Consider the following 144,179-nt stretch of genomic DNA (forward strand, 5'->3'; position numbering starts at 1 on the left):
TTCCTTGATTAATGACAGGCATCTTGAGAGGTCCTTATCAACCTTGTGAAATCAGTCACACAAAAAGAAGATAAATTATAGAATCCCTACAATGCAGAAGAGGTCATTCTGGCTATTGAGTCTGCAATGACTCTGGCAGAATATCTTACCCAGATCTTCTCCCCATAACCCCACACATTTCCCATAGCTAATTCCTCTAACCTATGCATCTTGGGGCACCAAGGGGCAATTTAGCATGGCAATCCACCCAACCCACACTGTGGGAGAAAACCAGAGTACCCAGAGGAAACCCACACAGATTATGAAGAGAACACTGTCTTTTTTTTTCCAAAAATATACTTTATTCATAAAAAATTTCAAATAAACTGTTGCAAATCTACGTGGCTTTGAATTGCAAACAATGCAGAATCAAAACATTTTTACATTTTAATACAAATTACAGTCATTACATTTCAATACTCAGACTATATACATGCCTCAATAAATTACTGTGTGCCGTTATTGCTCAGATTGGCACACAGTTACGCAGGTCGAGGGTATTCTGCAGTTCCCGGGCCCTCAGTCTGCCTCCGTTGGAAGGCCTTACAGTGTGGCCTTTCCCCATTGTGCCTTTGCGGCGGCTGCCCCAAGCTTCAGCCCGTCCCTCAGCACGTAGTCCTGGACCTTGGAATGTGCCAGTCTGCAACACTCGGTCGAGGACAATTGTTTCAGCTGGAAGATCAGCAAGTTTCGGGCGGACCAAAGTGCGTCCTTCACCGAGTTGATGACCTTCCAGCAGCAGTTGATATTTGTCTCGGTGTGCGTCCCCGGAAACAGCCCGTAGAGCACGGAGTCCTGCGTCACCGAGCTGCTCGGGACGAACCTCGACAAATACCACTGCATCTCACTCCAGACCTTCTTTGCAAAGGCACATTCCACAAGGAGGTGTGCGACCGTCTCATCAGCCCCGCAGCTGCTTCGAGGGCAGCGTGCAGTGCTGTTGAGACCTCGAGTGTGCATAAAGGGTCTGACGGGGAGTGCCCTTCTCACCACCAGCCAAGCCAGATCTTGGTGCTTGTTTGTCAGTTCTGGTGATGAGACGTTCTGCCAGATGACACTGACAGTCTGCTCAGGGAACCATCCAACAGGATCCGCCGTCTCCTTTTCTCTCAGGGCCCCAAGGACGTTACATGTTGACCACTGCTTAATCGCCATGTGGTCAAAGGTGTGTTTGCGGAAGAATTTCTCCACGAAGGACAGGTGCTGCAGTACGGTCCAACTACTCGGAGCATTCTGCGGCAGTGTGGCCAGACCCATCCTTCGCAACACTCGGGACAGGTAGAACCTCAAAAAGTAGTGGCACTTTCTGTTAGTGTACCTAGGAGCTACGCACAGCTTGATGCAGCCGCACACAAAGGTGGCCATCAGGATGAGGGCGGTGTTGGGAACGTTTCTCCCTCCGTTCTCTGGAGATTTGTGCATCGCTTCCCTCTGGACGTGATCCATCTTTGATCTCCAGATAAACTTGAAGATGGACTGCGTCACTGCTGCAGCACAGGATTTGGGGATAGGCCACACCTGCGCCACGTACAACAACACGGACAGGACCTCGCACCGGATCACCAGGTTTTTCCCTACCATGGAGAGGGAGCATAGCTCCCACAAGCCCAGTTTCTGCCTGGCTTTCGCGATGCACTCGTCCCAGTTTTTGGCACATGCCCCTGCCGCTCCAAACCATATCCCCAGCACCTTCAGGTAATCTGCCCTGACGGTGAAGGGGACAAGGAATTTGTCGGCCCAGTTTCCAAAGAACATGGCCTTGCTCTTACCCTGGTTGACATTGGCTCCCGAGGCCAGCTCGAACTGCTCGCAGACCTGGAGGAGCCTGCGAACAGACAAGGGGTCCGAGCAGAAGACAGCCACGTCATCCATGTACAGGGAGGCTTTGACCTGCTGCCTGGGATTGTCACCCCTTTGATGCCTGGGTCGCTTCTGAGGGCCTCGGCAAAGGGTTCAATGCAACACACAAAAAGGACGGAGGACAGAGGGCAGCCCTGTCTGACTCCAGACCTGATTTGAAAGCTATCTGTTTCCCACCCATTGACTGACACTGCGCGACTGATGTCTGTGTAGAGCAGCCGGATCCAATTGCAGATTCCCTCCCCAGAGCCCATTTTGGAGAGCGCATCCATCATGTAGCTGTGTGACATTCTGTCAAACGCTTTCTCCTGATCTAGGCTGATGAGGCACGTATCCACCTGCCTGTCCTGCACGTAGGCGATCGTATCCCTGAGTAGCGCGAGGCTGTCAGAGATCTTCCTGCCGGGTACAGCACAGGTTTCATCAGGATGGATCACTGACCCCAGAGCAGACTGGACCTGGTTGGCGATGACTTTGGCCAGAATTTTATAATCCACGTTCAATAGTGAGATGGGGCACCAATTTCGAATTTCCTCCCTTTCCCCCTTCTGCTTGTAGATGAGGGTAATGATGCCTTTCCTCATGGATTCTGACATCCTGCCTTCCAGAAGCATACTCTCGTATGCTTCCGGGAGGTCCGGGCCCGTCAAGTCCCACAACGCCGAGTAAAACTCAGCCGGTAAGCCGTCGCTTCCGGGAGTTTTACCCTTCCGAGAGGACCTGACAGCCTTCGTCAGCTTGTCCAGAGATACCAGCCTGTCCCACTCGCCGTCGTCTAAGACCTGTGTGATAGACGACAGGAAAGACTGGGAGGCCATGCTGTCTGTCGGCTTCAGGTCATACAGTCCGGCATAGAAGGATTTGCAGATCCTCAGAATGTCAGACTGTGATGACCTTACTGAGCCGTCTTCTTCCTTCAGGCTGCTGATCACAGAGGTTTCTCTGTGTACTTTCTGGAAGAAGAAACGTGAGCACTTTTCGTCCTGCTCCACGGAGTGGACCCTGGACTGGAAGATGGCCTTGGCGGCTTCCGAGGCACAGAGCGAGGCTTGCTGACTCTTCACCTCCTGGAGATCCTCCCTGACATCAACCCCCATCGACTGCAGTTGGAGCAGTTCCTGCATGCTTTTCTGGAGTCGGGACATTTCCCCCCCGTCTCTCCCTGGCCTTCTGAACCCCTTTGCAAATGAAGAACCTTTTGATGTTGTCTTTGATGGTTTCCCACCAGTGCGATGGAGAGAACACAGACAGTCACCCAAGACCAGAATCAAACCCAAGTCCCTGGCACTGTGAGGCAGCAATGCTAATCACTGTGCCATCAGGGTCTGGGGTCTTCTTAGTCAGAGTGGCTCAATCTATCAAACGTTCACCAATCCAGAGTTTTCTGTTAAACCACAGGGCTACTTCCTGAATGATGTTGGTTTCCATTATCTTCTCTAAAAGACTATTCCATGAATTAATCAATTTTGTGCATAGAATGATTTCCTTGCTACCATACCTAAATTTGCATTGTAATTATGTTACGCAACTAGTTTTGCTGCGCACTTCAATTCAAAAATATTTTCCGTTTGCATTGCATCCTTCTTGCAAAACTGAGTAAGATAAAAACTCACATTCAGATAGTTCTTTCCATGACACCAGGAAATCATGAATTGCTTTACAGCTAATGATGAACTGTTGTAATGCAGTAACTGTTGCAATTTGGGAAATACTGCAGACAATTTTCACACAAGCTCCCAGAATCAGTATGATAATGATCAGTTTGTCTCTTTAATGATGTTGGTCGAGGAATAAACGTTAGCTCAGAGGAAAACACTCCTGTTCTTCTATGGTCAGTGTTCTGGGATCTCTGATGTCCCTGTGACAGGGCAGATAATATCTTATCTGAAGGACAACACCTCAAACAGTGCAGCATTCCCCGAGTACTGCACTGGAGGATCCGCCTAGTTTTTTTGTTCTCATGTCTTGAATCCACAACTTCCTGACCCTGAGTTTCCTCCAGGTGCTCCAGTTTCCTCCCACAGTTCAAAGATGTGTGGGTTAGGTTGATAGGTCATGCTAAATTGACCCTAGTGTCAGGGGAATTAGCAGGGTAAATGCACTGGGTTCCGGAAATAAGACCAGGTGGGATTGTGGTCAGTCCAGACTTGATGGGCTGAATGGCTTCCTTCTGCACTGTAGGGATTCTATGGAGTGTTACCACTGAGCAACGACTGACACTTCCATGGCTCAAGTTCACCCAGTCTTTCCTTGTGCCTCAGTGCTGTGATGCTGAGAATTAGTCCCATAATTTTTCTCCATATTTCCTCCAGGGCTTGAATGTCTCCCGTGTCCCAATGACAAGAATGAATAATATGACCAGTGCAAATCAGCCATATACACAACTCGGCATGACATTGTGGCTACACTAGTGTTCTTACACTAATGTAAAAATTTAAAAAAAAAATTCTCAAGGCTGAGTGTGTTTGAGGGATATGAGTGAGATTGAATCCTTAAAATTGCAGGATATTCTTTGGCATCCAACCTCTTTATTATCAGTCTATCAGAGTTGTACTTGGAATATTATCTCCATGTAAATTAGTTGAAGGAGGAAGTATTTAATCAGAATCACTATGAAGCCCACAAAACCACCTCTTTTGATAATCAGCCCTCAGTTACCCAATTTCTCCTATAACTCTCAATTTCTCAGAAAGGCAACTACTTGGATCTTTGGACCATTAAACTTTAATCAGCTATGGCATTCCTGCTTGGCTATTTATTTTACAGCTATTACCATGTGGGTAGAGTGAATCCTGGCTTCGTGGGAGCAGTTCCACCTCTGATTTAGAAAGTGCTGAGTTTAAATCCCCCTTGCCAGTTGCCGAGACCAGGGCTGGCATTTTTGATTGCATGGGGTGGGGGGAGGAACAGGTGCAGGCACACTTTGAAAATAGCACTTTCAAATAGCATGTCAGTGTTCCAAAGCCTCCGAGCAGCACTCGAATTTTCAAACTAAGGGTGGGGAGGAAAAAGTCCGGGACCTGCTTGATTCCAATTAATAACTTGTTAGACTGCGGAGAGCGAGAAAAAGATTTTCAGCCTGTAAATCACCAAACCTGAATAGCCTAGTGTGCATTAGTGCACAGCTGTCAGATTCAATGAAGATAAAATTTAAAGGCAGGCCCTATCATGGCAACCTGCTTTCACCACTCATGCTCTGCAGACAGCTTCTGCCTCCTTGTAACACGTGGCATCACTAATTAGGCAGCAAGTTCACTGCTGGAAAAATTCAGAAATTTCACAGAATTATTACAGTGCGGGAGGAGGTCATTTGGCCTATTGTATCTGTGCCAGCTCGCTGAATGAACAATGCACTTAGTGCCATTCTCCAAACCTCTCTCCTAGTACCTGCACATTCTTTCATTTCAGATAATAATCTATTTCACCACAATTGAACCTGCCTCTACCACAATCTCAGGCAGCGCATTTCAGATCTTAAAACACTTGTGAAAATGTCTCCATTGCTTCTTTTTCCACTTACCTTCAATCTAGATTCTCTGATTCTTGGCATGGTAGCGTTGCATAAACTACGCAGATGTGGCATTGGATTGGGATCCAGAAATCATCTAATGTCGGACTCCCAATCCTGAACTGAAAATTGAACAACTGACCTCCAGTTCTGCTACAGTTGTCCAACCAAATGTTGGACTTGTCCAAGTCAAATGTATGGATTTTGGGAGTCCATAAAAACTGTCTGTTGTGTTGGACTAATCACCCTATTGGATGGCAGAAAGATAGCTGTGACCATGGAAGGAGTTTCCAGCTGTGACCTATCAGAAATCAATTAGCCTGTGACTCCTCCTCCCATTACTTTAGACAATGTAAATATATGAAAATAATAACCATTTAGGTGAAAAGGGTACACCTGTCTTATTTTGTTATTTTTAATCTTCTAATCTTTTAAATGTGTGTAGGAACATTTTCTAGAACCTATGTATTATTCTGGCTTTCACTTAATTACGGCTTAGCTAACACAAAGACTCATGGAGGCAGTATTCTGGTACAGATGTTTCTTTATTTTCCAAGCTTGGTTCAATGTATGAGGGAGAGAGATTTGGGGCAGTTTCAAATCATTCTGAAATTACATCACTCTCAGTTTTGCAATTATACAATTTTCAAAAGCCATTTGCCACCTCTTGCTCACCCCAGTCGGATATGAACCAATCATTATTATTATAGATTATTTACCTTGGTCAATAACATTTGCTTCTGGACAGCATGGGACAGCGTGATCAGCTTGTGGGCTTCAAGAATCTTTCTCACACTCTCCCGATGCAATTCTCATCTGGTGTAATGTATATTCTATTCATTAGAACAGTCTGGGACCTCTGGTGTGCCCTTGGTTAGGTTAGTGAATATCCCTATTCATTAGGACTGACTAGAGACACTGATAAGAGTTGCTCATCCCTTAGTAGCTGCAATGTTCTGATGAATGTGGTTCTTTTTATTTGACTAATACCTTGAGAGCATTGTATATGCTTTTAATACAGAATATATTTTTAAAAATATATGTCTAAATCCTCTAACAGTGGTTATAGGTGCCCCTATGCAAACAGTATTTTTTCCGGCACTTTGTAACTTCTCTATACTCTGTTCACTCTGATCTAATCTACCCTGATATGTTAGTCTTTTAATCACAAATTATTCTAAATCCCCCCTTATAACGTGCGCGTCCATTATTTGAATCTCACTAAACACTTTGCCTGAGTAAACTTTATTGGCCCCTTTTACAATCTGGAAAGGTTCAATTAGGTCAGCTTGAAGACTCCATTCTCAATAAAGGACCCAAACTCTTAACCTTTTTTTCAGCATATAAAAATCCTTGAACTTGAAAATGACTTAATTATAGAACATAGAACATTACAGCACAGTACAGGCCCTTCAGCCCTCAATGTTGTGCCAAGCTATGCCCAATCCCAAGATCAAGCTATCCCCTCCCTATAATTCTGGTCTCCCTGGACACATAAAAACTTGACCTACACACAGTCTTTCCAATTGGCTCTGATCAGATCATGTATAGGAGCAATGTAACTTTTGCAACTTTTGTAACTTTTGAAGTATGCTTCCAATTTAATATTGTGGGGAAAAATATATTAACGCTCACCTATCATTGGTAAGTGCACTGAAATTGAGCCATAGTGAATCAAGAGACATGGCTTAGGGACAGAAAATGAGAGAATGTAGAAAATCATCCATAAACTTATTGAATGGCATCATACACTTCTATTCCCTATGTTCTTATATACATCAGAAATATCCTTCATTGAACTGCCGATCTGTAGGGAGTTATTTGGCTTCAAACTTCTTACAGTGGAGATGGAGATAGCTAAGGTCCCATTCCTGATCACTATCCAATAAGAATGTGATTGGGCACAGCTGGGAAACCTTCCATGAGAATGTATAGAATCGCAGAATCCCTTCAGTGCAGAAGGAGGCCACTCAGAAAATCGAGCCTGCAACCAGCAACAATCCCATCCAGGCACTATCCCCGTAAACCTATGTATTTACCCTGCTAGTCCCCCCTAGCATTAGGGAATGGCCAATCAACTTAAGCTACACATCTTGGAGTGTGATGGCATGGTGGCACAGTGGTTAGCACTGCTGCCTCACAGGGCCAGAGACCCAGGTTCAATTCCCGGCTTGGGTCATTGTCTGTGTGGAGTTTGCACATTCTCCCTGTGTCTGCGTGGGTTTCCTCCAGTGGTCTGGTTTCCTCCCACAGTCCAAAGATGTGCAGATTGGATTGTTTGGGGTTATGAGAATAGGACCTGGGTAGGATTGTGCTTGGTGCAGACTCATTGGGCCGAATGGCCTCGTTCTGCACTGTAGGGATCTAGGGAAACTGGAGCATCTAGAGGAAGCCCACACTGACATGGGGAGAACGCACAAACTTCACACAGTGACTGGAGGCCAGATACTTGGGCAAAGTACAGTGTGAAGTGTGGCTGGTGTCTGGAGAACTACACTAACCAGAGTTAAGGTCTTCAAGAAAAGAGTAAAGAAAATAAGGAGGGTAAGAGAGAAATAGAACAATTCCATCTTTGCCTGTAAAATAAAGTTTCAAAGTGGTTTATTTTGTATTAATTGAGCAAGAAGGATTAACTTGTCATTAGAAGTTGATCGCTTGAAAAGTTTACTTTCTTCTCCTAATTCTTGCAACAGAGCAGATGACTGTTACTGCCTGGAAAATTTCCTCCCTATTTACTCACTCCCAACAAACCCTGCTTTTAATGGAATCCGCAAAACAGGTCTGATGATTCAGAGCATTTCAGACTGCAACGTTAAGTATTCAGCAGATTCATCTGCTGGGTAGTGAAAATTACTTCATAATCTCCTCAAACTGCTTGTTATTTAACATGCATGTTACTTAACATTTTATGAGTAATGATGAACTACGTTTCCATAAGATTTTGTGGTGAACAGGATCACAGATTTAATTGTCAATTGAAGATAGGGCTAAACATTTGTACAAATCTTTAGATGTTGAGATTAGGATATTGGAATACTGGCAAGATTGGCTTCCATGGGAATTTTGGGATACTAGAGAAATAAGTTTCGATGGGAGAGCTAAGGTTCAAAGTGGGATAAACTTCAGAGGTAGAGTTGGGACCTGTTTGGTATGAGTGTTGGAGTTCTTAAAGAGATATGTTTTAATGAGAGAATTAGGGTACTGTAAGGGTGAACTGTGATAGCCAATTGGCTTTTGCTTTTCAGGTAAAAGCAGAAAATGCTGAACACATCAGCCTATCAGTCAGCTTCTATGGTGTGAATAGCCAAGAGCACAATTCAGGAAGGGGGACCCGTCAATGAGAACCTTTTTCTGATGAAGTACTGAAGGAATGCTACACCTTCGGAGTTCCTATCTTCAGATGCGAGATTGAACCAAGGCCACATCAGCTCTTTCAGGTGAACGTAAAAGAATCTACAACATTGTTCAAAAAAGAACTCTGTTATCTGGAGTAAGAGGAATTATGAAGCCATCTGGCAGGAAATTAGAGGCATAAATTGGAAAGAGGTTTCCTCAGGGAAATGTACAGAAGTAACGTGGCAGATTTTCAAGGAATATTTGTCTGGAGTTCTGCACGACAACGTTCCGATGAGACAGGGGAGCTTTGGTAGGTTACAGGAACCGTGGTGCACGATAGCTGTAATGAATTTAGTCAAGAAGAAAAGAAAAGCTTACAAAATGTTCAGGAAGCTTGGTAATGTTAGGGATCTAGAGGAGTACACAACTGGTAGGAAGGAACTTAAGAAGGAAATTAGGAGAGCCAGAAGGGGTCATGAGAAGGCCTTGGCAGGTAAGATTAAGGAAAACCCCAAGGCATTCTACAAGTATGTGAAGAGCAAAAGGATGAGATGTGAAGAAACAGGATCTGTCAAGTGTGACAGTAGGAAAATTTGTATAGAACCAGTAGAAATAGCAGAGGTACTCAATGAATTCTTTACTTCAGTATTCACAGTGGAAAAGGATCTTGGTGATTGTAGTGCAGGCTTGCAGCGGACTGAAAAGTTTGAGCATGTTGACATTAAGAAAGAGGATGTGTTGGAGCTTTTGAAAAGCATCATGTTAGATAAGTCACTGGGACAGGATGGGATGTACCCCAGGTTACTGTGGGAGGAGAGGGAAGAGATTGCAGACCCTCTGACGATGATCTTTGCGTCATCAGTGGAAACAGGAGAGGTTCCGGAAGATTGTAGGATTTTGGATGTTGTTCCTTCATTCAAGAAAGGGAGAAGAGATAGCCCAGGAGTCTAACCTCAGTGGTTGATAAGTTGATGGAGAAGATCCTGAGAGGCAGGATTTATGAACATTTGGAGAGGTATAGTATGATCAAAAATAGTCAACACAGCTTTGTCAAGGGCAGATCATGCCTTATGAGCCTGGTTGAATTTTTTGAAGATGTGACTAAACACATTGACGAAGGAAGACCAGTAGATGTGGCTTATATGGACTTCAGCAAGGCATTTGATAAAGTGCTCCATGCAAGGCTGATTGAGAAAGTGAGGGGGCATGGGATCCAAGGGGACATTGCTTTGTGGATCCAGAACTGGCTTGCCCACAGAAGGCAAAGAGTGGTTGTAGATGGGTCTTTTTCTGCATGGAGGTTGGTCATCAGTGGAGTGCCCCAGGGATCTGTTCTGGGACTCGTGCTCTTTATAAATGACCTGGATGAGGAAGTGGAGGGATGGGTTGGTAAGTTTGCTGAAGACACAAAGGTTGGAGGTGTTGTGGATAGTGTGGAGGGATGTCAGAAGTTGCAACGAGACACAGATAGGATGCAAGACTGGGTAGAAGAGTGGCAGATGGACTTCAACCCAGATAAGTGTGTGGTGATTCATTTTGGCAGGTCAAATAGGATGACGGAATATAGTATTAAGGGTAAGACACTTGGCAGTGTGGAAGATCAGAAGGATCTTGGGGTCCGGGTTCATAGGATGCTCAAATCAGCTTCACAGGTAGAAGGATGTGGTTAAGAAGGCGTATGGTGTACTGGCTTTCATCATTCGAGGAACTGAGCATCGGAGTTGGGAGATAATGCTGCAGCTATATAAGACCCTGGTCAGGCCCCACTTGAAGTACTGTGCTCAGTTCTGGTTGCCTCTGGTTACAGGAAGGATGTGGAAGCCATAGAAAGGATGCAGAGGAGATTTACAAGGATGTTGCCCGGATTAGGTGGCATGCCTTCTGAGGATAGGTTGAGAGACCTCGGTCTTTTCTCCTTAGAGAGACAAAGGATGACTGATGACCTGATAGAGATGTATAAGATGTTGAGAGGTATTGATCAAGTGGATTCTCAGAGGCTTTTTCCCAGGACTGAAATGGCTGCCACGAGAAGACACAGGTTTAGGGTGCTGGGGAGTAGATACAGAAGAGATGTCAGGGGCAAGTTTTTCATTCAGAGGGTGGTGGGTGCGTGGAATCGGCTGCCGGCAGTGGTGGTGGAGGCAGATTCGATAAGGTCTTTTAAGAGGCTTTTGGATAAGTACATGGGACTTAGTAAGACAGAGGGTTATAGGTAAGCCTAGTAGGTGGGGTCATGTTCAGTGCAACTTGTGGGCCGCAGGGCCTGTTTGTGCTGTAGTTTTTTTCTATGTTCTATGTTCTAAGAGCTGAGGGGGAGAGGAGGACTGCTCCTTGTATCCTCTCCAATGTTTATCGCTCAACCAATACCTAAAATGAGTCATAGGATCATAGAATCCTATTGTGCAGAAGGAGGCCATTCAGCCCATCAAGTCTGCATCACCACAATCCCACACAGGCCCTATCCCCTTAATCTCATACATTTACCCTAGCTAGTCCCTTGACACCAAGGTGCAATTTAGCAATCCACCTAACCCGCAAATCTTTTGACTGTGGGGAGAAAACAGACCACTCAAAGGAAACCCACTCAGACAGGGGGAGAATGTGCAAATTTCAGACTGACAGTGACCCAAGCCGGGAATCAAATCTGGGTCCCTGGATCTGTGAGGCAGCAGTACTAACCATTATGCCACTATGCCGCCCAGATAGTCATGATTATCTGACTATTATCACATTGCTGTGTGCAAATTGGCTGCTGGATGTCCTACACTGCCAAAGTGACCACACTTCATTAAGTAACTTAGTACATACTGATGTGAAAGGTGTTTTGTCAATGCAAGTTATTTTTCTTCTCCATCCTTGAATACTTACATTTGAGTGCTCAAAATAAGCAAACAAGGATATCAGGCAAGTGGAAAGTGGTTCTATTCTGCAAAAGAAATGATAAAAATCAAGTCATCTCCTGGAACCAATTACTGGGAGAGTGCTACCATGTGATGTTGTTTGGACTCTAAAACTTTCTTTGAAGATTATAATCCATTTCATTTTCCCCCTTCCTCTCCCGAAGGCATTGACTTGGTTAGTGTTCTACTGTCTCCCAACTTCCCTCCAATACTCTGTTTGTTGGCCATTTTTCATACACAAGCATGAGTATGAACAGGCAAAGTCATCCTCGATTGGGTCATATCTGAGCAGTCACCTTTACCTGGAACACAAGCGTCGCAGCAGGAGTCACCAGGTATTAGTTGGAAACTGGAGCTCTGATTCTTTTGTTTGTTTTCAGTGGGAAAGGTCAGTACGACACCAAACGGTGCAGATTGCCTCTGAGCTATAAAGGGAAATACAAGGAAAATATTATCAAGGTTGACTTTGCTAACCACACTATAAACAAAAAGAAACAAGCATTAACAGAAATAAGCATTGTGATTAATTTTCCACCTAAGCCTCTCTACCTTTCAGTCGTTCCTTAAAAACCCCTGTCCTCTGCCCTAAAATTTCTTCATGTGGTTCAACATTAAAATTTACCACATTAAAGATACTGTATTAATATAAGCTGTTGGTGGCCATTCAGCTGAGGATAGTTTCCCTTTAAGAAAAGTTCACTCTTCATTAACCTCAAAGTTAATCACCTTCTCTGGCACATGGCTAAATCAGCGTGTGAGTGATTTACGGGAAGCTGGTTTGTTTTTCATTTGCAAGCGCTTTACACTCTGCTGCTGGTCTCATGTTGTATGAAGTTAGATCGCACAAGTCGCCAGAGCATGACTAAGCTCTGCCACATGTGCTGATTCACACTGGCAGACCTATAGTGGTACTGAGTGGGGTTTCATACCAGGCTCATCTGGTCAAGACTTGACTGCAGCATCTGACTGAACCCTCATACTTCTACAATGAAATGATCATCCACATTTGTTTATGTCACATTTTTACGTTATCTCACATGATAATTTATCCTGGAATACGTTCCTATAGGTACCAGCAGATCTCTGCAATCTTCTTCAACCATTGGTCCAAACAGCAAGGGATCAATTTTAACCACCTTTGTCTAGTGTGAATGTACTTACTACATTACATAGAATTTTGCAAACAGAAACAGGCGAACAAGCTTGTGTTTATGTTCCAACCATAACTCTTCCCAGCTTACATCATGTCACCCCATCAACATATCCTTTTATTCTGTTCTCCCTTGAATGTTTATCCTCTTTCCCTGTAATCATGATAATGCCAGCCACCTCAACACACACTGTGGTTGTAAGTTCCACATTCACACCACTCTATGGGTACAGAAAATTCTCCTAAATATTTCATAGATTTTATTACTGATTATCTTATACTTACGGTCCCCAGAATTGGACACGCCCCCACAAGTGGAAACACCTCTAGCTTTATTCCATCGAGCATAATTTTAAAGGCCTCAATCAGACCATCTCTTAGTCTTCTCTTTTCTGGAGAAATGAATCACAGTCCAGCTCGGTCTTTTCGAAGTGAAGCTCTCAGTTGTGGTATCTTTCTGATAATTGTTTTTGCGCTTTCTCTTGTGTCTTTATATATTTTCTGTAATATGAGAACTGACAGTGGGAAAAACTCCATCTCAGGCTATCTCCCCACCAGCCTGAGATTCGTGCAATGTAAAAGTCACGGTGTTATAGCATAACAGTGATGCAAGCGGAAACCTACCTGGTCTTATGCCTGTCAGAGAAACTTGATGGAACACAACAAAGCATCTTCTAGCAGCCGAGATAAATACGATTTGTTCAAAGGAGCAGAAAGTGATTCACAGACCTCTTTTGCCCCAGCTCTCCCTCTCCCATTAGTGATCTAGACATGAATGTGGAGTTCATGGAATCCCTACAGTGCAGAAGGAGGCCATTTGGGCCATCAAGTCTGCACCAACCACTATCCCACTCAGGCCCTATTCCTGTAACCCCATACATTTACACTGCTAATCCCCCCTGACATTAGGGTCAATTTAACATGGCCAATCAACCTAACCCACACATCTTTGGACTGTGGGAGAAACCGGAGCACCCGGAGGAAACCCACACAGACACAGGGAGAACATGCAGACTCCACACAGATAGTGACCCGAGACCAGAATTGAACCCGGGTCCCTGGCGTTGTGAAGCAGCAGTGCTAACCACTGTGCCACCCTTGGTTATGATCAGTAAATTCACACAAAAAAGTGGGTAGAGGTAGTATGGTAAATAGCAAAGAGGAAAATTTTAGATTACAGGATGATATGGACGGGTTGATCAGACAGGCAGAACAGTAGTAAACCCTGAAATGTGTGTGGTGATGCATTTTGGGAGGACCAACAAGGCAAGGGAATGCACAATGAATTATAGGACACTAGGAAGCACAGAGGGACCAGGGGTATCTTGGGGTATATGTCCAAAGGTCCCTGAGCAGTGGAACACATAGTGGTTAAAAAGGCATATGGCATACTTGTCTTTATTAACTGAGGCATAAAATATAAAATGCTCTTTAGGCCACAGCTAGAGTACTGAGTGCAGTTCTGGTCACCATACTATCGGAAGGATGTGATTGCACAAGAGAGGGTGCAGAGGGGATTCAGCAGGATGTGGCCTGGACTGGAGCGTTTTAGCTATGAAGAGAGGCTGGATGGGCTGGGGTTGTTTTCCAGCCTGATTGAGGCGTACAAAATGAAGACGGACATAGTTAGGATCAACAGGAAAAAACTTTTCCCCTTAGCAGAGGGACCAGTAATCAGGGGGCATAGATTTAGCTAAGGGGCAGGAGATTTAGAGGGGATTTGAGGAAGTACTTTTTCATGCAGAGGGTGCTGGGAATCTGGAACTCTGCTTGAAAAAGTGGTAGAGGTGGGAACTCTCACAACATTTAAGAAACATTTAGATGAGCACTTGAAACATCATAACTTACAAGACTATGGACTAAGTGCTGGAAAATGGAATTATAATAGATGGTGTTTATTGGCCGATGCTAACATGATGGACTAAATGGCTTATTGCTATATGTAAAATCAATGGGGACAATCTTACAGAATGAGCATGAAAATGGAAGAGAATCATGCCGATTTTTTGGATGAGCTCCCAGATGCAATCGTACAGCACTTAGGAGAAAATAGCCCAGATGGGATTCTCACAAGTACGGAGCAGGATGAAGCCTATTCTTGCCACGAGGCAGGCTATTGAGCTTTAGGGACGTCATTGCACAGGCGCCCTGAACTTGTGACCCCCTCACCCCAATTGCCATCCTGGACATCAATGATCCCCCCCACTCCCCCTACCGATTACTGCTCCAGTCAACCATCCCACCCAACATATTGTTGCCTTGGCTGATTTCCCTCCGTGACTGCACCCCAGCTAATCCCCAGCACCCCCCGATGCAGAGTCACCCCCTTCCCTCCCCTTCCCCCCACATGGAGTTCACCTCCCCCTGTCAAGCCCTCCCCCCACCCCAGGTATGGGCCCTGCCTTTTCGGGTCCCGTCCCTCCGGCCTTGCCCCTTGGCATTGCCTGGTACCCAGTAGACAATGCCAGGGTGCCAGACTGTGTGCCAGGCTGGCACTGCCCAAGGAGCTCTGCCTGGCCCTGCCCTTGACCACCCAGGGACCTTCAATGGCTCCCGGTCCCACCAGTGAGGCCATCACGCCTGTAGATACCTATGGAAAAATGCACATATTTACATCACCTGCGATCAGGATCAGACTTGGTTGTGATATCCTTCCAGAGATGAAACCCTACCCATGCTCAGGCCCCAATTTTAATAGGGTGGGGACCAAATGTGATCCTTGCCAATGAGGACTTAGGACAACGAGCAGGGAAGGGCAAATGAGCCCAGACAATAGTGTCCAAGACACATTAATTATATTTAAATGAGGTTCTGAATATTGAAATTAGCTTTGTGCCCTTTATGTGTGAGAAACTGAGTTTGCTGGCAAAACGGGGCTTGTAACATCGCGAGAGGTGAAAAACTGTCGGGATGAGCCGGTGAGATCGGCCCCTATGACTCCCACGCTTTGACATCCATTTGGGAGCCTGCTTTACGTTAGGACTTTTACATTAGGTCCCTGGATGTGAGTAGCGCCCACCACAATTCCTGCTCCTGACTGCTGGCCTTGGTGCCACTTCTGCCAATTCAATCAGGGCAACAGTTCAAAACAGCTTTGTTTCCTGGCTGATTTATTAATGAGATTGAATAGATTTTTGAACACTAGGGAAGCTAATGATATGGGGATAGTACAGGAAATGGTTTTGTGATAGAAGATCAGCCATGATCTTATTAAATGGACTGCATTGACAGACTGTATGACTAACTTTTCCTATGCTCTAATGTTCCTTCTGGGTGCACAGTCTGCTCAGGGCCTTCCACACAACCCTACCTGTTGTTCCCTTCCCATCCCTATTAAAATTGGAGCCTGAGCATGGGTAAGGTTTCTTCTCTGGGAAGATATCACAACCAAGTCTGATCCTGATCGCAAATGATGTAAATATGTGCATTTTTGCATAGCTACCTACTGAATTAGCAATCAGGTAGTTTAACCTTTGAGCCCTTGGGAAGGTTTTCACCTTTCCTTATGCAGAAGTAATAGTACAGGAATCATCATGACCCTATTGATTTTAATATTATTGCTATGGTCAACAACTCCCTTGAATTTCCTCTACCAACCCTGTCCTTTGCTGTCATTTTTAGAGAAAAAAAAAGCCACTTTCCATTAGCAGAACTACTCGCTCTTCTTTAAGCATAGATAACCAAGGCTTTTTTTTATTCATTTGTGGGATATAGGCATCACTGTCTGGCCAGTATTTATTGCCCATCATTAGTTGCCCTTGGAAGGTCATTGAGAGTCAACCATATTGCTATGGCTCTGGACTCACATGGAGGCCAAACCAAGTAAGGACTGCATATTTCCTTCCCTAAAAGAAAGGAAACTAAAGGACATTAGTGAGCCACATGTAGTTTTTCTGACAATTGATAATGGTTTCATGGTCATCAGTAGATCCTTAATTCCAGATATTTTTCATTGAGAACAGTCCCACCATGGTGCCATGGTGGGATTCAAACTCAGGTCCCCAGAACATTAGTTGAGTTTCTGCATTAATAGTCTAGCAATAATGCCACTAGGCCATTGCTTCCCCTGTGTGTTAGACTGCATTTTTCTGTCCATTCACTTTTGGAGAATGGGTTGATGGTAGTGATGGGAGGGGAGGGTGAGAGGGAAGTAAGGGATAGTTGCCAATGCAGAGATAGGAAACCCTGCTGGGTAACGCTTCTCAAACAGCGGAAACTATCATAAGTATGACAGATAAAAAAGCCCCAGCACTGTCATTTTCATAATTCATCTTCCTCAAACATTTGGGTAAGTGATGCACATGAGACCACATGAAATAGCCTCTCCCCATGTACATCAGAAGCAAAGGGGAAAACACATGCCCCAAGGGGAAACCAACATGATTGTGCATTTTTCACCCAGCTTTACATTACCAAAATTATTCTCTAGAAACCAGGCTTTCTGATTTAAAACCAGATGACTAACATCCCAGTCTAGACTACACAGGGTATAGTGTGATGGTTTGTGCCTATGATACTTAGAAGGATGAATGTGTGCTGGCTGTAGTAAGCATTATTACATTTAACAGACCTACCTTAAACACAGATAGGTTTTCACTGAACACCACACAGGAGAAGCATATGGAGCTGTGTCCTCGAACTGAATTGTGACACAATAGGTTATTTTCCCAGTAAAAAGATGTACGGAATAAAAATACATTGTTCCACTCACGTGGATTGACATGCAACCTGTTACCAAGAATCTAAATACAACACAAGTATTTTAAGTGGCTGCAGCAGCATCCTGCTGCTTTAGTCAATATTGCGGAACAATTGGAAGGTTGTTATTGCCTTGAGTACATCATCATCTTGTCAGCACCATGCCAGCAATTTTCATAGCAGTTCCAGCTTAACCCTTTTAATGCTACATGTCTCTCCCAGCTTCCTGGTTGTGATTTTTTCTTCTTCCAGTTTTCTCCAACCTTTTGCTAGGTTATTAGCCCAGTGGGGCTGGGCGTGAAGGGGGAAGGGGGGTGTTGTGTACGTGTGTGTGTGCGTGTGTGTGTGTGTGTGTATGCGTGTGTATGCATGAGGTTGTGGCAATGAGGGAGGGATGACTGAAGAGGAGGTTGTTTCCTGCTTCAGTGCTGCTTGCGCAGGCTATGAGGGTATATCAGGAAATTCAACACCTTCTGAATTTGGATTTAAACTTCAAATCGGGTCCTTTAAGCTTGTGTGCAACTGTGAAGACAGATGCTTGGGCACCTCTGGCCTAAAGGAGGCCTGAAACCAAAATTATGGAACCCAGCTGAGTTGAGCTAACTCAGCTCATATAAGGTTCTGAATCTGGGATCATTTGGCTTGAACAGCTTAACACTATCTCAATAAATTACAGTGTTTTTACTCAGAAGGATATCAGGAAACTCTTTTGTAACACTCTGTCTGTGACTTTTTTCCAACAAATAATCATGTTTAGAAGTCAACACACACTATCAAAAAATAGAATAATATTCACTCTAATGTCTCTACTATAGAGTCATAGCATAATACAGTATGGAAAAAGGCCATTCAGCCCACCAAATTTTCACCAGCTCTTCCAAATAGCTATTCAGCTGGTAGCACTTTGGCTCTATCTTCATAACCCTTCCTTTTTTTTACTTCTTCAGCCACTACTGAATCTGTTTCTACCATCCAATCATTCCAAATCCTAACCACTTGTTGTCCAAAATGTTTTTCCTCAGGTCATCTCTGGTTCTAATCATAGGACCGCTACAGTGCAGAAAGAGGCTATTCAACCCATCAAATCTTCACCGCCTCTCTGATAGAGCATCCTACCTAGGCCCACCCCGCCAGTTCCCGTAGCCCCACACATTTACTATGGCTAATCCACCTAACCTACACATCTTTGGACACTGAGGGGCAATTTACTGTGGCCAATCCACCTAACTGGCACATCTATGGACTGTGGGAGGAAACCGGAGCAAGCAAAGGAAATCCATGCAGATACAGGAAGAATGTGTAAACTCCACAGAGGCAGACACCCAAGGCTGAAATCAAACCCAATTCCTGGCACCATGAGACAGCAGTGCCAATCATTGTGCCACCATGTTGCCCCAAATTGCATCTCTAACATGCTACCTCCCTTTACTTGCCCATGTGCCAAACATTGGGTTTTATGAAGTATTTGCCTGTTACGAAAATAAAAAGGGCACTTTGGCAAAATGCCAAAAGGTTGCTTGTGCCTGAGCACAAGCGACTATCTTAGCTGAAGGAGGCCCAAGGGCACAAACATTGTGACAGGAAATAAACTCAGTGCTCTTTTTTGTGATTTTAGTCATTTAAGTCCCTGCCAAAGATTAGTATCTGTTACAACTGAGGCTTTTTAATATATCTTTGATTTCCATTTTTGAGTTGGAACAAGGTGGCTGATTCTCCAATTGAGTGCTTTCACACAGGAATCACTTGTCAAACAATTGTAGACTCGCTGCTTGTCAGGGAATCAACCATGAAATTTAGCTAGTCCAAAAGAAAGTGGACTGTCAATATTAATGTTATTATAAACATACATAATATAATTATATAGATGAATATATTATTTTCAAAGGGTAATGACACAAGCAACTGGTCAGTTACCCTTTCAGTTATTGTTTCAGACTATGGGAAAGAATTGACCCATCTCCTCCCAACCCCTCTTGTAATTAAGAACGTTTGTGGGACCTTGCTCTGCAAATATTGGCTGTCACATTTCATAGATTAATATAGTAGTACTCTTCAGAAGTACTTAATTCCTTGCAAAGGGAAAACTATAAGCACATGATGATACTGGGACATACTGAAACATAGAGAAGTTTCCTTAAATAGCTTTGATTTTTCTATTTCTTTGATTTAAAAGTAAGTATTTTGTAGTTTGGTGATACAATCAAATATTCTTTCCTTATTTGACATTTTTCCTCATGAATACACACAATATCAGCTTGTACTATGGAGCATTTCCTTTGACAGATTGCAAAATAAATGAGAAAATCTTGCTTTTCTCTTTGAAGTTCAGATTGTAAAGCATGCTTCCTTAAACTGAATCTCAAAGTAACTGCTGTTTTGTCATTTGAAAAAAATTGATCTCCCTCACTGTTAAAACAGATCTTCTGAAAGTTACACAGTTCTAAGGTGCAATGAAGTAGAGTTTACAGATGCTGGAATTCTTCAACAAAATTAGTAAATGCTGAAAACATGCTGGCCGATCAATGCTCGACACTGGGGTTAGCACTGCTGCCTCACGCTGCCAGGGACCTGGGTTCAATTCCCAGTTTGGGTCACTGTCAATGTGGAGTTTGCACATTCTCCCTGTGTCTATGTGGGTTTCCTCCAGGTGTTCAGGTTTCCTCCCAAAGTCCAAAGATATGCAAATTCGGATTTTAAATTCTCTCTCGTACCCAAAGAGGCACCCAAGTGCGGCGACTAGAAGATTTTCACAGTAACTTCATTACACTGTGAATGTAAGCCTACTTTGTGACTAATAAATAAACTTTACCTGCCCCAGTAAAGCACATTTTAAGTTTTAATACATCAGCTAGGTGTACTTTAAGAATTCTGCATCTTCAATGAAGAGAACAAACGTCCACCAAAGATCAACATCGAAGATCTGATGGAATCAATCAAGAGAATATTTCCAACAATGCCTTGGCGAAAACCTTTCAAACTTAAGTTAAGAACAGAAGAGTGTCCACTATGCTTTGGATCACCTGATGTCTTTTAAGTCCAATATCATGAATGTCTGCAAAGAGACCTTTGGATTCTCTTTCTGGAAACATCAGGATTAGTTTGATATCAACAAATGGACTGAATTTAAAAGCAAGACTTTCTGTGCCTGGCAGAATAACCCATAGTCAAAAGGAACTAGCTTGCCAACAAATAAGTACCAAGATACAAAGGTGCATCCACGACATGAAGAACATACAGTGGCCAAACAAGGTAAAGGAAATTCAATATCTCACTGACTTAAATGATACGTGTGACTTCTACTCTGCCACAAAGACCATTTATGGCCAAGTTTTCAAGAATCAGCTCTTCTGAGGCCCAATGATGGGAGAGATCTGGTCGAGGAAAGGGAAGATACTGACACCTGTTTTAAAAACCTTTTCAATCAAGAACCAACTGTTGACAAGAGTGTTTTCAACACCATCCCACAACACTCAATTAGAGATGAGCTTGGAACTTCGTCAATGCCTTTGGAGGTGTCAAAAGCCATCACACAAGAACAACAAAGCAGCAAGAGGTGATGAATCACTGCTGAAATCTTTAAACACCAAGGAGAGGAACTAACATATCTTACAGATTTGGAATGAAAAGGGACTCCAGAATGATCTCAACAATGCATTACTGTAATAAGAAAGGGGACAAATCCAATTGTGGAAATTACAGAGGCATCATCCTTGCAGGAAAGATTATTATAAGAACCTTTGAGAATTGACCTGTTACACTTGCTGAAAAGTTACTCTCCGAATCTCAATGAAGGTTCAGGCTATCAAGAGACACAGATGACATGATTTTTACAGGTCACCATCTACTGATGAAAGCCTTCAACTCTAAATCATGAAGCATTCTGGAAGATTTTGCTGAACTCTGGATGTCCTCCAAAATTCATTACCAGCCTTTGCCTGCTCCATGATGACATGTGAGTGGTAATCCTTAACAATGGAACCATTACAGATATTTTGATGATAGGACAGGAGTCAAAGAAGTTTTGGTCATTGCTCCAACTTCTTTTTCAATCTTCCTTGCTGCCATGCACCATCTAACTCGAGACAAGCTCCCTCCTGGAGTGTCGCTTATTTATCAAATACACAGTAAACTATTTAACCTCAGAGAACACCTGATCTCAGTCACTGACCTCCAATATGCTGCAGTGGGTACTGGATTAGAAGTGGATCTCCAGAGAATCGTAAATGTATTTATTGTGGAAACAGAACTTACACTCAACATTCAGAAAACCAAAGGTTTCCATCAGCAAGCTCCACATGCACACAACTCAGCCACATGCATTAGGATTTGTGATGAATGAAATACTTCCAATTCCTTGGAAGTTTCCTTTCACTAAACGCTGATACTGACAAAGCATTGCCTGAAACCTATTGGTGCAGCATTTGACCACCCAAGGAAGTGAGTGTTTGAAGACTGTGACATTAGAATTGATAATCCAATACTTAATCCAGCAAATTAACAGTACTGTTAAGGATTGACCAGCTAATCTAGCTCATTAATGTAATTGAAGGAGTAAATGCCCACTGCAAGCTAAGGTAAAATGGGCCTTGGCTGGGAAAGCAGTGATCACTAGTAACTATGTCAGTCACTTTGATAGGTAAAATATATAATTCTGAAGCAAAGCAAATAGCTACTGATGCTAAAAATGTGAAGCAAATAAAAATCAGATTAGGTTGGAAACGTGTGGCAGGTCAGGCAGCTTTTGTGGAGAGGAATTAACATTTCAGTTGAGGAGCCTTTGTCAAAAACTTTGATCATAAATTAAACTTTGATCAACTTATTTGTTTCCAAAGAGGAAAACCTGATACAATATGTGCAGAGGTCATGGCTAAATTCAAGGTTATCTGTTTGGTTTTTACCACTTCATACGTCTACTGAAAGGTATGTCGTATGCTTAGTTTACTAGTTTATTGATATCTACTAGGTCAACATGGATTGGGAATGAAACATCCCAATCAACTTCATCTTATATATCAGTCAGTATTTCTTTGTTTTCCCTGAAGAAGGATGAATACATACATCTTCCTCCTTCAGGTATCACACCCTATGAGGGCATTGGTGACCATGGACTTCAACTGGATTGGTCCATGATTAGATTTGACAAAGTACTGCAGTTATTTGCCATTGCCTTCTAAAGTATGGCTATTGAGGAAACTCTTCTGCCATCAGGTATATTGAAAGGATTTACAGACTAATAATCATAGATTCTACAGTGCAGGAGAAGGCCATTCAGCCCATCGAGCCTGCACTGATGACAATATCACCCAGGCCCTATCCCCATAATTTCACATATTTACCTTGCTAAGCCCCCTGACACTAAAGCCAATCTAGCATGGCCAATCAACCTAACCCTGCACATCTGTGTGGGAGGAAACTAGAGCACCCAGAGGAAACCCATGCAGACACAGGGAGAACTTGCAAACTTCACACAGTCACCTGAGGCCAGAAGTGAATCAGGGTCCCAGGTGCTGTGAGGCAACAGTGCTAACCACAGTGCCATTGTGTTTGACCACATTATGAATGCACCTTCTAGGTGGGGCCTTCTTAAGTGGGACTTGAACTCAGAACTTTTGGGCCAGAGGTAGCGATGCATTGTGCCACAAGACCTCCTCAAAAAATAAAGTCTGAACAAATACTGTACAAATGTACTATTTAACCACACTAACATACAAGAGATAATGCTGGCAAACCTAGGATTGTGCACGTAAGGGACAGAGTTAATTGAATAAATTTGGAGTTTTGTTCCATCAGAGAGATATCAAGCATACATACATTGTAGAGTAATGGAACAGTTGGGTGTTGGTCATTAGTCTGTGTTTCCATTCTGGCCTTGGGAAGTGGTCTGGGTGTATACGGTAGAGTGCCTGAATCATTTGGGCTGCCAGGAAAGAGTTTCAGACCATCTGGTACCTCTGCAATTCCAGGCAGAGTCCATACATCACACACTCTAATTGAAATATGACCAACAGATGTTTCACCCACAGTTGGAAGCAATGTGATTCGCCACAGTGAAAGAATATAATTCTTGCAGTTGGCACCAGCTAAGTTGAACAACAAAGATTGTTACGTGGTAAACATCAGCAAGGGTTCTGCAGAAACATGTCATGCGTCTTGCGGCTTATCTAAGTGCTTCTGAGAATAGTTGAATTCATGTAGACATGCCTTAATCAGTGTAGTAGTGTGCCTTTTTGGCATAGACCCTTCAAAAGTTGTCCTTCCAGGAAGTGGTGGAATCTGTGTAGCTTCAGTCGTTAACTTGTTATGTTACACTGAGTCGGCATTCTGTTGGAAGTATTGATTTGTAAGATATACTTCCATTTGTTGCTGTTTAATTTATGTCACTAGTGGCTTGTGTTGAAAAATTGATGTACTTTTATAGTGTGTCATCTTCAAACAGGATCTTTGAAATCTGTTGAAATACAACTTTTAAGCTTGTAATTTTAAAGAATGTTGGAGCTTTCCTGCACTCTGCTCTTTTATATGGCTTTATTTTTGCAGAATCTTTAAATACAAGAATGTTATCTGGTGTAAATGCCTTAATTATCATTTTTTAGCATTTCTGTAGTGACATATGTGCATTATCAAATTCAAGAACAAAACAGGGAATTGGGTAACTAGGGAATGGTATAATTTGATTAAATTTTCATGGGCCGGAATAGAACCCTGTAAAATTACATTGAAATCCAAACAACTACTTTATTTTCATACTTTTTTTTCCTTTAAGTACAAATCATTTCTACCTTGAAGTACAGAATTAACAGATGTCAAGACTTAGCTGAATGCATTCCTTATTGCTGCAAGCCATGTTTATTTGTGGTCTAGGTCTTATGCCCTTTACAGTACTTCTTGGAATACAGCTATTGTACTGGGGGTAAAACATCATCATGGGATCCTGTCCTTGAATCAATCAGCAGTTGCTGCAGAGATGTTGCATAAACCTATGAGAGAAACAAAGTTGAGGAACTTTTTAATATAAGGATATCAGATTTAGATTTATTATTGTCACATGTACTGAGATACAGTGTTATGGTCTAGGTCAGAAATGGTAAAAAGTTTTATGGAACCCACCTGGATCGTAAGTTTTGCTTCTTGAATTTGGCTAGGATAAGCATGAGATGTTTCACTTCAGGTATGACTCAAATGACCCACTAGTGAGTTTTTACCAAACAAAGTATATTTAAGAATATAGTTAACATGTATAGTAAGAAAATTAGCAAGAACTCTTATCAGTTACAAACAAGAAACCAACCATCATAATATATAACCCTTAACAAATATATCTAATGTGTTTCAATCAAACCAATCCCATAGACAAAAGGACCTTTTCACAGGTTTAACACAACAAAGAGTAACGCTCACATGATACTGGAATTGAGACCTTTAGATGAAGTCTGCAGTTCTCTGGGTAGACACAGAACAGTTTGAAGTCAGAACAGCTTCCCAAAACAAGAGGGACTGTAGGCAATCCATCACCAGCTGACTTCCCTCTTCAAAAAGGCAAGACCTTGCTTTCAGATGACCAGCAGAATTTCTAAAACCAGGAAGAGAGGGCCTTCTTTTCAGCTTGATAATCCTTCTAAAACTAAACTGTAGCTCAGAACTGAAAATGAAAGCACCTCTGTCATCTGACCTGCTTACCAGTTCTTTTCCCCCTCCTAACAATGCAAGGCCATAAAACCAATTCCAGAGTAAACATAAACAAGCCACATTTAAGCTATTGAAGCATTAGTAAAAGAACATCTCCAGTCAAGTCGGTAACAAATTATATCAGTTGAGGCTGTGAGCTAAAAAAGAACACTAAAATTGTGAAGCTGCAGAGATCATGATTAAAACAAAACTTTCCTTATAGTATACTAACATCAAAACTGTGAAATATATCGTATTGCTTGCTATTCATACAAATCATACCATACATAACTACATCAGGGTAGTAAAATAGAGTGCAGAATATGGTGTTACTGCTACAGAGAAGATGCAGAGATCAGTTCAGTATATGAGAGGTCTATTCAAAAGTCTGGTAACATCAGGAAAGAAACTGTTCCTGAATCTATTGATACGTGTTTTCAAACATTTCTATCTTCTGCCCAAAAAAAGGTGGAAGAGATTGTAACAGGTGGGAGGAGTCTTTGATTATGTTGGGCACTTTTCAGAGGCAGCTGGAAGTGTAACAGAGTCAATGGATGGAAGAAAGCAAATTGCTGCAGATGGTGGAATCTGAAACCAAAAGAAAAAATGCTGGAAAATCTCAGCAAGTCTGACAGCACCTGCAAGGAGAGAAAAGAGCTCAGAGAAGAGAAAATACAAAAGATTATCTGAACTTGAAATGTCAGCTTTTTTCTCTCCTTACAGATGATGCCAGATCTGCTGAGATTTTCCAGCATTTTCTCTCTCAATGAATGGAAGGCTGGTTTGTGTGATGGACTGGGCTGTGTTCACATCTCTCTGTAATTTCTTACAGTCTTGGGGAGAGGGGTTATCATACCAAGCTGTGACGCATCCAGATAGGAATGCTTCCTACATGATGAACATATGATAATTTTATTTGGTATATCTCTACAACAGCATTGACTCATTTTATTTCAGAACTGCCCTGGACTTCAGTTCCATTTTAAGTGTCCACCTTGCCTCTTTGGTAGTATTCTTGCCCCGAGTCAGTAGGTTGTGGGTGCAGGGTGCCCCTTCACAGTGCTTGAGTCCACGATATCGGCTGACACTGAAATGCTGTTATGAGGGAGTCCTCAACTAGAAGAAGAAAAAAAGATTAGGGTTTGAATTCTCCCAACCTCATCTGCAGCTGGGATTTTCCAGTCCCACTGCTGTGGTTGAGTACCAAATATTCCATTCTCGCTGGCAGTGTTAATGATATTGGAGAATTCCGACCCTGATCTTTATCTAATTTCTCTTCGTGCATTTTTGCCTTGTCCAAATTGGCTGTCGGTTCCCCCCACTGTAACAATTTCAAAATATTAATCAGCTGTAAATTGCATTGAATATTTTAATGCTGCAAAACGTCCTGCATTAATGCTTAAAATACTTAACGATGATGTGGCAATACCAGCATTGGACTAGAATGGGTACAGTAAGAAGTCCTACAACACCAATTTAAAGTGGGTTCACATGTGCCCTATTTGTGAACCTAACTCTCCACTCACCTGATGAAGGAAGGGGCAGTGCTCCGAAAGCTCGTGCTACCAAATAAACCTGTTGGACTTTAACTTGGTGTTGTGATACTCAACAAGCTAGCAGCATCTGTGGAGAGAAAAACAGCTTTGCCCGGCACACTTGAAACATTAACCTTGGTTGAAATTCTCCTGTCTCAACTGGTGCAGGAATCATAGCGCATGGAATGGAAAATTCGGCAGATGGTAAAAGGTCTGTTGTGTTCAGGCAGGAATTTCTAGTCCTGGGGCACACATGGCAGGAGAATGTTTCTCCCTCCACAGACATCGCCTGACCTTTTGAGTAGTTCCAGTATTTTCTGTTTTTAGTTCTGACTTCCAGCATCTGCAGTACTTTGCTTTTCTATATAAACGCAACTGATTCTTTTGATTCAATTTTTTGTCATTTTATGATTCAGCTGCGTGTATGCATTGTTCCTCCTTTTGCAGAACTGTTCATTGATATTACCTTCCAGGTTTTGACTAAGAATCCCACTTGGAATCTCAACTTTCCTGTTCTTTCCATAGATGCTGCTGAATGTCTTTGCATTCTCTACTATTTTAGTTTTCTAGCATCTGCTGTATTTTGCTTTTTCTTCTTCTTTAAATTGATTTGACATTTTATTTGCAAGCCATTTATTTTGATCCTGTCGCTTTCATCCCTCTCCAGCTGATGGCGTATGAAGTCTATTCTAATTGCCACAAGAACTTCCAACAGTTTGAATTGTGGGAATCTTATTGGACTTTTACTATTGCTTTTAAGTTAGTTAAGGAAGGGTTGATCTTGGCTGTAAGTGACCACAACTAATTGGTAGCCCCCATATGTAAAGTTTAGCACTTTGAATCAAGATTTCTCGCTTTTTTTAAAAAAATAAAGTAGATCTAAATGTGTGGAAATAAGGTGGAGCTCACAGCAATCTCAGGTAAACACTTTTTTGTTGACTAAGTTAACCTGATTTACCTGTTTCAGGTGAGTTGGATATGGCAGGCGGTTTTTGTTTTTAAAACATGAAGTTGTAGATTTGTCTTTGGTTAAGTTGGTAATTGGGATTGTACTAAGAGTAAAGTTTGTTGAAGAGTTGGGTGCTTGTTGAGTTACCTATGCTTGTTCCCTGGCTCCGGCCGTTGGGCTGAGGCTGGGCTCGCGCTCGGCAGTTGCTATCCGCGGGTCCACTCGGCGGGGCGGAGGCGGCAAGGGCGGTTGTGGCGCCGGGTAGTTTTGATTTTCATTCGACGATATCGGGGCAGATTGTCGACTGCCAAGGGCGGGAACCGCGTTTCTGACAGAAACGTGACCCTGCTTTATCGACTGGCTGAGTGAGTAGCCGTCAAACGGGGCTTTGGGATGGGGCTGAGGAACCTGACAGTGACTTCTACCTTGTTGGGGTGGTGGGGTTTGATAGGGAGGAGATCTGTAATTCAAGCTAGAAAAAGATTATCTCCTTTCTGCTACCTAGCTGGTCTTAAAAGTTTTTTGGGCATGGAGAACGAGATCTGTTTGGGTACATGTGACCAAGTAAACCTGTGCTCAGGTGGTTGAAGTGGATAAGTAACTTTCTGGGGCTTTATGTTGTCTTTGGTCTGTCTAGGGGTTCGTGTTGAGTGTGGAGTCGGTACTTTATCCAGGCATTGATTGTGGTCTTGAACATGTCTGAGTTTGCCTGTATTTATGAAGTTTTTTTTGTCCTAATATCTCCCTTTGTCAAATTTTATCATTTCTCCTATTAACAGTCCAATAAATTTGAGATATGTTTTACATTCTCATCTTTGTTTTCGTACCTCTTCATGCCTCCCTTGTCCCTATCTCGGTAAAATCCTCCAGACCCACAATCCTGTATAGAGTGCAATTCTGGCCTCTTGATCATCCTAAATTTTAATCATTTCACCGTGGGTGGCTGTGCCTTCAGTCGCCTAAGCTCAAAGCTCTGCAATGCCTTCTCTAAACCTCTCTTTCCTCCTTTACAACACTCATTTAAACCTACCAAGCTTTTCATCATCTGACCCAGTATCTCCTCAAGTGGCTGAGTGTAATACTTTGTTTTTACAACATTCCTGTTAAATGCCTTGGGATGTTTTGTTTTGTAAATATAAGTTGTTGTTGTTAAAGTTGCTATTTAAATGCAAGTTGTTGTTGAAGTTTTATGTGGGATTGCTAAGGCTCTACTTTTTCTGGTACAGTTGGTGAATGAACTGGAGGATCTTGATGTGTCTGATGATTTGGCAATGGGGTGCATACATACTGATCTTCTGACCTGCAATTATCTGCGTTTAAAAACAGTTCTGATGCTTCATCTGTAACATATATAAAAATCTATTGTGATCGGATGTATTGATGTGGGTCATTAGTGTTTTGATTTTTCTTGTAAGGGGGTGTTGTATTAGTAGCTGTGTCAAATGTATAGAGAAGAGATGTACAGTCAGAAGAGATAAGTGAGGCATTGAATGAATACTTCAGTGTTCACTAAGGAGAGGGGCCATGTTTTTGAGGATGTGTGTGATACAGGCTGATAGGATGGAGGAGGTAGATGTTCTGAGGGAAGATGTATTAGCAATTTTAAAAAACCTGAGGGTCAGTATGTCCCCTGGGCCAGATGGGATACATCCTGGGATACATCCTAGGATACTTTGGGAGGCAAGGGATGAGATTGCGAGCCTTTAGCTTTGATTTTTGGGTCCTCACTGTTCACAGTGATTTGTGCCAGAGGACTGGAGAGTGGTAAATGTTGTTCCCCTCTTCAAGAAAGGAGATAGGAATGACCCTGGTAATTATAGGTCAGGTAGTCTTACTTCAGTGGTTGGTAAGATAATGGAAAGGATCCTGAGAGATAGGATTTATGACATTTGGAAAGATGCAGTTTAATCTGGGATAGTCAGCACGGTTTTGTGAGGGGTAAGTCCTGCCTGTCAAATTTGATTGAATGCTTTAAGGAGGTAACTAAGTGTGTCGATGAAGGTAGAGCAGTTGATAAGAACATAAGAAATAGGAGCAGGAGTAGGCCATCTTGCCCTTCGAGCCTGCCCCGCCATTCAATAAGATCATGGCTGATCTGTCGTGGCTCAGTTCCACTTTCCGGCCCTCTCCCCATAACCCTTAATCCCCTCTCTTATCAAAAACCCATCAACCCGCTTCTTGAAAATATTTAGCGAGGCAGCCTCCACCACTTCAACGGGCAGAGAATTCCAGAGATTCACCACCCTTTGAGTGAAGAAGTTCCTCCTCAACTCCATTCTAAAATGCCCCCCCTTTATCTTGAGGCTGTGCCCCCTAGTCCTCGTATACATGGATTTTAGTAAGGCATTTGATAAGATTCCCCATGGTAGGCTCATGAGGAAAGTAAGGAAGTGTGGGATAGAAGGAAATTTGGCTGATTGGATAAGTACTGGCTATCATAAAAACAGAGAGTGGTGGTGGAGGGAATATTTTCAGATTGGAGGCCAGTTACCAGCAGTGTACGGCAGGGATCAGTGCTGGGTTCTCTGCTATTTGTGATTTTTATCAATGACTTGGAAGAGGGGGCTGAAGGGTGGGTTAGTAAATTTGCTGATGGCACCAAGATTGTAGTGGATGAGGTGGAGGGCTCTTGTAGGCTGCAAAGAGACATTGATATGATGCAGAGCTGGGCAGAAAAGTGGCAGACGGAGTTTAACCCTGATAAGTGCAAGGTGATTCATTTTGGTAGGACGAATTTGAATGCAGATTACAGGGTCAACGGCAGGGTTCTGAGGAATGTGGAGAAACAGAGATCTTGGGGTTTATACCCACAGATCTCTGAAGGTTGCCACTCAAGTGCATAGAGCCGTGAAGAAGGCTTATAATGTGTTAGAGTTTATTGATGTGGCTGTGCCGGCGTTGGACTGGGGTAAACACAGTAAAAAGTCTGACAACACCAGGTTTTAGTCCAACCGATTTATTTGATAGTAAACGCACAAGCTTTCGGGTTAGTCCCTTCGCACCTGACGAAGGGACTAACCCGAAAGCTTGTGCGTTAACTATCAAATAAATCGGTTGGACTAAAACCTGGTGTTGTCAGACTTTTTAGAGTTTATTAACAGGGGATTTGAGTTTAAGAGCCATGGGGTTATGCTGCAACTATACCGGACCTTGATGAGACCACATTTGGAATATTCTGTGCTGTTGTGGTCACCTCACTATAGGATGTGGAAGCACTGGAGAGAGTGCAGAGGAGATTTACCAGGATGCTGCCTGGTTTGAAAGGTAGGTCTTATGAGGAAAGGTCTTATGGGGCTTTTCTCTTTAGAGTGGAGGAGGATGAGAGGCGACTTAATAGAGATTTATAAGATGATGAGGAGGATAGATGGCGTGTTCGTGCAGAGATTATTTCTACGGGTGGATGTAGTTGTTACTAGGGGCATAACTACAAGGTTCATGGTGGGAGATATAGAAGGGATGTCCGATACAGATTCTTCACTCAGAGAGGGGTTGGGGGTGGGGTTAGGGTGTGGAATGCACTGCCGGCTGTAACAGTGGAGTCGGACACTTTAGAAACTTTCAAGTGGTTATTGGATAGGCACTTGGAGCACACCAGAATGATAAGGAGTAGGATAGCTTGATCTTGGGTTTGGACATAGCTCGGCACAACATCGAGAGCCGAAGGGCCTGTACTGTGCTGTACTGTTCTATGTTCTAGAGGAGTGGGCAATGAATATTTTCTGAAAATGCATGTTGTATATTGAATATGTCTGAGCATTGTGGTGCAAAACAATTTGCACTTAAGCAGACAATAGATTTTAGGAAATCATTACAATGTTGATAAATGTGCGGTCACCCATTTTGGTAAGAATCTTTGTCTCTTCTTTGGACACAGGTGAGGTCCCAGAGGATTGGCGCATTGCAAATGTAGTACCGTTGTTTAAGAAGGGTCAGAGGGATAACCCAGGGAATTATAGGCCGGTGAGCTTGACTTCAGTTATAGGCAAGCTAATGGAGAGGATCCTCAAGGATAGGATGTATGAACATCTGGAGCGCTGCAATCTGATCAGGGATACGCAGCATGGCTTCGTTACAGGGAGGTCGTGCCTTACGAATCTAGTGGAATTTTTTGAAGAGGTGACAAAAACGGTTGACGAAGGACAAGCCGTTGATGTTGTCTATATGGATTTCAGTAAGGCGTTTGACAAGGTCCCTCATGGTAGGCTGATAGAAAAGGTGAAGGCTCATGGGATACAAGGCCAGGTATGTAGATGGGTGGAGAACTGGCTTGGGAGGAGGAGACAGCGAGTAGTAGTGGAAGGCTCCTTTTCCAATTGGAGGCCTGTCACCAGTGGTGTGCCGCAGGGCTCGGTACTTGGACCTCTTCTATTTGTGGTATATATTAATGACTTGGAAGAGGGGGTAGGTGGTGTGATCAGCAAATTTGCTGATGACACCAAGATGGTTGGATTGGCGGGTACTGAGGAGCAGTGCCTGGCAATGCAACAGGACATAGACAGGCTGGTAGATTGGGCAGATAGATGGCAAATGGAATTTAATCCGGAGAAATGCGAGGTGATGCACTTTGGCCGGAATAATGTGGAGGGGAGTTATACGATAAAAGGTAGAACTATCCGGAGTATAGATACGCAGAGAGACCTGGGGGTGCAAGTGCACAAGTCCCTGAAGGTGTCGGTACAGGTGCAGAATGTGATGAGGAAAGCGTATGGTATGTTAGCCTTCATAGGAAGAGGTATAGAATATAAGAGTAGGAGTCTGATGTTGCAGTTGTATAGAACGTTGGTTAGGCCTCACTTGGAGTACTGCGTCCAGTTCTGGTCGCCGTACTACCGGAAGGATGTAGAGATCCTGGAGAGAGTGCAGAGGAGATTTACCAGGATGTTGCCTGGTATGGAAGGGCTGTCTTACGAGGAAAGATTGAATGAACTTGGGCTGTTTTCCCTTGAGAGACGTCGGCTGAGGGGGGATCTAATAGAGGTTTATAAGATTATGAAGGGGATAGATAGAGTAAATGGTGGTAAGCTTTTTCCGCTACAAGAAATGGATAGAACGAGGGGTCACGGGCTTAGGGTGAGGGGGGCTAGGTATAAGACAAATATTAGAGGGCAGTTTTTCACGCAAAGGGTAGTGGGGGTGTGGAATGCACTGCCGAGTAAGGTGGTGGAAGCAGGCACGCTAGGGTTGTTTAAGAGTCACTTAGACAGCCATATGAGCGGGCTACATATAGGGGGATATAGTAGGCCTTACTGAACATTGTAGGCTTGGGAATACGTTTTGCCTCAGGAATGTTAGTCTTTGCCTGTTTAATAATGAATTTTTTTGTCTCCACAGGCATTTAAGTCCAGCAAGGGGCATGCAGGCGGCAGGTTGTAGTGGGCTGCTCTTGGATGTTGCTTCGGGAGTTGCCTATTGCTTCATGTCGTTAGTGTGCTTAAACTGGACCATCTCGAGGGCAACATGACAGCTCAGAGACTATCTCTGTTGCTGTGCGGACACATGGATTTGGGCCTGTGTCTGTGGGAGTTTGCACGTTCTCCCCGTGGTTGCGTGGGTTTCCTCCGGGTGCTCCGGTTTCCTCCCACATCCCCCAAAGATGTGCTTTTAGGCTGATTGATTGGGTACTAAAATTGTCCCTAAATTGGACCTCCCTGATCCTCGCACGTTAGGCGTAGACTAAAATCATGAATAGGTCACTGAGATAGTAGGACGGCGGCGCGGGCTCGTTGGGCCGAAGGGCCTGTTTCCCGTGCTGTGTTGTTCTTTGTTCTTTGTTCTTTGTTCTTTGAATAACAACAAAATGGACTATTATTTAAATGGTAACAAATTGCAGCGTTCTGCTGTGCAGAGGGACTTGTGTGTCCTTGAGCAGAAATCCCAAGGATTTGGTTTGCAGGTGCAACAAGTAATTAAGGAGGCAAATGGAATTTTGTCCTTTATTACTAGAGGGATGAAGTTTAAAAAAGCGAGGTTATGTTGCGGCTTTATATGGTGCTGGTGAGACCACACCTGGAGTACTGTGTACAGTTTTGGTCTCCTTTACTTGAGAAAGGATACACTGGCACTGAAGGGGGTGCAGATTCACTAGGTTGATTCCAGAGTTGAGAGGGTTGGCGTATGAGGAGAGACTGAATAGACTGGGGCTATACTCATTGGAGTTCAGAAGAATGAGGGAAGATCTTATAGAAACACACAAAATTATGAAGGGAATAGATAAGATAGAAGCAGGGAAGTTGTTTCCACTGGTGGGTGAAACTAGAATAAGGGACATAGCCTCAAAATAAAGGGAAGCAGATTTAGGACTGAGTTGGGGAGGAATTTCTTCACGCAAAGGATTGAGAGTCTGTGGAATTCCCTACCCAGTGAAGCAGTTGAGGCTACCTCATCGAAAGTTTTTAAGGCAGAGATAGATACATTTTTGAACAGTAAAGGAATTAAGGGTTATGGTGAGCAGGCGGGTAAATGGAGCTGAGTCCACAAAAAGATCAGCCATGATCTTATTGAATTGCGGAGCAGGCTCAAGGGTCCAGATGGCCTACTCCTGCAACAATCCTGCCTAAACATCTTCCTGTGGGTTGGAGCAAACTGCATGAATTAATGCAATGAATGCATGGCATTAGCTGCTGGTACCACTCACTATAATAATTAATCTAAGTGATGTTCTACATATGAGTGACAGGCTGTTTTACCACAGGGGCATCATAGCTGAGTTCAACCGTGTCCTTTCTTGATACCCTTATACACACAGGATTTAATTAAAGTTTATTTATTAGTGTCACAAGTAGGCTTACGTTAACACTGCAGTGAAGTTACTGTGAAAATCCCCCAGTCACTACACTCTGGCACCTGTTCGGGTACACTGAGGGAGAATTTAGCATGGCCAACACACATGACCAGCATATTTTTCGGGCTGTGGGAGGAAACTTGCGCAGACATGGGGAGAATGTGCAGACTCAGCACAGACAGTAATCCAAGCTAGGAATCAAACCTAGGTCGCTGGCACTGTGAAGCAGCAGTGCTAACCAATGTGCCACCATGCTGTTCCTTCTCATTTTTCTTCCCTTTCTGCTCCCTGCAATCTTCTCAGCAAAGGATGTAAGCTGTAAACCAGAATCAGTATCACTGTCGGCAAAACTCAGCTAACCAGGTTCAGATCTGAGTCTTGGCCTGGAACCTTTCCGATCTACAGAATCCCCACGGTGCAGAAAGGAGTTCAGTGGCCTATTGAGTCTGCACCGAGCACAATTTCTGTACTGTATTATGTGGTTCATTTACTTATCAAGCAGTTGGTGAGAGTTAACATTCCCACATTGCCTGGTGTTATTTTTAAAGGAAAATTTGGAGTGTGGATTTCCCAATAAATTGGTGGATAAAGACAGTGAATGCAGTTGTAACATGTCTGATTAACCAGTTCCCAAATGGGCAACATTTGGGGTGCCACAAGTGGCATCAGTGCATCTCGGCTAGATAGAGGTTGTTTGTTGATTCTTCCTGAAAAGTACACATGTAGTTGCAGATTGAAGACAGCTCTGCACATAGCTGTGATTTCCTTTGCAGTCTAGACTAACAAGAAAATGCTCAACCAGTCAATATTCAGACTTGCTCCCCAATTTTTTTCCCCATCTTGTGCTGACTTTGTGTGCAATACAACTTTACAGCTACAGTGCATATCTAATCCAAATTCTTTATTCATTCAAGGGATATGGGCTTTGATGGCTTGGCCAACAGTCATTGCCCATTTCTAATTGCCCTTGACGATGAGCTGCCTTCTTGTACCACTGCAGTTCACGTGGTGTAGGTAAACCCACAGTGTTGTTAGGGAGGGAGTTCCAGGATTTTGACCCAACAACAGTGAAGGAACAGCGATATAGTTCCAAGTCAGGATGGTGAGTGGTTTGGAGGGGAATGTCCAAGTGGTGGTGTTCCCATGTATCTGCTGCCTATGTCTTGCTAGATAGCAGTGGTGCTGCCTAAGGAACCTTGATGAGTTCTTGCAATGCATCTTGTAGATTGTACACACTGCTGCTACTGTGCTTTGGTGATGGAGAGAACAAATGTTTGAGCAAGGGGTGTCAATCAGATGGGCTGCTTTGTCCTGAATGGTGTCAAGTCTCTTCAATGTTTCTTGGAGTTGTATTCATCCAGGCAAGTGGAGAACTAACCTGTGTCTAATGGATAGGCTTTGTGGAGTCAGAAGATGAGTTACTTGCCACATGTTTCCTAGCTTCTGATCTGCTCTTGTAGCCGTTTTACTTATATAGCTAGTTCAGTTAAGTTTCTGGTCAATGGTAACTCCCAGGATGTTGATTGGGCATGGAGGGGCGAGGTTCAGTGATGGCAATGCCAGTGAGCATCAAGAGATGATGATTAGATTCTCTCTTGTTGGAGATGGTGCTAAAGGCATTGGATACTACAAAGGCTATGGGCACTGACAATATCCTATTGAAGACTTGTGCTCCAGAACCTGACACCACAAGCCAAGGTGCTTCCATATAGCTACAACACCGTCCATCACCATCCACCTCTCCAGAAATATGGAGAGTTGCCCAGGTATGACCTATACACAACAAGTGGGATAAATCCAACCCAGCCAGTCTACTCTCGATTATCAGTAAAATGATGGAAGGAGTCATCTACAGTGCAATTAAGTGACACCACCTTAGTAATAATCTGCTCACTACTGCTCTGTTTGGGTTCCGCCAGAGCTACTCAGCTCCTGACCTTATTAGAGCCTTGATTCAAACATGGACAAAAGAACTGAACTTCAGAGGTGAGGTGAGATTGGCTGCCCTTGACGTTCGAGGAGGTCTAGCAAAACTGGAGTTGATGGAAGTTGGTCTATGATGGTACTGCTAAGCCACTCTTAGTGTTGGACATTAATGTCCCCTTTCTGGAGTACGTTCTGCACCCTTGCTTCCTCCAAGGGGTGTTCAACATGGAGGAGTACTGATTCATTAGCTCAGGGGGGGACAGTATGGGTAATGAGTAGGAGATTTCCTTGCCACGTTTGACCTGATACCACGAGACTTCATGGGGTCTGGAGTTAATGTTGGAGACTCTCAGGGCAACACCCTCCCGATTGTATACCATTACGCTACCACCTCTACTGGATCTGACCTGCTTGTGGGACGGGACCTACTCTGGGATGATGATCATGGTGTCTGGGACATTGTAAGGTATGATTCTGTGAGTATGATTATATCAGACTGTTGCTTGACTAGTCTGTGGGACTGCTGTCCCAATTTTGGCACAAATCCCCTGATTTTAGAAGGGAGGGCTTGCCAATGTCGACAAGGCTGGGTTTGCTGTTGTCGTTTCCAGTGCCTAGGTTGATGCTGGGTGACTGGTTTCATTCCTTCTTGTAGACTTCATCGTTGTTGGATACAACCCTTTGCTTGGCCATTTTAGAGGACATTTAAAAGTCAACCACTTTGCTGTGGTCCTGGAGTCACATGTAGGTCAGACTGGGTAAGGATGGCAGATTTCCTTCCCTAAAGGACACCAGTGAACCAGATGGGCTTCTACGACAGTTATTTCATGGTCATCATTAGACTTTTAATTCCACATTTTTATTGAATTCAAATTTCACCATCTGCTTGTAATACCTTGAATATTTCCCTCAGTCTCTGGATTACTATGCCACTGCCTGTCCTAATTAGTTGGCAGACCATTTGACAATGAGATTATCCCAGAAAATTCTGTCATGAGAAAATACCTATATATTTATCTTTCAGCAAAGGATTATAGATAGAAATCAAAAATGTGAAATGCAGCAAATAAGAAAAGCCCAAAGCTATTGCAACAATCTTCTGCCAGAAATGTCTCCTCTGGATGTTTCCATAATCTCAGAAGCCAGCCTTAAGACAATTTCATTTCATGTGATATCAAGAAACAGTTGAGCACCATGGGCCCCAAAGTTCTGTGGAACAAAGGGACTTGGGCATGTTTGTCCACAGCTCTCTAAAAATGGAAGGGCATGTTAGTAAGGTGGTGAAAAAGGCATATGGGACACTTGCCTTAATCAATCAAGGAATAGATTACAAAAGCAGGGAAGTCATGTTGGAGTTGTATAGAACTTTGAGACCACAGCTAGAGTACTGTGTGCAGTTTTGGTCGCTTCATTATTGGAAGGACGTGATTGCACTGTAGGTGCAGAGGAAATTCATCAGGATGCTGCCTAGGATGGAACATTTAAGTAATGGAGAGGTTGGGTAAGCTTTTTGTTGGAGAGAGTAGAATGAGGGGGTGACCTAATCAAAATGTACAAGATTAAGAGGTGTAGACAGAATGGATAAGGAGCAGCTGTCCCTCTTAGTTAAAGAGTCAATCACGAGGAGACATAGGTTCAAGGTGGGGGCAGGAGATTTGGGGGGATATGAGGAAAAACATTTTTACCCAGAGGGTGGTGACGGTCTGGAATGCACTGACTGAGAGTATGGTAGAGGCGGGTAACTTCATATCCTTTAAAAAGTATCTGGATGAGTACTTGGCACGTCATAACATTCAGGACTATGGGTCAAGTGTTGGCAGATGGAACTTGGTGGGAGTTCAGGTGTTTGTAATGTGCCACTTTTCAATCTTCAGGGACCTCACCTGTGACTATTGATGATTCAAATATCTCGGCTAAGAGACCTGCAATTTCCTTCCTATATAAAATGATCCATTTAATCCTACATTCTGCTTCTTGTTAGCTAACTGATACTCTATGCATGCTAATATTTGCTCCCTCCACCACCAGCTATTATTTTGTGACACAACTTTTGACATGGCACCTTATCAAATGCCTTTTGGAAATCCAAGTACTCCACGTCTATAGATTCCCCGTTAATTACATTGCTTGTTACTTCCTTGAAGAACTCAAATATGTTTGAATAATTTATTAGTGAACCGTGGTGTACTAAGGAAGTTGAATCTCTGGTGAAGAGGAAGAAGGAGGCTTGTGTAAAGCTGAGACGTGAAAGCTCAGTTAGGGCACTGGAGAGTTATAAATTAGCCAGGAAGGAGCTAAAGAGAGAGTTAAGAAGAGCTAGAAGAGGACATGAGAAGACTTTGGCGGATAGGATCAAGGAAAATCCTGAAGCTTTCTACAGGTATGTCAACAATAAAAGATTGGTTAGGGCAAAATTAGGGCCAGTCAGAGACAGCAGTGGGAAGTTGTGCATGGAGCCTGAAGAGATAGGAGAGGCACTGAATGGGTATTTTTCGTCAGCATTCACGCAGGAAAAAGTCAGTGTAGTCGAGGAGAAAACTGTGATACCAGGTAGTAGACTAGACGGGATTGAGGTACATAAGGAGGAGGTGTTGGCAATTCTTGAGAGTGTGAAAATAAATAAGTCCCCTGGGCCGGATGGGATTTACCCTAGGATTCTCTGGGAGGCTAGGGAGGAGATTGCAGAGCCTTTGGCTTTGATCTTCATGTTGTCATTGGCTTCAGGTATAGTGCCGGAAGACTGGAGGATAGCAAATGTTGTCCCCTTGTTCAAGAAGGGGAGTAGAGACCATCCTGGGAATTATAGACCTGTGAGCCTTACTTCTGTTGTGGGCAAAGTTTTGGAAAGAATTATAAGGGATAGGATTTATAATCATCTAGAGGGAAATAAATTGATTAGGGATAGTCAACACGGTTTTGTGAAGGGTAGGTCGTGCCTCACAAACCTTATCGAGTTTTTTGAAAAGGTGACCAAAGAGGTGGATAAGGGTAAGGCAGTTGACGTGGTGTATATGGATTTTAGCAAAGCGTTTGATAAGGTTCCCCATGGTAGGCTATTGCAGAAAATGCAGATGCATGGGATTGAGGGTGATTTAGCAGTTTGGATCAGGAATTGGCTAGCTGATAGAAGACAGAGGGTGGTGGTTGATGGGAAATATTCAACCTGGAGTTCAGTTACAAGTGGTGTACCTCAAGGATCTGTTTTGGGGCCACTGTTTGTCATTTTTATAAATGACCTAGATGAGGGTGTAGAAGGATGGATTAGTAAATTTGCTGACGAAATCAAAGTTGGAGGAGTTGTAGACAGTGAGGATGGATGTTATAGTTTGCAGAGGGACATAGATAAGCTGCAGAGCTGGGCCGAGAGGTGGCAGATGGAATTTAATAGGGAAAAGTGTGAGGTGATTCACTTTGGGAAGAGTAACAGGAGTACAGAATATAGGGCTAATGGAAGGACTCTTAGTAGTGTTGACGAGCAGAGAGATCTCGGGGTACATGTGCATAGTTCCTTGAAAGTTGGCACCAAGGTTGTTAAGAAGGCATACAGTGTGTTAGCTTTTATTGGTAGAGGGATTGAATTTTGGAGCTGTGAGGCCATGTTACAACTGTACAAAACTCTGGTGCGGCCGCACTTTGAGTATTGCGTACATTTCTGGTCACCACATTATAAGAAAGATGTGGAGGCATTGGAAAGGGTGCAGAGGAGGTTTACCAGGATGTTGCCTGGTATGGTGGGAAGAAGGTCTTATGAGGAAAGGCTGAGGGACTTGAGGTTATTTTCATTGGAGAGAAGAAGGTTACGAGGTGACCTGATTGAGGCATACAAGATGATCAAAGGATTGGATAGGGTGGAAAGTGAGAGCCTTTTACCTCGGATGGTGATGGCTAACACAAAGGGACATAGCTCTAAATTAAGGGGTGGTAATTATAGGACTGATGTCAGAGGTAGGTTCTTTACTCAGAGGGTAGTGAGGTCGTGGAATGCCCTGCCTGCAGCAGTTGTGGATTCGCCAACTTTAAGGGCATTCAAACGGTCAGTGGATAGGCATATGGATAACATTGGAATAGTTTAGGTTAGAGGGTCATTTAGATCGGTTCCACTGGTCGGTGCTGTAATGTTCTATGTTCTATTTCCCTTTCACAGAACCATGTTGACTCTGCCTGATTGCACAAGGATTTTCTAACTGCTCTGCTATAAACCTCTTGATAATAGATTCTAGCATTTGTCCTAGACAAATGTTATACTATCTGACCTGTAGGTTCTGTCTCCCTCCTTTCTCAAGAAGAGGCATTATAGTCTCTGTTTTCCGATCTAATGAGATTTCCAGAGTCAAGGGAATTTTGGTACCTCAGCAGCTACTTCCTATAAGATCTTAGGATGAATCCGTCAGGACTTGGGTGTCTTTTCAATTTTTATTTCTAATAATTTTCTCAGTACCCTTTCCCTGATGATTGTAATAGTTTTAGCTTCTTCTTCTCTTTCACTTCTTGATTTATAAGTATCCCTAGGATGTTATTTGTGTCATATGGTTATCAAGTCAACAGTTCTTGAGCTATTTCATTCAAATAATAATGGCACCAGTTGCAAGTTTGGTTCATATGGTAATGCTTCTCACTGAATCAGAAGGTTAGGGATTCAAGCCCACTATGCACTTTAGCAGATAAGCTAAGTGACATAAAACTTTGGTCTGCTTGCTCAGGAGATAAAATATTAATTTACTCTCCTAACCAAAAGTCCTCCCTGGAACAATGCCACCAAAAACAGACTCTCTGATCATTTTACTCATTTGTTATTGTGGGATCTTTCCGTGTGCAAGAATTGGTTTATTTGCCATGTTTCCTTGCTTAATGGTAACTTTACTTCAAAAGTGATTCATTGCTGGAAAAGTGCTTTGGTGTGTCTTGGGATGTGAAAATGTTGCACCTGTTCAATTATTGAAATGTGTTGAAATTAGCAAAAAAAAACTTATGTTTATTGAATTTTGAAGAGAAGTTCCTTTAATGACTTGGTGTATAACTGAGCTGTGTATGTAAGTTTCTTTCTCCAACATGGTGTGAATTTTGGAAAGACCATGGCAGCTCCAGCAGATTTTCTGATCCTAACAACCACAACCACCGCTCTCCTTTCTCTCTCTCTCTCTCTCTCTCTCTCTCTCTTTCCCCCCCCCCCCCCCCCCCCCCACACACACACACACACACACACACAGCCGTTTGTTCAAAGCGCAGCAGAAGCTACCAATTTGCGTTGCGCGAAAGATGAGGTTGTCAAGATGCAACAGTGAATATATAAAAAAAACTTCCATAAGATCACAATTGAATGCAAACTCCACTGCACTATCAGTCTAATGAGTCATATTACTAAGATCCTTCTTTGAGCACAGATGAATTGGGCTGGGAGCAAGATAAAGCCAGACATTTCAGCACTTCAGCGTGCTTTTGTAGGAGATAGAGGAACAAGACATGCTATTTTTATGGTATGTATTTTATCAGGAAGAGCTACAGAGGTGAATAAAGATGTATTTATGTGACTTATCGATCATAGTAAAGTGTTTGATAAGTTGAAACATGAAGAACTGTTGGTCCTGTTGGAGTCTCTTGATCTTTATGGCAAAGACCTTAGAGTGATAAATCTTTATTGGGAACTAACTGCAACTGTAAAAGTTGATTACGATCTAAGCAATTTTGTGAAGATTAAAAGAGGGGTCAGACAGGGATGTGTTTTCTCCCCAGATTTATTCAATTTGTATAGTGAACATATTCTTAGAGTGGTTGAAGATCTTCCTGGATTATTAGTTGGCAGTTACAAGATGAAAGAAAATTATTACAGATGCTAGAATCTGAAACCATAAGAAAAAATGCTGGAAAATCTCAGCTGGTCTGGCAGCCTCTGTAAGGAGAGAAAAAAGCTGACGTTTTGCACCCAGATGACCCAAGGGCTTTGACAAAGGGCCATCTGGATTTGAAACGTCAGCTCTTTTCTCTCCTTTATAGATGCTGCCAGACTTGCTGAGATTTTCCAGCATTTTCTCTTTTGGCTTTAATAATATAAGTCATACCAATGATACTGTTCTTGTTTTTGACCTTGAAGAGAAACTAAAAGTTTGGACAGAGCAGTGAGTGAAAGTGATCAGAAAAGGCTGTAAGAAATTGTAAGAAAGTAAAATGTCCAGAAAGAAATCATACCAGAATGTAAGATCAGAATGAAGAATTGAAAGGTCACACAGGTAAACAAATTTGTTGCCTCGGAAGTATGTTAACATTGGATGGAAAGTTAGATCAAGAAATAGGACAAAGAATTGGAATAACTAAAGATGCATTTCAAAAGATTAAGAAGATTATGATCAACTTAAAATTAGTCATGAAAACAAAGCTGAGAATCCTGGAATGCTGCATCTTACCAATTTTGACATATGGGACATCCATGAAGCAATGCAGAGAGTAAGTGATGCTTCGGGGTTGTGGTTTTTGAGGTGAATAATTCAGATATTTTGGACAAGTCACTGCCAATGAAAATCTCAGACCAAAAGAACGCTGCTGATCAGGAAGATACAGTTGGAATTTCTTGGGCATGTGATAAATCACAATATAGGAAATCTGATGCTAATGGGAAAGATTCAATGGTTAAAGCGATCAAGGTAGATGACGAGTGATCTATCTGAAGAACCTCGCAAACTGGATGAATGTACTACCAATGAAGATGACCAGTGCCCCCAGAGCATGACTATCATGGAGATTCATGGTTGCCAACACCCTCTGAGGGCATGGTGCCTGAAGAGACTAAGACCAAAATTGCGTCATTGTTTTTGGAATCCACACCGCAGCAGGTTGTTCCAGAAATTAATGGGATGCAGGGCACATTCATCAGGGCCTGATATGAGGAGATTCAACCATGAAGGAATACTTGCAAAATTGAAGCTGTTACCATTGGAACAAAGGACATCACAGGGTGCTTTGATAAAGGTGTTTAAAATTATGTAGTGAAAGAACAGAGTAAATAGGAACACACTATTTCCAGTGGTTGAAGAATCTAGAACATGGAGATATTGATATGTGATTTAAGGTGAAGAGCAAAAGATGTACCAATTGTCAAGAGTTGTAAATGATGTCATGTAGTACAGAGTTGGTGATTGAAACAGAGATCATTTCAACTTTTAAAAATAGGCTGGATAAGTAATCGAGGAAAGCAGGAAAAAAGAGGTGTGGGAAAGTTTTAATGTTTAAAGTAGGGAGGTCTTGCTGTGGCTGTATAGGGCATTGGTGAGGCCGCAGCTGGAGTACTGTGTGCAGTTTTGGTCGCCGCACTTACGCAAGGATATTTTGGCCTTGGAGGGAGTGCAGAGGAGGTTTACTAGGCTGATACTGGAGTTGAGGGGGTTGAGCTATGAGGAGAGGCTGAATAAATTAGGCTTGTACTCGTTAGAGTTTAGAAGAATGAGGGGAGATCTGATTGAGACGTATAAGATGATAAATGGGATGGATAAGATAGAGGTGGAGCGACTCTTCCCGCTCAGAAAGGACAGTAGGACTAGGGGGCACAGCCTCAAGATAAAGGGGGGGCGGTTTAGAACGGAGTTGAGGAGGAACTTCTTCACTCAAAGGGTGGTGAATCTCTGGAATTCTCTGCCCATTGAAGTGGTGGAGGCTACCTCGCTAAATATTTTTAAGACGCGGGTTGATGGGTTTTTGATAAGAGAGGGGATTAAGGGTTATGGGGAGAGGGCGGGAATGTGGAACTGAGCCACGACAGATCAGCCATGATCTTATTGAATGGCGGGGCAGGCTCGAAGGGCTAGATGGCCTACTCCTGCTCCTATTTCTTATGTTATTTTCTTTATTAGTGACAAGTAAGGCTTACACTGCAACAAAATTACTGTGAAATTCCCCTAGTCGCTACAGTCCGGCGCCTATTCAGGTCAATGCACCTAACCAGCACATCTTTCAGAATGTGGGAGGAAACAGGAGCACCAGGAGGAACCCATGCATACATGGGGAGAATGTGCAAACTCCACATAGACGGTGATCCAAGCTGGGAATCGAACCCGGGTCCTTGGCATTGTGAAGCAGCAGTGCTAACCACTGTGCTACTGTGCCGTCCAAGTCTAGCATGTGGGGTTACCCAACCAGGAAAAGATGAATCAATTGTGGCTAAAACAAGTTGTTCAAGCATCAGACCAAGGGAAATGGCTTAGAAGGTTGCCAGAAAAAATGATAAGCCTGAGGACTGGGAGCAATTTAAAATCCAACAAAGGAAGAACAAGAAATTGATAAAGAGGAAAGAAAATATGAATACAATATGAATTCTTGAGAGACATAAAAGTGATCTGTAAAAGCTACTTTAGATATGTGAAAAGGGAAAATAAAACAAGGACAATTATAGGCCCATTACAGGGAGAATTGAGAAATGGTGAAAATTACTTTGACTTCACAGAGGAAGATATAGAAAATCTTCCAAAAATACTAGGGAACCAAGGAACTTATGAAAATAGGGAACTGAAAGAAATTGATATTAATAAAGAGATAATACCCAAAACATTAATTAGATTGAAGGTTGATAATCCCCTGAGCTGGATGGGCAGCATTTGAGAGAGTTGAAAGAGGCATTGGTCATTAAATTTCTGCAGACTGGGAAGTAGCAAATGTTATCTCATTATTTAAGAAACAGGAAGAAGGGAGATAACTGAGGACCACAGACCTGTTAGTTTGGCATCAGTAAAAGAGTAAATGTTAGAATCTATTATAAAGGATGTGATAACTGGATGCCTAGAAAATAATGATTTGATTCAAAAGAGGCAACATAGATTTATGAAAGGAAAATCATGTTTGAATTTACTCACGGTGTTACTTTTATCATAGGGCAGAACCAGTGGATGTTGTGAGTTGAATTTCAGAAAGCTTTTGATAATGTCCATATAGGATGTTAGCATATAAAATTAGAGTAATGTACTAGTATTGATTGAGGATTGGTTAATTCTCATGATGCAGGATAGGAATAAACAGGTCATTCTCAGGATGCAAGCTGTTATTGTTGGAGTACTGCAAGGATCAGTGCTAGGGCCACAATTTGTGAGTTGGTTAGCTCAGTTGGCTGGATGGTTGGTTTGTGATGCAGATTGATGCCAGCAGTGAAGGCACCCTAGAAACTAGAAGCAGGAGTAGGCCATTCAGCTCTTCATGCCTGCTCTGCCATTCATTATGATCATGACTGCTCATATACCATGATTCAATACCATGATTCCTTTGTGAAGACAGAAGCAAAGTATGAATTTAGTTCCTCAGCCATTTCTTTGTTCCCTATTTCTGACTATAAGGGGCCCAAGCTTATTTTTGTCAATCTCTTTCTCATTACATACATATAGAAACTTTCATAGTCAGTTTTTATATTTCCTGCTAGCTTACTTTCATACTCCATTTTCCCCATCTTAATCAATCCTTTGATCCTCTTTTGCTGAGTTTGAAACTGCTCTCAATCCTTGGATCTGCTGCTTTTTCTTGCCAATTTGCATGCTTCTTCTTTGAATCTAATACTATCTCTAATTTCCCTCGTAAGCCATGATTTGGCCGCAGTTCCCTTTCCACTCTTGCGCCAAATAGGAATAATCGACTAGTTGATTGGCTGAGGTTACCCATAAACTCCCCTCTTCTCAACCTTGTCCCTTTTTGCCTGAGGTGTAGTGATCCTCAAGTTAAAATCATGACTAGTCAGCTGTCCCACTCAGGAGAACAGCCTATGGTCAACTGGGATTATGGCGACTTTGCCTGTTACATAATGTATATAAATGATTTGGATGTGGAGATCAAATGTGACATTTCCAAATTTGCTGATGATCCAAAACTGGAGTGAGTTGTGAAATGGATGCAAGGAAATGTCAAGGGTATTTGGACAGGCTTAGCAAATTTGGGTTAGCAATTGGGATGTTATGTGGGAAAATGTGAAGTTGTCCACTTTAGTAGAAAAAACAGGCAGAGTATTTCTTGAATGTGAGAAGTTTGGAAGTGATTTTCAAAGGCATCTGGGTGTTTTTGTTCATACGTCACTCAAAGCTAGCATGCCGATGCAGTAAGTAATCAGAAAGGCAAATGGTATGTTGACTTTCATCACAAGGGGCTTTGAGTACAAGAATAAAGATGTCTTGCTGCAGTTGTTTAGAACCTTGGTAAGACTACAAGGAGTATTTTGTACATTTTAGGTCTCTTTATCTAAAGAAGGGTATACTTACCATAGAGGGAATGCTGTAGAGGTTCACCAGGCTAATCCCTGGGTTGGTGAGATTGAGGAAACTGGACCTGGAGTTTTGAAGAACGAGAGGTGACCTCGTTGAAACTTAAAGTTTTTACAGACCATGGCAGGGTGGATTTGATAAGATTTTTCCCCTTGGCAGGTGAGTATAGGACCAGGGGACAGAGTTGTAGGACTGGGGGCAGGTCATTTAAGACTGGGATGGGGAGGAATTTCTTCACTGAGAATGATGAGTCTTTGAAATTTTTGACCCGAGAGGACTGTGGAAGCTCAGTCATTGAGGATGTTCAAAGCAAAAAATCAATAGGTTCCTGGATACTAATGACATCAAGGATATGGAGATAGTGAGGAAAATGATGTGGAGGTAGATGATCAGCCGAGTCATGAACATTTTGAATGGTGGAACTTTAGGAACCGAATGGCCTACACCTGGTCGTATGTTCCTATCAGAGAAATTCTTAATAAAACTATTTGGGTTGAATGACCTATTTCCGTCTTGTGCTTTGTAAGATGATGGCCTAGAATTTTGCCAACCCTGGATGACTCAACAGACCTTTAAAAATTGTGGGAGAGATCCGATTCCAAGATACCTATCCCCTAATACCTGTTTCCAGCAATTTCTGTTGGTGTGTGGTAAGGGTGTGGGAGGTCAACCCACACATAACACCCTTTGCTGGCTTCATTAGAATTGGGCGGTTTGGAACCCCTTGCAATTTTAATGGAGTTGAGCTCTTCTGGTAAGTAAATGTGGCTCACAGCCTCAGAGAAAAGCTATGGACCATGGAGAAACCTCAGTCCCAAGTGAAGGAAACAAGGGAAAAAAAATCACCTGTTCCTGGAATTGACAGACTTTGAAATACAAAATAAATTGTTCTTTCAGTTTCAACAGTTAGATGCTACATTGTAAGTTAGATCTGTTTCTACTGCAATGATTTAGATTCAATAGACTTCATTATTTACATTCTCTTGGGTTGTAGCTAAGTTCAAAGAACAGCACAGGAAACAGGCCCTTTGGCCCTCCAAGCCTGTGCTGCTCATTTGTCCAACCAGACCATTCATTTGTATCCCTCCATTCCCAGTCTGCTGATGTGACTATCCAGATAAGTCTTAAACGATGCCAGCGTGTCTGCCTCCACCACCCTACTTGGCAGTGCATTCCAGGCCCCCCCCACCCTGTGTAAAAAAAAAAAAAGTCCCTCTGATATCTGAGTTATATCTCGCCCCTCTCACCTTGAGCCCGTGACCCCTCGTGATCGTCACCTCCGACCTGGGGAAAAGCTTCCCACTGTTCACCCTATTTATACCCTTCATAATTCTGTACACCTCTATTAGGTCTCCCCTCATTCTCCGTCTTTCCAAGGAGAACAACCCCAGTTTACCCAATCTCTCCTCATAGCTAAGACCCTCCATACCAGGCAACATCCTGGTAAACCTCTGCACTCTCTCTAAAGCCTCCACGTCGTTCTGGTAGTGCAGCGATCAGAACTGGACGCAGTACTCCAAATGTAGCCTAACCAGTGTTCTATACAGCTGCAACATCAGACTCCAGCTATACCCCGTCCTATAAAGACAAGCATACCATATGCCTTCTTCACCACCTTCTCCACCTGTGCTGCCACCTTCAAGGATTTGTGGACTTGCACACCTAGGTCCCTCTGTGTTTCTATACTCTTGATGGTTCTGCCATTTATTGTATAACTCCCCCCTACATTAGTTGTTCCAAAATGCATCACTTCGCATTTATCTGGATTAAATTCCATCTGCCATTTCTCCATCCAATTTTCCAGCCTATCTATATCCTGCCGTATTGTCCGACAATGTTCATTGCTGTCAGCAAGTCCAGCCATCTTCGTGTCATAAGAACATAAGAAATAGGAGCAGGAGTAGGCCAACTAGCCCTTCGAGCCTGCCCCGCCATTCAATAAGATCATGGCTGATCTGTCGTGGCTCAGTTCCACATTCCCGCCCTCTCCCCATAACCCTTAATCCCCTCTCTTATCAAAAACCCATCAACCCGCATCTTAAAAATATTTAGCGAGGTAGCCTCCACCACCTCAACGGGCAGAGAATTCCAGAGATTCACCACCTTTTGAGTGAAGAAGTTCCTCCTCAACTCTGTTCTAAACCGCCCCCCCTTTATCTTGAGGCTGTGCCCCCTAGTCCTACTGTCCTTTCTGAGCGGGAAGAGTCTCTCCACCTCTATCCTATCCATCCCATTCATCATCTTATATGTCTCAATGAGATCTCCCCTCATTCTTCTAAACTCTAACGAGTACAAGCCTAATTTATTCATCCCGCAAACTTGCTGATAACACCAGTTACACCTTCTTCCAATCATTTATTTTTATATATATATATATCACAAATAGCAGAGGTCCCAGTACAGAGCCCTGCGGAACACCACTGGTCACAGACCTCCAGCCGGAAAAAGACCCTTCGACTGCTACCCTCTGTCTCCTGTGGCCAAGCCAGTTCTCTTCCCATCTAGCCACCTCTACTTGTATCCCATGAGCCTTAATCTTTTTCACCAACCTGCCATGAGGGTCTTTGTCAAACGCCTTATTGAAATCCATATAGACGACATCGACGGCCCTTCCTTCATCAACTGTTTTTGTCACCTCCTCATAAAACTCCACCAAATTTGTAAAGCACGACCTCCCTCTTACAAAACCACGCTGTCTGTCACTAATGAGATTGTTCCATTCTAAATGTGCGTACGTCCTATCTCGAAGAATCCTCTCCACAACTTCCCTACCACGGACATCAAGCTCACCAGCCTATAATTACCCGGGTTATCCCTGGTACCACATTCGCTATCCTCCAATCCTCAGGGACCTCACCTGTGTCCAATGAAGAGACAAAGGTTTCTGTCAGAGGCCCATTAATTTCATCTCTTGTCTCCCTGAACAGTCTAGGATAGATGCCATCAGGCCCTGGGGATTTGTCAGTTTTAATGTTCCCTAAAAAACCTAACACTTCCTCCCTTGTAATGGAGATTTTCTCTAACGGGTCAACACCTCCCTCTGAGACACTCCCAGTCAACACGTCCCTCTCCTTTGTGAATACTGATGCAAAGTGTTCATTTAGGATCCCCCCCATTCCCTTGGGTTCTAAGCATAATTCCCCTCCTTTGTCCCTGAGAGGTCCATTTTTTTTTCCCGAGAGCTCTTTTGTTCCTAACATATATGAATAAAATGCCTTCGGATTCTCCTTTATCCTGTCTGCCAAGAACATTTCGTGACCTCTTTTTGCCCTTCTAACTCCCTGTTTGAGTTCTTTCCTACTCTCTCTGTATTCCTCCAGAGCTCCATCTGTTTTCAGTTGCCTGGACCTAATGCACACCTCTCTTTTCTTTATGATCAGACCCTCAATTTCCCTGGTTCTCCACGGCTCTCAAATCCTTCCTTTTTACAGGCACATGCCTGTCCTGCAGTCTTATCGACTGTTCCTTAAAAGACTCCCACATGCCAGACGTGGACTTATCCTCGAACAGCTTATCTTCGAACTCAAATCAGCTCATTAAGGATGATGGGCTGAGTTTCAAAAGGCCCTGAATCACTTGCCTCAGTAGGGGGCTATGTTCAAATTTTGGTTGACAACTTTAAGAGGTTGTTAAACTATTGTCTCTCTGATGTAGAAATAATATAATAATTACAAAAGATTGATCAGTTGAGGGGGTTTATATTTTTAGAATGGGGTTTATGAATGAAAAGTTTTTTTGGAAAAATAAGTATATTTGTTAGAAGTTTAATTTGTTTTCATCTCAATTTTGAAAATATGGCTGCTGTGATCTGCCCATAGTGGGTACTGGGTGACTATAGGAGCAATGGGGAGTATAAGTGGTCATGGAGGGAGGGAGCATGTTCTTTGGGTCAGGAGGGTGAGGTTACATCATCATTAACATGGGGCAGATGTCCCAGTAAATAGCTCCGTAGTTAAAGCCTGCCAGGCCAGCTGTTCACTTATCATTACTGCTCTCTCAGACCCACCTCCAAAGGTGACTCCATCTGATCCCCGTTGTCTCCACAAAGATTTGACCCCAGTTATAGTTACTTAGCTACCTAGCTAAGATCAGTTAACGCTGGCACAAATCAGTGATTAAACCTCTGCTCTCTGGCTCATCACAACAAAATGCAGTGCAGTTACCAACTAAGCCATTGGATCTGGTTAATTGTGTAGGGTGATGGGGGGGTGGGGAGGGTGGAAAATTACTTTCTTTTAGCAGTGTTTTGATGTATATAAAAATACATGAAATCATGGAAGTGCAGTCTGATTATTTTGATATATTTAATCATGATTGTGATTATCCCAACATTGGACACATTTAGATAATGAAAAGTACAAATCTCAGTCTCACGGTACCGTGTTGATTTTCCCTTCAGTGACCTGCCAAGTACATACAGAAGCCAAACAGCTCAGTTAACAAATATGCAGGCATGTTTCTATATTGTAAACTCTACATAAGAATACATTGAGATTTATCTTCTCTTGAATTTACTGTGCTATAGACTTCATCTAGAGTCTGGCAACAGAAATATTATTGCATCATTCTATTTTTGCTGCTTTCCCTTGGCTCTAACTGTGCCTTCCTCACTTCTCAAAAGCATCAGTTCTTGGAATGCAGTTGCAACCAATATCAACACATTGCTCACTAAGACATTGAAAGAGTTGTGTTTTCTTGAATAAACACCTTTCATGAAGACATTGGAAACCTGCAAGCATGTCAGTCAATATGACATAAGTGTTTAGCCTTAAGGCTGTGAACCGGAGGAAGTCTTGTGGTACAGTGTAGTGTCCCTGCGTCAGAAGCTCTGGGTTTAAGATCCACACTAGGACTTGTTAGCCACGGAAGGCACATTCATGATGTGGTTCAATGGACTGATTGTCAGCCCAGGAATCCTTCACGCCACCTCCCCACCATTCCCCAAAGGAAAAAAATCTGTCAGCCTGAGTGGTTGCAATAAAATTTTACATTTGGGATGACATTTCTTGGAACTGTGATTGTACAGTGATCTGTAGTACACTGGTTTAATAACATTTTTGCATTAGCTTGTGTGTTCAGTGGTCAGATGACTAGTTGTGAATGTACTGTTTTGCATTTGGTTAATAACTTACATGGTTTCCTGCTTCCCAGCTAATAATCCAGTGATTGAATAGCTGAAACTTGTTTTACATTGACTGAAATGAAGGAAATTTTGCCTCCTATAGTTTGTTTTTGACTATATGATTCTAGTCATATCCATTGTTTTGGATTGATCAATTTTGAAAATAAATACACAGACCTCTACGTTTCTTTATCCCAACAATTAAGCAAAATTGGGGCTCTTTCTTTTTGATTTTGCTCAAGTAATTTATTTAGGATGTGCACTCAATGATGACACAATGAAATCTGGAATGGGATAAGGCCTTTCAGCCCATCAGTGCCATTCTATCATTGACTTTCTCCCTCACCATCTGTGACACGGATAGAGACCAGGATGTTAATCCTCTCTGCAACCCTCAATCCAGTTCATCAACAGGTATTAATCTATCCATCTCTTGATCTCAGATCATCTACCTACTAGGTTTTGGTTCCACACCCACTATCCTGTGGCGGATTTCTGTAAAGTTTTATTGCATCTTTAATCTTAAACGATGGGCATTGGATGGAGCAATTTATATAACTTGTTTGATTTTTCCTTACCCATTCATTAGGCAGGATTTTCCATCCCTTCCTGCAGTGTATTTTCTGGTGGCAGAGGCAGTATGCCATTGGCCACCAGCAGGACCAGATGATCCTGTCGATGTCTACAAAGTTTTGTGTGGCTCACCTGTCCTGCAATCAATTGCTTCCCCCTGGCACCGCTCATGTACGGCCCTCTTTTCCTCCTGAGCAATGCACTCACTGGTGGGTTCTACTCCCCCAGGTGCACACCTTGAAGACCTGTCATGATTCACAGAATGCTGACATGAATGGACAATATATAAAGTTGTGTGGTGGGAGGGAGGATTATCATGCGTAAAGGTCTAATGATGACATTTGAATGTATTCAGTTGAAGATCCTAATGTTCAACACCGTCAGATTGCTCATTATGTCCTGGGCTTGGAGGGACAGACAATTGCAACAGGAAATCCCACTGGTATAAACAACTTTTTGGGAATCCTTTGGGATTTCACGCTCCTATTATCCACTAGGCATGGAAAATCCCTCCGTAGTCCTAGATGAATGCAGATTGGATTTCACATTTCGTAGATGCCAATTTTTTTTTTGACACTGTTAACAAATGGACTCCACTTGCCTCCCTTTCCACATGATGACAAAGCTGTGGATTTTGTTAGTAGTGAAATTTTCAAAATTTCTAGCCGCTGCCTCACTTATAATGCTTGTTCTAATAAAACAGCATGAACCCTTGATAAGAAAGGTTGGGAGGAAGTGGTATATGAGGTGAAAAAGAGACCCTAAAGTTACATGTGGAATGTCAAGTTGCTAGCCATGTGATAGGAATTAGGGGAGTTTATTTACATATTAAAACCTTACTAAAGACAAGGTTCAAATTGAATGTAGTTCCCTAAAAACATCTTTCCACATGCACAATGCAAGAGAACTGACTTTGCAATTGATCATTAGTTTCTGTGTTTACATATTAGATCCTGTGTGTACAACGAAAGTATCTAAAACTTGTATGTAAATGTCCAGAATCAAAAATCTGGCAGGGTAATTTCAGTGGAATTTTCTCTGTCAATAAAGGCAAATGTTTTGAAATTTCAGAGCTGGAAGAAACACACTTAAATATCATATCAGAAAAAACATCATAACTATTTCCAAAAGAATCTATATATGGGATGAATGGAGGTATCTGTTCAATGTCATTCAGGGTGTTTTGAAACATTGAATGCAAACCTTTTGCTGCATGTCACATGGAAACTAACATGATGTTTTGCGCATCTTGAAATGCCAGAGAGCACCAACTTGGACTGATTTTCAGTGGAGATAACAGTACCTTGTCTTTGCCCTGTTTGTTTGACCACACAAACAGAAGAGGTTCAGCAATGTTTCCATCATTTTTGGATTTTCCTGCATAGAAAAGGATAGAATCGGAAAATGTTTTAAATGACTTTGGTATGGTATCGACTTCAGAATTTACAATATAGGCTGCTGTAAAATTGGGATGTTTACAAGGTTTTTTGGGAGGAGCAAGTTGTTACACTGAAGGATGTCAAGTTGTGCAAACATACTAAACTGCAACTTCTGTTTCAGGTTAATGCTTCAGGAAGAGATCTGTCAACCCGTGGTTAAAGGATACAAATTAGGGGATTGTCCCTTGTTTGAACGTATGCTTTGCAGCAAGTGCCTTTACCTGAGATGACATTTCAAATTTGGCACGATGTTGGCAACGGTTGTGGACCCTGGTCCTGCAATACAACAATTCCTTCAGCGAAATGGTCCTTGAAGCTTATCAAAGCGGTTCTAAAATGCTGTCTTAAATATGTTTATCAGTAACAGCAATCCAAAGCTTTAAACATCAACTCTGAAAATGTGCTTTTTGAAAATGCAAGAAGTTGCCGTGTTCCTATTTTATATTCTGCTGATCAGATTTCTCCAACATTCACAAGCCTTTCAAACAGATTGTACACCCAGAAAAACTGTGAAATTTGAAGGTAAGATGCCAAATACTTGTTTTAAAGATTGTACTTTATTGGAAAATTAAGTAGCTTTATTTCCACTCCCCCCCTCGCCCCCCACCCCCTCCAAAAGTATAGGATTTTGTCTTTGAGCTCTTCCACTATTTGTGGGGTGGTACAGTGGCACAGTGGTTAGTGCTGCTGCCTCACAGTGCCAGGGACCCGGGTTCGATTCCTGACTTGAGTCACTGTCTGTGTGGAGTTTGCACATTCTCCCCTTGTGGGTTTCCGCTGGGGGCTCCCGTTTCTTCCTACAGGCCAAAACACATGCTGGTTTGGTGCATTGACCTGAACAGGTGCCTGAGTGTGGCGACTAGGTGAATTTCACAGTAACTTCATTGCAGTGTTAATGTAAGCCTCACTTGTGACTAATAAATAAACTCTATTTTACTTTGGTTTTTCATTTGTTTTTAGGATCTGAATGACGTTACCGTAGCTGCATTGCCAATCTTCTAGTTGCCTTTAAGATGGTAATGGGCTTTTTCCTTGAAACATAGAAACTAGAAGTAGGAGTAGACCATTCAGCCTTTAGCTTGTTCCACCATTCATTTTGATCATGGCTGACCATTGAATTCAATATCCTGATTTCCACCCCCCGCCCCCATATCATTAATCCCTTTCGTTCCAAAAGCTATATCTAATTTCTTGAAATCAGACAATGTTTCAACAACTTTGTGTAGTGAATTTCGTACATTTAGTATCCTCTGAGTGAAGAAATTTCTCCTCATCTCAGTTCTAAAAGGTTTACCCCTTATTCAAACCATTAACCCTAGTTCTGGACTCCCTCACCATTGGGAACATTCTTTCTGAATCCATCCTATTTAACTGTGTTAGAGTTTTATAAGTTTCTATGAGATCTCCTCTCACTCTTCTAAACTCCAGTGAATAAAATCCTAACCGACTTAGTCTCCTCATGTGACAGATCTGCCATCCCAGGAATCAGCCTGGTAAACCTTTGCTGTACTCCCTGTATAGCATGGACATCTTTCCTCAGATAAGGACACCAAAATTGCACACACTATTCCAGGTGTGGCCTCACCAACGCCCTATATGAGTGCAGTAAAACATCCCTATCCCTAAGCAAAACATCTCTAACCCTAACAAATGAATTACTGAGCACTTCAGACCCATTGAGAGTCAGCAAAGTTGCGTTGGACTGGTATTGTTTGCAGGGTGAAAGGAGCAGGGCTGGAAGATTCTATTTTCTGAAGGATCATTTGTGTTTACATGGCAACCTGTAGCTTTCATAGACATTTTGTACCTGGTGCTTGATCTATTGGTTTTAACAATTTGCTGTGAACTTTGACTTGCTAGACCAGCATGATAACTAGTACAGTACTGTACCCAAAATCTAATTTCTCTCCTCTGCTAAAGGATATTTTTCCCACCAGTTCTCTCTGTCAGAATTATGTGTCACTCTGAGATTCAATACAGTGTGAGACTGAATAGCACACAGGAGAATCACTGAAATTACTTGCAGGTTAAAAGTGGTTTGTGCAAAAAATGTTTTAAAACTTAAGCTGTATGTTGCTGCAAAAGTTCTCCCTGCTGAGATGTAAGCCTGAGAAAAATACAAATTTGATTCCACTTTGTCTAGGCATTCTGGAGGTTTCTGTTAAGTGAGACAGTGATCACCAGGAAACATGGTTAGCTTATTTTTGAGGAGCAACACAAGACTCTATAAAATAGCCACAATTTTAAAATCTCTTCAATGCAAAACTAAGCCCAACTCCAACCGTTTTCTAACTTGCAAAGATTTATCAGATAACAGCAACGTGGATATTCAGGCTTCCATTGCATCTGTTCTCATGTTTCAACACATTCAAATAATGTTTTATATTAATGGCAACTTCACATTGTAGGTAACCTGTTTAATTATTGGCGTAACTCTAACTGTAAAATGCAATGTATATCTGGAAGTGGGAGATAAGATCTTTTTTAAATCTTTAATATTTTATGGAGTTTGTGGAGTTTGCCTGTTCTCCCCGTGTCTGCATGGGTTTCCTCTGGATGCCCTGGTTTTCTCTCACAGGAAGATGTGCAGCTTAGGTGCATTGGCCATGCTAAATTGCCCCTTACTTTCCTAGGATGTGTAGATTAGAGGGATTAGCAGGGTAAATATGTGGGTTATGGGGACAAGGCCTAGTTGAGAATGTCAGTGCAGAATGGCCTCCTTGTGCGCTAAGATTTCTATGATTTTTGACACTCTTCCATAACCTCATCTTATTTTTTTGTAGATGCACATTTGAAAACATTTACTGAACGAGGAATCTCCAATTATTCAACGTTGTTGCTCAGTGAGAAGCACAAGCTGTTGTTTGTAGGAGCTAGAGATGCAATCTTCGCACTCAACATTGACGATGTTTCAAAGAATATGTCACAAGTAAGCATATTGAGAGAATTCTCCTTTTTTATTTTAAGGGTAATGCTTGTTGAGATGAATACCAAGCTGGTAACTACAGAAACAGTATACACTGAGAATGTCCTGGCAACAACTGTGGTCCCCAATGACAGACACCTGTTCTAGAGATGAATCATTCCTAAATTGTTTCTCATGTTTACTCGTCTTTAGTACCGTTTCCATCTTTAGATCTCTCTGTGCCACTGTTCCTCTCTGAGCTGCTTCTAAGACCTTTGTGAGGACCTTTCATAACAACATAAGGAATAGGAGCAGGAGCAGGCCGTTTCACTCCTCTACCCTGCTCCACCATTCAGTTGTTTATGAACACAGTTTAAAAGATGAGGGGTTTCCCATTTATGATGGAGAGATAGAAACATAGAAGATGGGAGCAGGAGGAGGCCATTTGGCCCTTTGAGCCTGCTTTGCCATTCATTACGATCATGGCTGATCATCCAACTCGATAGCCTCATCCTCCTTTTTCCCTGTAACGTTTGATCCCATTCGCCCCAAGATGAAGAGGATTTTCTTGGAATTCTGTCTCCAATGACCAATGGAGGATGGGTCATTGAATAATTCAAGGGCAAGTTAGACAGATTTTTGATTGACAGGGATTACTGGGGGACAAGTAAAACTGTGGCTTTAAGGCCAAAGTCAGATTAGCTGCGATCTTATTGAATGACAGCAGCCTTACAGGGCTTAATGGCCTACTCTTGCTCCTCTTTCTTATGATCAGACCTAATGAATATTTCCAGCATTTTCTGTTTTTATTTTGGATTTACAGCATCTGCAGTATCTTATTTTCGCCCCATTTATCAAGTTAAATTTCAAATTATATCTTTCATTCACCCCTTCATATTAGCTCCTTTTTTGAGGATTCAGCCTTATGCTGGATATGATCTTGTGTTGCCTTGCCACAGTACCCATTCTTATATGTAGGACTTGGACAATGACAACCTAACTCAGTATATCAGCTGTAACTCATTGGTAGTGCTGTCACCTCTGAGTCCCAAGGCTCTGAGTTCAAGTCCCACTCCAGGCCTTGAGCACTAGACTGCAGTACTGAGGCAGTACTCCACTATATGAGGGTGCTGTCTTTAAAGTCAAAGATCAGAATTTCCTGGCTGTTCATGGTGGGATTTTTCAGTCCCTCTGATAGTGCAGCACGTCATGGGTTCCCTGGCAGTGAGTAGCGTATTCAGTGGGATATCCCATTGATAATGGCAGGACGCCTCACGGCAGATTGCGCAGAAAAGCCTGCCCTTTGAGCTTCACAGCACAGAAAGAGGGCCTTCAAACCATCATGTTTGTGTGACCACCAAGCACTTATCTATTCTGATCGCATTTTCCAGCATTCAGTATGGTATGGCATTTCAAATGCTCATCTAAATACTTCTTACATGTTGAGGGTTCCTGTGTCTCTAACACCCTTTCAGGCACAGGTAAATAAACATAACTGACTGTTTTCTTTTACTCAGCATGCAATCTGTCAATTAAAGGAGAGTTCAAAGGACTGGACTGAAATTGAAAAGATACGAAGGTTTTGAGAGGGTTTGGATATATTTCAAAGATTCTAAGCCCCCCTCCCAGTAATGAGGGGGACTTGCAAGGGATCTTGCCTCACCTGCATCTTCCCAGACAGAGAAAAGGGCATCTCTTCTGCTGAATGGAGTGCTGCAGTGATTCGGAAGCCTTTTAGCTTTGCAGGGTCATGGAGATTTAAATGACCAGCGAACTTGAGTGGTTTTAGAGAATAGAGATAATAATGAATATTTTACCCTGGGACAGTGTCTAAATTCACCATCCTGAAGCCGAACAACAAATTTCCCACTGCTGCCAATCCTCACCCACCAAACTCCAGGAATGTTGGGGACTCTTGCTCTGTAGCCTGGCAGCAGCAGAGAGCTACATAAGCACTGGGCCTACCTCCTTGACCCACCTCGAGGACCAAGGTGACAGTGCCAGGGGTCCAGGCAATGCACCATTGGAACTGCTGGAAGGATGTCGGTGGTGGTTGGCAGGGGGCGGGCGATGGTGTGGTCGGGCTGGGCCACTGTAATGCCTACGGGGCAGGGGGAGGGGTAACTTTTTATTCAGTGTGGTGTGAAGGATGCTCCTCTTGGTTGAGAGGTTGACGGTTCACCCCTTGTCAATGAGGGTGAAGGGGAGGGGGGAGTGTCACCATTTCGATGTTGGGAGAGGGGCACCTGTCCGCAAAGACAGATCGGGGTACCCTTTAAAAATGGCACCCCGATCTCTGAACAGTAGGGCAGGCCTGATTCCTGAGATGTATTCATTTGAATCTTTCAGCTGGATGAATTCCCACCTGACGGACACTGTCAGTGCAATCGGGAAAAGCTCCAGTTTTCCCTCTTGTCTAGCCACTTAGTTCCAATTTGGATGAATAAATGCAAGACTCTTTCTTTCTCTTCTCTTAATATCCAGCAAGGTCACTGTATAGTAATCCCAAAGCAAGTTGGCCAACTTCAGCAGGTTAGCATAAGAAGGTGCAATCAGCCTCAGTGTTTCAAAATTCAGCAGCAAAAAAATTGACTCTAGTCCCATTGCTGATGGAATGAGATGCTGGGAAGCATGCGTGAGGGCAGTAGGTGTGTATAGAACTGGGTTTGTCTGTGATTTTCCTCTTGCCTAACACATTGTCAATTATTACTTGCTTTCTGGAATCACATACAAAGAATAGTCACTTGGTTGAACGTGTCATCGTGCCTGTAACTTAGTGCCTATGTAACTTAGTACCTATACAAAGAATCAAAGAGGAAGAAAGTGGCAGATAAAGATGGAAAGGAATAATTTGCTAAAGGAATTGTCTACATTTTTCAATCAAAAAACTGATTGAATTATCAGTGGCAGACTGTCATTTCAATCATTGAACTTTTAAAACAAAATATTCCCATGAACTGACTTAAGCAAACACGTAAGAGCAAATTGTTTAACCCTTAATCCAAATATGAGAATTTAGGTGGATTGGCCATGCTAAGTTACCCCTTAGTGCCAGGGGGACTAGCTAGGGTAAATGCATGGAATTACGGGGATAGGACCTGGGTGGGATCGTGGTCAGTGCAGACTCGATGGGCTGAATGGCCTCTTCCTGCACTGTGGGATTCTACAATTTCAATTTTTTTTTTGAGGGTTGTGTATGTTTTCTCATGAAAACAAAAATTTTCTTTCTACTAGAAGATTACCATACTTCAATTTAACTTCAAGTTAAACCTTCTCAATGAGTGAAATCAAAGAGATAATGTGATGAAAGAAACCATGGGTCAAAATGATGTGCCAAAAAATAATAACAATCTGTTTTTTTACATGAGAAACGTCTGTTTAAAAACCTTTTACAACTGTACTCACATGGGACTGTCTGTTGCCTGCAGGATAATTGACCTTGGACACTGACGCTTCGAAATTGGCTTGTTTATGGTTTATTTGTGCAGTGGTGAATGGTGTTGGAACAGCAAAAACATTTCAACCTTGCATGTGTGTGTATGAAAATCAGTCTTTGCAAAGTTTAAGCTATCATGCAAGAGTTAACATATTAATAAAACACCCTAATTTTCAGTTGTAGATTAATTGATTAAAAATAGATTACTTTCTCCTACTACGAAAGTTGGTTTTGGAGACAGTGTACCGTGCGACTACCATATTACGTTTGTACAGCTGGTTAGGATGAGTCTTTCCTGTAGAAGAAAGGAAGTTGCTGTTCTGTTGATGTCTCTGTTTTGGAAACTTTTTTTTAATTTGGCAGAGTTTCCTTGACCGAGGTCAGAAAGTTACTGTTGACTGCAATTCTTTGTCATGGGCCAGGATTTATCTAGCCGGGAACAGGTTGTTTCTTTTTATTTTTAATTAGCGCCAAATGTGAAGCTCTTCAAAAGGGGCCAGAGCTTCAAAACATTTTGTCAAATTTTGTGATATTTGGGGACTGAGAAAGGACATAAGTTATTTTTTATCACCATGGTAGGCCCTGATTCAGTACCTGGATTATACATTCATTAAAAACAAGTATTTTCATGAAAACCAATCCACTTCAGTTTAAAAAAAAGTGTTAATAGTATTAAGGAGAAAGTGGAGACTGAAAGGCACAGACAGCACAGAAAATGCAGGAATGGAGAATGAGCAATGTGCAAACAGCATTAACAGAATTGTGGGATGAGGGATGGATATTGAGAAAGTCCAGAGGTAACCTGAGGTTTAGAAAGGAATATTGTTGGAAAGAGTACAATTATCTCTTTTGAATAATTTTTGCGCTTTTGTTCCCTTTTTTTAAGGCATTCTATACAATAGAGAGCATCTTTCAGGCAAAAGAAGAACAAAATTTGATTCAGGTTCCTCTCAGAAGTCACTTCAGCAAAAAGGCTACCTGAGAGGGTCCTGCCTCTTCTTTCTTTTTCATTCTATGCAAACAAGCATTTACTTAACCAGTCTTTATGTGTGTAGTCAGACTACATGTGGACGCACAGCATAAACCTGTTACATATTTTCAGACATGTCGGAATTTTCCCAAAAAATGACAAAGTGCCAAGTTCAGACTAAATGCCGGCGTGTTTTTCCCCCAGAGAGACAGGCAGGTTTTCTCTCTAGATCTCCTGACACTTTGTCAAAAGAAAAAGCAGATGGGTGTGTTTTGCTTCATCATTCCTGAGGAGGGGGGCCCAAGGACACTGGTGAGGTTCAAATCAAAGATCACCTTTCCCCATCGTCACAGACATTGAGGCAGCCAGCATAATTTAGGACCCCAAACACCCTGGACATTCTCCCTTCCACCTTCTTCTGTCGTGAAAAAGATATAAAAGTCTAAGATCATGCACTAACTGACTCAAGAACAGCTTCTTTCCTGCTGCCATTAGATTTTTGAAATGATCTACCTTGCATTAAGTTCTCTACACCCTAGCTGTGACTGTAATACTACATTCTACATCCTGGAGATTGTTAGGGGTAAGTTTTTCACTCAGAGGGTGGTGAGTGAGTGGAATCGGCTGCCGTCGGTAGTGGTAGAGGCGAACTTGCTGGTGTCTTTTAAAAGACATCTGGATGAGTACATGGGATTTAATGGGATTGGGAGTTATAGATAGTTCTATGGCCTGGTAGGTATGGATATGATCGGCGCAACTTGTGGGTCGAAGGGCCTGTTTGTGCTGTAGTGTTCTATGTTCTATTCTCTCTTTTCCTTCTCTATGTAAGTAGTTTCAGAACACCACGTTAAAGTCCAACAGGTTTATTTGGTAGCACGGGCTTTCAGAGTGCTGCCCCTTCATCAGATGAATGCAGGATTTGTTTCACAAACAGGGCATACATGAACACAAGCTCAATTACAAGGTAATGGTTGGAATGTGAGCCTTAACAGGTGATCAAGTCTTAACAGGTGCAGACTGTGTGAGTAGAGAGAGGGTTAAGCACAGGTTAAAGAGGAGTGAATTGTCTCCAACCAGCATAGTTAGTGAGATTTTGCAAGCCCAAGCAAGTTGGGGGGTGGTTACAGATAGTGTGATATGAACTCAAGACCCTGGTTGAGACTGTCATCACGTGTGTGGAACTTGGTTATGAGAACTTCTGTATGATCTCTCTGTAAAGCATGCAAGAAACAATACTTTTCACTATATGCTGATACATGTGACAATATTAATCCAATCAGAGCCCTCCCCACATAATGGGAAGCCTCACTGGGATAACCAGAGGCCTTGGCATTGCTCAGCTGTGTTCCTCATCACCTGGGGGCTGTACTCCCCTCCAAACTCCTGATGTGGGGGGGTGGGGAGAGACATACTGTGAATCTGGGGAAGATATGGTGTATGCCATTTAGGCATATTTAATTAATGGTAATCAATTGATGATGTCATTGGTTTGGGGGAGGGGGAGATCTCATTCTGAGACCTTGATGCAAATCCCCTTCAGACCCTCTCACAAGAGTTGGTGGCCGTATGGGATTTGCATATGTGGTGAATGAGGCTGGAAATTCACCTCCTATAAGTTTGCAGAATTTCTCCAAGCAGCAGAATCGATGGTGGGAGAGGTAGCAGAAAGATTTGGAACCAGAGTACCAGCCCCTGATCTGCTGCTGTTTCTTCCATCCCTGTCATTTGCTAATTCATTTCCTGCTCCAGTTGATTTCCAATCATCCCCCTGCAGTTTCTCCAGTGACTTGGGGAAATCACAGCCCCCATTCCTGGTTTCTGCTGGTGATGGCTGAATCACTACCTGCTGCTGCGAATTGATAACTTCCTTTATAGGTGCAGCTTAAAAAAGGTTAACTGGCTTTTAGAGTTGTCCTTGCACCTTTAGCTTGGTTGTCCTTTGCAGTGTATATGACACAGCTAATCACTGGAGAAAGTCCCTCAGCAGTCGGAGCCCATTTTGCGTATGAATTGTAAAGCGTTTTTTTCAGATAAAATGGCTATAACATACATCAACTGTCTGATCTCACCCTATTGATCTTTCTTCTTACACCAGGCGACTGGTGTCATTGTCTGGTTGTTGGTTTTGGGTTTATTTTTGGAATTAACCTCCTGTCCATACAAGTGGTGCCAGAACAATTTGACTAAGTTATGAAAAATTGGAAGTTTTCTGGGGAAGCAAGCTACTCTCCTCCAGAAAACAATTGTAATTCATGATACCCACTATTAAAATTGCCATCGTGCAAATAATACTTACTGGTGCTTCAGTAGATGTGACTGAGTGGTTGAGCATTTTGGATCAGAAAAATAGTCTTCCTTGTATTTCCATTTAGTGCTGCAGTATTTTGAAACTTCTGACTAGATAGTGTACACTATGTGATGTAAGGCTGCTGATCTTAACAGCAAATTGAATTGTACAGTGTCTTTAACATAACATAGCATAACGTCCCGAGGTGCTTCACGGGGGCAATTTGATACAGAGCCAAAGAAATATTTGGACTGAACCTCCATTCACTCATCAGTTTTGTGGAGTCACTTTAGAAGTTTAGAAACAGCGCACCAGATCTGAGGACTTGGCAGCAGAAGAAATCTGGGATGTGCAAGAGGCCGGGATTAGAAGAGCCTAGAAATCTTATAGCGTTGTAGGGATGGAAGAGGTTCCAAATGTGGTGAGAGCTGAGGCCATGATGGGATGAAAAATAAAAAATGTGAATTAAAAAATAACTTGAGTTTGCCAGACTGGGAACCAAGGCAGGACAGTTGGCTGCTAGATGAAGGGAACTTGGGGGTAGAATTTTCCCAACCGGCCCGCCGTTGGAATCATAACAGCTGAGGGTGGACCATGCCAAGGTCTGTTGACCATGGGCAGGAATGTCTGGCCTTGGGGTGAGCATGGTCAGATAATTCCGCCCTTGGTGCCAGTTAGCATGTGTGCAGTAGAGTTTTAGATGCACAAATGTTTATGGGGACTGGTAAGTGGGAGACTGACCAAGAAAGCATTGAATAGTCAATTCTGGGAATGAAAAAGGTGTGGACAACACTTTCAGTACATAAAGTTGAGGCGGGGAAGAATCGTGTGATGTAAGGTGGAAGCAGGTATTCATTTTATGTTGAAACTTATCTGCATTTAAGTTAATGTGTCTAAGCATTCTCCCAAATGGCAGTTTAACGCCTGTTCTGAGTTTTTCTGCAACATGGAAAGGCAGCAAATCACTGTAAAATGAACAATTTTAATTCTCTGCTGTCACTGCAATTTTGGCTAAAACCTTGATATTAATGATCTTAAGATTTACATTGGTTTATAATATTTTATCTGTTTTTATTACATGTTTTTCTGCCAGCCTAAGCAAAGTGCGTTGGTATTTTCTTTCTATTAATGTTAATGTGAGTGTTTAACCAAACTCTGCAGTCTAAAGGAGATAGCAAGACTTAATGTGTAAACACATCATTCAGTATCTTTACACTTTGTAAATTGTTCCATTAGCTTTGAAAGTCTAAACAGTTAACAGCTGACAGAGTTTAAATCCTTTTAATCTTATTGTTTTCTGTGTTTCACAGGCCAACTCTAGCTGAGTGGGTGGGTGGAAAAGTTGCTTCCAGGCCTCCCCCAGTGCTGCTCGGAACCATCCACTTGAAAATATGGCAAAACAAACCAATAATGTCTTGATTTTTATTTCTCCAGACCTCCTCCCTCCATGAGGAAGTGCTTGGCCTCTCTGCTGTGTGGTTCCCCATAGTGATGTGTCAGGTCCTGGTAACTGCAACGGAAGCATGTTCACTTGTCTACCGGTGTTGTGGCAGTGTTATCATGCGGCCCAGGCAATTTGCCAAGTTCTTTTATGCTGGGATTTGGTTTCTCATTACTTTTACGTGTGCTCTGAGTTTTGGAATCATTACCAAACATGCTAATATGTGTGACTTTCTTGCCTTTTATATTCCATGCCAAGCCTCTGCTCTAATGATTTAAATTGGAAGATAGTTTACTTTATTCTTTCTTTTAAAGTCAAATTCTCCAAATGACTAGCTCAGCAATTTTCCAAGGAGAAAAATTGAACCTTTGTTGCATGAGCTGAACAGAAGCTAGTTACTGTAATACTATATTCTTCAATGCTCCTGGCTCTTATGAGACCTCTTTCGGGAATCAGTGGCGTTGCAACAGTGTTAAAGTGGCTCCACCAACCAGATAGACATAGAACCCTTACAGTGCAGAAGGAGGCCATTCAGCCCATCGACTCTGCACTAATTCTCCGAAAGCATTCCACCCATGCCCACCCTCTCCACCCCATGTCCCCTTAATCTACAAATTGTGGGACGCTAAGGGACAATTTAGCCCGGCCAATCAATCTAACCTTCACATCTTTGGACTGTGGGAGGAAACCGGTGCACCTGGAGGAAAGTCAAACAAACACGGGGAGAATGTGCAAACTTTACAGTCACCCAAGGCCGGAAATGAACCTGGGTCCTTGACGCTGTGAGGCAGCAGAGCTAGACACTGTGCCATCTTTGGAAATACTTGTAGTTGCTGTCCATTTAACCATTAGTTCAGTGATGGATATAGCGAATCCAGCACTTTATGCAAATGCAGTGGAGACTTCCAGAATAGGACAGCACGGTGACACAGTGGTTAGCATGTTCTCCCCATATCTGCATGGTTTTCCTTCGGGTACTCCTGTTTCCGTCCACAGTCCAAAGATGTGCAGGTTTGGTGAATTGGCTGTACTCAATTGCCCCTTAGTGTCCCAGGATGTGTAGGTTAGGGGGATTAGCAGGGCAAAAACATGGAGTTACAGGGTTTAGGCCTGTATGAGTTGATGTGTTGGAGAGTTGGCACAGACTCGATGGGCCAGTATGGCCTGCTTTCTGCACTGTAGGGATTCTATGAATACTAAACAATTTCCCATTCGTTCCAACTGCTTACAGGTCATGATGGGAGCAAAATGTTTGATACTGTGTTCTGAATCAAGCATGAACTGTTTTTTCCAGTTAAAGAGCTGAGCAGTAAATGGGGTGCCCATAGTGTGTGCCAGAAGCCAAGGCTAACTGGCAGAATGTTTCTTTTGATAACCTGACCTTGAAAATGCTAAGATTATGGTAGTCTTAATCAAAAGCTCAGGAGTTGAGTTTCTGCTTTGAGCCGAATCAAGAAGTTGTGCCCAGAACATGCTCAAAATTGTGTTGACTGGACGACATCTACAGTTTCTGCTTTTTAAAAAAAAAATTTTAATTCATTTACAGGATATGGGCATCACTGGCTAGGCTAGCAATTTTTTGCCTATAACCTTCACTAAAGCAGCATAATCAGGCAAAATAATGCAGTTATTTTTCCATTTCAAAGCTTTGCAAAAAGTAAGCATTTTTAACGAACATTGAATCCTTTTTCTCTATTTATTCATGGGATACGGTGTTGCTAGCTGAGCTGGTTGACCACTCTTAATTGCCCAGAATTGAGTAGCTTGTTAGAAAGGCATTTCAGAATAAGGACAGCAGATTTCCTTACCTGAAGGATGTTGGTGAACAAGATAGGATTTTTGTTTTTGCAGCAAGCAGATTTTTATAGAATTCAGATTTCACTGTGGTGGGATTCAGACCTGGGTTCCCAGAACATTACCCTGGGTCTCTAAATTACTATCCCAATGACTTCACTATGCCACCACTACCTGTGAGCAGCCTGATTCAGAATTATCCTATACTGAAACATTTACTAGTTTCATTCATGTCTTAGGTGGCACAGTGGTTCGCCCTGCTGCCTCACAGCACCAAGGACAGCTTGGATCAATGATGGTGTGTGGAGTTTGCACATTCTCCCTGTGTCTACATGGGTTTCCTCTGGGTGCTCCGGTTCCCTCCCACGTTCTGAAACACGTACTGGTTGGGTACGTTGACCCAAACAACTGCCAGAGTGTTGCAACTAGGGGAATTTCACAATAACTTCATTGCAGTGTTTAATGTAAGCCTTACTTGAGACCAACAAATAAAACTTTAACTTTACTTTAAAATTATAATTTTAAAAGAATGTCTACTCCAGTTTGAAAAGCATTTTGGAACTAATGTAAACAGAATCTCGTAATTTCTACCTGGGGCCAGATTTTTTGTGTGGTGCCTGATTTTAGCAAATTTAATCTTCAACCAGCAGGAAAGATCATAGAAAGTCGAGTGTAAGCAGTTTGCGGTGTAATGCACAAATGTTTTTAAGTTCTTTGAACATTAACAGCTGATTCCACCTGAATTGGACTGTTTTTATTGGCACAAAGGAGCTACCATGGTTGTAGTATTTTTTAAAAATTGGCGAACAGCTGTGTTTTTGATACTTTGCTGATAGATTAACCTATCGCTGTGTTATATCAAAATACCTTGCTTTTCCGTTCAATTAAATTGCTGAGCATTAAAAACCAGGGGAACTGTTATACATTGAGCAGAACTTCAAATTCAGCATTGTGTTTGGATCTGGAATTTTCCCAGCTTGAATGACTGAGGGAACAATCAGGATTGGGAATGCTGTACCTGAAAAGGTGGTGGCAGCTGATCCCATAGATTACGTTAAATGGACTTTAAGGGAGCAGGCACTTCAGAGTGAACAACTTAAAACGGTGGAATCCCTTCAGTGCGGAAGAGGCCATTAGCCCATTGAAACTCCACCGACAACAATCCCACTCGGGCCCTATCCCTGTAACGCTGTGTATTTACCCTGCTGACTTGCCCCTGCCACTAAGGGGCAATCTATCATGGTTAATCCACTTAACCTGTACATCTTTACAGGATTATGGGCAAAAAACAGGGATGTGGGACTGACTGCTGTTTTAAAGAGGCAACATGAACACAAAATGCTGTATCATCTCCTGTTATGTTATAATCTCCAATGATTCTATGACTGGAAAGTAGTTTGGCATTTTGAATTAAGCGCAAGAGGTGACTGTGTGTTTCAATGGAGCTAACTGCAGGTGGTTTTATATTTTGCTAACCTATTCGACATATCGGGGAAATGGTAATAAAACTTGTTCCTTTGTGCTGATTGCTTGGTATTGTGTCATTGAAGGTTGACGTATTCCAAACAAAACGATGTTGACAGCAGAAACCAGTACATCAAGTTGATGGTTTTGGTCTTATGACCCTTTCCCAGGAATGGGAGATATTACAGGAGATAAGATTTTTTAAAAGGAACGCCACAAATGAAAGGGGGGAAAAAAACACACACGTGGGGAGACTGGTGTAAAAGTAGGTTAACACATGGGGAAGCACAGACCATAAGGAGTGTTCCATCTGATGGTATGGTCTATATCATTGTCCTATTCTTCAGAAGCTTCCACCTTCCAGGTTTTACCTACTTCCTGCTCTACCAGTGCCCCTGTAGCTGTTCGCACTGTATCCCATTTAAATATGCCTTTCATTTCTTTGCCTCTTTATTGTGCTTTCCTTGTCTCCTGATAATATTAGGTCTTATCATTCAATTGTCTTCTATTCAACAGATCATTTTTCTTAAGGGCAAAACACTGCAGATGCTGGAATCTGAAACAAGAACAGAAAATGCTGGAAAATCCCAGCAGGTCTGACAGCACATGTGGAAAGAGAATAGAGCTAACGTTTCAGTTCAGGATGACCGTTTGTCAGAGCTGATTATCTGATGAAAGCTATTTTTTTTCCCTTTCCCCTGTGTTCCTTTTTAAATGTGGCTCACCTATAAGATCTTCTAGTTCTGAGGAATGATGAGAAGGGCCTGAAACATCAATTGACTCTTGTTTTTCTTGACTGTGACCAGCTTTTTTTGGTTTCAGGTTTCCACTTCTCCTTTGCTTTTTAAATGTTGTTCAAAGCCTCACAGGTTTGCCCTGAGTAATGACTGCTCATCTCCAGTATTGCACGTTTATAAATGCACCTAACCAGTTCGAAAGACATGCTAGGATGGCACTGTTGCCTCACAGTGCCAGGGACCTAGATTCAATTCCCAGCTTGGAGTTTGCAAGTTCTCCCTGTGTCTATGTGGGTTTCCTCCCACAGTCTAAAAGACGTGCTGGTTAGGTGCATTGACCCGAACAGGTGCCAAAGTGTGGCTACTAGAGACATTTCACAGTAACTTCGTTGCAGTGTTAATGTAAGTCTTACTTGTGACTAATAAATAAACTTTAATTTTTTAACTTTAGTTAAGTGTATTGGCCATGCTAAATTCTCCCTCTGTGTACCCAAAACAGGCATTAGAGTGTGGCGACTAAGAGGTTTTCACAATAACTTCATTGCAGTGTTAATTTAAGCCTACTTGTGATCAATAAGTAAATAAACTTTAACCCTTTCCCCCATTTTTCCAGGCAATGTGGATCGTTCCCGAAAACAAGCGGAATGAATGCATGTACAAAGGAAAGTCAAAAGAGGTGTGTTTCATTATTATTAAATACTCTGTGCTGGCAACAGTTGACTGCAATTACACAATTAGTGATAGCAATGGTTTATGATAAGATGGAGCATTGATACGGAGAAGAAAACCAGCAAGTATTGGCATTCAGTAGTGACCTCAGGTTGGTTGAAATGCGTTACTGCTTCCTTAAAAATGTATTGAAACATCAAGATTTGTGTCAGAAAAGTTTCCACAGACTATTAGCTGCCATCAGTCTATTCCTTAACATTTCTACAGAAGCAGAGAATCCAACTTTTTGATCAATTCCTATCAGAAGAAATTATTGTTTTTCAGAAATAAAAGCAAAAATGCATTTTTACGTTTATGGAGCTTTAAATTAAATGGTGGGAGGAAGGGTTCAGTTATATGGAGAATTAGAAAATCAATGTTCAAGGAGAGGGTAGAAGTGCAGGTTAATGGAGCTGAGGGCTCAGGAGAGGTTAGTAAAGTTTCCAGACCATCTAATAGAATAGAGTATAAAAGGTGGCAGGAATCTAACCTCAGGCAGAGCAAAAAAGGTGACAAGTATGAGAAGGAAGGTGGTCAATGTAGGACTAAGGGTGTTGTACCTAAATGCACGCAGTATATGGAACCAGGCAAAAGAGCTTGTTGCATATGTTGAAATTGGCTGGTACAGTGTTGTGGGTCCAGGGGAACAGGGCTGGGATCTAAATATCCAAGGATATGTGTTCTATCAGAAGGACAGGCAGATGGGCAAGGAGATGGGATTGTATTGTTAGTAAGAAATTAAGTTCTTATGTTCTTATGATATAGGATCAGAAGGCATAGAATTTCTGTGGGTACACCCAATATACCATGCCTTGGAACATCCTTTCCTGCAGCATATCAGGTAGACAACATTGGCTGAGTTGTAAGAGTATGTACCGAGTTCCTACGCACCACAGCGAGAAACTGCATTGACCTTCTCAGAAGACAAACACAGGACATGGCAGACAGAATACCCTTCGTTGTCCAGTACTTCCCCAGAGCGAAGACGCTAGGACATCTTCTCTGGTGTCTTCAACATGTCATCGATGAAGACGAACATCTTGCCAAGGCCATCCCCAGACCCCCACTTCTTGCCTTCAAGCAATCGCCCAATCTCTAACAGACCATTGTCCGCAGCAAACTAGCCTCCAGGGGACCAATGACCATGACACCACACAAACCTGCTGCAGCAACCTCTGCAGGATGTGCCAGATCATCGACATGGATGCCATCATCTCACGTGAGAACACCATCCACCAGGTACACACTACGTACTCTAGCAACTTGGCCAACTTTGTCTATCTGATACATTGCAGGAAAGGATGTCCCGAGGCATGGTATGCTGGAGAGACCATGCAGACACTACGACAACGGATCGACAAACGAGGCAAGATTGTTCTGTTCCTGTTGGGGAACACTTCAGCAGTCACAGGCATTCAGCCTCTGATCTTCGGGCAAGGGTTCTCCAAGGTGGCCTTCTGCGACACATGACAACACAGAATCGCTGAGCAGAAACTGATAGCCAAGTTCTGCACGCATGAGGACGGCTTCAACGGGATCTTGGGTTCATGTCACACTATCTGTAACTGCCACGACTTGCCTGGGCTTGCAAAATCTCACAAACTGACCTGGCTGGAGACAATACACATCTCTTTAACTTGTGCTTAACCATCTCTCCACTCACATTGTCTGTACCTTTAAGACTTGATTACCTGTAAAGACTCGCATTCCAACCATTATTTTGTAAATTGAGTTTGTGTCTTTATATGCCCTGTTTGTGAGCAGAACTCCTGCTCACCTGATGAAGGAGTAGTGCTCCAAAAGCTTGTGGCTTGTGCTACCAAATAAACCTGTTGGACTTTAACCTGGTGTTGTGAGACTTCTTACTGTGCTTACCACAGTCCAATGTTGGCATCTCATGGCAGGGAGAGTACCAGAGGACTGGGAAGTAGCTAATGTGACGCCTCTGTTTAAGAAGAGAGGGAGGCAGTAGATGGGTAATTATAGGCCGGTTAGCCTGACTTCGGTCATTGGCAATATTTTAGATTTCCAGCAGACCTTCGACAAGGTGCAGCAGAGGAATCTGTTAAGGGTAAGATCCTGGCATGGATAGAGAATTGGCTGACTGGCAGAGACAGAGAGTGGGGATAGAGGGTTTTTTTTTCAGAATGGCAGACGGCAACATGGTGTGCCTCAGGGGTTGGTGCTGGGACCACAACTTTTCACAATATGCATTAACAATTTGCAGGAAGGAACAGAAGGCACTGTTGCTAAGTTTGCAAATGATACAATGTTATGTAGAGGAACAGGTAGTATTGAGGAAGCAGGACTTGGACAGGTTAGGAGAGTGGGCAAAGAAGTGGAGTTCAATGTGGAAAAGTGTGAAGTTATGCACTTTAGAAGGAGGAATGGAGGCATAGACTATTTTCTAAATGGGGAAAAGTTTAGGAAATCAGAAACACAAAGGGACTTGAGAATCATTGTTCAAGATTCTTTTAAGGTTAACGTGCAGGTTGAGTTGATAGTTAGGCAAATGCAATGTTTGCACTCATGTCGAGAGGGCTAGAATACAAGAGCAGGGATGTACTTCTGAGGCTGTATAAGGCTCTGGTCAGACCCCGTTTGGAGTATCGTGAGCAATTTTGGGCCCCATATCTAAGGAAGGATGTGCTGGCCTTGGGAAGGGCCCAGAGGAGGTTCACAAGAATGATCCCTGGAATGAAGAGCTTGTTGTATGAGGAATGGTTGAGGACTCTAGGTCTACAATTTTAGAGTTTAGAAGGATGAGTGGAGATTTTATTGAAACTTACAGGGTACTGCGATACCTAGTAGAGTAGACGTGGAGAGGATGTTTCCACTAATAGGGAAAACTAGAACCAGAGGGCACAACCTCAGGCTAAGGGACGATCCTTTAAAACAGAGGTGAGGAGGAATTTCTTCAGCTACAGAGTGGTGAATCTGTGGAACTCTTTGTTATAGAGGCCAGGTCATTGAATGTCTTTAAGACAGATAGATTATTGATTAATAAGGGGATCAGGGATAATGGAGATGAGAAAAATATCATCCATGATTAAATGGCAGAGCAGACTCGATGGGCTGCGTGGTCTAATTCTGCTCCTTTGTGTTACAGTCTTAGGGAGGTATGGTTGCAAGTTGCCCGCAAGTCATTTTTCATGTGTGAACTTAGGCAGGAAATGTCAGCAGGCTGTTTGTTGTGGCTATCACAGCTGAACCCCATTCTACTATGTAAGTGTTTTCCAATGGCACATCCCTGTGCAATTGTGATCAAACCTGGAAGCCTCAGGGGCGTTGCTGTCACTGAGAAGTGTATTTGCATTATCTGCCAGTTTTCTTTTGTCAACGTCAACCCATTAATCTCCTCTCTTTAATCAGCATGTCTGCTGTTTCCCTTTTATCTATTGTTCCATCTTTGCAAAACTGCTTGCCAACCTTTCAGCTTTCAAGTTTGACAAAGGGCTATACCTGAAATATTATCCTGTCTTTTCTCTCTTTCATGCTGACTGATCTACCTGTGTTTTTGTTTCCTGGTCTGTAGAACTCAGTACCACATCATGCAGCACATCTATTCGTGCTGGAGAAACTGCAGTGTGCTCTTTCGTTAAAATCAATGATTTATTATCACATTCAATTCAAATGAGCAGTTTCTACATATTGTTGTTAAAAGCTTATTTTGCCAAGACTTGTATCCAAAGTGAGTTTTCCACAAGTGTTTGCCAGTTGCATTTCTAATTCCTTTTGCATCACAAACATTGTGCCAGAACAGATTATTTGATTTTTCTTCCGTATAAAATTTTTTTTTTAATAGCTGTGTTGAAACAGAGATAAGCTTTTCTTCTGAAGTGTTTGTTACCAGTTTCTCCAGCTCAGTTTAACCGTGACTCTCTCCACACTGAGAGCTATATGCCCCTTGGTGTGGTACTGTTCACAACTCTCTGCTTTATGGTGGAAAATTTGTCTGAGCAGCAAATTCTTATTAGGGGAACATGAAACCATGATCACCTGGCAGGAGTGTATATCTCTTTTGGTTAAGCCAAACATTAGATCAAGTCCAAGATCAGGTGCCTTTGCTTGTCTGTCTGGATCTTGTATGTATGTCTTGTATGGACCATGAATTGAATTCAATTTAAATTTGATTTTTGGAGCAAGCAGGGAGATGGATTCAGGTTTTCTCTGCACATTGGTTTCGTAACTTTAAGAGTGGAGTGAAAATTTAAATTTAAAAAAATTTCCACCTCAAGAGCCTGTTCCACCGTTTTATTATACCATAGTTTATTTGTGTTTTGTCAGTTGTGGGGGGGAAATAAGTGGTGTAGAAACATTGTTTATATTGCTACAGTGGACTGTGTCCCTATATTTGACTAACAGCATTGTATATAACTTTTAAGATGTTTGTCTTGTATCTTTGCGCAATGATTATTGGAAGGATAGAAATCAGAACATGAATCGACCTATGTTGTTACTGTACCTCACTTTGGAGTCCATATGTCGCAGTAAAAGCGTATTCCACCCTTCTGCCATTTGTGTCAGCTAGTAATAGAGTATGAAGTATAAAATAATGTACAAAATTATCTGCATAAATTTGTAAAGGAAAGTCACTGTCTTCAGCGTTTATGTATAATTAATTTTTTCCATTACAGAAAGATTGCCGCAACTACATACGCATTCTGCACCTGTTAACGGAAACCAGAATGTATGTTTGTGGAACATATGCATTTCACCCAACGTGTGATTACATGGTCAGTAGAGATCTGCAGTACATATCTGACCAATCAATGAGTTTAGAATTACGCAAGTGAAATGGGAGTTGAAGTCCATTCATGTATGAACTTTGTTCTTGCTTATTTATTTCAGACCATCATGTGATGTTATTGTTGGACAATCTCCAACAAGAAATTTATGTATGTGGGATTATGGGAATAGGACATGGCCAAGATGCTTTGTCGGAGAATTGGTGCAGACTTAATGGGCTGAATGGCCTCCTTCTGCACTGTAGGGATTCTATGATATTGTGAAGTATGTAAAAGAGCAGACATATTGAAATAAAATATAAAATGCTGAGAAAGCTTAGTGGAAATGGTATGAACCACTGGAGACAGAAACAGAACCAGACTTTGACAAAGGGTCGTCTAGACTCGAAACATTGGCTCTATTCTCTCTCCACAGATGCTGTCAGACCTACTGAGATTTTCCAGCATTATCTGTTTTTGTTTCAGACTGCAGCATCTGCAGCATTTTGCTTTTGTATTAGAAACAGAGTTAACATTATGATCAGTGAGCAGTTTCTGCATCAAACATTGATTTTCCTGATTCCAATACCCAGTGTGTTGTTCCTTGTGCATCACTGCAAAATATTACTCCAGGTTGGGGTGGTTGTGGCAATTTGTATATTGTTTTCATGGGAGTAAGAAGAGCTTTCAAGCTGGTATTACTGCTCTAGTCTTACTATATAAGAAGTTATTGACGACTAGATTTTCTCATTCAAATTTTCAAACTAAAATTTTAAAAGAAAAAGTAGTGACACGTTGTCATCAGAAAGTTACCCTAGTTGAATTTAATATACGTGCAGTAAAACATTTTTGTTTGACAGGTCGTTAACAATGGCAAAATTGAGCTAGAAAACAAGCCTGAGGAGGGTAAAGGACAGTGTCCATTTGACCCTGCCCAGAGATATGCCTCTATTATGGTTGGTATGTAATTGATTTAAATAATATTTCAAAATATTTGTGAGTTTGTAGTCCTTATTACAAGAAAATAAGGACTGGAATTTATATCATGCTTTACGAAGTACCAAGTGCTTCATGTCCAAAGAATTTTCTTTTGTGGTGTTTGACTATTGTGTAGGCAAAAGGACAGTCAGGTGCCAGAAACAACAATTGAGATAAATGGCCAATGGAAGGGAGAACATTGACCAAAACTCTATCAGAGCATTCCATCCAGGCCCTAACCCCATAACCCCATGTATGTACCCCACTAATCTCCCTAACCTACACACCTTTGGTCATAAAGGAGCAATTTAGAATCATAGAAACCCTACAGTGCAGAAAGAGATCATTTGGTCCGTCGAGTCTGCACCGACCACAATCCCATCCAGGCCCTACCCTTATATCCCTACATGTTTGCCCACTAATCCCTCTAATCTATGCATCTGAGGACTCTAAGGGGCAGTTTTTAGCATAGCCAGTCAACCTAACCCGCACATCTTTGGATTGTGGGAGGAAACCCGAGCACCCGGAGGAAACCCACGCAGACACAAGGAGAATGTGCAAACCTCACACAGACAGTGACCCAAGCCAGAAATCGAACCCAGGTCCCTGGAGCTGTGGTGGGATTTGAACTCGGGTCCCTGAATTACTAGTCCAGTGACAATGTCACTATACCATTGCCTCTTTATCAACACCTCCTGATAGCCAAGTTCCCCACACATGAGGACAGGCTCAACCGGGATCTTGGGTTCATGTCATACTATCTGTAACCCCCATGACTTGTCTGGGCTTGCATAATCTCACTAACTATATTGGCAGGAGACAACACACATCCCTTCTGTTCTTAACCCTCTCTCCATTCATATTGTCTGTCTGTAATTTTAAGACTCGATTACCTGTAAGGACTCACATTCCAAACATTATTTAGTAAATTTGAGTTTGTGTCTTTATATGCCCTGTTTGTGAGCAGAACTCCTATTTACCTGATGAAGGGGCAGCACTCCAAAAGCTAGTGGCTTGTGCTACCAAATAAACTTGTTAGACTTTAACCTGATGTCATGAGACTTGCATCGAAATAGTGCCATGCAATTTTTCCACATCACTGTCAGTTTTAACTTCTCATCCAAAACACAGCACGTCAGAGAGTGCAGCAGTCCCTCAGTAGTATATTGGAGTGTCATCCTAAATTTTGCAGTTTAGCCTCTCGTGTAACTTGAACCCACGCATTTATGATTCAGGTGAGAGTCCTACCACAGAGTCATGGATGATCCATATTTCACATGAGTCATTGGCTTCAATAGAGATGGAGAGGGAGTATGAGAAAGATGTGATGTCGCTTGCACAGTCTGCACTGTGTGTAATTTAGATTGCAAGCTGGACAAAGTATGCAGTTGAGATATGAATATTCAATTAATGGGATTGGGTACAGTAGGGTGGAAATTGAAAATATAACCCATGCCTATTCATTTAAGCCCATTGATAGTGCAAGGTGTGGTAGCTAGTGTCTAATCCTTTTCACAAAAGTGAATGATATTTGGATTACCTCAATTTCATGTATTTTAGATGGAGAACTTTACTCTGCAACAGCCAATAACTTCCTTGGTTCTGAACCCATTTTACTGCGCAGCTTCCAAAACAGCTTGCGATCGGAGTACAAGACTTCCTGGCTACATGGTGAGCATGATTCTTGCGTATAATGCTGAAAGTCCCCAGTGGGTTCTTTTTACCATACAAGCTTTATTTAATTTTGGGGATGCAGAGCAGTGAAGTTTGCATAAATTTTGGTTTATTATGTCATCAATATTGTTGTCAGGAGTTGTAATGTAAAACCAAGGGGAATTTAGTTCACTTTGTTTGTTTTTATGTTGCAGGGTAAATCTGTCTACAGTTAGGCATCTCAAGTCAGTTACCCACTCAAAAAAAATAGTAACATGAAAATAATTCATTCTTTGTGAATTATGCACTGGTTTAAAAGTTCTTGATTATTAATGGTACTGTTTGAAAATAAGACCACTTTGCTCTGACTCGATGAGTTTTCCCTCACTTGTATCATCAAAGTGAGAAATATGGATGCTCATCACTGAGGAACCTAGGCTACAGCAAGATTTGATGCAGACCAGGGCTGCCTCATTACACCAGTGAGCCTTGGCCTCAAATACAGAGGAGTAATATCTATCCCTTTTTTTATATAATAGCTCCTCATATTGAGATTGTTTGTTTTTATTAGTCATAAATCAGACTTACATTAACATTGCAACAAAGTTACTGTGAAATTTCCCTAGTCACCACACTCCGGCACCTGTTTGGGTCAATGCCCAACTGTGGGAGGAAACCAGACCACCCGGAGGAAACCCACGCAGACACAGGGAGAACTTGCAGACTCCACACAATTACCCAAGCCAGGAATCCTGGTACTGTGAGGCAGCAGTGCCACATTGCACAAAGTCACAATAGTGTTAAACTTGGAGCTGTTTAATTTAGTGGGCCTCTTCTTGGTCGAGACTGCTTAAACTTGTTTCACATGGAACATTTTACAGCTGACAGCAAATACATTTATCTCTTTAATCTGGGTGGATTAGAATTAATTAATCTTGCTGCTTGAATGCTGAAGTTATTATTCTTATTAATGTCGTATATTGGAGATATGCTTGGGACATGGAGAGTTAAAACAACAGAGCTTTATTTACAGGTGTGCGCTCTCTTACATGGCACTTCTCTACATTTTTCTCGCACTAGTGACTTGTGACCCCACTTCTGGTGAATATACAAATACATTAACACAACAGAGCTTCAGTAAAATAATAAGGATTAATATAAATAGATAACATTTCCTTTTCCCTTAAATTGAATGTCCCCAACAAGTTCCAACAAGTAGGACATGAACAATAATCAACAAATCCTTTACTATCAATAATTCAGACAGTCTGGAGGCCATTGCCTTTGGAATGCTTGGTAAATCTCTGGTGTTTAAGAAGGGCTGCAAGGAAAAGCCTGGGAATTACAGGCTAGTGAGCCTCACATCTGTGGTGGGTAAGTTGTTGGAAGGTATTCTGAGAAACAGGATCTACAGGCATTTAGTAATGCAAGGACTGATTAGGGACAGTCAGCATGGCTTTGTGAGTGGAAAATCATGTCTCACAAATTTGATTGCGTTTTTTGTAGGGGTAACCAAGAAGGTAGATGAGGGCAGTGCAGTTGATGTTGTCTACGTGGACTTTAGCGAGGTGTTTAGCGAGGACGACATACTGCATGGTAGGTTATTGCAGAAGGTTAAATCTCACAGGATCCAGAGTAAGGTATCAAAATGGATACAAAATTGGCTTCTTGATAAAAGCCAGGGTGATTGTAGAGGGTTATTTTTCAAACTGGAGGCCTGTGACCAGTAGTGTGCCTCAGGGATCAGTGATGGGTCCGCTGTTATTTGTAATTTATATTAATGATTTGGATGAGAATGTAGGAGGCATGGTTAGTAAGTTTGCAGATGACACCAAGATTGATGGCATAGTGGACACTGAAGAAAGGTTTTTCCAATTGCAGCGGGATCTTGATCGTTGGGCCAGTGGGCTGACGAATGGCAGATGGAATTTAACTTGGACGAATGTGAGGTGGTGCATTTTGATTGAACCAGGGCAGAACTTACACAGTTAATGGTAGGGTGTTGGGGAGAGTTACAGAACAAAGAGATCCTGGGGGTACATGTTCATAGCTCCTTGAAAGTGAGTCACAGATGGACAGAGTGGTGAAGAACGCATTCGGCATGCTTGGTTTCATCAGTCAGAACATTAAATACAGGAGTTGGGACATCTTGTTGAAGTTATACAAGACATTGGTATGATCACACTTGGAATACTGTGTGCAGTCCTGGTCACCCTGTTATAGAAAGGAAAATATTACACTAGAAAGAGTGCAGAACAGATTTACTAGGATGCTACTGGGACTTGATGGTTTGAGTTATAAGGAGATGTTGGATAGACTGGGACCTTTTTCTCTGGAGCGTAGGAGGCTGAGGGGTGATCTTATACAGGTCTATAAAATAATGAGGGGCACAGATCAGCTAGATAATCATTATATTTTCCCAAAGGTAGGGGAGTCTAAGACGGGAGGACATAAGTTTAAGGTGAGATGGGAAAGATATCTACAAGGGCAATTTCTTCATGCAGGGTGATGAGTGTCTGGAACAAGTTGCCAGAAGTAGCAGTAGAGGCAGTACAATTCTGTCTTTTAAAATTTGTTACATGAGTACGATGGGCATAAAGGGATAGGGGCCAAATGCGGGCAATTGGGATTATCTTATGGGTTTTAAAATAGGGCAACATGGACAAGTTGGGCCGAAGGGCCTGTTTCTATGTAAACCTCTATGACTCTGTGTCTTTTTTACATTGGTAGTAAACTCTGGTGTTTTTGTCTTTCCACTAACATCATTGGTGGTTGGTTTGACCTGCTTTGATGTAGGTATTCAAGTTGTCTCAGTGCCTGATCTGTAGGTGAGGTGTTGCTTTCCTCAGCATTGGCCATTGGTGCCAGGGTTCTGGAAGGTTCAAGTTTGTAAGTTTGAGCCTGGATTCTTCACATGTTCCAATTCTGACAAATCTGTTCTTCCAGCCAACAGCAGGTCAGAATGCTTGCTTCTGGTGATGTCATCTCTGGTCTAGGCAGTATAAAAGACAGGTTCAGCCCATGTAACGGTTGTGGCAGGAACCTATTTCTCTCCTGTGGAGTAATTCCTATCCATAACTCTATGTCCTTGGTGGGAAACACTATGCTTTGCTTTGCTTTCCCACAATTTCATTTATTCTTGCTGTTGAATTTCTTGAGGTATCAACAGGTCAAATGTCAAATGTAGTTGTCTCTTCATCGTTGGTAATGCAGGAGAGGTCTTAATCATTGAATGGGCGACATTCAGAAAGGATAGTAGGACTAGGGGGCACAGCCTCAAGATAAAGGGGGGGCGGTTTAGAACAGAGTTGAGGAGGAACTTCTTCACTCAAAGGGTGGTGAATCTCTGGAATTCTCTGCCCGTTGATGTGGTGGCGGCTACCTCGCTAAATATTTTTAAGATGCAGGTTGATGGGTTTTTGATAAGAGAGGGGATTAAGGGTTATGGGGAGAGGGCGGGAATGTGGAACTGAGCCACGACAGATCAGCCATGATCTTATTGAATGGCGGGGCAGGCTCGAAGGGCTAGTTGGCCTACTCCTGCTCTTATTTCTTATGTTCTTATGTTCTTATTCCTATACATTAGTAGGAATTTATTAACATGCTTAATTAGCAAGCCATGTTCTATTGTTGCTCTCAAGGTATGTTTCATTGTTTGGACGAAACATTCTGCTAGTCCATTGGTAACAAGATGATGCAGCGTGGACTCAATATGTTGAATACCATTCTCTTGCAAGAAACTTTCATACTTTTGTGAGGCAAGTTGTTCAGGGAATCCAAACTGACTATATATACTTGTAGTTCCATGATAGTGTTCTCTGATTACCTAGATTTCATCACAGCAACTCTGGCCATTTTATGTGAGCATTGGCTGTTACCAAGAATATGTATCCCTCAAAAGGTCCTGCAAAATCCATGTGCACTCATTGCCAAGCCACTTCAGGCCATCCTACGGATGCAGTGGTGCTAAGGATGGCAGGTTTCTTATCCTTACACAGCTCTGGTTTTCTTTTCAATTTCTGCATCCAATCCAGACCACTGGAAATAACTCCTCGCTATTTCCTTCATGTGTACGATTCTACAATAGCACTCATGTAACTTCTCCAACACTCTTTTTCTCAATGGTGGTGGAACAATTGCTCTGAGTCACCATAGAAAACATCCTGACTCTACTGACTGCTCCATTCTCCTGGAGTAATACAGCTTCAGGTTAGGTGCTAGTTCTGAGGTTTTCCCTTGTAGTACCATATAAATCACTTGAGAGTATTGGATCACTTCAAGTATGCTCCCTCGCTTGTCTGGGGTAAAAGAGCCCTCAGCATAAGAATTGTGGGAGCAGCATAAACTGCTGTATTCTGCAGCAAAGAACATGATGTTCAGCCTCGGAGTGGATACGGATGCTGATTGGACAGTCACTCATTTGAGACATGGCTGTTGCTATGCCTCGAGTGGACGGTAATTGAACACAGACCCCTGAGTGTCAGTGCTCAGAAACATGACCTCCAAAGAGAAATATGAGCTCCTTAACATTTGTGGCCAAAAGGCACAATCAGTGCCTGTCCTGTGAGTTAGCAACTGTGAATCACGATCAGTGCCAAATAAAAAGGGGGAACATCGGAAGCTGGAGGATTAACCACTATGGTGGGACCTCGAGTCCAGGACTCGGAGACATTGGAACAAAACCCATCGGGGGAGGAGTTCGATAACCTCGCCTCACCGCGGGTAAAATCTAAGTCCAACTGTGGGGGCTTTCTACCTTTTGTAGAACAAAGTTTTTTTTATATATAGGGAGCTTTTGATACCAGTTATATGATGGTTTGGATTATTTGTGTAACTCTTCGTGTAAGAAAGTTTCAATACTTTGTGCAGTAGAGTTGTGATACCTTTTGTAGTGAAGTTTAATACTTTTGGAGTAGCTTGATAAAGTGCAATAACCTGTGAATCTGAATCTTCCATAGCGTTGGTTGACCCAAGTCTGAGGTGTAACAAGAGGTGACTGGTGTATTGTCTACTTGTTCAAAGTAGAAGATATTCCCACGAGTAGTCTGATGAACTACCTGGTAGCGGTAATCTTGAAAGTCCATCCTTATTACCGTGTAGACATGATTGTCAATATCTAATGGTATAAGTATGTGCAGGCAAAAATTTTGTAAAGGTCCTTTTACTCCACACAGACGGGTCTCGGATGTCACTGATAACTGTAGGTGTCTCTGTCCTACTAGTGTTCAACCCACAAGCCGGAAGTATCACACTGGGACATTTTATACAAAAACAAGAAGAATCCTAGACCCCTCCTCAACCTTTACCTAATTGGGGGATTTCTGAAGGCTGAGAGAATATATTCACCTCTCCTCAGCTCATTTTAAAAAGGAAAATCCTTGCTGTTGCTGAGAAAATAGTGATTGGATCTTCTTGTGCTGGATCTTCCTGTGCTAGATCTTCCTTGTTCTTTCCTCTGCCACAAAGTAATTGTCTAGCTGGACACCTGAATTCACTCCTTTCTGACATCATGCAACTCTCCTGCACTGTTCTCCATAGAACTCCTTTTCGAGTTAATTGTTGAAAGGTCAACCACCTGTGTCTCTTGGCCAGAGTTCAATATTTTTTGAAAGGCAGTTCCCTTAATCAAATTAGCTGAGTCCTCCCATCAGTCAGTTTCAAAACAATGGGGCGCAAAGTCCTTACAGGATGAAACTGATTTGATCAGTTTCAATTACAGAGTCCAAACTGTTTTAGGTGGTATCTAATATGCTGCTAAGTGTCCCAAGGTGGTTTCCTGCAACTGCTAAATGTTTTCCCATTAGTGGAGGCATTATTCTATATAGCTCGGACAAAACTCGTTACCATCTCTATTGTTTCTCCTGTAGTTGGTCAGGACTATCAACACCTCTTGCATAATCTTGTCAGCTAGTTTTGCCATGACTCATGGCCCCCCTTTGTTCATTCCTTAGATGGTCTGGTTGTGTTGCATATTCCGATGTCTGGTTTGCAGCCATTTTGCTTGAATATTGGCCTTTAAAATCATACAGTCTTTAAAACATCCATTGTTCCACTTGAAATTGGCCATGTTGTATCAGGTTTAATATAACGTCCATGTATCATATGGACTTCATTCAAGTGATGGATTTGCTGCATCTTACACCATGTAGACTTGATTGTCAACATTTAATGGTACAAGTATGTCCCGACAAAAGCAATACTTATTGCAGCATTCTGCTTGCTGCAAGTGATGGAAATCCCTTGTACGGTCCAAAAATGGAAGCTAATGGACGATGGTCCCATCAACAAGATAAATTTTCTCCTGTACAGGAACTGATGGAATTGCTTTACTCCAAAAATAATCCCTAATCCTTCTCTTTTGATCTGCACATAATTACTTTCTGTCTTATTTGATTTGATTTGTTATTGTCACATAAGAACATACGAAATAGGAGCAGGAGTAGGTCATCTAGCCCCTGGAGCCTGCTCCGCCGTTCAGTAAGATCATGGCTGATCTGATAGTGCGTTCAGTTCCACTTATCCGCTTGCTCCCCATAACCCTTAATTCACTTATTGTTTAAAAATCTATCTATCTGTGATTTAAACACATTTAAAGAGATAGCCTCTACTGCTTCATTGGACAGAGAATTCCAAAGATCCACTACCCTCTGGGAGAAGTTCCTCCTAAACTCTGTTCTAAATTGACTCCTCCGTATTTTGAGGCTTTGCCCCCTAGTTCTTGTTTCCATTCTAAGTGGAAATAACCTTGCTGCTTCTACCTGTCTTGCCCTTTCATTATCTTATATGTCTCTATAAGATCTCCCCTCAACCTTCTAAACTCCAATGAGTACAGGCCCAGTCTACTCAATCTCTCCTCATGTATTAATATATAGTGTTTCTTGCGTGCTAAACAAAGCATATCGTTCATAGAGAAGGAAAGGAGAGAGTGCAGAATGAAGTGTTACAGTCATAGCTGGATTAGAGAAAGATCAACTTTAACGCGAAGTAGGTCCATTCAAAAGTCTGATGGCTGCAGGGAAGAAGCTTTTCTTGAGTTGGTAGATACGTGTCCTCAAACTTTTTTATTTTTTCCTCGATGGAAGATAGTAAGTCAGGGGCCCTTAATTGTGCTGGCTGCTTTTCTGAGGCAGCGGGAAATGTAGACAGTATCAATGGGTGGGAGACTGGTTCGAGTGATGGACTGAACTTTGTTCATGACCCTTTGTAGTTTCTTGCGGTCTTGGGCAGAGCAGGAGCTATACCAAGCTTTGATACAACGGGAAAGAATGCTTTCTACGGTGCACCTGTAAAAATTGGTGAGAGTCATAGTAGGCATGCAAAATTTTCTTAATCTTCTAAGAAAATAGAGGCGTTGCTGGGCTTTCTTACCAATAACCTTAGCATGGAGGGACTAGGACAGGTTATTGGTGATCCGGACACCAACAAACTTAAAACTCTCGACCATTTCTACTTTGTCCCCATTGATGTAGACATGGGCATGTCCTTCACTATGCTCCTGAAGTTGATGACTATCTCCTTCATTTTGTTGACATTGAGGGAGAGATTATTGTCATCACACCATCTTACCAGATTCTCTACCTCTTTCCTGTACTCATCTCGTCATTGTTTGCGATACGATTCACTGCGGTGGTGTCATCAGCAAACTTGAAAGTCGAGTTGGAGAGGAATTTGGCCACACAATCATAGGTGTATAAGGAGTAGAGTAAGGGGCTGAGATGACAGCTTTGTTATGCACCAGTGTTGAGGATGATCGTGGCGGAGGTGTTGCCTATTCTTACTGATTGCCGTCTGTGGGTTAGGAAATTCAGGATCCAGTCGCAGCACGAGGAGCCAAGTCCCAGGCCACGGAGTTTGGAAATGAGTTTTGTAGGGGTGATGGTGTTGAAGGCTGAGCAGTAGTCAATAAATAGGGCTCTGTTCAAGGTTCTTGGGACTTGGAGAGTTAAAACAAGGGACCTTTATTTACAGGCGTGTGCTTTCTTATTTGGCTGCTGCTTCTCTGCCTGTTTCCTGTGCTGGTGACTTGTGACATCACTCCCAGTGATTACATGAATACATTGGGCTGGACTTTCCGCTGCACTCGCCCCAAAACCAGAAAATCCCATCCGAGGTCAACGGACCTCTCCATGGTCCACCCCTCAACCGCTAGGATTCCCAAGGCCAGCAGAATGGGAAAATTCACCTCTTTGAACAACAGAGCTTCAGCAAACTAATAAGGATTAATACAAATACGTAACAGTTAGCTCCCTACCTCACATATTAATAACCAACTTATAGTCCGTGAAACTGCTCAGAATCATTCACTAGTGGTTATGTGAGAGAGACCCAATGATGACTGTTCTAACCATTGGTTTTCCTTTCTTGTGGGAAGGTACCTTGCTTCTGTTTTGTATTTGACACGTGAATTGCACTGAGATTGAAAATTTAACAGAGTAATGAAATCAAACCTATTTCACATTACTGCCCAGTTTGTTTGTAACTTTGTGCTCTCAGCTCATTAATCATGTTAATATCAATAATTAACATGGATTTTACAAACAAAATACTTCCTTTGGACTGAACCAAAAGCTGTAAGAAAAATGTCATGATGAAAGTAGGCTAATATTTATCTGCTCCGCGTATTATTAGTGTCATAATTCATCATTTTTAATCAGTTTGACCTTTTGAAAAGTTGTTTTAGGAAAACATGTTTCTCTTGTACCATTGAATTCTTACCTCCACAATATCATCAATTTATGGTGCTGACTCCAGATTTCCTACTTGGTGCTGATCATTTTCTCTATTAAATTGAGCACTTTTTTATTTACTTTTCTTTTAAACAGAGCCTAATTTTGTTCATTTGGATGTGGTGCGAGAGAGCGAAGATGATGCTGGTAGGGATGATAAGATTTACCTTTTCTTCAGTGAATTGGCTGTCGAGTTTGAATTCTACAGAAGGCCAGTGGTTTCGAGAATTGCTCGAGTGTGTAAGGTAGGTACTGATACCAGACACTCTGCTAAATTCTGTGGTGGTTCAATTTTATTGTGGTTTATTTATGTGAGAGGCACAGAGAGTGGTAGAGTGTTACAGGAAGCTCCACCTTGAACTTTCACCTCAGGGCACTCAGTTCAAATCAAGCCCAGACTGAGGATAAATGTCTCTTCAGTCAGCTGTAAGTATATACAATATGAAAAAAGTTAGTGCCGTTTAATTAAAGTGTGGATCCACAACGTTTAAACTGCCCCTAGCTGAACATTATTGCTGCTAATCATTCAGAATGTGGGGCAGAGGAGAGAGCACCAGTGTACATAGAACAAAGACAGATTTTTGAGGTTAGAATCATAGAACCCTACAGTGCAGAAACAGGCCCTTCGGCCCATCGAGTCTGCACCGACCACAATCCCACCCAGGCCCTACCCCCATATCCCTACACATTTACCCGCTAATCCCTCTAACCTACACATCCCAGGACACTAAGGGGCAATTTTAGCATGGCCAATCAACCTAACCTGCACATCTTTGGACGGTGGGAGGAAACCGGAGCACCCAGAGGAAACCCACGCAGACACTAGGAGAATGTGCAAACTCCACACAGACAGTGACCCAAGCCGGGATTCGAACGCAGGACCCTGGAGCTGTGAAGCAGCAGTGCTAACCACTGTGCTACCATGCCGCCCATTTTGGAAAACATTGATAAGTAATACCTTCATAATGCAGGATTTTTCATGTTTTTAACAGATGCTTGATATTTGAGTCCGTTTAAGAATCACAGAAGCACACAACAGGAGACGTTGCATGTCTGTGCTAGCCCTTTAAAGAGTTATCCAATTAACCCAACCGCCCTGCTTTTTCTCCTTCACTATTTATCCATTTTCGTTTCGAACACTGTTGAATCTGCTTCCACCTACCCTTTCGGGCATTGCACTCCAGATCATAACTCACTCGCGTAAAAAGAATTCTCAGGTCTCCCCCTCCCTCCATTTCAAAACCAATATTCATCAAGTTGAATTGAAAATTGGAGAGCACTTTTTGTATATCATGCATGTTCATTTCAAGACTGTATTTACCAATTTCAAACAAAACTACAGAAAACCAGCGTTTCAAAACCATACCCACCGCAGTGGTGTCTTCCATTGTAACACAGGAACAGGATATTCAGTCTGTCCCATCATTCAGCTGGATGACTGATCTGTATCTTAATTGCATCTGTATCCCCCCCATACTTTTGCCTTACAACAATCTATCTCAGTTGACCCTTCTTTTCTGTATGAGATCTGAGAATATTTCCTGAATGCTGAACTCCCTATTGTTAAAATCCCTTCCTTTGTGGCAGGAACTTTGCTGCATTCTGGGGGGCGGTTTATGTTTGTGAAGCTTCTATATGTTCCCAATCTCAATGATCAATCTGAAACAGCCAAACATAGCGGCAGAATACAATAAGTGGTTTTCTTTTTGGGATGGCACAGAGGCATAGTGGTTAGCACTGCTGCCTCATGTGGCCGGGGACCCGGGTTCAATTCCAGCCTTGGGTCACAGTCTGTGTTGAGTTTACGCATTCTCCCCATGTCCACGTGGATTTCCTCCGGGTGCTCTGGTTTCCTCTTACAGTCCAAAGATGTGCGGGTTAGGTTGATTAACCATGCTAAATTGATCCTAGTTTTTAGGGAATTAGCAAAGTAAATATATGCTGTTGTGGGATAAGGGCCTGGGTGGGATTGTAGTCAGTGCAGACTCGATGAGCTAAATGGCCTCTTCTGTGCTGTAGGGATTCTGTAGAGAATATTGGCAGCTATGCACAAAAGGCTAGCCACAAACATCAGGCAGTCCTAATAAAACCAGACAATTCATCCTTCATGTACTGTGGAAAACTGCAGGTCTGCAGTCTGGCTCCACAGCCACATTAGAATGCACAATAGATGGCTCAATGCACGCAAGAAACCGCCATCTTCGATGGTGAAGGGAAACCAACTGTGACAAATATCCTCCCCATTAATTGTGACAACAGTTATCTTTCTAAAAAAAACAGCACAAAGCATCTTGTAGTTGTTGCATAATACCCTAGTAGGGTGGTAAACCTCATAGTAATCTTAAATCCACACATTGCTTATTATGTTTATTAGCAGTGCAAGTAATCTTACAGTAGGCTCACCAGGAGGGTGGGGAGGAAATGGTGGATGTCGTGGTCTTGTCTCTTGAGAAGACTATCTCCTGTTGCCAAAGATTAAGTAATACTAGAAGTTGAAATCAAGAAGAAGCACATTCGCTTTCCCACCAACTAAAAGGAACTGAATTGATTGTATGTGTTCCCAAAAAAAACTATTCCAACCATTCAATACAACTGGCCACTACAAACCATTTTCAAGTTAATTGCTTAATTGTATTAAACTAGATTATAAAAGTGTGACTGAGTTTACTTTTATCAAAACAAAGTGCTGAAAATTCAGTCATTAACTGAAAACTACTAACCAAAGATTAATATTGAGTTAGCGCCCTTTGTCAGAGCAGTCTGCACATTGCCAAGTTCCACACTGGGTGGTATTTTTCCCACCGAACCAAATGGGGAACTCTTCCAGTTTCTCTTAAAGAAAAATGGGGAAATGCTGCATGTACTGTAAATACCAACCCAAGATTGGCAGGAGATGTTTAGTTTATTTTATTGGTGTCACAAGTAGGCTTACATTAACACTGCAATGAAGTTACTGTGAAAATCCCCTAATCGCCATGCTCTGACACCTGATAGGGTGCACTGAGGAGCCATTTGGCATGGCCAATCCACCTAACCAGCATTCTTTCGGATTTGTGGGAGGAAACCAGAGCACTTGGAGGAAACCCACATAGACATAGGGAGAACGTGCAGGTAACCAAGCCGGGAATCAAACCCAGATCTCTGGGGCTGTGAGGCAACAGTGCTAACCACTGTGCCACCATGCCTTCCACAGATGTTTGTAGAGGGTTTAAAATTAACAGATGGATCCCCAACCTGCAGCCATCATAATTCTTGCACCAGAAAGATGTTCGTATGGCACACGGTCTCCTCTCTGCTGAACGCAGCCTCACCTTGCTGCTTCCTTTAGCACTTCTTCATCTTGTTTAAATCAGGATCCTGCAGTGTATTTGGGAAATCCATGGTTTGACAAACAAATGGTGCAACGAAGGTGAGACTGCCAACTGCAGTAAGTTGTTGGTTTTTAGAGCACACTTTGTGAACCAGGGAAAAGAAGAGAAGAACTTGTGTTTATACAGCACCTTTCGTGACCTAGGGACTTACCAAAACTTCTTACAGCCGGTAAAGTTATTAAACTAGAAAGAGTGCAGAAAAGATTTACTAGGATGCTACCAGGACTTGAGGGATTGAGTTATAAAGAGAGGTTGGACTTCTTTTGCGGGTAAGATTAAGGAGAATCCCAAGGCCTTCTATAAATATGTGAAAGGTAAAAGGATGAGAAGAGAAGGGATAGGACCTATAAAAGGTGAAGGGGGAAAGGTCTGTGTGGAACCAGAAGAAATGGCAGAGGTGCTTAATGAGTACTTTGCCTCAGTATTCACGGTGGAAGCTGATCTGGGAGATTTTGCTATGGATTTGCAGCAGATGGAAAAGATTGAGTTTGTGGATATTAAGGTGGAGGATGTGTTAGAACTTTTGAATTCTATCATGATAGATAAGTCGCCGGGACCAGATGGGATGTACCCCAGGATACTGTGGGAGGCGAGGGAAGTGATTGCAGAGCCCCTGGCGATGATCTTTGCGTTGTCAATGGAGACAGGAGAGGTTCTGGAAGATTGGAGGATTGCGGATGTAGTCCCTATTTTCAAGAAAGGGAACAGAGATAGCCCAGGAAATTACCGACCGGTGAGTCTGACCTCAGTGGTTGGTAAGCTGATGGAGAGGCTTCTGAGGGACAAGATTTACGAGCATTTGGAGAGGTTTGACATGATCAGGAATAGTCAGCATGGATTTGTCAAGGGCAGGTCGTGCCTTACGAGCCTAGTTGAGTTCTTCGATAATGTGACTGAACACATTGACGAAGGAAGTGCCGTGGACGTGATGTACATGGACTTCAGCAAGGCGTTTGATAAGGTCCCCCATACAAGACTTCTTGAGAAGGTGAGAGGGCATGGGATCCAAGGGCCTTTGGCCTTGTGGATCCAGAACTGGCTTGCCTGCAGGAGGCAGAGAGTGGTTGTGGATGGGTCTTTTTCTGAATGGAGGTCAGTCACCAGTGGAGTGCCCCAGGGATCTGTTCTAGGACCCTTGCTGTTTGTCATTTTCATAAATGACCTGGATGAGGAAGTGGAGGGATGGGTAAGTAAGTTCGCTGATGACACGAAGGTCGGTGGTGTTGTGGATGGTCTGGAAGGATGTCAAAAGTTGCAGCAGGACATAAATAGGATGCAGGACTGGGCGGAGAAGTGGCAGATGGACTTCAACGCGGATAAATGTGTAGTCGTCCATTTTGGCAGAACCAATGGGATGAACGAGTACACATAAGAACATAAGAACATAAGAAATAAGAGCAGGAGTAGGCCATCTAGCCCTTCGAGCCTGCCCCGCCATTCAATAAGATCATGGCTGATCTGTTGTGGCTCAGTTCCACTTTCCCGCCCTCTCCCCATAACCCTTAATCCCCTCTCTTATCAAGAACCCATCAACCCGCTTCTTAAAAATATTTAGTGAGGCAGCCTCCACCACTTCAACGGGCAGAGAATTCCAGAGATTCACCACCCTTTGAGTGAAGAAGTTCCTCCTCAACTCCGTTCTAAACCGCCTCCCCTTTATCTTGAGGCTGTGCCCCCTAGTCCTACTGTCTTTTTTGAGCGGGAAGAGTCTCTCCACCTCTATCCTATCCATCCCATTCATCATCTTATACGTCTCAATGAGATCTCCCCTCATTCTTCTAAACTCTAGCGAGTACAAGCCTAGTTTATTCAGCCTCTCCTCATAGCTCAATCCCCTCAACTCCGGTATCAGCCTAGTAAACCTCCTCTGCACTCCCTCCAGGGCCAAAATATCCTTGCGCAGGTGCGGTGCCCAAAACTGCACACAGTACTCCAGCTGCGGCCTCACCAATGCCCTATACAGCTGCAGCAAGACCTCCCTACTTTTATATTCAATCCCCCTTGCTATGAAGGCCAGCATCCCATTCGCCTTCCTGACCACCTGCTGCACCTGCAAGCTGGGTTTTTGCGACTCATGCACAAGGACCCCGAGGTCCCTCTGCACCATCGCCTGCTGCAGTTTTTCACCACGTAAGTAATACACTATCAAGGGCAGGAGTCTTAGTAGTGTTGAAGAGCAGAAGGATCTTGGGGTCCGGGTCCACAGGACTCTTAAATCGGCCTCGCAGGTGGAGGAGGTGGTCAAGAAGGCATATGGTGTACTGGCCTTCATTAATCGAGGGATTGAGTTTAGGAGTCGGGAGGTAATGCTGCAACTTAAGACTCTTGTCAGGCCTCATTTGGAGTACGGTGCGCAGTTCTGGTCGCCTCACTATAGGAAGGACGTAGAAGCTATTGAAAGGGTACAGAGGAGATTTACAAGGATGTTGCCTGGACTGGGAGGCATGCCTTATGAAGTTAGGTTGAGGGAGCCTGGGTCTCTTTTCCCTGGAGAGACGAAGGTTGAGAGGCGACCTGATAGAAGTTTATAAAATGTTGAGAGGGATAGGGTGGATTCTCAGAGTCTATTTCCCCAGGTTGAAATGGTCGCTACGAGAGGACACAGATTTAAGGTGCGGGGAGGAAAGTACAGAAGTGATGTTAGGGATAAGTTTTTCACTCAGAGGGTGGTGAGTGAACGGAATCGGCTGCCGTCAGTGGTGGTGGAGGCGAACTCGCTGGGGTCTTTTAAAAGACTTCTGGATGAGTATATGGGGTTTTATGGGATTGGGGGTTATAGATAGGTCTATAGATTGGTAGGTGTTGATGTGATCGGCGCAACTCGTGGGCCAAAGGGCCTGTTTGTGCTGTAGTGTTCTATATTCTTTCTCTGGAGCGTAGGAGGCTGAGGGGCGATCTTATAGAGGGTTATAAAATAATGAGGGGCATAGATCAGATAGATAGTCATTATTTTTTCCCAAAAGTAGGGGAGCCTAAAACTAGAGGGCATAGGTTTAAGGTTTGAGGGGAGAGATACAAAAGTGCCCAGATTGGCAATTTTTTCACACTGTGTCTGGAACAAGCTGCCAGACCTTTTCTTTTAAAAAGCATTTTGATGGTTACATAGGTACGACAGGTATAGAGGGATATGGGCCAAATGTGGGCAATTGGGATTAGCTTAGGGGCTTTAAAAAAAAGGACAGCATGGACAAGTTGGGCCGAAGGGCCTTTTTCCATGCTGTAAACCTCCTATGACTCTAGAAGTCCTTTATTGAAGTATAGTCACTGTTGTAAGGTAGGAAAGGAGCAGAAATACTCCCCAGCCGCTCAGGGAGGCTCTGGTCCTCTTGCCAAATGCAGCCTCAGCTTGCTGATTCCTTTGACAATGCAATCCCCACACCCACACCAAGCCCTGATCTTTTCCTCCCACTTTCTGTGCTTTGTTTTTGATTCCCCCTCCCCATCCCCACCCCCAAACAAACACACACAAATTGGAGAGATTTCACGATTCACCCTAGGTGTTGGCAGTAACATTGACAGAGGCCTTGTAGTTGGATATCTGGATATCCACTCCTCCAGATGTAGGACATCTCAAGTGAGTTTCTGTTGATGCTCGACTATTCCTTTGTATTTTAGGGTGATCGCGGTGGCCAACGGATTCTCCAGAGGAAGTGGACCACCTTCCTCAAAGCCAATCTACTGTGCTCTTCTCCAGACATAAACTTTCTATTTAACATCATACAAGATGTTTTTATACTGAGGACATCAAACTGGAGGAACAATATTTTCTACGCAGTTTTTATTCCGCAGTGGTAAGAATAAATAGAACTGCATACTTGCAATCCAAAGAATGATGTTATCCGAGTTTTTGTAATCCTAGTTCTGTAATTGAAGTTTGGAGACGAGAGATCCCCCAGGTGGTTCTATTTCCTCAACAGATGTTTTTGCCTTTTTAACTTTTGTTTTATGGACTGGGAGACAGCATACAATAGATATGTTGCTGATAAAGATGTTGAACAGTTAGTTTTATTTAATACTTCATAAAAAGAGGCATTTCACATTGACTATACAGGACATTCTTGGCACTTGTAATTTAGTGTCATTTATGCTGTTTTATAAAAGATTGGCTTTTTCATTTTTTTTGTGCTCTCTTTTTTAAGAAAAAGTCACAGTCCTACCGGGGTACTTCACTGGTATCTTGCCCAAATTATCTTTGTTTCTGTTGTGAGATGAAGATATTCAGGATGAAATTCTCCTGTATGAATCGTAGCAAGTGAGACAAAAATTTCAGCGGACCATCCAAAGGTCCACGGAGCTCGGGCGGGAATTTCCAGTCTTGGGACTCGCACGGCCGCATATTTCTGCCCTCAGCATCAACGGGCTATTCAAATACAAAGGGCAACACAACCCAGTCCAGTCCTGTTCTCATAGACGCTGGGGCAATTCTCCCATCCCGTTGCGCTAATCGAGAGGTCGGCAGTGCAGGGCCACTGCGCACGCGCCGATCACGGTACTGACATATTGGCACGTGCACAGCGGCCTGCTCAGTGCTACTCTGCTGGCCTCCTGGGCAGGAATAGGCCCCACCCACTGATTTTTAATAATATACACATTAGTGACCTCTGCAATGCACAGAGTGCGGGAGAGTCTCCTCTCAACTCCCTCTGATAAAAACAGTGAATTATATCAGTTTTCGTGCAGATTTGACACTTTGAATTTTTTGGGGAGAATTCCGGCTGTAGCTTCCACCTGGAGTCACTGAATAGTGATAACTGTCAAAAATGGTGGAAGTGTTGTTTTATCTCTCTTCCCATCCTCACAACTGTCCCCATGGACAGTCTTGCTAGTTTATTACCCAAATTGTACAAGACATTGGTAAAGTCACACTTGGAATACTGTGTGCATTTTGGTCACCCTAGCTAGGAAGGATATTATTAAACTGGAAAGAGTGCAGAAAAGATTTACTAGGATGCTACCGGGACTTGATGGTTTGAGTTATAAGGGGAGGCTGGACAAACTGGGACTTTTTTTACTGGTGTGTAGGAGGCTGAGGGGTGATCTTATAGAGGTCTATAAAATAATGAGGGGCATAAATCGGATAGATAGCCATCTTTTCCCAAAGGTAGAGGAGTCTAAAACTAGAGGGCATAGGTTTAAGGTGAGAGGGGAGAGATACAGAAGTGTCCAGAGGGGCAATTTTTTCACACAAAGGGTGGTGAGTGTCTGGAACAAGCTATCAGAGGTAGTAGTAGGGTACAATTTTGTCTTTTAAAAAGCATTTAGATAGTTACACGGGTAAGATGGGTATAGAGGGATATGAGCCAAATGGAGGCATTTGGAATTAACTTAGGATGGCATGGACAAGCTGGGCTGAAGGGCCTGTTTCCATGCTGTAAACCTTACTGACTCTAAATAGTGCCATGACTAAGGTTAGTAAAATCAATACGGTTGCAGATTGAATATGAAATCTGCTGGTCTCCTTGGATTATTGTGAAAGAAGGGGTGACATATCACCATTGTTAATAAAGTCAAATGTCATTCATAACAAAGGAAAAGTTTACTTATCTCCTGCAGGTAATAACCAGTATGGTGGGTTATGGTTTCTGGAATGCCGCTTTCTTCCCAGTGCTTCCTCAGGTGGTTGTTCTTATCTGAATGTTAGCAGCATTTTAACTATGAGGGATTCACAATCAAACCAGATTTTGTCTTCACCTGATAGCCACAAATATTGTTTCAGAATGGAATCCATAGCTGTTATTTTTCTCTCAAGATCCAAACTGACAGGATAAGGCATTGCACCCCACCCTGGGTTTGATCTGACGCTTAATCTTGGCCAAAAGGCCAAGAAGCGTGAGGATAAAGTTTTAATGAATTCATGGAATGTGGGCATCGCTGGCTGAGCGTATTTAAGAGTCACCACATTACTGTGGGTCTAGAGTCGCATGTAAGCCAGACTGGGTAAGGGTAGCAGATTTGCTTCCCTAAAGGAGATTAATGAACCAGATGGATTTTTATGACAATCGACACTGGTTTTCATGGTTATCATTAGATTTTTATTTCCAGACCCTTATTGAATTCAAATTTCACCATCTGCCATGATAGGATTCAAACCCGTGTCCCCCAAGCATTACATTAGATCTTTGGATTGCTAGTCTCGTGACAAACCACTATGCCACCATCTCCAAATGTTAGTGTTCATCAATATTGTCCAGTGAAAAAAGCAGTAATTCAAAAATCTTATTTACTTAGGGGAAAACAGGACACCTCAGCAGTTTGTGCCTTTAGTATGGCAAAAATTCAGGAAGTATTTGATGAAGGGAAATACAAGTCATCTGTGACAGTAGAAGAGACTCACATCAGATGGATCTTGTACGGTGGAACAGTCCCCAGTCCTCGTCCAGGAGCTGTAAGTATTAAAACTTCCCTCTAAAAGATACTAAGTCTTCAAAATAATCTAGAGCTGCTGTACTTTTCCAAGCTTTTCGCCCAAATATTTTTCATTCCATCAGTTTTTAAATTACTACGAGGTCATCCAGATGACAAAATAGACTCGGACTTTGAGCTATTGATCGTGAATCATCATGATATGTGGTTTCTTCCCCTGTTAAGTTTCCTCCTTCTTCTCCAAAAGGTACTGATTCACGCTGGGGGATAATTTCATAAGTGGCAGAAAACCCTCATCCCCTCCCCCAACTGCAATACCTTGATTAACTGGAATCCTGAGTAAATGTCACTTCATTAAGGCAAATCTAAATTCAGTCTTCAACTGAGATTCTTATACAAGCACATTTCGGCTGGAGTCACTAATAGTTATAAGGCTCTGCAATTCTGATACCCCTCTAAAGCATAACAGCATAATGTTATTGTCCCTACTATTCATTCAGCTGAAATCAGCTATCTCAGCACAGAGCAGGGAAACCTTTGTTTTTGATAATTGGAATCCCCTAAAGTGTTCTGAAATAGAAACTCCTCATGATTGTTGTACCAAGGATAATAGGACTCGATGAACTGTGCTGCCTCCCCTGAGTGTGTGGTAATTTGTGATTTAAAGGTCTGAACTACATAAAACACGCACAAAAAATGTAAATTTCATAAAGCATTTTGAACGGAGATCATTTTAGTAGATTTCCCGAAGGATTCTAATTTATTAAGAATTTCAGAAAGCCATTTCCCAATCATCGAAACTCTAAATGTGCCAAGTCGCACAGGGTAGGAAAGTTATAGGTTTGATCACCAAGGGAGCAAAAGGACATTCCACGTACCCCACTACTCTCATGATGACTTCTGAACATTATCCAATAACTCCTAATATGCAGTTCAAGTGTGCAATTGTTGCACGAGGACAAGGATTGTGCTCAGTTTGTGTTGGTTCCACAGTTAAATAGCCTGCCAGAATTTGGTGTCTAGGCTCCTGCGTGAGGTGAAATAACCCTGCTAGCACTTGTGAAACTTACCTCTGGCTTGAATTCTCATCTTTGGGAGGGGAAGCAAGAAAACAGTGAAGAGACATAAAGGAATGTATCTGTCGGCAGTAGATGTATGATAAAAGCAAATCCCTCTGATAAAAGGTCAAATTGACGCAAAACATTGCCGCTATTCTCTCGCCACAGTTTCTGTCAAACCTGCTGAGATTTTTCAGCATTTTCTGTTTTTGTGGCAGTAGGTGTATCTCAGTTTTAATAAATAACGCCAATAAATGGTATCTCCAAAAGTTTAGCGCTCATAACATTTGACAGCCCAGTTAACAAACAATTTCATTTCTCTCTTTCTTAGTGCATCGACAATAATATGCGTAAGGATGGATTCAAGACTTCTCTCGATCTGCCAGATAAAACACTCCAGTTTGTAAAGCATCATCCTTTAATGGATGATCTCGTAACTCCCATCAACAATCAACCAAAGTTAATTAAAGAGGGAACAAAGTACACCCGGCTTGTTGTAGACAGAGTTGTTGCTGCCAATCAGAAAGAATATGATGTAATTTTTCTAGGAACAGGTAAAATATTTTCTTTGCATGTACTCTACTGTCAAGAAACACTGCTTTACACAATGTTAAATTTGCAAAACTGTCCATCACAGGAAAGGACTATCACGCTGTGGACCAACTGTCTCCTTAGAAAGTGAGGCTTACAAATGATTAAACTAGTTTACAAAGAAACAATGCAAATAATTTGAGAAATGTTTCCATAGTGCCTGATACGTAATCTATAGTAATTGATAGTTTACGTTGAACTCCAAGGCAGTGATTCACTTAAATGAATTGAGCTGTATTATTTGAGTGTATACGAAACACCCGACAATAAGGAAGTAAGTCCTAGATGTTTGTACTTGTATCCACCAAGATATGAGATGCAAATTAAATATTTCCCCATTCTTAGAACTTATTTTAACCATTAAACACCCCTGATTTAGAAATAGAATGACTACTATCCAGAGCCGTACCCTTCTTTCAAGCCCCACTGAACCAGTATGATCCACAGTAAATATCTTTGTGATCTTACTAATAGATCACTATTTACTAAATTTGTGTTGTGGTGCACTCTTATTCATTTCTCATGGCCTGCGTTTTTGACTCCTTTTAGTGATTTTTAACTCTTCCTTTTAGGGATTAGGGTCCCCATTACCTGTGAAGAGAGAGCCACAAAATTCCACTGTTTTAGACAAACAAATTCGCAGGAAATCTAACAGTGCAGAAGGTGGCTATTAGGCCCATCGGGGCTGCACTGGCTCTCTAATTGAGTATTGTGACTCTGCCATTTCCTTTGCCTCTATTCCTCTGCCTTTTCCCCATACATCTAGAAACATTGGGGGTGAACCCCCCAAAGAAATGCTGAATTTATGGGAAAACTTGTGTAAATCACAATTGTTTTCTTCAATGGAAGATTACACTCGAATCTCGCATATTCTGTGCAATGCACAAGTCACAATCGTGAATATTTTTAAAAGCTCGGAGGGCGGAGCGTTTCACACCAGAGACTGACAGTTCTGAGCCTCTGCGCACACACACAGGCTCCTATTGTGTCATCTTCCCGAACACTGGCCAGTGCTGGGGGGACAGGTTGGCATTGTCAGGGTGCCCATGCCCTGGGGACACCCCCTGCCACCCAACCCCCACGGGGGCCCCCGATTACTTTCTCCTTCACTCCAACAAGGTCTCCCGCTACTTCTCCAAAAGTGGGGAGCCAGTCTGAACCCCGCTGGAGTGAAATTGTACTGACTGGGGGGGACGTGCTAACAGGCCCAGAGACTTTGGTCCCAAGCCCATTGATTACATTAAAATAAGATTTAAATAACTTCCCTGCTGTTCCCAATGGTTTCAAGCGTGGTCCCGACCTCACTAGCTAGGCACTCGGAGATGCATGCACGAATTCTGCGAATCGGCCCACACGTGATTCTCTAGGCCCTCCATCTAAAAAATTAGTCGGGATGGGCAAATTACCCCCATTGTTTCTATTCAAGTAATAATCTAATACTTTCTTGAAAGCTTCGATTGAACCTGTCCCCACCACACTTTCAGGCAGTGCATTCCAGACCCAAACCACTCAGTGCTTGTATTTTTTGTATCCCTAGTGCTTGAAAGTATTTTTTTCACAACATATTTTTTATTTGAAGATCACTTTAAATCTGCGCCCTCTTATTCTTGATGCTTTTACAATCGACAACAGTTTCTTCATATCTATTTTGTCAAATCCCATTGTGGTTTCGAACAACTCAACAAATGTACAATTGAAACCAAAGAACCTCCTTAAGCTCTTTTCCTGACAATATATCCTGCTCTGGCTCATCCTCAAACTGACCTAAAATCATAGTGCAGAAGGAGGCCATTAGGCCCATCCAGGCCCTATCCCTGGAACACCACATATTTAGCCTGCTACTCCCCCTGACACTAAGGGACAATTTAGCATTGTTCCTATATTCAACAACTTCAGACCATGAACTGTCGCCTGCATTTTGCTTTTTCTTTCTCAAGTGCCAGTCTGCATCTTGTTCTTGTGGTTTTGCTTTTAGAGAGTGCCATTTTTCAGTCTGCCATTTATACCTACTCTGAACTAATGCTTCATGCCTTTAATGCTCTATCTTTATCACTCCTTTACTGGTGTTCCATTACACCTTTGGTTTTTAATCTCCCTGCCCTCTAACCTAGCCTTGATCTTCCCTTTTGATCCTCACCCCTTTTGCAACAGCAAAAATCCCATCACATTTTTACCTTTCTTCTGTACCGAAGAGTCATATTGACTTGAAACATTAACTCATAGAATTCCTGCAGTGCAGGAGGAGGCCAGTTTGTCTATCAAGCCTGCACCAACAATTCCACCCAGGCCCTACCCCCGAAACCACACGTATTTATACTGGTAATCCTCCTGGCACTAATGGTCAATTTAGCACGGCCAGTCAACTTAACTGCACATCTTTGAATTGTGGGAGAAATTCGGAGCACCCGGAGGAAGCCCACACAGACATGGGGAGAACGTGCAGACTACACACAGTCCCCCGAAGTTGAAATTGAACCCTGGTCCCTAGTGCTGTGAGGCATCAGTGCTAACTGCTGTTGCCAACATACTGCCATTTCTACCTGTTTCTATTTCCGCGGATGTTATCAGACTGATTGAACATTTCCAGGACTTTGTTTTTCTTTCAGGTTGCCAACATGTGCAGTATTTTGCTTTCATTTTAGTTGGGTTGCAAAACCCTTTTTATTTGAAGTTGTTCCAGGCTCAGGCAGTGAGTGTATTGCTCTTGATTGCTGGTGATTCAAAACCTCAAACCTAATTTCTAAAGATTTGACCTTTGTTTTGTCAATATTGCATATATTTTGTATAAAGTGGGAAACCTGAGTGCTGTAAGTTTGGTGAGTGTAGAAATCCCATTGGACAGCACTGGCCTAAAAGGAAATGGGCTTAATACTCAACAATCTCAGTTTATGAGATTCGTGAAATCCCTTGAGAAGGGTGGCACAGTGGCACTGGTTAGCATTGCTGCCTAAAGCGCCAGGGACCCGGGTTCAATTCCCTGCTTGGGTCACTGTCTGTATGGAGTTTGCACATGCTCTTGTGTCTACGTGGGTTTCCTCTGGGTGCTCTGGTTTCCTCCCACAGTCCAAAGATGTGCGGGTTAGGTGGATTGACCATGCTAAATTGCCCTTTGGTGTCAGGGCACTAGCTGGAATAAATGCATGGGGCTATGGAGATAGGGCCTGGGTAGGATTTTGGTTGATGCAGACTCAGTGGGTCAAATGGCCTCCTTCTGCACTATAGGATTCTATATAGATCCTGCAGTAAGGTGAGAGAGGAAAGTTTCACCTCATCAGATAAGCCAAACCTAAGAAGTGAAAGGACAGTTTCCTAATACACTAACCATTCTAGATCCTCTTTGTTTGAATTTTAAACAGCCTCAGATTTTATTATGTACTTCGGAATGAATTAATTATCATGCTTTCTGGAAAGCAGCATGAACATTCATAATCATTTATGTTGCAAAACCTTAATTGAAACTTGCCCATCAAAGCCTTACTTTTTCAGATAGTGGATACCTACACAAGGCCCTCAGCTTGAAAACAGAAATGTTTATTATTGAGCAGGTGCAGATGTTTATTTCTACAGAACCAGTGCAAAATCTACAGCTTTCTTCAAAAAAGGTAGAAGAAGTCTAAAGTCAAATGCATTTTTCTTTTGTCAATTCTGTTACTTTGAATGTGGATTTTGTTATATAACGTATCCATTTCAGAACTGCCATTCTATTTCTCCTAGGGTCAGTTATATGTTGGATCCCCGTCACAGGTACTACAAATGCCTGTCGCTGTTTGCACTCGATACGTTACCTGTTGGGACTGTGTGCTGGCAAGAGACCCTTATTGTGCATGGGACAAAACCGCAAGCCAGTGTGTTGTCATTTCAAACAAAAATACTATATTGCAGTAAGTAAACCATGCAACAATATGAGTACATTTGAAGCAAATGTTTAAATATGTCATCATTTGAAAGCATTTGGTTGTTTACTGATAGGGTCAGGACAGCTAAACTGCACGTTTTTGGTTTATTTATTGAGATTGTTATTTGCCAGCAATGTTTTTGATCTCCATTTTAATTTTTGCATTCCTCAGGAACTTAATTCAGAATATAGAGAATGGAGATGCTTCAGCATGCCCCAGCCATGGTACGTTTCCTATTTACAGCTTAACGCTGCTTTGTTTTCTTCTCCTTTTCTTCTACTTGTCCCCATCGAGAGGCAGTATCGAGAGGCAGCGATTTTTGGGCGTGTGAGGAGGCCGCAAGAAAGGTACATTTTCTGTTTATATTTTTTAACTTTTTATTTCTAGTTTAAAGTCGCGAGTTTCGGCGGTTTTCTTTAAATTAGTTAGAAACCGGAAGTCATCATTAGGACGCTTACCGGTAGTTGTAGTTTTTTTTTCTCGGTTTTATAAGCACCTACCTCCGTGTATCGGCCTCATTGTTCCTGAGGAGCAGTATCGAGAGGCAGCGATTTTTGGGCGTGTGAGGAGGCTGCAAGAAAGGTACATTTTCTGTTTATATTTTTTAACTTTTTATTTCTAGCTTAAAGTCGCGAGTTTCGGCGTTTTTTTTTAAATTAGTTAGAAACCGGAAGTTGTCACTAGGACGCTTACCGGTAGTTGTAGTTTTTTTTTCTCGGTTTTATAAGCACCTACCTCCGTGTATCGACCTCATTGTTCCTGAGGAGCAGTATCGAGAGGCAGCGATTTTTGGGCGTGTGAGGAGGCTGCAAGAAAGGTACATTTTCTGTTTATATTTTTTAACTTTTTATTTCTAGTTTAAAGTCGTGAGTTTCGGCGGTTTTTTAAAAAATTAGTTAGAAACCGGAAGTCGTCACTAGGACGCTTACCGGTAGTTGTAGTTTTTTTTTTCTCGGGTCCCTGACCCTATAAGTTAGCGCAGAGAGGATACCCGATCCTCTACACTGATAGAGAATCCCACCCTCCCACCTCCTCTAACCTAATTATAAGTGTGTGGGAAGTTTTTTTTAATTTTTTTTTTATTTTTATTTTTCTGCTGGTAATTGTTTCAGGGATGGCAGTTCAGGCAGTAAGCTGCATCTCCTGTGGGATGTATGTGGTGAGGGACTCCAGTAGTGTTTCAGGTGATTTTACTTGTAGGAAGTGTGTTCGATTGCAGCTTCTGGAGGAGCGTGTAAAGGAGCTGGAGGTGGAATTAGAGGAACTCCGCATAATTCGGGGGGCGGAGGCGGACAACGATAGGAGTTATAAGGAGATAGTCACTCCTAGAAATGAGTCTTGGGTAAATGCCAGGAAGAGGGGAAAGAAGCAATTGGGGGGACAATCCCCTGGGGCTGTTCCCTTCCAAAATAGGTTTTCGGTCCTGGAGGCTACAGTTGAGGAGGAATCAACTGGGGATAGCCAAAGGGAGCAGGTCTCTGGGGGTGAGCCTGTTGTGAAAGCTCAGGTGGTTAGGGGATGTAAAAGATTGGGCCTAGTGATTGGGGACTCCACAGTTAAGGGGACGGATAGGAGAGTCGGAAGTAATGGTAGGGACTCAGGGCTGGTGTGTTGCCTACCAGGGGCTGGGGTCCAGGATGTATCGGAAAGGGTATTCAGGACTCTTAGGGGAGAGGGAGATCAACCCCAAGTTATAGTTCATGTGGGGACGCATGACATAGGGAGGTTAAGGGAAGGGCATATTAAGCAGAGATTTATGGAGTTGGGGTGGAAACTAAAGGCCAAGTCAGAAAGAGTGGTTATCTCCGGACTCTTGCCTGTGCCACGGAATAGTTTAGAGAGGAATAGAGAGAGGGAAAGTTTGAACTCGTGGCTGAGGGGATGGTGCAGGAGGGAGGGGTTCAGGTACTTGAGCAATTGGGGCTCATTCTGGGGAAGGTGGGACCTCTATAAGAGTGATGGTCTACACCTGAATCAGAGGGGAACCAATATCCTGGGGGGTAAATTTGCAAAGGCTATGCAGGGAGGTTTAAACTGATTTGGAGGGGGGGTGGGATCCTGAGTAGAGGGGGTGAAAGTGAGGGGGGCATAGATGGGGACTGCAATGCACGGCATCGTGGGGGTGGGGCGGAGCAGGGTTTGAAATGCGTATACTTTAATGCGAGGAGTATTCGCAATAAAGTGGATGAACTTGCAGCGTGGATCAGTACCTGGGACTTTGATGTTGTGGCCATTTCAGAGACATGGATAGAGCAGGGTCAGGAATGGTTGTTGCAGGTTCCAGGGTTCAAATGCTTTAGTCGGAGTAGAGAAGGAGGTAGAAGGGGGGGAGGGGTAGCATTATTAGTCAAGGACTGTATCACAGTGTCAGAGAGGAAGTTTGATGAGGACTTGTCTGTTGAGGTAGTATGGGCGGAGATTAGAAATAGGAGAGGAGAGGTCACCCTGTTGGGAGTCTTTTATAGACCTCCTAAAAGTTCTAGAGAGGTTGAGGAAAGGATTGCGGAGATGATCCTGGTTAGGAGTGAAAGTAATAGGGTAGTTGTTATGGGGGACTTTAACTTTACTAATATTGATTGGAATTGCTATAGCTCTAGCTCGTTAGAGGGGTCAGTTTTTGTACAAAGCGTGCAGGAAGGTTTTTTGACTCAGTATGTAGATAGGCCAACTAGAGGTGAGGCTATATTGGATTTGGTGCTGGGAAATGAGCCAGACCAGGTGCTAGACTTGGAAGTTGGTGTGCATTTTGGTGATAGTGACCACAATTCGGTTACGTTCACCTTAGTGATGGAAAGGGATAGGCATGAACCTCGGGTCAGTAGTTTTAGCTGGGGGAAAGGTAATTATGAGGCTATTAGGAGAGAATTAGGAAGCATAGGTTGGACTAGGAGACTACAGGGACTGGGAACATCCGAAATGTGGAGTTTTTTCAAGGAGCAGCTACTGTGAGTCCTTGATAGGTATGTCCCTGTCAGGCAAGGAGGAATTGGTAGAGCTAGGGAACCGTGGTGCACTAAAAAAGTTGATTCGTTGGTTAAAAAGAAAAAGGAGGCTTATGTTCGGATGAGACTTGAGGGCTCAGGTAGTGCACTAGAAAGCTTTAGATTGGCTAGGAGGGAGTTGAAGAGTGAGTTAAGAAGGGCTAAAAGAGGACATGAGAAGACTTTGGCTGATAGGATTAAGGAGAATCCTAAGGCGTTCTATAGGTATGTCAAGAACAGAAGGTTGGTTAGGGCAAGATTAGGGCCAGTTACAGACAGCAGAGGGAAGTTGTGTGTGGAACCGGAAGAGATTGGAGAGGCATTGAACCAATATTTCTCTTTGGTGTTCACGCAATCGGACATGAATGTAGCTGAGGAGGACACTGGGTTGCAGGGGTGTAAAATAGACAGTATTGCAGTTGATAAGAGGGATGTGCTGGATATTCTTGAGGGTTTGAAAATAGATAAGTCCCCTGGTCCGGACGGGATTTACCCTAGGATTCTCTGGGAGGCAAGAGAGGTGATTGCAGAGCCTCTGGCTCTGATCTTCAGGTCGTCGTTGGTCTCTGGTATAGTACCGGAAGATTGGAGGATAGCGAATGTTGTCCCATTGTTTAAGAAGGGGAACAGAGACTTCCCCGGGAATTATAGACCGGTGAGTCTTACTTCTGTTGTGGGCAAGGTTTTAGAAAAAATTATTAGGGATGGGATTTATAGTTATTTGGAGAGTAATGAATTGATTGGAGATAGTCAGCATGGTTTTGTAGCGGGTAGGTCGTGCCTTACTAACCTTATTGAGTTTTTTGAGAAAGTGACCAAAGAGGTGGATGGGAGTAAGGCAGTTGACGTGGTATATATGGATTTTAGTAAGGTGTTTGATAAGGTTCACCATGGTAGGCTTCTGCAGAAAATGCAGATGTATGGGATTGAGGGTAATCTAGGAAATTGGATCAGGAATTGGCAAGCAGATAGGAGACAGAGGGTGGTGGTTGATGGTAAATATTCGTCATGGAGTTCGGTTACGAGTGGTGTGCCTCAGGGATCTGTTTTGGGGCCACTGCTGTTTGTAATTTTTATTAATGATCTGGATGAGGGTATAGTTGGGTGGATTAGTAAATTTGCTGATGACACCAAAGTCGGAGGTGTGGTAGATTGTGAGGAAGGGTGTCATAGTTTGCGGGGAGACTTAGGTTGCAGAGCTGGGCCAAGAGGTGGCGGATGGAGTTTAATGCGGAGAAGTGTTAGGTAATTCACTTTGGTAGGAATAACAGATGTGTCGAGTATAGGGCTAACGGGAGGACTCTGAATAGTGTGGATGAACAGAGGGATCTAGGTGTATGTGTACATAGATCCCTGAAAGTTGGGAATCATGTAGATAAGGTTGTTAAGAAGGCACACGGTGTTGGCGTTTATTGGTAGGGGGATTGAATTTAGGAGTCGCAGCGTCATGTTGCAACTGTACACAACTCTGGTGCGGCCACACTTGGAGTACTGTGTGCAGTTCTGGTCCCCACATTACAGGAAGGATGTGGAGGCTTTGGAGAGGGTGCAGAGGAGGTTTACCAGGATGTTGCCTGGTATGGAGGGGAGGTCCTATGAGGAGAGACTGAGGGATTTGGGGTTGTTTTCGCTAGAAAGAAGGCGGCTCAGAGGGGATCTTATTGAAACATATAAGATGATTAGAGGTTTAGATAGGGTGGATAGTGATAGCCTTTTTCCTCGGATGGAGAAAGCTAGCACGAGGGGGCATGGCTTTAAATTAAGGGGGGGTAGTTATAGGACGGATGTCAGGGGTAGGTTCTTTACCCAGAGGGTGGTGAGGGATTGGAATGCCCTGCCTGCTGCAGTTGTAAATGCACCTAGTTTGGGGGCGTTTAAGAGATCCATGGATAGGTTTATGGACGAAAAGGGATTGGTTTAGGTTAGAGGGTCATTGTTTTTTAACTGGTCGGCGCAACATCGTGGGTCGAAGGGCCTGTTCTGCATTGTAATGTTCTATGTTCTATCTACCAGGTTTCCTCTAAAATTCAAACTCGTTATTTTGACATATCCAGCTGCTTATTTCACAAACATGTGCCTTTGGTGAACGTGACATCGTATATATAGAATAACAGATTCTATTGGATGCACCAAAGGATGCTTTTTTTTTAAAAAGGCTCCAGTCTTGCTGAACAGAAATTGGGTATCCCCTGAAATGAGAATGCTGCTCTCTGCTTGAGTGATCTACGTTGCTGTTACAAAAGGTTTTCAGGAAAGGAGTCAATCTGTGATCCTAAGTAAATTGAGACCAGATTCACATCTTTCATTTGTTTTAGAGCTCTGGGACATTGTGAAATACACCTCGCCCTCACCAGAAATGCAGTCTCTATAGTGCAAGGCACTGGATAATGAAATGAATTAGAACTGAGGGAAAGTAACTGAACAAGTCAGATTGCACTCCTTTTTTGGTACCAAGATGCAGAGGCCTGAAATGAATTTACCTCCATTCACATACTATTTTCAACTATTTTATGTATACCTACAATTATCCAAGTGTGGCATCAAGGAATCCTAGCAAAGCTGGAATTAATGAGTATCAGGGGGCAAACACTCTGCTGGTTGAAGTCATAGCTGGTATATAGGAAGTTGGTTGTGGTTTGGAGGGTCAGTCATCTCAGCTCCAGAATATCTCTGGCAGAGTCCCTCTGGGTAGTGTCCTAGGCCCAACAATCTTCAGCTGCTTCATTAGTGACCTTCCATCCATCGTAAGGTCAGAAGTGGGGATGTTTGCCTATGTTCAGCACCACTCATGACTTCTCAGATACTGAAGCAGCCCATGTTCAAATGCAACAAGATCTGGACAATATCCAGGTTTGGGCTGACAGGTGGCAAGTAACATTTGTGCCACACAAAATGAAATAAAATCACCAATAAGAGACACTGTAACCACCATCCCTTTAACATTCAATGGTGTAACCATCACTGAATCCCCCACTGTCAACATCCTTGGGGTTACTATTGACCAGAAACTCAACTGGACTCACCACATAAACACAGTAGCTACAAGAGTAGGTCAGAGGCTAGGAGTACTGTGGCGAGTAACTCACCTCCTCATTCCCCAAAGCCTATCCACCATCTACAAGGCACAAATCAGGAGTGTGATGGAATACTCCCCACTTGCCTGGATGGGTGCAGCTCCACTTAATTGGCACCATATCCACAAACATCCACTCCCTCACCACGGACGCTCAGTAGCAGCAGTGTATACTAGCTACAAGATGCATTGCAACAATTCACCGAAGAACCTTAGACAGCACCTTCCAAACCCACGACCACTTCCATCTCGAAGGAAAAGGGCAGCAGATGCATGGGAATGCCACCACCTGCAAGTTCTCCCCCAAGCCACTCACCATCCTGACTTGGAAATACATCACCATTCCTTCACAGTCACTGGGTCAAAATCCTGGAATTCCCTCCCTAACGGCATTGTGGGCCAACCCACAGAACATGGACTGCAGCGATTTAAGAAGGCAATTCACCACCACCTTCTCAAGGGCAACTAGGGATGGCCAATAAATACTGGCCAGCATGCAATGCCCATGTCCCACAATTGAATTAAAAAAAACTATTTTCTTCCTCCCTAACAGCAATGTAGCTGCGCCTCTACACCACATGGACTGCAGTGGTTCAGGAATGTCACCATCTTCTTGAGAGCAAATGACACATGTTGGCCTTGTCTGTGGCATTTATATCTCATTAAACAGAATGGTGCATTAACCAGTTGGAAGCCTAGCCAGCGCTGTCTACATCCCAGTACAATTATATACTTTTTAATGAATTGTTGGGGAATAACAAATGAGTAAAATTGGGTGGGAATGAGATCAAAATAATATAAATTATGCAATTTAACCACTAACTGTGTAGATGCACGCAGTAGCCAGATGAGTTGAACTTTTCTGAGCTCATTGAATGAACAGTGCTGTTTAGTTGTGTCACTTTTCAAGCTGTTTTTACTGACTGGTGTGGGTATGTTTCTCATGGTTTTTGTTTCAGCTTGGGAATCACAGGTTAGATTGTTCAGTCTGAGGATTGTCACGGGTACATTGAGCTGCAGGACTGGCTAACCTCTAAAACCCAGTAAGAAGTTGAGACTCTCTTGATGGCTTCAGTGCTCTTAGGCTAAGGAAGGATAGAATCAGATAGGATTCCTGCTGCAGATTGTTAACTAGTGGCCACCATTGGGCACCTGTGCTGTGTGGATAAACAATGCTTATTGTCAAAGATTGCCCATAAAAATGTAGATTAGACAAATGCTAATATAACTATAGTAGAATCATTGAATCCCTACAGAGCAGAAAGAGGCCATTTGGCCCATCGAGTCTGCACCAATTACAATCCCTATTATCTTATTTACCCTGCAAACCCTTTGAGATTAAGGGGCAATTTGGTATGGCCAATCAACCTAACCTGCACATCTTTGGACTGTGAGAGAAAACTGGAGCACCCAGAGAAAACCCACGCAGACACGGGGAGAACATGCAAACTCCACACAGACAGTCACCCAAACCAGAAATCGAATCCAGGTCCCTGGTGTTGTGAAACAGCAGTGCTAACCTCTGTGCCATCTCAAAAGTGGATGTGTAGTCAGCAGAAAGTAGTTTCCATTTTTTAAATTTCTAATTATTTAAACAGTAATACTGTTTCTAATTTTAACATTTACACTGTGTTTCTGTTTTATCATTCAGACAACTTTGAAACACAAACCAAGGTGATTTTTCCTGGAAACAACCTGGTGTTGGATTGCAGTCCTGTATCTAACTTGGCTCATGTGAGGTGGCTACTAAATAAAAAAGTGATTCCTGCAGCAAATTCAAAATACCTCCATTTCAGTAATGGACTGTTAATATTTAATGCTTCTGCAGCAGACGAAGGACAGTACGACTGCCAGTCTGTTGAAACCATGGCTGGGAAGCTATTTGTGCAAGTCAGGGCAAGATACCTCCTCTATTATATTCACAAAAGTCAACATTTAATTCCAACCATGGCACTTGGTGTTAAGTTTACAAATTCCATTGTGCCAACCTTAGCAGACAAAACTGTTCATGTTGGTAACTTGCCGATGACACAGAATTACTTTCCGACTGAATTTACATTAAAGAGTCTCCTCGTACTCTTCATCATGATGTTTATACTTCTCCTGGCATGGAATCTTTATAAAGGACATTTGCCAGTGCAGTTGCGAGCGTCAAGAAATGGTAATACCCAAAGAACGTCGTTGACCCTTCTGAATAACTCGGTGCAGCAATTGGAGGAGAAACCACCATCGCCTAAATTCCCTCAGCCAGAAGGCAAGCTCAGCAATCTCCCACATACCAGCACTGCCATTGAAAGCCCAGGCAAGAAGAACAGCAACAATAACTCCATACTACCAGAGAACGCTAACTCCAGCAGTGCTAGGCCGTTGTTTGTCCTGGATGAGTTAGAATATATTGATGCCGATCCAACTGAGTCGAAAGCCTAAGGAAAAGTTGATGTTGCGGGAATTCCTCATGGTGTGAAATGCTATGCAAGAGCAGTCAGATAATGCAGTAGGACCTTTCCCCTCTCCTAACCTTTCCATTATCCATGGCAACCTCACACAGATTCTTCTGAAAGGAGCTGCTCTATCTGCACTAATAGTGATATGGGAGAATAAGGTGTACATTCAATAACAGACCAAAGACTATCAGAAATCCAATGCAAGAGTGTGGTAATCTACTTTATATTTCCGTCCAAGGCAAGAGAGAATGTCCTTTATACCCTTTTGTATTAAAAAAAACCCCTGCAAGTTAAAAATACAAAGGGTTTGTATTGGAAAGCTACTATAGGTTAAATTGATGATTCAGCACTCCCAGCAAGGAAACCATAATTGAATGTAGTGTGGATTGGTAATAAGGGTACAATTCCATGATTCTCTGACCCACGTTCTTGTGTGTAGCTGTTCTCTGGGAGCATGGAATCACTGAACTTTCCCTTTCTGTTCTCTGATACTTATGCTGCTGTGATCCAATCTTACTATAATCTTACTGTTCCCTTTCATTTGTGCTGTTGTATGTGGTAATAGAATATTGCATTACTAAAGTTTCACATCCGTAGTATCAAATCTGAATGACCACACATTTGTCAAACATTTTTATGGTTCGCATTGGTGAAAACTATTTTAAAGAAGAACATAATCGAACAATTGAATCTGCCATTTGTATTCTTGCCTTGTAAGAAGTCTCACAACACCAGGTTAAAGTTGAACAGGTTTATTTGGTGTCACGAGCTTTTGGAGCGCTGCTCCTTTATCAGGTGAGTTCATAAACATGGCATGTATAGACAGAGGCTCAAATTTACGATAATGATTGGAATGCAAGTCTCTGCAGGTAATCAATCTTTACAGCTACAGACAATGCGAATGGAGAGAGGGATAATCACAGGTTAAAGAGGTGTGAGTTGTCTGAAGCCAGGACAGTTAGTAGGATTTTGCAAGCCCAGCCCAAATGGTGAGGGTTACATGTGGTGTGACATGAACCCATGACTGCAGTTGTGCAGAACTTGGCTATCACCTTCTGCTCAGCGATTCTGCATTGTTGTGTGTCTTGAAGGCTGCCTTGGAGAACATTTATCCGAAGATTGGAGGCTGAATGCCCTTGACTGCTAAACTGTTTCACGACAGGAAGGGAACACTCCTTCCTGGTAATTGTCATGCAGTATCTGTTCATCTGTTGTTGTAGTGCCTGCATGGTCTCACCGATGTACCACGCTTCGGGGCATGTCACACTACATGTAACCCCCACCATTTGGCCTGGGCTTGCAAAATCCTACTAACTGTCCTGGCTTGAAACAATTCACACCTCTTTAACCTGTCATTATCCCTCTCTCCACTCGCATTGTCTTTACCTGTAAAGACTTGCATTCCAACCATTAACGTGCAATTGAGTCTCTGTCTACATATGTCATGTTTGTGAACCCACCCCTCCACTCATCTGATGAAGGAGCAGTGCTCTGAAAGCTTGTAATACCAAATAAATCTATTGGACTTTAACCTGGTATTGTGAGACTTCTAACTGCCCACCCCAGTTCAATACCAGCATCTCCAATCATTCCTGCCTTATCCTAGAATCCCGTGCTGCTTCCTGACTCCCAATTGCTTCTTGAACATATTTATATCACTGATTTGTATAGCCGTCTTGTTGACCCAATTCAAAATTTTATTACATTTTAGATGAAATTGCTCTGCCCTTTTTATATCCCCTTAACTTTTTTGTCTCTTGGACATGTGTCCTCTGGTTTGAGCAAGTCACCATGCTGCTTCCACTCTACTAACTATGAGCAAAGCTTCTAAATCCCAGGGGAGATCCCAAAATTCCCTTGAGAAGTCATGGTAGTTCAGTTAGACAACAGTTAACTGAGTTATACAAGGTATGAATATAGACTTGTGGTTATCAAGTAAGGACTAAATCAGGCTTGGTTGGGATTTCTCACATGGTGAATAGTAATATTGTGATCTTGTCAATGCTCATATATAAGGATTGGTTAGTTAGTCAAGCAGAGTACAGAAAAGAGATAGGAACTTTACCCCAGAGTATGTCAGCATCTTCAGGTGGTGAGAGCAGAAAATGGGTAACTAGAGAAAATGGCACCTGAAACCATCACTCTGTTTAACATAATTTACTCACTTTGCTTTGACAGTTTATATATAAACATAAATCTCCCCAACTCTGATCCTACCGATCAACTGCTTACACCCTCGTCAGGCCAGGGTTGAGCATTATTGAAATTACAGACGAGACTTCCACAGGAGTAATCCAAATGTATCCTGTTTTTACAGTCACCTTATGAATTATTTTTATTAGGCTGCACTGAACTCACAGCAGCTTTTGAGATGTGCAGAGATCAGTCTGCAAATGAATAATCTTGTTCTGTTAAAAGTGCAATGGTGTAAAATATTTAGAGAAGTAACATGCAAATTTTAAACTTTTCCCCATTTGGATGGATGGGCCTGACGAGTCTTGTGAAAACCAGGAATAATAATAATATAGATTTTAAAGTTCCATTTTGATTTTGTTCAAAGTTCTTGAAGAGAAATAACCTATTGGATAGCTTGTAGGTCCTGTCTGTGTCAGGCAGCTGATTGGTTGTCCTTTTTAAGGTTTACTGTTGTTTGATGGTGTCATTCACCTTTTTTTTTAAGGCTGACGACAAGTCTAAAATTTCACTACCTGGATCTGAGATGGTGACGCCTGGTAGCTGTGGGGTTAAAATGTTCAGCTGTCAGAAATGTAGTTAGTGTTTCCATATCTTTCTGAAAATTATTGGGACAATAAAAACAGCCAAGGTTTCCACTCATGCCTGAAATGACATGCGGTGACCTGTGCTGGAAAGTGATGTCTCAACACAATTAGTTATCATCTGCTACCTTGGCTGAGGCAGGAAGTATGGGCACTTCAGTGAGAAACTGGAATACTGTTGTGGAACTGTACCGTGAAGGGAGGGAAAAAGTTGATTTGAGGGATTGGGGATGTGGAGGATAGGAATTGAAGAAGAGGAAAATGTTGTTGGTGTTAAAAAGCTCCTTGAGTGGTGAAGCACAAAGCCAAGCTCATGTCTTGCATCTGAGTTAAGCAACTTCCACAATTGGAATAGCCATCGGACCTTTGTTTAAATCTTCCAACTATTCGAAGTTTCAAACATTCCATTATTATAGTAGTTGAGACACATACTTTAGTGTTACCCCACATCCTAATTCAGAATAAGTCCCATTCACCTATCATCCGCGCGTCATGATCATTGGCACACCATCCAGTAACTTCTAGTCTTCATGTTTAATTTCTTATCCTTGTTTTTATTCCACCAAAGACTCACTCTTCCATATCTCCGTAGTGTCCTGTAATCCTATAACCCGTCAAGATATCTGTACTCTTACAGTTCTGGCCTCTAGTTCTTCCCAATTTTAATTGTTCCCAACATTGGCAATCATGCCTTCTACTGCCAAGGCCCTGAGCTCCTGAATTCTCTCCCTAAATCTTTGTTTTTCTCTTTTTCTCTCTCTCTCTCTCTCTCTCCCCCACCTTTAGGTGATGCTCCTTAAGCCTGCATTTTTGACTAAATGTTTGGTCATCTCGCCTAACATCTCTTTATATAGCACAGTATCAGATTTTATTTGATGACACTTCTGTGAAGTGCCATATGTACACTATTAAAGGTTGTACGTAAATGCAGTTTGTTGTTCAGAATTCTGCAACTGTCTTGAAAATATATTTGAAAATGATTTTTTTTATGTAGATTTTTTTCATTTGTTTTTTCTTTAAAGAAGGACTGGGTGAGTGTTACTAAATTCACATTTATTGTGCATGTTTTGGCTGAGGTTTGTGACAATATCCCTATCTGGTAACTTCTTCCTGACCATTCAAATTCTTTATTGTACAGGCAAATTTATATTTTTGTATTTGATTTTGTGTTGTAGTTATTTTGTATGCTTTCATGTCATACATTAATTTTTGTAAGATCTCCCTTTCCAGCAGGATACCTGTATACTCAAGGCCAATACTTGGCATTAACTCTTAGTTTTTTTAAACAATGAAAATTACATATTCGATTGAGGATTTATGACCTGGACGTCTCTAGAACACTATAGGGGTATCAGGTAAATCTGCATTCTGAATTGTACATTCATAAATGTGTTGTTACTAGTAATACACAGTAGTTACCCCACCACCATCCCCTTCTGCCCACACACACGCACCTCCACTGTTACTTGTGGTAAATTCGCTGCTCCATTGGCTTCCATTTTATGGCTTTCTGGGTTATGGGTTACTGACAGCTGGAATTCAGTGCTTTTTTTTTAAATGTTCCTGTTCTGCAATGAGAAGAAAAAGGAAGTGGAATTGGAGGCAGTCCGTGTCTAATGTGCAGGTGGAAAGGAATTATCAACATACAGCCAGCTGAACTCACAGGATATTTTCCTTTCTCTTCCTGTGAGGAAATGCCTGGCCTGTGCTCGGTCACTGGCTACAGTGGCATAGTTGAAATCAGAAACTCTACACTAATGATATTAGTTATTGCCACAAACCGGCATTCAATCAGCTTTGCTGAAGTATCATCATAAGTGGATTCTGAGGTTGGAATTCTGATCCTCAATACTGTTAGTGAATAACAATATGCTGAATCCCTTTGCTAATTGATTCCTGTCTGCAGCACCAATACACTCAGCCTGTTCTGTGCAGTAATTGCTAAAAGACCATCCATTTATAATGTTCTGTATTATAAAGATGATGCATTATTACCCACAATTTAAGAGCATTCTGTTTCTTTCCACTCACCAATGCAAAGATATGTCTGTCAAGCAAATGGGGGGAATATCAGAAAATTTGCATTGTAATCTACTGAAGGAAAATACCCACAAATTAAGTTATTTTAGGCTGGGTTTTAATTTTGTAATTTTTTTTTGTTTATCCATTGATTGCCTAAATAAAATGCCCCCACAATTTTTGTCACATCCATAAATGCGCTTTGGAAATTAAAAGGCTAAATTTCTCCTTGTGCTTAATCCTATGAAAATTTAGCATAAATATCTCCCTTTAGTAAAAATAGATGAGGCATCTTGAATGCGTCTTGTCAGATATGATTTTGTTCAGAAATATTTTGCATCAGTTTACTGCAGGGAGCTACGTTGTTACTGGGCATCAATAGGATCATTTGTGTCACTCTAATTTTTTGCCAAAGATTTTCCTTTGTCTAGATAGACAAATACAAATCTGCCTTGCATGAAAATCCCAAGTTCAGTTCTCCGTGTGTCTTGGGTTGGCCGATCCCAGCCAAAGCTACAATTGGGCTCAGTATCCCCATGGCCAGGGAAATCAAAGAAAAATGAGTTGGGCATCCAGTTCCTGATCTCTAATTAATGAACTCCTATTGGTGGGAGACCCATAAGGACAAGGTTCAATCTCACTGTGTTGACCACCAAAAGCCACAGCAGAGGAGTAGCTACTTTGTTGAAACACCAGATTGATGTCTGTGGAATTATACCCCAGTCTGTGTTCAGGAGTGATAGAAAAGATGGGGAGGGAAAACTAGATGGAAAGAGGGTAAGTTGCAGAAGTCAGCCTTACTGTAATACCAAGAAAGAACTTGGAATCCAAAAACAATTTGACCAGAGGCACAAGGCTACCAAGAAGGAAATCGTAAGAAGTCTCACAACACCAGGTTAAAGTCCAACAGGTTTATTTGGTATCACGAGTTTTCAGAGCACTGCTCCTTCATCACCTGATGAAGAAACAGCGCTCCAAAAGTTCGTAATACCAAATAAACCTGTTGGACTTTAACCTGGTGTTGTGAGACTTCTTACTGTGCCCACCCCAGTCCAATGCCGGCATCTCCACATCAAGAAGGAAATCGCCACTAAAGTGTTAGCTTCATGGTTTTTGTGGCATTTTTGTGACTCTGGTCAATTGTGATTTCCGACAAGAAGCCTTTTATTGACATCTTTTAAAAGATGTTCACTCTGTTTGTAAATGCTTTAATCAAAATGTTAATGAATGTTTTTAATGTGCAGCCAACTCCATTTTTTTTCAGGAAGAGCTTTCTGTTAAATCCTGCCAAGGTGGCAACTGCCTTTTAAAATACAATACCAAAGAAAACTAATAAATATTTTGAAGTGAAATTGTAAACATGTACAGAGCTAGATTTTTGCATATGTAACATATTTAGAATAAATTCATAATTTGTAATGTTGCTGGAGAAATACTACTACCCTCAGTTATTAAACAGCATGTGCTTCCTCCATCAAACACTACCAAATGCTATTTACTAAAGCAGTTTTTACAAAGTTTACTTTAATTTTAAACCTACTTGCAAACACTATTTGAACAAAATTCTTGTACAGAAATTGTGATTAAATGAGATTTTAATGTTTCTCCAGATGCTTCTTTTGTCACTCTTCCAGGCTGAATGGGAACTACGGGATGGTCCAATCCACCCATTTTGGTAATGGGTTTTTTGTCTATCTTGGTGGCCTTATCCATCTGTGTCTGACTCACTTTGTCAAAATAGCAAACTTTTAATTATTTCACTGATCCGCAGCGGTTGCTGTGGTGAAAATTCTCATGATGAGATCCTTCTTGCAGCCCACTTTGTGATACTGAGATCCATAGATTCAATCCATGCTTTGTGCAGAGCTGGCTGGGGGATCAGAAAGGGCATGATAGTCGGTCTGGATTGTTGTGTACTAGGGGAAAGGCAAAATTAATCAGGAGCTTTCTCCTGAGTGGTATTTGGCGACCCCTACTGGAATGTGTGTGTGAACCATGTGAGACAATTAGCTTTCAGCTGCAAGGGCAAAATTGTTTTTCATATATAAAAAGGCAATTGGGTCCTGAAATGAAGAATGGCAATTCAGGCGAGGGAGGCTGTGGATCTGTATCTTGCACGAGTCAGTGCCTTAATCTTTTTGAAATTGTTATGTGGGTTTAATATGAATCAGCAATGACGTCAATAATTTCAACAAAACTCGGAAGAGGTAATCTGTGAGTTGCCTTGGTTATTACTGTTTCAATGAAGCACATTTCAGAAAAATACGCCAGCTTCAGTGTATTTTGGTTCAAAGGAAGCATCAATACGTGAGCTCTGTTGCTAGATCTGCCTCCTGTACTTGAACAAGGTGTCACGTAGGTCTCCAGACACCTGCTTGGAGGGTGTGAAGGGCAGAGATTTAAAACATCCAAAATTCAGAAAGAATTTACAGGAAAAAACACTTTTTTCACCTAATTCTTTAACACATTTTACAATATCACGACTTCCATGATAGCAAGATTTCATACTTTTTGCCTTAACAAAATATGTGAGGGATGCGAACCAGGTGAGTAATATGTGAAGAAAGAACTCACATTTGTATAAAGTGTTTAATGATTTAAGGAGGTCTCAAGTGCTTTGCATCCAAATATATACTTTTGAAATATAGTCACAGTTATAATGTAGGGAAGTTTGGCAGCCAATTTGCACATAGCAACCACTTAAAACAACAATGAGATAATGACCATATAAATCTGTTTCAGATGCAGGTTAATACTTTTCATTTATTGGTATCACAAGTAGGCATACGTTAACACCAGTTAATTATTGTGAAAATCCCCTAATCGCCACACTGTGGCGCCTGTTCAGATGCACAGAGGGAGAATTTAGCATGGCCAATTGCATGTAACCAGAACATCTTTCGGACTGTGGGAGGAAACCGGAGCACCCAGAGGAAACCCACACAGACACGGGGAAGGACATGCAGAGTCTGCACAGACAATGACCCAAGCCGGGGAATCAAACCCGGTCCTTGTCCCAGTGCTAACTGGAGCAGTGTTGACCCAGGACACAGGTGAGAATTCCACTGCCTTCCTATCACGGGATCTTTTGTGATCACTTGATTGGGCAGACAGGACCTCAGTTTAACATCTCGGATAGTGCAGCCCTCCCTCAGTACTGCACTGAAGTGTCTGCTTGGATTATGTGGGATTTGAGCATACAAGCACCTGAACTGAGGTGCGAGTGCTACTGCTAGGATGCACAAATCTGAGGTATATATTTTGAATGATTTGATTAATTTATCCAGTAAGTAAATGAATTTGGACCGGGGAAAGTTTCAAGGTTGGCCCTCAGTCTAACGAAGTCAGGCAATCTCAATTCGGGCAGTGATAAGTGTTCTGTAGTTGATCTCCATGCTATGTGTTGGGCAGAGGGGTTGCTCACTGTATCTTTCCTAACCATAGAGTTAGAGGTTTACAGCATGAAAACAGGCCCCTTGGCTCAACTTGTCCATGTTGCCCAGTTTTCAGCACCAAGCTGTACCCCTTGCCTGTGTTTTGGTTGGCCCATATGCCTCTATACCCATATTACCCATGTAACTGTCTAAATACTTTTGAAAGACTATCAATGATTCAAATATCTCTGCTGGGGACCTGCAATTTCCTCCCTAGCCTCCCGCAATGTTGTAGGATACACTTCAGGTCCCAGGGACTTACCTATCTTGAAGCGTTTTAAGACTTCCAGCACCACCTCCTCTCTAATATATACACTCCTCAAGACATTACTATTCATTTCTGCCAAGTCCCCTAACATTCATGCCCCTCTCAACAGTACTGATACTGAGGGCACTGGTGTTGAGAATGATTGTGGAGGAGGTGCTGTTGCCTATCCTTACTAATTGTGGTCTGTGGGTTAGGAAAAATAGGATCCAGTTGCAGAGGGAGGAGCCAAGGCCCAGGCCACACAGTTTGGAGATGAGTTTCGTAGGAATAATGGTGTTGAAGGCTGAGCTGTAGTTAACAAATAGGAGTCTGACATAGGTATCTTTGTTATCTAGCTGTTCCAGCATTGAGAGTAGGGCCAGGGAGATGGCAAACTGCTGTATAGACTGGAAGGTTGGTTTTGATTCATGTCATGACTAACATTTTGAAGCACTTCATTATGATGGATGTCAGAGCCACCAGGCGATAGCTGTTAAGGCACACTGCCTGGCTTTTCTTTGGTACAGGGATGATGGTTGTCTTTTTGAAACAGATAGGGACCTCAAATTGTTATAAAGGAAGATTAAAGATATCTGTGAACACCCCCGCCAGCTAGTCCACCCAGGATCTGAGTGCTTGTCTGCGTGTTCCATCTGGGCCAGTCACTTTCCATGGGTTGATTTTTGAGAAGACTAATCTGACATCTGCAATGGTGACCTCAGATACTGCTTCAGCCAAGGCTTCCGGATTGGGAGGCGTGCTTTTGCTTATCTCTCGCTCAGTGGGGAGGAATGAATTGATGCCAGCAATTCTACATGCCTCCATCTTGTAGTGTGCTACGTTTTGCAGACCTAGCTAATATTGAATTGATCTACATTCTGCATCCTCTCCTTTCCTTCTCCCCATGTACTCTATGAACGATATGCTTTATTTGTATGGTGCGCAAAAAACAATACTTTTCACTATGTTAATACACATGACAATAAATCAAATCAAATCTGTGCTATCACAGCCTTACTCTGCAGTAATCTGCTCAATTATGGTCAGTTTGGGATATGTCTGAGCTGCTCACCTTATGACCTCATTAGTCCAAACATGGATAAAATATCTGAACTCAAGGTGAGAGTGACTGGCCCTGGCATCAAGGCAGTAATTGAACAAGTATGACATCAAGGAGCCCTACCAAAACTGGCAAACGACGCAAACTTTTCACTGATTGAGGTCATAGCTAGCACGAAGGAAAATGGTCATGGTTGTTAAAGATTAATCATAGAATCCTACAGTGCAGAAGGAGGCTATTAAGTCTGTACCGACAACAATCCCACCCAGGTCCTATTCCCGTAATCCCACACATTTACCCCCCTAATTCCTCTAACCTACGCATCCCAGAACACTTAGGGGCAATTTAGTATAGCCAATGCAATGTGGGAGAAACTGGAGCACCCAGAGGAAACCCACGCAGACACGGGGAGAATGTGCAAACTCCACACAGTCACCCAAGATGGGAGTTGAACCAGGGTCCTTGGAGCTGTGAGGCAACAGTACTAACCACTGTGCCATCTCTTGTTATGTATTGTATGTTCTAGCGCAGTGGTTAGCATTGTTGCCTCAGTGTCAGGGACCTAGGTTCAATTCTGGCCTCGGGTCATTGTGTGGAGTTTGCATTATCTCCCCGCCATGTCTACATGGGTTTCTTTCAGGTGCTCCAGTTTCCTTCAATACTCCAAAGATATGCAGGTTTAGTTGATTGGCCATACTAAATTGACCCTTGTGGCAGGAGATTTGCAGGGTAAATGTGTAGGCTTACGGGAGTAAGACCTGGGTGGGATTGTTGTCAGTACAGAGTCAGTGGGCAGAATGGCCACCTTCTGTACTGTAGGGATTCTGTGATTTGTGTGGCTTGTAGTATGTTGCAAGCCAGCGCATTGTAGGATCACAGAATCTATGCTTTCTCAGAAGCAGTAAAGAACATTTGCAATGTTAATCACCTGTGTGTATGTGTGTACTGATTGTTGTGTTTTTGGTCCTGGTATTTTTGAGATCAATCTCAGTCCCAGGACATCCCACAGGAGTTCCTCATGGAAGGGTACTAGGTCCTACCATCTTTAAATGCTTTATCAATGACCGTTTCTCCATAAGATCAGAAGTGGGGATGTTGGCTGATGATCACAGTTTTCAGCACCATTCGCAACTTCTCAAATACTGAAGCGGTTCCAACTTATATGCAGCAAGCAATAGAATCATAGAATCCGTAAAGTGCAGGAGAGGCCATTCAACCCATAAAGTCTGCGTCGACAGACAGAGGTCCCCTCTCACTATCCCTGCATTCCCACAATTTCCCATGGCTAATCTATCTAATCTACACACCTTTGGACACTAAGGGGTAATTTAGCATGGTCAATCTACCTAACCTACACATCTTTGGCCTGTGGGAGGAAACCCACACAGACACAGGGAGAATGTGCAAACTCCACACAGTCGCCCAAGACAAGAATTGAACCCAGATCCTTGGAGCTGTGAGGCAACAGTGTTAACCACTGTACCACCCACATGGAAACATTCATGCCCCCTTTCCCCAGTCATAGCCCACACCTACACTCCACAACACTACCCCAGCACACTAATGGTGCCTAACCAGGCACTCAGGTGAGCACTGCCAAAAGGCACTTCCCAGTCATGCCCACTACCATCTGATACCCCCTACATAGCCATGGCATCTGGTGTCTGCTATTGCTGAGCAGTAGTGATTTTCGCCAGAAAGGGAAGGGTGGGGGGTGGGGCAGGAGGGGTTCTGGTCATGAAGCTGTTCTTGCAGTAAAAATGAGCAGCGCAAATCGGACTTTTGCCATCCTATGCTATCCTCTCAGCTCGCCACACTAATCAACCAGCGTAGCAAGCCAAAAAGAGAAAGTTGTGACACGAAGTGATTTGAGGGTACTTGCGCACAAAACACAGAACGCTAGCACACAGGGTTAGCAGGTAATCAGGAAGGCTGATGGAATGTTGGCCCTTATTTCAAAGGAGGGCTAAAGTAGAAGAATGCGGAAGTCTTGCTGCAACTCTACAAGGTGCTGATGTGACCACATCTGGAGCACCATGAGCAGTTTTGTTCCCATTATTGAAGGAAAGATTATTTATATATTAGTATTAAACTAGGAACAGCCACCAGGACTTGATTTGAATTAGAAAGGGAGGCTGAATAGAGTGGGACTTTTTTCCTTGGAGTGTAGGAGGCTTAGGGGTGATCTTATCAAGGTCTATAAAATAATGAGGGGCGTAGATAGTCAACATCTTTTCCCAAAGATAGGGAGTCTAAAACTAGAGGGCATAGGTTTAAAATGAGAGAGATACAAAAGGGTACAGAGGGGCAATTTTTTTCACACAGAGGGTAGTGAGTGTCTGGAATGAGCTGCCAGAGGTAGTAGTAGAGGTGGGTACAATTTTATCTTTTAAAAAGCATTTAGACAATTACATGGGTCAGATGGGTTTGAGGGATGTGGGCCAAATGGGGGCAATTGGGACTAACTTAGTGGCTACAAAAAAGTTGTTCCCATGCTGTAAATCTCTGTGACTGTATCGTACCAATGATGCTATTCAAAGAAAAGAAGGGAATTTTTGTTTCCTGGTCAACTACTGTTCCTATCTACACAGGAACTTAAGAAGAATCTATTTACACACAAAGTTTGAGACGATGGATTGCATTAGTGATTGAAGCAGAGATGAGAGATTGGATAGGTGGTTGAAGAGAAATAGGGAATATAGGGATAGGGGAAATGAAAGGATTTTGGAACAAGAAGATACAAGTTAGGACTAAAGAAATACTCATTTGTGGAGACTAAATGTCATATCTATTCATATGGTGCTTTAATTAACTTTAGAATCTTCTATAATGCACTACAGCCAATGGATTACTCAAGTCATCGTTTTTGTAGACAGTGAAGAGTCAGTTTGAACACAAGGTTTCAGAAACATCACCATGACGCAATTGTTTGCACTTTTACCTTGGAGTTGGGAGTTAAGCTGCACTCCAAAGACTTGAGAATAAAAATCTAGCCTGACAATCCCAGGTAGGACTGAGAGAGTGCTACACTGTCAGAGGTGCAGTAAGCTGAATGAGACATTGAACTGAGGCTCTGTCTGCCCTCATGTGGACATAAAAGATCCATGGCACAATTTCAAAGACAGTGTCTTGGGGTAACAGTTGTCCCTCAAGCAAAATCAGTGGAGAGAATGGAAATCTGGTCAATATCACATGGTGGGGGCTTGCTCCGCACAAATTAGCTGCTGTGTTTTCTGTATTACAACAATGGGTATGTTTCATTGGCTGTAAAGCATTGGGGAACATTCTGAGGTTGTAAAAGTTGCTATTATAGATGTAAATCTTTATTTAAGTCATTAGGTAATGGATCTTGGCTTGGGCACCAGCCCAAATCCCCTGTTGAATTACTGGAATTTTTATATTGATCTGAGATTCAGAGAGAGCATCAATTTCATAAATATTAACAAATATGCTTCTGAAATAGTTCTTCAACCGCAATACCACAAACTAATTTTTATTCTTCAACGAAAGATTAAACTTTATATCTCCTGGACGTATTCATTGGACTGCTGCGAACTGCAGGCAGCAAAAGTGGGAGAGATCACTGGTCAGCTGTGTGATGGAAAGAAAGTGGGAGACTCAACAATCCATAGCTCCAGACTACAACATACATGTAAAAGTGCATGAAAAGATTTAATTTAAAGCTTCTAAGGAATTGTTTGTACAATAGTCAGTGTGACAAAGCAATCCTATTCACTCCATACTATATTCATCCTTCTTCTGAAGTGCAACTTGAACTCCCTGAATGAACTGTTAGCACCATCACAAATAGAATCATAGAAACCCTACAGTGCAGAAACAGGCCATTTGGCCCATCGAGTCTGCACCAACAACAATCCCACCCCAGGCCCTATCCCACAACCCCACACGTTTATCCCGCTAATCCCTCTAACCTACACAACCCAGGACACTAAGGAGCAATTTAGTATGGCCAATCAACCTAACCTACACATCTTTGGACTGTAGGAGTAAACAGGAGCACTCAGAGGAAACCCACTCAGACGCGGGGAGAATATGCAAATTCCACACAGATAGTGACTCAAGTTGGGAATCGAACCCAGGTCCTGGGCACTGTGAGGCTGTAGTGCTGGCCACTGTACCACCATGCCACCCTGCACTGCAATCTGAAATTATTTTGCACATGAACCAAATTATAAGATTTAAATTATTTAATCACGTCTATCTATCCAAAATGGTAAGCAGGGACTGGATTTACTGAATTCAAAATTGTATATCTAGCTTCCCCCAGTGGCTTGAGAATAGTATTAAACTCAGACAACAACATTCCAGGTCTAATTCCTGCTCTGCACCGAGTTATCCATAGAATGCTATTTCAGTAGGCTTGGGGATTTTATTCAGGGACAATCAGGATTCTCACTCTGAATTGCCACCATGTTGGAGAATGTATGTATATTTTGTGTGAATGTGATATTCCCCATGGTTAAATTGCTTAACCTACATTATCTCAGCCCTGAAAAATTATTACATCTGGCACCCTGACCCCAGCAGAAGAGAGCAACTTGGAGAGGAAGGGGATTTACAAGTGGGAGAGAACCCAGCTTGTAATTGGAAATTGAACAAGTTCTACCTGGAAAGAGGGCTTCACACACAACGGTTACTTAACATTTTACATAAATTTTAGAATAATTTGTGTCCATCTACACTGTTGTTAGGAATGAAGTTGTGACGTGGACTTTAAATTCCAGGTTAAAAATACTTTTCACTCTTGGCTGAGAAAGGAGGTTTGACAGAACAGCTCAACTTAATTTTCTGCCTCACAATCTTTAATGTTCATACGAATTATCCAACACAAACTTTGCATCTCAAGCCAAGGACAGCATCATTGACTTGGACAAAAGTGCTGAACTCCAGAGGTGAGGTATGAGTGATATGAAGGCAGCAAATGACCAAGCATGACATTAAGGAGCCCCAGCAAAACTGGAGTTAATGGGAATCGGCGTAAAACTCTCCACTGGTTGGAGTCATACCTGGCACAAAGGAAGGCGGTGTTAGTAGTCAATCAGTTCGGTTTCAGGACATCAGTGTAGAAGTTTCTCAGGGCAGTGTCTTCAGCTGCTTCATCAATGACCTTCCTTTCTTCATAAGGTCGAAGTGAGGATGTTTGCAGGTCATTGTACAATATTCAACACCGTTTGTGACTCCTCAGAGACTGAAGCAGTCCGTGTCCAAGTACAGCAAGACCTGAACAACATCCAGTCTTAGGCTGATGAGTGGAAAGTAACATTCATGGCATCGACACAAGTGCCAGGCAATGACCATCTCCAACAAGTCTAGGTAAGCAGAGTAAAATTTTAAAATGATATCAAACATGGAGCAGTGGCAAACAGTGAAGACTACACAAATTGTCTGCAACAGGACACTGATAAGTTAACAGAATGGGCAGATGAACTTAGTACAGAGAAGTGGGCAGCATTGTGGCACAATGGTTAGCACTGCTAACTCAGAACACCAGGGTCCCAGGTTTAGTTTTGGCCTCAGGTGGCTGTCTGTGTGGAGTCTGCACATTCTCTCTGTGTCTGCGTGGGTTCTCTCCGGGTACTCCGGTTTCCTTCCACACACCAAAGATGTGCGGGGTTAGGTGGATAGCCCATGCCAAATTGTCCGTTAGCATCAGGAGGATTAGCAAGGTAAAATGCGTGGGGTTGTGGGAATAGGACCTGGCTGTGATTGTGGTTGGTGCAGATTTGATGGTCCAAATGGTCTCCTTCTGTATAGAGATCCTATGATTTTAAGTGAAAGTTTTTGTCAAGAGGGATGGGAACAGGCAATATTGACAGAATGGCACAGTTCTAAAGAGTGCGCAGGAACAGAGAGACCTTGGTGCATGAGAATCAATCTTTGAAGGTGACAAGAGAGCTTGAAAGAAAAGCATGTGGGATCTTGAGTTCATGAATAAGGCATTGACATAAAACTAGAAGTTATGCTGAACCTATTTAAAGCCTCAGTTAGAGTATTGTGTCAAGTTTCAGTCACCGCACATTTGGAAAGTTGGGAAGGTCCTGCAGAGGGTGCAGGGAAAAAAAATAGTTCTAAGGGGAGGGGGGTTTAGTTACAAGGTTATGTTGAAGAGGCTGGGTTGTTCTCCTTGGAGCAAAGGAGATTGAAGGGAAATTTAACAGAGGTGCATAAGATTATGAGACTTCATTAAGGAAGAAAAGGAAAAACTCTTCCCATTAGCTGATTGTACAGGAGTAAGGAGCTCCAGATTTAGAATTTTGGATAGGTGCTTGAATGAAGTAAATTCGCACAGCTATTGGGAATGATGGGAGTGGGACAGACTGGATCACTCCATGAGGAGCTGTCAGGGACTCAATGGATTTAACTGCCTCCTCCTGTGCTGTAAATGGTTCCAACTATTCATTGCCCCTTGACAGTCAATGGAGCTACCATCACTGAATTCCCCACTATTAACATCTGGGGAGTTATCATTGACCAGAAACTTAACTGAATCAGCCATACAAACACAGTGGCTACAAGAGAGGTAAGAAACTGGGAATTCTGTGGTGAATAACTCATCTCCCGACTCCCCAAAGCCTGCCCCCAATCTACAAGGCACAAGTCTCTCCCCCTGCCTGGATGAACGCAGCTCCAATAACACTTAAGAAGCTTGACACCATCTGGGTGACAGGGTGGCACAGTGGTTAGCACTGCTGCTTCAGAGCACCAGGGACCCAGGTTTGAATCCTGGTTTGGGTCACTGTCTGTGTGGAGTTTGCATGTTCTCCCCTTGTTTGCGTGGGGTTCTCCGGTTTCCTTCCACAGCCTGAAAGATGTGCTGGTTAGGTGAATTAACCCGAACAGGCGCCAGGGGAATCTCACAGTAACTTCATTGTAGTGTTAATGTAAGCCTTATTTGTGACTAATAAATAAATAAATTTTGAACTTTTAAACCATCCTGCAGCCTGCATGATTGGCATCACATCCATTATCTTAAAAATTCCCTCCTTCCACCATCAATGCACAGTAGCAGCCATGTGTACCATCTACAGGTTGCACTGCAGCAACTCACCAAGGTTTCTTAGACAATACCCTCTAAAGCCATGACCACTACCATCTAAAAGGAAAAGGGCCGCAGGCCCACGGGAACACTGCCACCTGGATGTTCCCCTTCACGTCACTCGCCATCCTGACTTGGAAATATATCACTGTTCCTTTACTGTCACTGAGTCAAAATACTGGATCTCCCTCCCTAACAGCACTGTGGGTGTACCTACATCACATGGACTGCAGTGGTTCAAGAAGGCAGCTCACCATTACCCTCTCGAGGGCAATTAGAAATGGGCAGTAAATGCTGGCCATGGCAGCAACACCCACGTCCCATGAACAAAGATTTTTAAAAAATAATTCAGCATCCCCCTGGAGGGTTGATCCAGGATTATCAGAGTTAATCCTTTTGTGTGGTTTAAACCTACAACCATCTGAGTCACAGACTAATGACTGAGCCAAACTATTGCGAATGCTTTGAATCACAGTAAAATAACACTACTATCTAGGGTCAGGACTTGATTTATTTCCTTTACAAAGTTCAGCCTTTTCTAACATGATCATACCACGCCTTACTTTGTTCGGTGAAGTAAATTGCCTCAAGCAAACTTTCTAGTCTTTCAAATGGAAGTAGAAACCTTTTGAAATGGAGACCATTCATCTTTCTCAGGTTCCTCCATCCCATCAGAATCCCACAGAAATGTCAAAATAGGCTTTTGATCTCACCTAATGGACCTCAGAGGTGTTGAGATGAAAGCAGCTATGATACAAACTTTGTACCGTTTTGTGGTCTTTTTGAAAGAGTTAACAAGTTGGAAAAATTACATGACTTTGAAATGTCGGCACGAATTCTTAAACTCTCCCTAAACCTCACTGTCTCTCATCTCTTTCCTCCTTCACGCCGTTCCTTAAAGTTAATAAGGTTGTATCAGGTTAGATGACCAAATGTTTGGTCAAAGAGGCAGATGTTAAGGTGTGTCTTAAAAAAAGAATTGACCGCTGAAGTGTTCCCCGATGGGAAGAGGACATTCCTGTCTGGTGATTGTTGAGAGGTGTTCGTTCATCCGTTGTCGGAGCGTCTGCATGGCCTTGCCAATGTACCATGTCTTGGGACAACCTTTCCTGCAGTGTATCAGGTAGACAACTGTTGTACCTGTTAATTCTCAGATATTTTCGACCAGTTTGCTTACTCCAAGGTTTTATCTTAGTGCCATCATTTGTAAGATGGACAAAGGACAAACACAAGTAAAGGTTCAATAAGCTTATTAATAATAATATTAACCCTTAAATTATACATAAAACAAGAGGATACTTCAGATTCAAGAATACTGAGCACAAAGATGGTTTGGTTAATCTGCAGGCTCAATTCTCTGAGTCCCTCTGGTCCGTCGTCATGAAGGTGAGTCCTGATGGCAGCTTCTTCTTTCCTTCCTTCTTGACTCAGTCTTCTGGATGGTCAAGATCACCTACCTCGTCAAGTCTTTGCTGCTGCTGTGTCTGAGATGTGTACCTTTATCACCCTGCCTGCCTTTGCAGAAACTTATTTGGTTTCCAGCAAATGAGGTCTGCCTGACAGGACACTGGGGCCTGCCCCAGGTGTCCACCTCAGGTTGTTGCTTACATGTAACCTGTTGTCAGATAAGGTAACATAAAGTCTGGCCCAATCTGGGCTCCTAACAATAGGTTGGTGCATTTCGGTGGAGTGCAATGATCTCTGATGGGCCAGGCCCAGACATGTTCCTGTGTCTTTGTATATTTGACTTTCATCAAGTCTGGCCTGCCAGAGGTTTGACCGTGTTTGATCTTAATATGCCCAATTCTTTAATTTAGGATATCCAATTTAATCAGCCTTAAAATTGGGCCCTGATTATATTTCCTCACAACGTAGGTACATTGGCGAGACCATGCTGATGCTACAACAACAGACGAATGAACTCCATTCGACAATCGCCAGGCAGGAGTGTTCTCTTCATGTCAGGGAACACTTCAGCAGTCAAGGACATTCAGCCTCTGATCTTCTGGTAAGTGTTCTTCAAGGCAGCCTTCACGACACATGACAATGCAGAATCGCTGAGTAGTAACTGATAGCCAAGTTCTGCACACATGAAGCTTCAACCGGGATCTTGGGTTTATGTCACACTATCTGTAGCCCCCAGGACATGCCTGGGCTTGCAAAATCTCATGAACTGTCCTGGTTTGAGACAATTCACAACTCTTTAAATTCTTGATTACCTATAAAGACTTGCATTCTAACCATTATCTTGTAATTGAGTTTGTGTCTATGTATACCCTGTTTGTGAACACAACTCTTCATTCACCTGAAGAAGCAGCAAAGCTCCAATAGCTTGTGCTACCAAATAAAACTGTTGGACTTTAACCTATAGCAATTAAAACCAGGGATGCGCAGGAAGCCAGTATTAAAGGAGGGCAGACATCTCAGACTATTGAAGGACTGGCAATGATTGCAGAACTGTGGGAAGAAAGAATTTCAAAACAAGGGTGAAAATTTAAAATCAAGACATTGCTTGACCAAGAGCCAACCTATGTCAGTCAACATGGGGGTAATCAGGGAATGTAACTTGGTGCAAGACACAGGTTTTCAACAACATCAACTTTATAGAGGGTTGGATGGAGAAAACCAGCCCAGCGTGTGTTGGAATAATCAAGTCTAAAAATAACAAAGGCATGAATGAGGATTATTATTATCTTAAAAGTTTATATACAGCGAAGTAAAGAAAAATGTGACTAGAAATGATCATCATTTTAATAAAGTTCATTTATTAGTCACAAGTAAGGCTTAGATTAACACTGCAATGAAGTATTCTATATTATTGTATTCTATTTCAGTCTGTATACATTTGAAAACATGAAATTACATTGTTTTAATATTCTATATAATTTGCCAGCCTATTAAAGTGCATTTAAAAATGTGAAATCGCACTATTGTTTTAATATTCTATATTTTACATTTATTGTCCTAACTGGCTGTATAAAAATTATATTTAAAAACATGTGAAATTACTTTATAGACTATCAAACTATAAAATCTATTTATATAAAATGCATTTTTTAAAAACTTAGATGAGATTGAATGATTTTAATATTCCATATTTTGTGTATAATCTATTGTTTAAATAGACTATATAAACTGGTTAAAAAGAAAATTGCATTGTTAATATTCTATATTTTATATTCGTTATTTTATATAAATTGCATTTTTAAAAATACATGAAATTGCATTATAAATTTAAAATTTTATGTTTATACTTGATATATTCTATATAATTTAGTATTTTAAACTGCATTTTTCAAAACATGGATTTGCATAATATATTTAATATTTTGTGTTTATATTCAAAATTCCATGTTTTATATTTGATATAGTTCATTTTATATAAACTATTTTTCAAAACACATGGAATTGTATAATAAATTTAATATTCTATATGTTTAGACTCGATATAATATTGTTTTAATTAGCCTGTCTAAAATGCATTTAACAGAGCTCAATGGGAATTACAATATTTCATGCTTTTTAATGAATTATTGAAACCACACTGAGGGATTTGCAGGATTGCTGCTGCTGACGCACGCATGCGCGGCGAGGCGGCCGGGGTCGTTCTCCGGGACTTCCGGCGCCACGTGTGCTGCGCCTGCGCTGTGCAGGGTAAGATGGCGACCATGCAGCAGGGGGAGGCGGATCAGTTGTTCGATGTCCGGAACAGTTTCTACATCGGCAGCTACCAGCAGTGCATCAATGAGGCGCAGAAGGTCAAGGTGAGGCCGCCTGTTCATTTCAAATCCCTCCCCCATTGGGGAGATTCTCGGGGCGGCCCAGGGGGAGACAGGCCCCGTGCGGTACTGAGGGAGTGCCGCACTGTCAGGGGGTCAGTGCTGAGGGAGCGCCGCACTGTCAGAGGGTCAGTACTGAGGGAGTGCCGCACTGTCAGAGGGTCAGTACTGAGGGAGTGCCGCACTGTCAGAGGGTCAGTGCTGAAAGAGTGCGGCACTGTCAGAGGGTCGGTACTGAGGCAGTGCCGCACTGTCAGAGGGTCAGTGCTGAGGGAGCGCCGCACTGTCAGAGGGGTCGGTGCTGAGGCAGTGCCGCACTGTCAGAGGGGTCGGTGCTGAGGCAGTGCCGCACTGTCAGAGGGGTCGGTGCTGAGGCAGTGCCGCACTGTCAGAGGGGTCGGTGCTGAGGCAGTGCCGCACTGTCAGAGGGGTCGGTGCTGAGGCAGTGCCGCACTGTCAGAGGGGTCGGTGCTGAGGCAGTGCCGCACTGTCAGAGGGGTCGGTGCTGAGGCAGTGCCGCACTGTCAGAGGGGTCGGTGCTGAGGCAGTGCCGCACTGTCAGAGGGGTCGGTGCTGAGGCAGTGCCGCACTGTCAGAGGGGTCGGTGCTGAGGCAGTGCCGCACTGTCAGAGGGGTCGGTGCTGAGGCAGTGCCGCACTGTCAGAGGGGTCGGTGCTGAGGCAGTGCCGCACTGTCAGAGGGGTCGGTGCTGAGGCAGTGCCGCACTGTCAGAGGGGTCGGTGCTGAGGCAGTGCCGCACTGTCAGAGGGGTCGGTGCTGAGGCAGTGCCGCACTGTCAGAGGGGTCGGTGCTGAGGCAGTGCCGCACTGTCAGAGGGGTCGGTGCTGAGGCAGTGCCGCACTGTCAGAGGGGTCGGTGCTGAGGCAGTGCCGCACTGTCAGAGGGGTCGGTGCTGAGGCAGTGCCGCACTGTCAGAGGGGTCGGTGCTGAGGCAGTGCCGCACTGTCAGAGGGGTCGGTGCTGAGGCAGTGCCGCACTGTCAGAGGGGTCGGTGCTGAGGCAGTGCCGCACTGTCAGAGGGGTCGGTGCTGAGGCAGTGCCGCACTGTCAGAGGGGTCGGTGCTGAGGCAGTGCCGCACTGTCAGAGGGGTCAGTACCCTTAATCTTAACAAGGCGGTTAATGTTGTAAATGACTTGAGCTGTACTGTCCTGGCATTTAAACTTAATGAACCTCAAATAAATGATCGATTTGTAATAATTCTTTGTCGCCTAATATTTATTATTTAAATTGCCTGGCATTCATAGAAACTGTTAAGTGTGCAGAAAGAAATTAGAGCAGTTGTGCTGTTAATCAGCTCTACTTCTATTTCCTTTTTTAACCAAACGCAGAGTTTGGTTCTTTTCAAATTCAGCTTAATTTGATTTGATTTATTATTGTCACATGTATTGGCATACAGGGAAAAATATTGTTTCTTGGGTGCTATACAGACAAAGCATACCATTCATAGAGAAGGAGAGGAGAGAGTGCAGAATGTAGTGTTACAATCATAGCTAGGGCGTAGAGAAAGATCAGTTTAATGCAAGGTAGGTCTATTCAAAAGTCTGCAGCAGCTGGGAAGAAGCTGTTCTTGAGTCGGTTGGTACGTGACCTCAGACTTTTGTATCTTTTTCCCAACAGAAGACAGTGGGAGAGAAAATGTCTGGGGTGCGTGGAGTCATTCATTATGCTAGCTGTTTTGCCAAGGCAATGGCAAGTGTAGACAGAGTCAGTGGATGGGAGGCTGATTTGCATGATGGATTGGTCAGGGTTTTGTAGTTTCTTGTGGTCTTGGGTAAAGTAGGAACCATACCAAGCTGTGATGTACCACAGAAAGCATTCTTTCTGGTTGTATCTGTAAAAGTTGGTGAGAGTCAAAGCTGATGTGCCAAATTTCCTTAGTCTTCTGAGAAAGTAGAAGTGTTGGTGGCTATGTTTTCATGCTTAATAGTTATGTTACATGGCTATGTTTTAATGGATAATTCATTAATACAGATTGCTGTACAGTGGCTCACCAAGTCTTATCACACCAACTTTTAAACTTTTGTCCTTATTTACAGTTGGCTCTGTGATCATGTTCCACCCCTCTCCAGCCCTTCATAAATTCTGGTCTGTTGTGCATTTCACCATCACCAATGGACCCTTCATCTACGCACCAAGGATTCCTTTCCTGAATCCCTGTACCTTGTTGCACACTTTCTCCACTTGAAAAGTCTCAAATATCTTGTGCCGAATAACTAAATTTCTCTTGTCAAGGGACTTGGAAAATGTTTGTTAAAATAAATACATGGGAAAATAGTGTCGGATACTATGACTGAAAAATTATATCAGAAAATCTATTAAATGACATGAAATGCTGAGATACAACCCCAATTACGCACAAGAAAAGTAATTTAACTCTTAAGATAGCAAATGTAGAGTGACATAAATCCCCAAAATAGAAACTATATTTTTGATCTTGTTAGAACTTCCTCCACTGAACTTGCTGCAGGTCCTTCAATTTATATGGCAAGTGTATGCCCACCTATTAACTGGTAAGCATGTTAAAAGGAGAAAAATATTATCTTTTTAAGATGTTTCATTACATATAAACTTGTAATTACAGCTGTCTGATAATAAAGGCACTATTTACTATGGTATAAAGCCTGAGCCACCTGAAGATCAAAAGTTTTACTTGTGTTGTTGAGTAGCAGATCAAAACCAGGATTGGCATTGAGGCAATATCATTAACCTAGTATTCAGAGGGAGGAAAAACTAAAGTTTTAAAGCTTATTTATTAGTCACAAGTAAAGTTTACATTAACACTGCAGTGAAGTTACTGTGAAATTCCCTGGTCACCACACTCTGGCGCCTGTTCGGATCACTGCACTTAACCAGCACATCTTTCAGACTGAGAGAAAACCGGAGTACCTGGAGGAAACCCACGCAGACACGAGGAGAACATGCAAACTCCACACAGATAGTGACTCAAGCTGGGAATCGAACCCAGGTCCCAGGCATTGAGGCAGCAGTGCTAACCACTGTGCCAACATACCACCTCAAAACTAACTGGCGTTCTTACTGATGATCACAAACTATAGGAAGTGAAAGATCAATCAATCTGCTAATATTTAAATAGTGAGAGATTCAGAGCTCCAGGATCAATGATAGAATCTCTACAGTTCAGAAGGAGGCCATTTGGCCCACCGAGTCCACATCGACTCTCTGACAGAATATTTTACCCAGGCCCACCCCACCCCTTCCCTTCTCCCCATAACCTCGTGAATCCCCTTGACCTGAACATCTTGGGACATTCAGGAGCAATTTAGCATGACCAATTCACCTAACCTGCATACGTTGGATTTTGGGAGGAAACTGGAGCACCCGGAGGAAACCACGCAGACAAGGGGAGAATGTGCAAATACCACACAGACGGTCAGCTAAGGCCAGAATCAAATCTGGGTTCCTGGCGTTGTAATGCAGCAGCGCTAACCACTGCCACTTTGCCACACCATGCCAAGATGCAGAGGGATCTGGATATCCTAATGCATGAATCATGAAAGGTTATTATGCAGGGATAGCAAGTAGTTAAGCTAATAAAATGTTATTGTTTATTGCAAGAAGAATTGAGTACAAAAGTAGAGAATTTATGTTTCAATTATTCAGGCATTGTTGAGACCACATCTGGAGTCCTGTAAACAGTTGATAGTCTTATTTAAAGAAGGATGTAAATGTGTCAGAAGCCTTGAAGGGAAGGCTGTCTAGTGACAACTGGAATGGGCAGATTATCTTACGAGGGAAGGTTGGACAGGCTAGGCTTGTATCTTGTGCATGAGGGGTCCTTGTGCATGAGTCGCAAAAACCCAGCTTGCAGGTGCAGCAGGTGGTCAGGAAGGCGAATGGGATGCTGGCCTTCATAGCGAGGGGGATTGAATATAAAAGTAGGGAGGTCTTGCTGCAGCTGTATAGGGCATTGGTGAGGCCGCAGCTGGAGTACTGTGTGCAGTTTTGGGCGCCGCACCTGCGCAAGGATATTTTGGCCCTGGAGGGAGTGCAGAGGAGGTTTACTAGGCTGATACCGGAGTTGAGGGGGTTGAGCTATGAGGAGAGGCTGAATAAACTAGGCTTGTACTCGTTAGAGTTTAGAAGAATGAGGGGAGATCTCATTGAGACGTATAAGATGATGAATGGGATGGATAGGATAGAGGTGGAGAGACTCTACCCGCTCAAAAAAGACAGTAGGACTAGGGGGCACAGCCTCAAGATAAAGGGGAGGCGGTTTAGAACGGAGTTGAGGAGGAACTTCTTCACTCAAAGGGTGGTGAATCTCTGGAATTCTCTGCCCGTTGAAGTGGTGGAGGCTGCCTCGCTAAATATTTTTAAGAAGCGGGTTGATGGGTTCTTGATAAAAGAGGGGATTAAGGGTTATGGGGAGAGGGCGGGAAAGTGGAACTGAGCCACGACAGATCAGCCATGATCTTATTGAATGGCGGGGCAGGCTCGAAGGGCTAGATGGCCTACTCCTGCTCCTATTTCTTATGTTCTTATGTTCTTATGTATCTGTTGGAGTTTAGAAAAGTAAGAGGCAACTTGATTGAAACATATAACAACCTGATGGGACTTGATAGGATGGAAGTGGAAAGAAACTAGAACAAAGGTCGCTGTGGAAAAATAAGGGATTTTTTAAAAATTCATTTGTGGGACATGGGTGCCACTGGTTGGCCCGCATTTATTGCCCATCCTTAGCTGCCTGAGGGCAGTTAAGAGCCAGCAGTGTTGCTGTGGCTCTGGAGTTGTATTGTTGGCTAGACCAGGTAAGGATAGTAGATTTCCTTCCCTAAAGAACATTAGTGAACCAGATGGGTTTTTCTGACAATTGACAATGGTTTCGTGGTCATCAGTAGATTTTTAATTCCAGACTCTCTTTTTTACTGAATTCAGATTCCACTATCTGCCTTGGCAGGATGTGAACCTGGGTCCCCTGAACATTGCTCAGTTAAGATCCAAATGAGGAGAAATTCTTTCTAAGGGTTCCTTAAAAGGCAGTGGAAGCAGAGTTTTTGAGTATTTTTAAGGCAGTGGTGGATAGATTCTTGATAATCAAGGGGGTGCAAGGTTATTGGGGGAGAAGTGGGAATGTGGATCAAGATTGCAATCAGATCAGCCATTATCTTATTCATTGGTGGACTGGGCTTGAGGGAGCCAAGTGGCTGACTCCTGCCCCTAATTCTTATGTTCGTAAGATGCTTTTTATCTTGGATCATCGATGAACTTAGTTGTTTCAGTGAGGTACTGGAGGACTTTCAACCCTTGTAAAAGTTTGCCAGCAAATGTTACTGGAGAATTTAGTGATTTTTTTTTAAGTATCTCTTGTTGTAGTTTATTTTTGTGATTACTATTAATTGACTTTTTTTTCTTTCAGCTGTCTAGTCCAGAGAAAGAAATTGAACGTGATGTTTTCCTCTACAGAGCTTACATTGCACAGGTATAAACAGCAAGTTCTTTATGGAAGCAATATTTTCTCTAGTTATTCTGTGTAAATTTTTGGCTTTATTGTGTTAACTGTCAACCTTTCCTGAACCAGCTAACTTTTTACTTCATGTGCCATAGACTAAAGGCCAGTTCTCCACTGTGACTCATAAGGCGCAAGTGTTAAGCATCATGCCAGCTTCTTTGGCAAAGATCACTGTGCCAAAGAGTAATAGCAGAGGCTTTGTGGCAGGAATGGAACCAATGCGCCACCATTAAAAACCGCTTCTTCATCACAGACCCCATAGCCCATCCTCCTAGCTTCAACTTGCCACGGCAACAATCTTTTCTGTATTGGCCAAGGCTATTTGCAGCAAATTGGCACAAGTAGAGTCTTGCAGCTGTGGTGCACCCCAATCAATGATCCCTATCATTTGAAGATTGCCTCCTGACAAAATTCTGCAAAAGGTTCAGAGAACTTCATTTAGCCACAGCAAAAGCCACTGCCTATGGCTTAGTAATTACTGTACACACTAAAAAAAGTGTGAAGCTCACAAATGGATCAGGGTTGACGCTATTTCTTGGTGTACGTATGGCTGTTCTGAGTTGCCAACAACAAGCCAGGAGCAGAAAGAGGCCATTCAGCCCCTCAAGTCTGCTCCCCCATTCAGAAAGCTTACAGCTGATCTGCACTTAACCCCATTTTCTCAACTTTGTGCCATGACCATTCAATCTCTTGAACCCCAACATTTTTTGCTTGGGGGGAAGCTTTCCTGTTTCCACTATCTTTCATCTGCAGAAGTGATTCCTGTCATTACCCTGAATGACCCAACACTAATAATCAGATTGTGCTCCTTAATGTAGACTCTCCCACAAGAGGAAATAGTTTCTATCTACCCCATTAAAACAGGAACACAAATCTTTAAAACCTCTTAAACATCTCAATTAGGATATTCCTCCACAGAATACATGCCTAATTTGTTCACCCTTTCCTCATGGTTTAATCTTTTCACCTCTGATGTAACTCTGGTGAATCAGTGCTGCGTTACCTTTTTTATTAATTTATTTATGGGGTATGGGAATTGCTAGCTGGGGCAGCATTTATTGCCCATCCCTACCTGTCCTTAAGACAGTGGTGGTGAGCTGCATGCTTGAGTCACTCCAGTCCATTTGATTTATTATTGTCACGTGTATTGGGATACAGTAAAAAGTACTGTTTCTTGTGCACTACAGAGACAAAGCATACCGTTCATAGAGAAGGAAAGGGGAAAGTGCAGAATGTAGTGTTACAGTCATAGCTAAGGTTACAGAAAGATCAATACAGTGCGAGGTAGATTCATTCAGAAGTCTGTTGGCAGCAGGGAAGAAACTGTTCTTGAATCACTTAATGGATGACCAAGATTTGTATCTTTTTCCTGATGCAAGAAGGTTGAAGAGAGTATGTCCGAGATGCATGGGGCCCTAAATTATGCTGGCTGTTTTTCCGAGGCAGTGGGAAGTGTAGACGAGTCAATGAATGGGAGGCTGGTTCGCGTAATGAATTGGGCTACATTCACAACCTTTTGTAGCTCCTTGTGGTCTTGGGCAGAGCCAGAGCCATACCAAGCTGTGATACAACCAGAAAGGATGCTTTCTAAGGTGCATCTGTAAAAGGTGCACCATATGGTGTAGGTACAGCTATAGTGTTACTGGGGAGGAGATTCTGGGATTTTGATGCAGGGCAAGTGAAGGAGTGGCATTATAGTTCCAAGTCAGAATGGTGTGTGGCTTGCAGGGAAACCTGCAGATGATGGTTATTCAATGTATTTGCTGCTGTTGTGCTAGGTTATAGAGATTATGGGTTTGGAAAGTATTGTTGAGGGAGCCTTAGTGAGCTATATGCCACAGAATTGCCAGCTTCTGACCTGTTCTTGTAGCCACTGTAGATGGCTGGATCCAGTTTAGTTTCTAATCAGTGGTAACTCCCAAGATGATGTTAGTGTGGGATTCAGCAATGGTAATGCCATTGGATGTCATGGTCAGGTGGTTAGATTCTCTTTTGTTGGAGATCGTCACTGACTGGCACTTGTGTGACACTTGTCAGTCCAAGCATGGATACTGTCCAGGTCTTACTGCATTTAGACATGAACTGCATCAGTATATCAAACATTGTGAATTGTGCTGAAGATTGTGCAATTATTAGTGAATATCCTCACTTCCACCTAATGATGGAGAGAAACTTGTTGATGAAGCAACTGAAGATGGTTGAACCTAGGATGCTACCTTGAGGACCTGCTATAGCGATGTCCCAGGGATGAGATGATTAACTTCCAACAACAGGGGAGACAGTGGTGTTATGGTATTGTCACTGGACTAGTAATCCAGAGCCTCAGGATGATGATGGTTTGGAGACCCAGGTTCAAATCCCAGCATGGCGGATGGTAAAACTTGAATTCAGTAAAAATCTTGAATTAAAAGTCTAATGATGATCATGAAGCCATTGTTGTAAAAACCTACCTAGGTCACTAATATCCTTGGCAGCTGGGGCAGAGGGAGCACCTGTGCTCTTGCTACCCTCAGTGCCTCTTCCAATTTGTGTACAATGTAGAGGAGTGCTGATTTGAATTGAGAGGGAGTTGGGGCATGTGGCAAGTAGAAGTCAACTAGAGGTTTTCTTGCCCATGTTTGACCTGATGCCATGAAACTTCATGGGTTCTGGAGCCATTGTTGAGGTTGTCCAGGGGAGTATCTCTCGAGTGTGCTGCCACTTCCGATAGGTTGTTCTGCCGCAGGGTTCAACGTTACCTCGGAGTGGAGATGGTGGTGCTGGAAGCATTGTAATGTTTGATTCTGTGAGTATGACTATACTAAACTGTTGCTTGACTAGTATGTACAACAACTCTCCCAATTTTGGCACAGATGTTAGTAAGGAGGACTTTGCAGGGTTGACAGGGCTGAGTTTGCCACTGTTGTTTCCGGTGCCTAAGCCGATGCCAAGTGACTTGTCCGGTTTCATTCCGTAGACGAAGACCAAGATTCCATTTGCCTTTTTAACTTTTTTTTAACCTGTTCACTAAGTGCTAATATTTTCTGTACTTGTTCTTGTAAATTTCTCTCCTCGTCCACAGTTTGTGTGTTTTCACCATTTAGAAAATGCTCTGATCAACGTTTAGTCCAGTACAGCTGACCTCTCGCACACTTTCAGCTCAACGGAGCCTTGTGATTGAATCTAAATAACACTGGTGACTGGCACTGTTCTTTCGACTTTACCCCAGATAAATGTGTATAATTTTTGCTCACTGTATGTTCAACTTACCGTTAAAGTTGTATGCAAAATGATGCACAACATCTCACAAGGTACAATGTGTTAAGTAGGCAATTTCAGCTCATGTAACTACACTGTAAATTTGTAGTTAATTTTCACCATTTTTAATTTAACCAAAATAATGAAATTTTAACGAAAGCCCTAACTGATCAGAAACACAGTTTTTTTTTAATGAGTTGTATCTTTCTGCTTAGAGAAAATACGGTGTGGTATTGGATGAAATCAATCCTGGAGCTGCTCCCGAGTTACAGGCTGTAAGAATGCTTGCTAAATATTTATCCAGTGAGGATCAAAGGTAAGGAACACCAGTATATTTTACATTTAATCTAAGACACTGGGGACCTTGATCATGGGCTCTATTTCTTGCCTGTGTTGAGTTAACTGATCTCAACTTTGGAATGAAATCCACTCACTTGATGAAGGAGCAGTGCTTCGAAAGCTTGTATTCCAAATAAACCTGTTGGTCTTTAACCTGGTGTTGTGAGACTTCTTACTGTGCCCACCCCAGTCCATCACCGGCATCTCCATGTCATTAGTAATAGTCATACAGGCTTCCCACATTTGCTGGAAGGGACGACGTTTGGATATTCTCTGTGTGGGATTGTGTCTGGTTTTGATGCTAGCTACATCCAAGTGTCCTTTGCTGGGGTTACAATTCCTTGTTGCTTTCTGGTAACTTGACCCTGCGGCCATTATTTCTAATGTGTTGTGCTAATTGGCAGGCTAATCCATTTGGATATCATAGCTCATCCTAGTCCCATCATTAGCTGATGTCCATGTACTTTACAATACATCAGTCAACAGCAATCGCAAGTACTATTTGCTATCCTCGAAATAGCATTGGTAAGGCCAATAGAAATGCTTCAGTTAACATGAGCTAACCTGGCTCAAATCAGTAAGTAATACCTTGGTCACATAAGAAATGTAACTGTGATTTGGAAATAAAACAAGATTTCAAAGTAATTTATAAAAAGTATAGAAAAGGAGGATTCACGATATCACATCTTGTGCAGAGATGCCACCATAGCAGAAATGGAGAAGAAGATGGCAAAGAGTGTTGATATTAACAACAGAACTTTCTTGCTGATGGCAGCCTCGGTGTATTTACATGAGCAAAACACTGATTCAGCACTACGCACACTGCACCAGGGAGAGAGTCTGGAATGGTGAGTAGGAATGTATGGACACTACTTGTTATCTACAATCATAGAATCCTTACAGTGCAGAAGGAGGCCATTCGGCCCATCATGTCTGCACCAACTGTCCGACAAAGCATCTAACTCTGGCCTACACCCTGCCCCATCCCCATAAGCCTATGCATGTACCCCACTAATCACCCTAGCTTACACATCTTTAGATACTAAGGGGCAACTTATCATGCCCAATCCACCTAATCTGCACATCTTTGGACTGCGGGAGGAAGCTGGAACACCCGGAGGAAACACATGCAGACACAGGGAGAATGTACAAACTCCACACAGTCACCCAAGGCTGGAATCGAATCTGGGTCCCTGGTGCTGTGTGCCATCCCTGTCTCCTAAATATCTGGGCTTCATATATAGTGAATTATCTAGAGGTTAAGTTCTAATTACTTTAACAAGTGATTAATGGACACTAGGATCTCACAAAAAGCAGTGAGTTGACTGACTAGTTAATATGTTGGGGAGGATGTTGACTAGGATACAGCTTTGCTGTTTTAATTCTCTTAAGATCTACCTGAGCTTTATAAAGTGTAGATAACTTCAGAGTTTGACATTTCATCCAAAGGGCATTCCTTCGACAGAAGAGCACTCGATGTCTTCCTAGATCATTTACTTGTACTCTCCAAGTCCACCACACTCTCATTCTCTCAGTTCTCCCCTATCCCCCCAAAGTACCCAGAATCATCTTTTCCAAACATTGAGACTGCTATCTCAATGTGACATTAAAATGTCTGATGCGATCACAGGGAACTTGCATGGACGCACAGTTGTGCTGGCCTATGACTCATGGGTACATGTGTAATTTCTGTACACTTTAGCATTGTGTGGAGTGACAATTAGGAGCTCAGGTGCAAACATTCATACAGCCTTATTCACACTGCCTTTCATCTTTTTTGTGAAGAAGCTTTTAGTTTCCAACTGGGAAGGTCACAGTTACTAACTCTTCATAGGCGGAGATTTCAATGCGTAAGCAACCCTACTTGTAATTTCTCACCTTGGTGTCTAACTGTATAGCCAATCACTAGGCCCAGTATTTCTTTGTTACCTGGACCTTTCCTTCAGATGGCAATCATTAATTATGGATATATTGCAATGAGTATGCACATAAAGTTAAAGTTTATTTATTAGTCACAAGTAGACTTACATTAACACTGTAATGAAATTATTGTGAAATTTCCCTAGTCGCCACATTCTAGCGCCTGTTCGGGTCAATGCACCTAACAGCACATCTCTCCGATTGTGGGAGGAAATTGGAGCATCCTGGGGAAACTCATGCAGATGCGGGGAGAATGTACAGACTCCACGCAGACACTGACTCAAACCGGGCCCCTGGTGCTGTGAGGCAGCAGTGCTAACCACTGTGCTGCCCTCACTGTGCCACCTTGCCAACCACATGAACAATAGTATGCATCTACAACACGTCTTTATTGCAGAAAATCTCACCAAACATTGAACAATAAAGAAGTAAGGAAAGTGGCAAAGGCAAAATTTTCTGAAGCCTTTATTTAAACTTTGGGATAGATACCAGTGCAGAGGGATAAGAAACAGTCTCCACTGTAAACTGAGAGCTCTTCACTGTTGTAGCCTTTCCCAGTCTGGATACTGAAAAGGGAAGGAGATAGAAAATTAAAATGATGTAAGCATGTATTTTGGAATGGACTCTAGAATATTGTGGACTGAAAGGTAACTTCTCTGCTTTATCTTGAAGTCTCTTTAGTGTGTTAGTTATAGTGTTGATTAATTTGTTTGTCTGTTACGCCCCTGTAGCATGGCCATGTCGATACAGATATTTCTGAAGCTTGACCGGCTGGATCTGGCTCGGTAAGAAGTATTTTATTGTCAGCACCATTGTATTACTGAGATCAAACCAGTGTACACTTTTACTAGAGAGGGCAATGATGCAGAGTAAAATGTCAAGTCCTCTCACTAACCTCCACCCCTAAAATGGTATATACTTGTGAATATGAAGTTTTATTTTAAAGGATTGTTTGCTAGTATCTGACTAATTTCCCCATGTTCCAAACCTTTTTGGTTAACTAGTTTTCTTGTGCAAAGTGAACGGCTTGCCCACTTTAAGGGTCCCATTAAAAGAGGCAACTTCTACTACAATGTGTCTTTTTAAATCAGTTTAGAAAATTTGATTTTTTTTTCTTTCATGGCCATTTGCCCCTCTCTTGAAGCCTTAAAGCTGCCAATGTCACTCTGGTCCAAATGGCCATTCAAGTGCGTGTCTGAGGTAATTGCTGGTTGCCAAGGGTCTTTTAGGTCACCTATAGTGACAGTGTAAAGCGCAGATTGGGAATCAATTAATTTCAAATCCTTTTCCTTTTTATTTGTGTTTCTATGAAATTGTGTTTGAACTGTGAATGGTGGTAATCTCATTCAAGCACTGTCTACGAGATGTTGCTGAGGAAACTTGAATTATCTTCTGTAAATGGTCATTATGCTGAAATATTGAAGCAATTGTGTAGACATTAACTTGGCTCACTCAATGGCTGCTTTCAGTAACTCGGTCTGGCTCATCTCCAGAAAATCAATAGTTCTGTGCAAACAGGAAACATGCACGGCAGATGCATGGATTAACAAGTGACTCCACAAGTAAATGTAGTGCTTTGTATCTTTGATTAATGATTTTACTTGATGGTTTAAATCATTTTAATGGCTGATGAAACCACTTATACATCTTACACTGAATAATCATTGCTGAAACTAAACCCAGTTGTTACTCAATCCAATCTGTCCAAATCAATATGATTTGATTGAGCCCAGTGCTCCAAATCAGTTTAGACATTGAACAAACCCAATATTTGGCTGCTTTTACCCCCGTGGCTAGTTTTGAAGACTGCCTTCTGCATCTGGTCACCAGGTATGTGTGAACAGTTGAGAACTGGAAAAGGCAAGTCAGAGTTTACGTCAAGTCCAACTTCAAGCCTTGAGGAATCAAAATGCCTTTTCTTGGTGTTTTATAACTGCCTGTTTAATACATAAAGAGAATATTTGTAATGTTGCAGATCTGTTTTTAATTTAACATTTTTGACTTGACCCATTATCCTTTAAAGCAATGTTTTTCAAAGTGGGGGGGTCATGCGACGTTGGAAAATAGGTCACCAAAAATGATCCCCCATAGATTGCCCGACCTTTGTTTCTGTTCCCTCTCTGGGTAAATTGACTTGGTGCCAATTTTCTTCCACTTTCTGGTAAGTCGACTGTAGACTTAGATGATTTTGTTATGCAGAAGGGGGCACAGTGGCACAGTAGTTAGCAGTGCTGCCTCACAGCACCAGGGACCTGGGTTCAGTTCCCGGCTTGGGTGACTGTGGAGTTTGGACATTCTGCGTGGGTTTCCTCCGGGTGCTCTGGTTTCCTCCCACAGTCCAAAGATGTGCAGAGTAGGTGGATTGGCCATGATAAATTGCCCCTTAGTGTCAGGGGAACTAGCTAGGGTAAATACATGAAGTTATGGGGATAGGGCCTAGGTAGGATTGTAGTCAATGCAGACCCAATGGACCAAATGGCCGCCTCCTGCGCTGTAGGGATTCTATTCGGTTCTAGAAAGAGAGAGCCAGAAACAAGTAGAAAATGTTTGTGATGGGGATCACTTGGGATGGCCATTTGGTAAAAGTGGGTTGCCATAAAAATAGTTTGGAAAACACTGCTTTAAAGTAATATTTTGGATGCCTGAATGTGGTCCTGGCAACTTCCTCTTTCCAAAGCTAAAACTACACTTATTTTTCTTGCAAGTTGATAACTATGAATCCTGACTTCATCTATTTTAGCGAGAGGTGATAATCAGGGAGTGAAGCAAATTTTGCATTCAAAAGCAAAAAATAAAATTAAATGATTGTTCCAGTCGATGCAAACAGGGCAGTTTGTACAATAAGCCTTGATTATTATAGTAAATTTTTGTTTTAATCAGGAAGGTATTTGAAGCCTCTTGTGGTATGCGCTGCGCTGTTGGAACATTTCAGGCAATTATTCTGTTGCTGTTTTCCAAATTTAAACCCCGGTGAGGAGAATCATAGAAGTGGGTTATCGGCTGAATCAACCTGATACTGCTTGCCCCTAATTGGAAAGTTATCTTATCCAGAGGCTAGTTCATAGTTGCAGGTCAGGAAAGTCCCAGATTCTATTGTTGCCTGTGTCGTTTGCTGATCTGAAGAGACATAATGCTAGTGCTTAGAGGTGTTAGGTTGGAGAGAGAAAAAATTGACCATCCGATTGCTCCTAATGACTATTTATTTATTCTCTCCTGGAAAGTGCATCTCGACATGGGGTGGTGGTGGGTTTTCTTTTTATCCATTATTCTCTCCACTTCTTGAATTGAAAACCTATTGATATCTTGCACAAGTCTCTGCTGAAACTTCTGAGCTCTTTGGAAAAATCTTGGTGGGTATCTACTGTCATAAAAAAAAATAGGGAGTTAATGCCAGGAGTGGGTGGGGAATAAAATTATTAAATTAACTGCTATGATTTTGGACTGTTGTTTAGAGTGTTGAGTAATTGTTGACTTATTGCATTTAATTCAGAAAGGAGCTGAAGAAGATGCATGA

At 42.5% G+C, this 144,179-nt stretch overlaps 2 protein-coding genes across 2 annotated transcripts in view; both read left to right on the top strand.

The window, feature by feature from the left end:
• The first annotated feature begins 27,458 nt into the window (after nucleotides 1-27,458).
• On the top strand, nucleotides 27,459-110,046 carry LOC145358656 (semaphorin-4E-like). Its single transcript, XM_080212872.1, has 15 exons — nucleotides 27,459-27,611; nucleotides 53,823-54,223; nucleotides 56,485-56,630; nucleotides 69,349-69,411; nucleotides 74,081-74,179; nucleotides 75,031-75,130; nucleotides 76,709-76,819; nucleotides 85,624-85,772; nucleotides 92,514-92,689; nucleotides 95,127-95,283; nucleotides 96,651-96,873; nucleotides 100,397-100,512; nucleotides 100,625-100,791; nucleotides 100,978-101,030; nucleotides 108,512-110,046. Exons 2-15 carry the CDS (start codon nucleotides 54,100-54,102, stop codon nucleotides 109,285-109,287), a joined length of 2,460 nt encoding a protein of 819 aa, XP_080068998.1. The 5' UTR covers nucleotides 27,459-27,611; nucleotides 53,823-54,099; the 3' UTR covers nucleotides 109,288-110,046.
• A 19,486-nt stretch (nucleotides 110,047-129,532) lies between these two features.
• The window catches only part of cope (COPI coat complex subunit epsilon), a 26,257-nt gene continuing 11,610 nt past the window's right edge, over nucleotides 129,533-144,179 (top strand). Inside the window, exons 1-6 of the mRNA XM_080212858.1 lie at nucleotides 129,533-129,662; nucleotides 135,077-135,139; nucleotides 138,622-138,722; nucleotides 139,441-139,593; nucleotides 141,397-141,450; nucleotides 144,156-144,179. The exon at nucleotides 144,156-144,179 is cut by the window's right edge and continues 58 nt beyond it. Of these exons, the coding sequence (XP_080068984.1) occupies nucleotides 129,558-129,662; nucleotides 135,077-135,139; nucleotides 138,622-138,722; nucleotides 139,441-139,593; nucleotides 141,397-141,450; nucleotides 144,156-144,179 (500 nt within the window). The 5' untranslated portion in view covers nucleotides 129,533-129,557. The remainder of the gene's footprint in view (nucleotides 129,663-135,076; nucleotides 135,140-138,621; nucleotides 138,723-139,440; nucleotides 139,594-141,396; nucleotides 141,451-144,155) is intronic.

Source organism: Carcharhinus amblyrhynchos, chromosome 26 (genome assembly GCF_965287045.1).
Source record: "Carcharhinus amblyrhynchos chromosome 26, sCarAmb.v2.hapA, whole genome shotgun sequence".
Classification (NCBI taxonomy): Eukaryota; Metazoa; Chordata; class Chondrichthyes; order Carcharhiniformes; family Carcharhinidae; genus Carcharhinus; species Carcharhinus amblyrhynchos.

What these genes read in the sequence shown, in the direction of transcription:
- LOC145358656 (XM_080212872.1), top strand. Translation starts at nt 54,100, where the DNA reads ATGTGCTTTTTGAAAATGCAAGAAGTTGCCGTGTTCCTATTTTATATT. An exon ending in ATATGCCTCTATTATGGTTG is followed by an intron (nt 75,131 to 76,708) that starts GTATGTAATTGA and finishes CATGTATTTTAG; the next exon opens with ATGGAGAACTTTACTCTGCA. An exon ending in GCAGTTTTTATTCCGCAGTG is followed by an intron (nt 92,690 to 95,126) that starts GTAAGAATAAAT and finishes TTATTTACTTAG; the next exon opens with GGGAAAACAGGACACCTCAG.